This window comes from Mesoplodon densirostris, chromosome 12 (genome assembly GCF_025265405.1).
Source record: "Mesoplodon densirostris isolate mMesDen1 chromosome 12, mMesDen1 primary haplotype, whole genome shotgun sequence".
Taxonomy (NCBI): domain Eukaryota; kingdom Metazoa; phylum Chordata; class Mammalia; order Artiodactyla; family Ziphiidae; genus Mesoplodon; species Mesoplodon densirostris.
The window spans coordinates 62,630,557-62,774,735 of record NC_082672.1 but is presented as its reverse complement, the minus strand read 5'-3'; the positions used below and the strand labels follow the sequence as shown (position 1 = coordinate 62,774,735).

The 144,179-nt window shown below is 35.6% G+C and overlaps 1 protein-coding gene across 1 annotated transcript; it reads left to right on the top strand.

The window, feature by feature from the left end:
• Positions 1-57,286: 57,286 nt before the first annotated feature.
• On the top strand, positions 57,287-124,433 carry MANEA (mannosidase endo-alpha). Its single transcript, XM_060115255.1, has 5 exons — positions 57,287-57,431; positions 68,422-69,003; positions 86,800-86,909; positions 121,777-121,853; positions 122,692-124,433. The coding sequence occupies exons 2-5, from the start codon at positions 68,460-68,462 to the stop codon at positions 123,347-123,349; spliced, it is 1,389 nt and encodes a 462-aa protein (XP_059971238.1). The 5' UTR covers positions 57,287-57,431; positions 68,422-68,459; the 3' UTR covers positions 123,350-124,433.
• Positions 124,434-144,179: the final 19,746 nt, after the last annotated feature.

Sequence of the window (144,179 nt, the reverse complement as noted above, 5' to 3'; positions counted from 1 at the left end):
ATTTTTTCCTATTACAAACAGAATTACAATAAATATGTTTGTACATAATGTCCTTGTGCATATATGTGAGTTTCTCTAGGGTATATTCTCAGGATTAAGCAGAAGTATGGAGTGCTACCACATGTGCAGCTTAACTGTTATTCAATATTGCAAATTATTTTCTAAAGTTCTGTCAGTTTATAATTCTACTATTAGTATGTAAGTTATATTTTTTAAACAAAAAATATAATTGAAATTAATTAAGGAAATATCCAATTCAAGAATTTAGAGAATATACATCATCATAAACTCAAGGAAGTAGCAAAGAGAAATAATAAAGAAAAGAGCAGAAATTAATAAATTAATAAAATAGAAAGCATGAAAATAATGTGCATTGCCTAATCTTTTGGTGTCAGGTTTTGTATGTCTGTTAGGTAAATCTTAATAAGCATTATTCAGTGTTAATCAGCATTATTAGTTAATGGCATCATTTAAATACTTTATAGCTTTTTTCTTTTTGTCTGCTTTGTCTATTAAATATTGAAAGAGGTATTCAAAATATTTTATTGTGATTATGGGTCATCCGATTTGTCTTTGTAATTTCATTCATTTTTACATTCCTCTATTTACCTTTAACCAAGGTAACATAAGAAAAACTTTGGCTAAGACAACAGTAGATCCTGTAATTATGGAAATCAAAACTAGGTATACTATTATGGAAATCAAAACTACGTATACTATTAACTTTACGAGATTCTTTGAAACACATGGGTTACGTAAACAAAATTGAATTTGAATCTATGTGTGAAAATCTAAAAGGGCTCTTGTGTGTGGGTGCGTGTAATCAAGTAATTGTTTACACCAATATCATTCATTACATAGTTCTTCTTCACACTGATGTATCATAATTTATTTTTATTTTGTATTTATAAATTATTTTTGATACTTCACAAATATAACTAATGCTAAAATAAACAGTTTTTATGGCCAAATATTTATATAAGGATTGTTTATTTAAATTCTTAAAAATTGTAGTACATAATCATGAAAAATTGTACAATGCTTGATACACATTGCGAAGTTGCCCCTACGAAATGTTGCTTCATTTTATATTTCCACCTCCAAATTTTGAAAGTATATAATTTTCCTACATACCCTCATCAGTACTAAGAATGGTAATTTTTAACTTTTGACTATGTAAGAAGTAAAAATTTCTTTCTCGTGGTTGTACCATTAAATATCAGTGGTATGTAAGTACTTCTTTTTAATTGTTTATTGACCATAAACTGTTTTCTTTACTGAAATTTTTGTTCATAGCCTGTCCTCTCTTTTTCTAATATGATGGCAGTTATTTCTCAGTGATTTAATGTGTTTTTATCTATGATATTAAGTCATGTAAAATTGTTTCCTTATTTTCTCACTTGCCTTTTAATTTTTCTATTATATAACTTGATACATGGAAGTCCCATACATACAAATGAGTTCCATTCTGAGAGTGCATTCATAAGTCCAGTTTGGTCGTAAGTGCAACAAACTTAGCCTAGGTACCCAACTAACACAATCGGCTATATAGTACTGTACTCTAATAGGTTTATAATACTTTTTGCACAAATAATACATAAAAAAATAAACAAACAGGGGCTTCCCTGGTGGTGCAGTGGTTGAGAGTCCGCCTGCTGATGCAGGGGATGCAGGTTCGTGTCCTGGTCCGGGAAGATCCCACATGTCGTGGAGCGGCTAGGTCTGTGAGCCATGGCCACTGAGCCTGCACGTCTGGAGCTTCTGCTCCACAACGGGAGAGGCCACAACAGTGAGAGGCCTGCATACCACAAAAAAATAAAATAAAATAAAATAAAATAAACAAAAAATAAACATTTTTAATCTTAGTACAGTACCTTGAAAACTATAGTAGTAAAGTACACCAGCTGACATACAGGGGCTGGTAGCAGTACCAGCTACATCACTGCTGCTTTTACGCTTGCTTTGGACCTCCTGGGCTTGAAATAAAAATACTGTACTACTGTACTCTATACAGTACTGTACAGTAAAGTACAGAAAAGCCCAACCACTTGTAGAAGGACACACACACATGACAATGTATGCCAGACACATGAACTAACATGTGATTGGACATACAAACGTTCACATCTTTGAAAGTTCTAAATTGAAGGTTTGTATGCAGGGGACTTACTGTATTTTAACCTTTGATTATGATGTTAAAACTCTCAAATCTTTTAAAAATTTCTTCAGTATTCCACAACATTTAAAAAATATACATTAAGTTTTTTTTAAATTTTTATCGAAGTATAGTTGATTTACAATGTTGTGTTAGTTTCAGGTGTACAGCAAAGTGAATCAGTTATACATATACATATATCCACTTTTTTAGATTATTTTCCTATACAAGCCATTGCAGAGTACTGAGTAGAGTTCCCTGTGCTATACAGTAGGTCCTCAGTAGTTATCTTTTCTGTATATAGTAGTGTTTATATGTCAATCCCAATCTCCCAGTTTATCCCTCCCCCCCTTACCCACCTGGTAACCATAAGTTTGTTTTCTACATCTGTAACTCTACTTCTGTTTTGTAGATAAGTTCATTTGTACCCTTTTTTGTAGATTACACATATAAGTGATGTCATGTGATATTTGTTTTTCTCTGTCTGACTTACTTCACTTTGTATGACAGTCTCTAGGTCCATCCATGTTGCTGCAAATGGCATTATTTTGTTCTTCTTTATGGTTGAGTAATATTCCATTGTATATATGTACCACATCTTCTTTATCCACTCCTCTGTTGTTGGACATTTAGGTTGCTTCCACATCCTGATATTGTAAATAGCGCTGCAATGAACATTGGGGTGCATGTGTTTTTTTGAATTATGATTTTCTCTGGATATATGCCCAGGAATGGGATTGCTGGATCACATGGTAGCTCTATTTTTAGTTTTTTAAGGAACCTCCATACTGTTCTCCATAGTGGCTATACCAATTTACATTCCCACCAAGACTGTAGGAGGATTCCCTTTCCTCCACACCCTCTCCAGCATTTCTTGTTTGTAGATTTTTCTATGATGGTCATTCTGACAAGTATAAGGTATACTTTGATGTAGTTTTGATTTGCATTTCTCTAATTAGTGATGTTGGGCATCTTTTCGTGTGCTTTCTGGCTATCTGTATGTCTTCTTTGGAGAACTGTCTATTTAGATATTCCACAAATTTTTCTGATTGGGTTTTTTTGTTTGTTTTTGCTATTGACATGTGTGAGCTGTTTGTATATTTTGGAGATTAATCCCTTGTTGGTTGCTTCATTTGCAAATATTTTTTCCCATTCTGTGGGTTGTCTTTTGGTTTTGTTTATAGATTCCTTTGTTGTGCAAAAGATTTTAAGTTTTATTAGGTCCAATTAGTTTTTTTGTTTTATTTTATTTTTATTTTTATTATTCTAGGAGGTGGATCAAAGAACATATTGCTGCAATTTATGTCTGAGAGTGTTCTGCCTAGGTTTTCCTCTAAGAGTTTTATAGTATCCAGTCTTACACTTAGGTCTTTAATCCATTTTGAGTTTATTTTTGTGTATGGTGTTAGGGAATGTTCTAATTTCATTATTTTACACATAGCTGTACAGGTTTCTCAGCACCACTTATTGAAGAGACTACCTTTCCTCCATTGTGTATTCTTGCATCCTTTGTCATAGATTAGTTGACCACAGGTGCATGGATTCATCTCTGGACTTTCTATCCTGTTCCATTGATCTAGATTTCTGTTTTTGTGCCAGTATCACACTGTTTTGATGACTGTAACTTTGTAGCATAGTCTGATGTCAGGGAGCCTGATTCCTCCAGCTCCATTTTCCTTTCTCAAAATTGCTTTGGCTATTCAGGGTCTTTTGTGTTTTCATACAAATTGTAAAAATTTTTGCTACCACATGCTGGGAACTCTTCTAGATACAAAAGACAAATAAAATAAATACAAGTCCTGTATTATTTGAGTTAACTTTCTATTCAATTATATTTCACTTATAATCACTACATCATGTCACATGACAATAAAAAATAGAAATAATCCACTATTTTTCTCGCTATTTTCTACTTTTAATTTTATTTTTAATTAATTGGGAATTTATGTTCTTATATATTGTGAAGATATTGCTTATATTTTATATAAATATCTAAACAATTATTCCCAAAACTCTTCATTTCCACATGGTTGATAATGCTATATTTATCATATACAAAATGTTAGTTTTCCTAGAGTCTAGGACAGTTAGGTCTTATTGATCAATCTTTAGCTATTTCTTATTTGTTTAGATTCATCTTTTTAGAAGATTTATATTGTTTTAGTACCTTGCAGTGTTCATTTAATTTTATAATAATTTTCTGTTTACTATAATGCAGTTCATTTATTAAATAATCAGAATAAAATAGTCATTAAATATTTTAAAATGTGCAAAGAGTTTGATTAGGAATATCATTGTGGGTTTTTATATGTCCCCAAAAAGGTGAGAGATAAAAAGTTTAGCTGTTTCTTGGTAACCTAGTTTGAAAACGTTTGCATTCTGCCTAACACCTTACTTTGCAATGTGCTTCAGATAAAAATTTATTTAATGTTATATTACACTTGTTAACATGTTTGTATCTTAATTTTCTCATGCAAAAATGCTCAAGTTTACATTAGATATTTCCACGTCTTATGGTTTCAATTTTTCAAAACTTTCACATTAAAAATATAATTAATCTCAACTAAAATACTTCTGGAATCATTATTATTACAGCAGCAATAGCCATGCCAAGATGATTTATACTGTCCTTTTATCTGACCCTTCCACATCATGTATCATACTCCTATGGCCTTCATATACATTAGACATTAATCACAAGTCATAAATGACTTCATATTATCTACACAAGAAAATTTAACATGCTTTTCAGAACTTTTTATGTCCTCCACAGATTTTTGCCCATTTTATTTCCCCAGCCTCACCCATTACTGTTGTCTAAAATGTCATCTACTCTAGCCAGTGTGACACATATTGACTTATTCCAAGCTATCTAAATGTACCATGCCTATACCTGCCTTCTTTGAAGTCGTCTGCCTTCCTCAAATCCATTGTTGTTTGTGAAGGAATATTTTCTTCTGCAAACCATCTAAATGTACTCCTATTTTGAGACAGCCCAAACATCACCACTAACATGACACCTGCTCTGTAATTTCTAGCATAAACTAGATTCTTTCTCTTCCAGAATATCACCACCCATCCACTCCACTTACTTAATTCCTAGCCACATGCTGCCTAATGATATACATATTTGTTAAATAAATTAATGATTGAATCATGACATATATTGTCATCTTGTGTTGCTATTTCACAAGTATTTTGGAAAAAAAACTTTCATTTCTTACATTCATAAATATTTTTCAAGTTGTACTATGAGAGAAGAGTTCGAATATTGATGTAATTAGTCTCTGATAGTATCAATCAACTTTGTTAGATAATTGAATGAATCAATGAATCAGTGACACTGATAGGCTGGATCTATGCTTTCTTGTCATCAATAAGTATATTTATTTTTCTTTGCCTGAAAGCTATGCTGTTTGTACTCTGCCTAATATTTACTTTTATTTCTGAAGGTTAAAATGAAATTTTAAGTTCAATAAAAACCTCTCTTTTAAGTCCCATTTCGCTTGTCAAATTGTATGAAAATTGTCTGCTTCTCTCTAAATTACCTGAGAAATCTAAACTCAGTTAACATGACCACACAATGGGTTTTTCCCTTGTAATTTTTAGTTTTTCTACTGGTCAAGAATGTTTATGGCAGCATTTTTATATATTCTGTAGTTACACAGCTGAGTTTAAGTTCAGATTCTTGTCCAAGTTCATTTTAAATTTATTCTCCATTTTGTTTTCTTTCAGAAGAATCAACAATCTTTTTCAATTCAGTGACCCCAATTAGGAAGTTTCATGTTTGCTTAAAAGTGCATAGTGATATTTAGAACAGCAATCATAAAGTGGCTATTTACACTTTGTAAAAATACCACAATGTGTTGAAAATGCATAGAGAGTAAAATTATGTAATTCTATACCAATGAGGTGATAACATACGAGAAGAAATTTCCACTTGTGATTTTTTTTTGAATTTTTAAATTACATTTTATCAATTCTTTATAAATGAGAAATAACTGCAGGTCATTCTTCCTCTCAATAATATCGTAAAAGTATTTTAAACCACTGAAATTTTATTTTCTCTTCATTGTTACTGATAATGCATGTGACAAACTGAGATTAAAGCTATGGACTAGAAACATGGATTTAAGAAAAGTAAATCTTCTTTGCTTTTAGCCAAGGAATGGAAAAAAAATCCCTCAAACTGTTCTATAGTACAGTCATATAAACAGATTGTTCAAAAACATGTTTGAAGATTTTGCTTCCTCTTCCCACAGCCTTGTTTTAATTCTGTCAGTTGAGAGGACTCAAATACCTTTGGTGACCAGTATTCGCTGATTAAATACAATTCCCCCTATTTTTATCTTCTAGTTAATATACCTTAATTGTGCTCCTCAGGCATTTAGAAAGTAATTTACCTAGTGTTATACCCTGAGTGATCATGGATTCAGTAAGGGAAAGAGAGTTGAATATAGGAAGTTGCATTTCATTTAGCAAGTGTGTTAATATGAGTAGTAGACTTGACATGGTGATTAGGAAATTAAGTACTATGCAAGGAATGTACTGGTTGGCCAAAGGACAAATTCAGGTTAAATCTGGGATAACGAGAGAAAGGAGAAGATCAATGAAATTCATCTTTTGTCCATGTTGTTTACTTCTTGAGCTGGAACATTTTCCATCATGTTTCATTCTCCTTTTAATTATGTTCTGATATTGAATTATATCTTTAATTATTTCCTATTCACTTCCTTTCTATTAAAATGCTTATACAAGGAAATCGTCTATCAACCACATTCTCTTTCAATGCAATCTATTTATATAAAATTACTTTTAGTTATTACAAAGTACTAATTTCATCATGGAATGTCTGAAAACAATGTAACAATAGCAAGAGGAAAACAAATCACTCATACATAATCTCTACTAACATTTTGTCATATTTTATTTGTGTAATTTTTATGGAATTATGATCCTATATACATTTTTGTCTTGCCTTCTTATTTAAAAAACATTAACTATTTCTCTATTTTACAAACTTTTTCTAAATACATTTCAATAATGGGATGATATACATTTGTAGATGTCTCATTAGGTAATCCAATTTGGAGAGTGTAGGGTATTCTATTTTTCATCCATCCTCATAATTATCTATACTTTAAATTTCTTATCTTCCCTCTCACATAATCTTCTCAATTCTTTCCCTGTACTAAAATGTCAAATAATATTTAATCTTATAATGAACTAGTTAACATCAACGAGAAGATATTTATACATTCTTAACTCCTCTGTTTCTCCCCAATTTCATCCAATCTATCAACAAATTCTTTTGGCTTGATCTTCAAAATATATCCAGAGTCAGACTTCTAGTGTCTGATTAGGATGTAGAAAGTTGGAAAGAGTATTACTCTCACCATAAAATAAGAAAAAAAAGTAATCGAAAAGACTATAACTTTTGCTAAATCTTTCAGATAGCTGAGGTCACAGAGTAATCAACTAGTCTGAAATCTAAGTAAAGTCAACTATCTCCATGGAGTGACAGGACACTGGCTTAGCTGGGCCAGAAAACAGGAGGCAGGAAACCCTGCCACGTGAAACTATTCAGCCAAGTGTATGCTAATGTAAGAGTACAAAACCCCTGGGAGACTCAGACATAAGGGAAATAGTACCTCCTTGCACGTTCTACTTGCTGTGCCTCACAGTGTGCATCCAGAAAGGTGTTCTTTTTGGAGGGAAAAGGGTAGAAAACTACAGAAAGCCTCCATTTCTGATGCAGATAAAATAGGAAGTCTATACAGTATCTTTCTCCCATATGGAACAAAGGAATTACCCCTCTGAAGGAAAGGTAGGAAACCCTAAAGGCACAGGTAAAGAGCCATTGTGGTTAGAGTTAGGGGACAGAAAACACAATTAAGCTCTAGGGGAAAGACAGGAAAAGGGCCTGGCTCCATCAGCTATCTCCTACCAGTGGGGAGGAAAAAGAAAGTAGAGAAAGTCAACATCAAGGCAGAGGAACACACAAACTGTCTAAGACTATGAATGAATGAGGACAAAGAGAATGTCCCACATTCCTCACCATAAAGCCAGCAAGAAGAGAGCCACAAGTCCTAGCCATTTACCTCCAGGGGAGGGGCAAATGCAAGGATATGCAGGATCAATAGGGAAAGATGAACACTAAGAATGGAATATAAACCGTGTGAAAAATCCTCCAGGAATCCAGACTACACCTTAAGCACAAGGTGAAATTAGAATAATCTGAGGATATGGTACAACAAAATCCAAACTAAAATTAATTTCTAATTAGGTTAACTAAATTCCCAGAGTAAAGGTGTAGCAGAAGAGGCATGCTTATTTCCAAGCATAAATATAACTTCATCCTATGCACAGTGACAAATTTCCAATCACAAACTACAAGACATATCAAAGAGGAAAGGAATGGGGGCAGGAGTCAACTATCAAGAGAGAAAAAATCAACAGAACAAGACTCAGATATGATAGTCTTTTGAAAACATTAGAGAGGAAAATTAAAATAGCTATTCTTAACATGTTAAAAGCTCTAATCGAAAAGGTGAGCAACATGCATGAACATATTGGGAATTTTAGCAGTGAGATGGATATTATACAAAGGAGTCAAATGGAAACGATAGAAATAATAATTGTAGAAACACTAACATGAATGAATAATGTCTTTGGCAGGCATAGTAGTCTCAGCATTGACTACAGAGGGACAAAAGAAAATTTTGAGGTGGGGGGAGTGATGGAATTGTTCATTGTGCAGTTACTTGAATGCATTGGTCAAAACTCTTAGAAATTTATACTAAAAAGGGCAAATTTTACTGAATTTAGAGTGTGTATGTGTGTCTGTATATATCTTCAAATTCTGACTACTTCTTATCAGCTCTGCAGCTACCATCCTTGTCCAAACCACATCACTTCTTTCTGTAATATATAGATAACTGGACATTAATGTTACTGCTGACAAAAATAAAAATTCCAGTTCTAAACTGGGAGCTACTTTAGGTGGAATGGTTCTGAGTTTGTTTTAGACATCTTAAATTTGAAACACTGTCAGGCACTTATAACAAGACATCTGGCCTTTCTTCATCAAGTTCTTGAAGAACTAGATCTTCTCACTTAAGTGTCTCTCAGCAGGAAAAAATTTCCTCCTATTGAATTAATAATAAAAGAAATTTAAATATGTAAAATTGGTTAGGGGTAAAAAACTAAGCAGTTTTCTATTCTTTTCTATGCCTCTAAGTCTGAGAAACAACTTTACTGTAAACTGCTAAGACAGACATTTGAATTGAGCAGTTGGGGACCTAGATATGGTGATGTTTTAATTAGATGAACAAGGGAGCCTTATGCACATTCAATGTGTTACCAATGTTAAAGGCAGAGAACCACAAATTGGATAAATTTGTTACAGTGTGCTTTCCATTTTTATAGCAATACCCACATTAGCATGGAAGACGTGAAGGCTTTTATAGGCCACTTGCAACTCTATGTAAAACTTCTCATAATGCTCATATATTTCTGGCTAAGCACATTTTAAACTTAAAGAAGTTTTACATGAGATGCAAGTTGTGCAAATATTTCTAATGGGAGTTTTGTCACTTGGAATTCAAATTTCAAATTCAACTATTGCAAATTTAGTGACTCATTATATACAGAAAGAATTGTAGGTGTGTATTTACCACCTTGACAGAATAATTATGTATAATGAGAAAAAAAATCAAGTGCACAAATTAATGACCATTTTAAATATTTTTGAGGAGAATGTAATTAGTTTATTTTCAGGTAACTTTTAAAATATCGTTGTCAGATAAAATTGCAGCTTGTCAGTCATAATGAAGATTTAGTTGAATGTACCTTCAGGATTTTAAATGAGTTTATCGTGTTATCAAGAAACTATATGGGTCTATAACCTAATGAGAAATATGGTTAATATAAAAATAAAGTTATAAAAACATGTGCCACTGATATAAAGAAGCTTAGAAATCAATAAAGCCTAGTAAATTGAAATTTCTAAACTATATAATTTGAATAATTTTCAGAAAACGTTTTTTTCAAGTACTCCAAGAGTGCTGTCCAGCCTCCTCAGAATTCAGGCATCATCCACATAGCTTGAGTTAGCTGTAAAATTCATAAGTCTGTGCTCTTTTCCAAACACTATCAGTTAACACTGATACTCATTACTTTCTGCAGATTTTCTATAACAGATTAGAGTTCATTAAAATTCATTTTGTACATTTCCCCAAAAAACTGTTATTGCCAAGCAAATGAGGAAAATGGCCACATTTCCCCTAGGATTCTGAGTCATTCAATACAATGTTTCTTTGAAGTGTCTTTTCATATCATCTCAAGAACCACAATTTCTGTAATGCACCAAACAAATTCTCTTGCATTCCTTCTGACAGTAAACATCACTTGTCTTGGCCCTCGCATAATTGCAGGCCGTTTTCTACCTTTGGAGAACTTCTATTTTTTTTTTTTTTTTTTTACATCTTTATTGGAGTATAATTCCTTAACAACTGTGTGTTAGTTTCTGCTTTATAAGAAAGTGAATCACTTATACATATACATATGTTCCCATATCTCTTCCCTCTTGCGTCTCCCTCCCTCCCACCCTCCCACCCTCCCTATCCCACCCCTCTAGGTGGTCACAAAGCACCTAGTTGATCTCCCTGTGCTATGCGGCTGCTTCCCACTAGCTATTTATTTTACATTTGGTAGTGTATATATGTCCATGCCACTCTCTCACTTTGTCTCATCTTACCCTTCCCCCTCCCCATATCCTCAAGTCCGTTCTCTAGTAGGCCTGTGTCTTTATTCCGGTCTTACCCCTAGGTTCTTCATGACATTTTTTTTTTCTTAGATTCCATATTTATGTGTTAGCATACGGTATTTGTCGTTCTCTTTCTGACTTATTTCACTCTGTATGACAGACTCTAGGTCCATCCACCTCACTACAAATAACTCAATTTCCTTTCTTTTTATGGCTGAGTAATATTCCATTGTATATATGTGCCACATCTTCTTTATCCATTCATCCGATGATGGACACTTAGGTTGTTTCCATCTCCTGACTATTGTAAATAGAGCTGCAATGAACATTTTGGTACATGATTCTTTTTGAATTATGGTTTTCTCAGGGTATATGCCCAGTAGTGGGATTGCTGGGTCATATGGTAGTTCTATTTTTAGTTTTTAAAGGAACCTCCATACTGTTCTCCATAGTGGCTGTACCAATTCACATTCCCACCAGCAGTGCAAGAGTGTTCCCTTTTCTCCACACCCTCTCCAGCATTTATTGTTTCTAGATTTCTTGATGATGGCCATTCTGACCAGTGTGAGATGATATCTCATTGTAGTTTTGATTTGCGTTTCTCTAATGATTAATGATGTTGAGCATTCTTTCATGTGTTTGTTGGCAATCTGTATATCTTCTTTGGAGAAATGTCTATTTAGGTCTACTGCCCATTTTTGGATTCGGTTGTTTGTTTTTTTGTTATTGAGCTGCATGAGCTGCTTGTAAATTTTGGAGATTAATCCTTTGTCCGTTGCTTTCTTTGCAAATATCTTCTCCCATTCTGAGGGTTGTCTTTTGGTCTTGCTTATGGTTTCCTTTGCTGTGCAAAAGCTTTGAAGTTTCATTAGCTCCCATTTGTTTATTTTTGTTTTTATTTCCATTTCTCTAGGAAGTGGGTCAAAAAGGATCTTGCTGTGATTGATGTCATAGAGTGTTCTGCCTATGTTTTCCTCTAAGAGTTTGATAGTGTCTGGCCTTACATTTAGGTCTTTAATCCATTTTGAGTTTATTTTTGTGTATGGTGTTAGGGAGTGTTCTAATCTCAAACTTTTACATGTAGCTGTCCAGTTTTCCCAGCACCACTGATTGAAGAGGCTGTCTTTTCTCCACTGTATATTCTTACCTCCTTTATCAAAGATAAGGTGACCATATGTGTGTGGGTTTATCTCTGGGCTTTCTATCCTGTTCCATTGATCTATCTTTCTGTTTTTGTGCCAGTACCATATTGTAGCTTTGTAGTATATTCAGAAGTCAGGGAGCCTGATTCCTCCAGCTCCATTTTTCGTTCTCACAGTTGCTTTGGCTATTCGGGGTCTTTTGTATTTCCATACAAATCGTGAAATTTTTTGTTCTAGTTCTGTGAAAAATGCCAGTGGTAGTTTGATAGGGATTGCATTGAATCTGTAGATTGCTTTGGGTAGTAGAGTCTTTTTCACAATGTTGATTCTTCCAATCCAAGAGCATGGTATAACTCTCCATCTATTTGTATCATCTTTAATTTCTTTCATCCCTGTCTTATAATTTTCTGCATACAGGTCTTTTGTCTCCTTAGGTAAGTTTATTCCTAGATGTTTTATTCTTTTTGTTGCAATGGTAAATGGGAGTGTTTCCTTGATTTCACTTTCATATTTTTCATCATTAGTGTATAGGAATGCCAGAGATTTCTGTGCATTATTTTTGTATCCTGCTATTTTACCAGATTCATTGATTAGCTCTAGTAGTTCTCTGGTAGCATCTTTAGGATTCTCTATGTATAGTATCATGTCATCTGCAAACAGTGACAGCTTTACTTCTTCTGTTCCAATTTGGATTCCTTTTATTTCCTTTTCTTCTCTGATTGCTGTGGCTAAAATTTCCAAAACTATGTTGAATACGAGTGGTGAGAGTGGGCAACCTTGTCTTGTTCCTGATCTTAGTGGAAATGCTTTCTGTTTTTCACCCTTGAGGATGATGTTGGCTTTGGGTTTGTCATATATGGCCTTTATTATATTGAGGAAGTTCCCTCTATGCTTACTTTCTGGAGAGTTTTTATCATAAATGGGTGTTGAATTTTGTCAAAAGCTTTCTCTGCATCTATTGAGATGACCGTATGGTTTTTCTCCTTCAATTTGTTAATACAGTGTATCACATTGATTGATTTGCATATATTGAAGAATCCTTGCATTCCTGGAATAGATCCCACTTGATCATGATGTATGATCCTTTTAATGTGCTGTTAGATTCTGTTTGCTAGTATTTTGTTGAGGATTTTTGGATCTATGTTCATCAGTGATATTGGCCTGTATTTTTCTTTCTTTGTGACATCCTTCTCTGGTTTTGGTATCAGGATGATGGTGGCCTCATAGAATGAGTTTGGGAGTGTTCCTCCCTCTGCTATATTTTGGAAGAGTTTGAGAAGGATAGGTGTTAGCTCGTCTCTCAATATTTGATAGAATTCGCTTGTGAAGACATGTGGCCCTGGGCTTTTGTTTGTTGATAGTTATAGTTGTTAGTTGTTAGACTCTGAGTGTTCAAATCTACTTAATAGAGACTGTAGGCAGAAAATATGCTGAACTAAGATCAGTATTTTGGTTAAGAGACAGTTTGACCTCTCTAAGTCTGTCACTCCATATCCTAAATTTTATGAAATTACTACATAAAATCCTGGATTTCATAGTAATTAAATCAATCAATCTTAACTTTTTGTCAAAAGTAAATGTCTTTATTAATAACTTGGTCCCCAAATTTAGCTGCATTTTACAACTTTTAGAAATCAAATCAATCATAGGGCAAAAACAATATATGAATGTATATTTTCAAAAAATTGTATGATTTAACACTTTTTTTCTTAAATATATTCTGAATCTTTGCTAAAATTAAAAAATATATATATATATATATAATTATGATCTAACCTAGAGTTTTAAAATTACAGAAATGTGTGCTTTGCTGGTAGTAAAATGATTTTACAGTCAGAAGAATGTATAGCTGTCTTGATAATGGCAGTTCTCACAGAAGAAAACTTTGGGCCTCATAAATCCTAAGGAATCATGATAGGTCTATTTCATGGATCTTCAAATGATGACTTGTTAATAACTAGACTTAACTTGAGTATTCTAGATCCAGTCTATCCAGGGATCACCCATTCTTTCTGTGTCTACATTCTTAGGTGGTCTTCAGCCCTACTCAGAATTTCATGCACACTTAGAAAAACTCCATTCTATCAGCAAAATATGTAACCACCTGTGATGGTTAATTTTTATGTGTCAACTTGACTGCGCTAAGTGATGCCCAGATAGCTGGTAAACCATAATTTCTGGGTATTTCTGTGAAGGTGTTTCTGGCAGAGATTAGCATTTGAATAGGTAGACTAAGAAATAAAGGTCAACTTCACCAATGAGATTTGCCATCACCCAATCTGTTGAGAGCCCGAATAGAACAAAAAGAGGAGGATGGGTGAATTTGCTCTCTTTGCTTGAGTTGGGACATCTATCTTCTCTTGCCCTCAGACATCAACACTCATGGTTCCTGGGCTTTCAGACTCAGACTGAGACTTACATCTTTGGCTTCCCTGGTTCTTAGTCCTTCAGGCTTGTGCTGGAACTACACCACCAATTTTCCTGGGCCTCCAGCTTGCAGATGGTAGATTACATAATCTCATCCTTCCATAACTGTGTGAGCCAATCCCTCATAATAAATCTCTATCTATCTCTATCACTTTCTCTATCTCTTTATACCTTTGCTTCTGTTTCTCTGGAGAACCTTGATTAATACAGCACCTAACAGATACAAGGCATGCTAGCAGTAAACATGACCAATAGGGCATCATGAATCTTACATTCTAAGGTGGTGAAGCAAGGTGGACAAACAAGTAAACTAACACATGTACAACAGTGTGTCAGAAATCTTGAGAAGTTATGTGTAATGAAAGAGGTCTGTTTAGGTAAGGAGGGTTGCTTCAGCTAGGATGTCAGGGAAGACATTTCTGAATGAAGTAAAAGTGTTGTTAGGCAAGTCTGGGAGAATAGCTTTCCAAGTAAGAGGACAAACAGCAAAAGCTTTGAGGTAGCATTTTTTAAGAACAAGAACTGCAATCTGGGCAGAGAATAGTGAGCTAAAAAGAGAGAGTTTAGGGAATGAGAGGTATTATGGGCTGCATGTATCTTCCAAAATCTATATGTTGAAGTCCTAAACACTAGTACCACAAAATGTAATTGTTGGCAGTAGGGTCTTAAAAAGGTAAGTAGTTAAAAGGAAGGAAGGGAGAAAGGAAAGAAGGCAGGATGGAAGAGAGAGGGAGAGAGAGGAAGGGAGGGAGAGAGGAAGGGAGGAAGGAAGGAAGGGAAAGAAAGAAAAAAGAAAAGAGAAAAAGATAAGAGGCAAAGCCATTAAAAGCATGACCTTCATATATATTTTAATGTATATTTTTAAGACATTTCAGTTTATTTTAAGTGATCCTAAATTGGGAAATCATCTTCTACTCAGTGTTTGAAATTACTACTAGAGAAATATGAAAAATCTTTCTTAAGTAGTATTTTACTTAAACCTTTTGAATGTCATTTTCATGGAAATAGATAGTTAGAGATTGTTTACAAACATTTACTAGGCATAAGAAAGCAAAATATGATTTTATTTTATTTAATATGAGCTTTCATTAATAGGCAAACTTCTCAAAAATTATATAGAATTGGAAGTATTCTATTACAGAAAATAAAATGACACTGAACAAAACATGTAAACAGAAGCTGATTTTATTTTGATACATTGACAGCAATAGGAGAGAAAGCACAGATCAAGTTTGGATAGCCTGCTTTGTCTTGAGACAAAGAGCTTGGAGAGTTTTGGAGCTCTGGGGTAGGCTAATAGGAAGGTACTAGAGAACAGAGGTTGTTAGATGGGAGGATAATCAATAGGATATGTTGAGTATATTGAGTTATTCTTGAGTTTGCAAATTTGGGGGGGGTGATCAGGCCATTTGTGTTTGCTAATTGGTGTTCATGGAAGTTAGGCTCCTCCCCTCTCAAAGACACCAGGAGATAGGGCCTCTCTCTTCCTTGATGATTACATTTCAAAGGAATGACTCCTAGGTCCTTGAGGAAGAGGTTTCTGGGTTATAAAACTGGCAAGAGTCTGGGAGAAGATTTATTTTTATTTTTATTTTTATTTTTTTTTGTGGTACGCGGGCCTCTCACTGTTGCGGCCTCTCCCGTTGCGGAGCGCAGGCTCAGCGGCCATGGCTCATGGGCCTAGCCGCTCCGTGGCATGTGGGATCTTCCTGGACTGGGGCATGAACCCGTGTCCCCTGCATCGGCAGGCGGACTCTCAACCACTGCACCACCAGGGAAGCCCTGGGAGAAGATTTATATACATTTCAGAAAGGGCGGAGAAAGAGTTTACAATCACAAGTTTTCTAAAGTCAGTATTCTAAGGAGAAGGAAGTCAGGGACATATAGTCAGTTAGAAATCTGTCTAAACTTAAGTCAAACTGATGGGAACATTAAGGCTGTCTTGATCAATTGTAAATTGAGTCAGATTAAGTGCTTTAATTGAGCTTATTGTTTAAAATGATTCTATATTTAATATTCTATAACTATAATTTTAGGTTATGGTATGTAATTTTCCTAAAATTAGATATATCTGATAATTCTATATGCTTCTCAATTCTTATATAGAACTATTCGAAAGGGAGTATCTTCAGATAAGAGTCTTCAGGTAAGGGATTCATGGGCTTCGAAGCTCAGGCTGCTTGTGACCCAAATCTGACATTTAATAGCTATGTGACCTTAAGTGAATGACTTAGTTCTTTCTTGTAATATGGGGATAAGAATAGCCACCTTCTACAGTCTTTAGATAGATCTGACAAGGTACTACTGTAAAACACCTAACACAGTGACAAGCACACAGAAGATTGCCACCAAATACCAGTCCCCTCCTCTTAGTATCCAAGAAACTATTGTAAATAAAGATTAGAATAGAAAATATAACAATTTTCTGACAAGGAAAAAACAGCTGTATTCTCCCCTCTTTTTCCCCTCAAACCCATATAATTATATCCTGTACAACTGAGTGTTTAGAGCAAGGGCCTTGGGGTCGTCAGTTTGGGAATTCCATGTCTTAGCACACTTCTGTGACTGTGACTTCTTGTGACAAATGACTCCTTCATTTGTCAATTAGATGTAATATTGGAAAACATCTCTCCTTCACAAGGGTGCTTTTAACATTACTGAAAAGAAAAGAATCTTTTTAAAGCCCACAAAATGAAAGTACCGTTGTTATTAAATATGTGATGAATTGTTGATAATTCATAGTCTGTGATGTTGTAAGAGTCCGTAGCTTTAGGAAGCAAAGACTCTCTTGAGAAACTTAGCCAGAAGAAACTGTTTAATGGCAATTGAATTACCTGTAAAATTGAAAAAAATCATTAAGAAAACTCAGTATCCCTATGGAGAGAGAAGAAGCTATTATATTACACCTTAGTAGAATACATATAACACTGGAAGGGAATTTAGATACAATCTCATTTCTTGGCCATGTCTATAAGAGGTAAGCACTACACTGGGACATAGCCAAGACATTGCGTTGTCTGAGCAATACACTGTCAAAGAATATATTCTAAAAAACATTTAATTTAGTGTTTGTAAAGTCAGGACCTTTACCCACATTAAGAAGTTAACACTTACTAATTAATTTGTGGGATGCATATTTTATACATTGATAACTTATGCAATCTATAAATGTTTTAAAATATACAAGTGGTCAACTGAATATTGAATGAAAGCTTTCCAACATTTACATGGTTCCCTTTGTAAGCTATAAAATTTCAACTTGAGAAGATATGAACTTTTTGTCTAGGATGAAACAGGTTTTGATATGAAAATTCATGTTTTAAATAAGACCAATACTTACTGAAAAGAGAATGAAGTTTAAAATCTTTGTAGCAGATTATAGTTGAAATCCTGAATGCATTCATTATAAATGATCCTTATAAATTCTTCATGGTGTCATAAATTTTAAAAAGCTGGATACTTTCACTTAAAAGTGACAAGGACAGATTTTAATGTCACTTAAAAGTGATAAGGACAGATTTTAATCAGTGATAACTATTTCGATAGAGAAAAGAGTACAAGAGAAACTGAACTCAACTTCTATTTGTACAGAGTTGACTGGTATTCTACAGGGAGGATGTTTCTACAGGAAAGAGGTTGAACAGAAACTTAGTAGAGTTAGGCCAATTCCCCCCTAATTTTTCACTTACCTATGTGAAACACATCTGGGTTTTCTAAGTGACATTTATTGAAGTTAAGCTCCTAACATCCCACAGAAATTGGAAGATAGGGGCCCTATCTTCAGATGTTGGCTGAAACAAACAATTAAATTATGCTGGCAACCTTGACTTTTCTCAGGCAAGCACCTTAAAGAGGATTAGGGTCATCCTATAGATTCGGCCTTGAGATTTTATATGTGGTTTTGCCTCTTGATCAAGGAGTCTACAATCTAGATGAAAGTAAAAGCCATAAAGAAAGAGTTAAGCTAATGTAGCTGCTATGATAGAAGTCTGTACAATGTAAAGTGCAAGCATAAATAGAAGTCAACTCTACCTGGGCAGTGAATATTAATAAAAGAGGTAATATTGGAGGTGAACTTGGATGATGAGACAGATGTTCTTCAGGTAGACAGGAACAGGAAAAGTAGTGCTTGTAAAGGAATCAGAATGAGAAAAACTACAGATGTATAAAATCTTCCAGCATATCTGAGAATTGAAAGTGGAAAAAAAATAGAGTCCATGAGTGGAATGGAGGCTCAAAGGGAGGGTAGACAGTTTTTAAGTTAAGCAAATAGAAGTAGATTATGAAGAAAAAAATATGCCACTGTGTCACAGTACCCAAACTGTGCACCAAGTCACCCCAGGGTACCACAGAAAACTCACAGGAGTGCCATGGGACACTTTAAATTTCTGGAGGAAACACTACAATATCTGTATCGTACCACACAGATTACCATTATTAAGTTGTCAGAATTAACTACTTAATAAATCATACTGTTGTATATTTATTTTACCTGAAGAGTGCTTTGAAGAAAATAACTGTGATATGAAGGGTTCCAAGAGTCAAGAAAGTTTAGGCAATAGCCATAATGACTTTTTATTTTATTTTATAAGGAACAGAAAACTAGAAGAATTTTAAGGGGAACCAAATGGACAAACTTGTATTTTGGGAAGATTGTTCTAATAGCAGTGGGAAGCATACGTTAGAGGGTTGCCATTTTGGAGGCATGGAGACAAATTTGATATTATTGTGATTAGACGAGAAAGAGACAATGAGATGTCTAGTGAATGGGGGATCCATAACTAAAGGAATAACTACTATTACTTAGGCAATTGGCTCTTTGCTTCCTTGTTGTTCCTTTAAAATGCTAGAAGTCTTTGGCAACATTCTTGGAATCATTAAATTATATTAACTATTGCTTAGCTGTTCTTTTAGTCACATTTCTTTTTTATGTTTTTTTTAAATTTCTATTTCATTCTCTGATAGATATTTGAACAAAATCATTTACAGTCTTACACAAAACAGTGGTCTGACACAGAGTGACATTCTTACTTGCATGTTCTAGTAAATATGGTATATTTAAAATGCTTGGTTGACATCATACTACACCTTTAACTTACTTTACAAAGAAAGCTAACATTCTACTAATTAAGAACCACTGACCATGGCTGATCAGCCAAATGGAAGCCAGTACCAGAAGTATTTCCTTAGTACAATATGACTCATAAAATATTTTCATTTCTGAGCACAATTCCTGGTTGCCTACACACTGAATCTTCCCTTACCTCTGAGGACATTTTTTTGCAAGATCATTTTATGCCCTTAGTAATTTGAGTCCTATTTTAAAAGAGAGAGTTCAAAATATGTTATGGCCAGTATTTATTGAGTGCTTTGCATGATCCAGGCACACTTTTCAACACCTAACATGCATTATTTTACTTAATTCCTACACCAACCCTACGATGAAGGTGTCATCATTATTATCCCCAATTTACACACTAGGAAACTGAAATATAGATTCAATTGCACCAGGTCACATGGGTATTATGGTGGATCTAAGATACAAACTTAGATTTTATGACTCCACAGTCTATAGTCTTAACAACTACACTATAACTCTTCCATGTGGGAGCAATAATTACAGTTTGTGTTTCTTTGTATTGATTTTTAAGGAATATTTAGTTTTAGGTTCACAAGATAATTGAGAGAAAAGTAGAGTTTTACCACATACCCCTGCCCTGTCCTATACATAGATTCCTTCATTATAACATCCCCCAGAAGAGTGGTACATTTGTTATAACTGATGACCCCACATTGACCCATCCTAACTACCCAAAGTTCATAGATTACCTTAGAATTCACTCCTAGTGTTGAACATTCTATAAGTTTGGACAAATGTAGTGATGTGTATTCACCATTAGTATCATACATAGTTTCACAACCCTAAAAATCCTCTGTGGTCCTCTTCTTCATCCTTCCCTCCCTCTAAGCCCTGGCAAACAGTAATCTTTTTATTGTCTCCATGGTTTTGCTTTTTCCAGAATGTCATATAGTTGGAATCATACAGTATGTAGCTTTTTCAAATGGGCTTTTTTTCACTTAATAATATACATTTAAGGTTCCTCCATGTCTTTTCTTCGCTTGATAACTCATTTTGTTTTAGTTCTGAATGATACTCTATTGTCTGGGTGTACCAAGGTTTATTTATTCATTCACCTATTGACGGACATCTTGGTTGCTTCCAAGTTTTGGCACTTACTAATAAAGTGGCTATAAACATTCTTGTTCATGTTTTTTGTGGACATAAGTTTTCACCCCCTTTGGGTAAATACCAAGGAACAGGATTGCTGGGTTGTATGGTTAGAGTATGCTCAGTTTTACACACACACACACACACAAAAGAGCCAAACTCTCTTTCAAATTGGCTGTACCATTTTGAAATCCCACCAACAGTGTATGAGTTTTCTTGTTGCTCCACATCCTCACCAAACTTTGGTGTCATCAGTGTTCTGGATTTTGACCATTCTAATAGGTGTATGGCGGTATCTCATTGTTACTTTAATATGTATTTCCCTGATGATATATGACGTGGAATATCTTTCCATATGCTTATTTGCCATCTGTATATCTTCTTTGGTGAGGTGTCTGTTAAGGTCTTTGGACCCATTTTTTAATGGTGTTGTTTGTTTTCTTAGTCTTGAGTTTTAGAAATCTTCGTATATTTTGGATAAGAGTCCTTTATCAGATATATCATTGGCAAATGTTTTCTCCCCATCTTGTGATTTATCTTCTCATTCCCTTGAGTAATCATATATTTTAGCATCAAGACATATGTATCAATTTACAAAGCTCTCTTTGGCCTAGGTTAATTGGATAAAACATTATTAGTTTTGTTTTAAGAAAATATTGTTGTGACCATGGAGAGATACATTAATAAAAACAAGCTTGATGACTGCAGTTAGAGGAGGATCACATTAGAAAGGCAGCCTCACTAGCTACAACACTTTGGTGTCAGTTGCATAGTCCTTAGGTTTATGGATAAAAGAAACTTGGATTTCTCAGTTCTTTCATATGTATAAGGTCCTGTGGTGCTGATTGACATTAGTAAAGTCATGAAACACTGATGTTAACTTGGAATGTTACTGCATAGACACTGATATACTAGCCTAGTCACCAGAACTCTAGTACCCACCATCTGGGTTCTTCTTTATTACATCAAGGTGCTCAGGACAAAGATTTGAAAAAATAAATAAAAAATAATTAGAAGATTACATGATGACCATATAATTAGATCAAAGAGAAACAGAGGGTCTTGGGATACAATTCATTCATGCCATGATAAGGCCTGAATAATTGTCTCTGTCTTATAACAAAGTACATCCTTTAAGACTGAGGTGAATGGGGGTGGGGTGAGGTTCATGGGTAATGGTAAACAAAGAAAATGTGGCAAATATTCAGGGATAAGAGAAAATTACTTCTTGGAAGTACAAGTATTTTAAAATATCTATCTGTCTATGGTTAGTAGGTATACAAAGATTAGGAATGAGAAGTATAAGAGAGGGTGAAACAGGGTCATATAATGAATGGACATCTCACTAAAGAGTCTGGACGTTTTCCTGAAAACATCAATAGGTTTCATGTGTATTTAGCTTTATGACAGGATACAGGCCAGGAAATACAGAGCTATAGCATCTTCAACTCATCTTTTCTTTCAGCAACTCCATGTACATAGGTTGTTTTGTCTATCTCACCACAAGGATGTTTGGGTTCCACTAATGAGAGCCAAGGCGTATGTGGGTCTCCTTGTCACATAGAAGCTATAAGCTGTATTTTCTGCCAATTCTTTATACTGTTTCATCCCTGGGCCCCAAACCTGCCTGGCAACATGTTGTTCTCCCACCCCAGGGCTGACTTCACACAACAAACAGAAGTACTATTTCTCATTTTTTTCAGCTCCACTCCTTCCAAGAAAAGAGTGCTGTGGGCAACTGAGATCATTCTCTGAGAGGCTGCATTAGATCAGGCTGATGTTAAATTCTTTCTTGAAGTTTCACCCCCATGACCTCAAGTCCATATTTTCACAAAACCTATTCCTTAAATGTTCTGTGATATTTTTTCTGACATACACATCTAATGATTTTATTATGCAGGAAAAAGCAAGCTAGCACATCTGCAGCCACCAAGATTTGTGCTATCCAATAAAGTGTAGGTATCATTTTCCTAAAAACATGTTAGTCTTGAGCAATGTGCTTCATAAATCTTTAGATACTTTTTTATCAGTTGCATGTTGTCCTCACATTCACTAGCACTTGTATCTTTCAAAAATTGTTAGAGACATTTATACGTGTGTTTAGTTTCTCTAAGGCCTAATTTACTATTTTGTCTGGACAATCAGTTTCCAAGGAGGTAATGTCAGTTGAGAGTTTTAAACCAGTTTCCCAAAATATCTTTTCACCCTGGGGGTCATCATCAGTATCCATTTTATTTTCTTTGATTTCCATATGTGAGCCCATAAAATACTTTATTATGCCAAATAGTGGTAGATGAGGCATTAAAGTAATAATGTTTAGCACACAAACCACTTGTTAATATTACACCAAATAGCAGTCGATAAGATATTACAGTAATACTTAGCACACCAAACATTTGTTTTTAATGCAGTGTAATTTCCCCAGCCTTCCCAGCAGAATCATCTCTTACCCATAGACTATATATTTTCAGTGACAGGGATGGTTACTAGAGTGTTCAATAACTTCAGGATTCCTTCTGGCCTGGAGACCTAATCATACTCAGCTGTGAAGGAATAGGTTTTTATTGACACTGATTCCCACATATTAATGTAGAGTACAGCTCATTTACCCTATAGAGAGAATACAGTGTTGGTCTTTTATCTACTCAATACCCACTAACTGTATAGCAAGAAATGGCACCTCTTTTTAAATTCATGGCACACAGGCAATAAGGGAATGATAAAGAACTTGTGTTCCAGTGACATCCTACTATAATTTAGACGGCCTTTAGCATTTCAATAGGTGCAGCTCTCTGGCTTGGACTCTAAAACACCCTGGCATTGCCCTTTAAACACAATAGCCATCAATCACAGTAGAGAGCCCTTCCTGGGTGAAGGTACAACCTCTTCCCAGAGTTGTTGCTAGGCCTAACGTCCCAAGTGGCTTTTTCTTCCCTTCAGGTAACAGTAGAACCTCACCAGGTCCTTCTTTCCCCATTCCTGGAAGTAGATGGTAGGTTTGCAGAGATAAAAGATAACAGGTCAGTCTCTACCACTGGGCCATAAGGCTTTATTTAGGGTGAGTCTTAGCTTGGTCACATTAGGCAAATTGACCATCTAATCTAGGATTACCTTAGGAATCAATATAATTAAATTCAAAGGAATACAGTATTTTAAGGAGTAATGCTCCATTCAGCTGGAAGGATAAATGCAATCCTAATCTAAACAAGTAGATCAGATAAACCAAAAGAAAGGAAAGCCTTATGAGTTGTTAAAGAAAGACAAAGATTAGTGCCACAGCTTCATTTCCCACCACCTTATTCCCAGTACATAATAAGCTTCCCTAAGGCCGTTCTTCCCTCAATCCTTCTCATATTCTGATGAAGCGCACACCCACTGAGCTGCTAGCCATGCTTTCTCATCCTTCTTATCCTTTGCACCCTCTGTCATTCAAACCTAAATGTTTTAATTGCCTATTCTAATTTTCAATTAAGCCACTCCTTTGTAACTGATAGGAATACATATCCATTGTATATTGTACTTTTTGGTCCCATTTTGTTAAACTGGCTACGGTGAAGTGTATTCCCTATGAGACATATCAAGGGTACCCCAAACACTTGTCTATTCCTGAAAGACTCATTGAAATACTCCAGGAGCCATGAGCAGCGTTCTATGTAATCCATTTGTCACGGATGCCCTTGATCCCATGGAATTCTCCCAGTGCCATTTTGGACATTTCTTTTTCTCTTGATATCATTTAGGACAGTCTGTTACCATACTAGTGACTTTTCTGGGTGACACTGGTATATGCCATTGTTTCATCCACCATGGCATTTCTTGAGCAGTACTGTGCCAGCTCAGCTCATGTACCCAGCTGTTTTTCCCCAGGGACAGACCAGGTCATCTGCCTTTGCTTTCCAGTGCCATAAATGGGTTCTCTTGGTGAGCATCTACAAATGCAGTTCTTCCTAGGAGTTTCTGTAGGGTCATCCACAAATTCACCTTTCACACCAGGCTTCTCTAATGTATGTGTTCATCAAGGAACCATTTGCCTGCCTGATTATGCAGTACAGCCCTGGGCTGTATATGCATCTGTATACTCAAACATGTCTCTGAAGCCAAGAACCCAGCTTTTCCTGCACTGTCACATATACAACTCTCAATTCAGCCCACTGTGTATACTTATTCTGCAACTAGAGCTTTTATAGACCACTCTCAGATAGCATCAGCCTTCCATACAAAGTTCCAGCATTCAGTAGGAGAACTCCCATCATTGAATCTGGCAGATGTTTTGCCTCAGCAGATTTCAGACCCTGTGGCAATGAGTGGGTAGAGCTTCAGGAGGTCCACTGTAGAGGCAGAAATACTACCTGCTTGCGAATGTAACGCACTCCCTCAGAGCTGATCTCTCTAGCATATCCCAAATATACCATTTATATATTATCAGGAAGCTTGTATAGCTCCTTCTTACTGGAATCTCTTTCTGATTTCACCCATGGCATCATAGGTAACTCAAACCTCAGTATAATCTGATGCTCTTCAGGTGTTAGGGCTGTTTCTGCTGGAGCCAAATAGTGTGCATTAGCTCATGTCTCTCACATGAGCTGGTTTTAGACATAGTATCAGGGAGTATGTTGGTCTGGAAGTCTGGCAATCACCTTTAAGTAGCGTTCTAAGGCTTTTGTCAGGAACTCGAGTCTGTGTGTGTGTTAGTAGTGGCCTTCTCTAAAAATCCTGGCACTTGTTATGACAGGATTATAAATGCCAAAGGGGCAACTTGGGCTACCCTCTGCTCTGGACCACATTCAAAGCCATTTCTTTCACTAGTCTCTTTGTATATCAAGGCCAACAGGATTCCCAAATATGGTATATGTGTCCTCCAGAATTCAAGCAACCCTTTGAGGCTTTGCACCTCTCTCTTACTAGTAAAGACCAGAAGGGATAGCAGTTTGCTCTTTACTGTTTGTGGAATGCCACTGGTAGTCCTAGCCCAGATCATTCCTAGAAAAAGGATGGACTGGGCTGGGCCCTGAATCTTAGCCAGATTATTCAGGCATTCTTGGCCAGTCTCATCACAACTACAGCTTTTAAATTACCCTCCCTCCAATCCCAGCTTCCTTTCTGAGAAGGAAAGTATATTATATTATCAACTTCATGAATCAACAGATAGGGCAGGAACTGAATCCTGCAGAATGTGAGTAACCTTAAAGGAAGATAGTAAAAGTATATATAATGGAATCTCTCTGGTGGAGATACACATAGTGCTCGGCACTTTTTTTGGAGATTCTGAGTCTACGACCACATGCCATCACCATTGGCCTGCTTAACTTCCTGATAGTTTCTACCATGTCTGGCACAGTAGAAGCTTTGGGGAGAACTGTTTTCTTTATTTCTGGATTTTCTCACAGGCCAGACAGGACTAAGTTGGCAAGAACTGGTGTTCATTAAGGACACTTGATTTTAAGACTTCTTTAATCAGGGCAGAGACTTCCTGTTGCCCTCCTGGAAGATGGTACAGTTTAGCCTTTCCTACAAAAGAAGGTTCGGGGCATTGTAAGGGCTCCCAATTAGCTGATTCAAATAAAACCTGGCAAAGGGCAGCTGTCCCCAACATTCAGCTATAGACCAGTAAGGGCAAGACCTCTGTTCATGTACCACATCCTTTCTATTTATAGATTCAAGCAAAGGGGATGGCACTACTGGATATCTCTTCCTTTATCATGTTCCTATATGGAGTTTACTAGGACCATGGTACCTCCTATCACAGCATCTTTGTCTCCCCTTAGTTTATTTTCTGGCCTCTTAATATTGTCCTCTTGGGCTTCCCTTGTGGTGCAGTGGTTGAGAGTCCGCCTGCCGATGCAGGGGACATGGGTTCGTCCCCGGTCCGGGAAGATCCCACATGCCGTGGAGCAGCTGGGCCCGTGAGCCATGGCCGCTGAGCCTGCACGTCCGTAGCTTGTGCTCCGCAACGGGAGAGGCCACAACAGTGAGAGGCCCACATACCGCAAAAAAAATAAAAATAAAAAAAATAATAAATATTGTCCTCTTGCTCCCTGGAGATTGACAGTACGTTATGTAGCAATGCCCACTTATCTCAGAAAGTTTTACCAACCCTAGGATATTCTCCTTTAACCAAAGCACATGTCTTTGGAAATTCCACTGGGAGTAGGGCAAAATGTCCTAGGCTTCAAGTCAATCCCCTTTGGTTTCTACTGCTTCAACCTACAGAGTACATTTAGCAGCATGAGTCAACACACTTTGTTATTGTTCCCTAACAGCATCATTGGATTTAAATTCATCCAGGCTGGGTTAAAGAGAGCATATCTCATGGGATTTATTAAGGAAGGCAGCTGCCAGATATGGAGCAGATTTTCCTCTTTCCAAATACTGTTAATGAGCTAGTAAATCTTTTGAAAGAATACCTTAAATTTCTTCACTTTTTATCCCTTATCCTAACTGCCCCCTAATAATAGGTCTATCCAGTTTACCCTTTCCTTAATTCTTTAGCTGCCACTCTCTCAACCTGTCCCATTTTGCCTTTCTTGACTATTTTACCAGTAATCCCGGAGAAAAATCAATGTAATTCAGCCACCCAGGCACTAAATTCTCAACAGAATCTCTTCCCCACTTGTACCCAGTTCTCTTTCCTGCATCACAGTGTTTTGACTCAAGAGTCTGAAAGCCAAACCTACTTCCAACACCATTTTTTAGCACCACAGTTGTGGTTGTGGGTATGAGTTGGCCACCAGACTCAAGAGACATAGGATTTAGCACAGTACCATGCTTGCTTGGTATTACACAAGGAAGTAAAGCAGCACATGCAGTAAGTTCAACATCTTTATCTCACGCTCATCTCATCTCAGCAGCTACTCAAGTACACAGAAGAAGGGATTTCATCTGCAGCCTCAGCCACATGGACCTGCACAGGCCACAGATGTGAGCTAAGGTCCACGTGGGTCACCTTGACACAAGGAAACCTCAGCCTCTATTCCAACCAAGCTTTAGATCATAGTTATCACATAGCCCTATACTAACTCACAGCCCCCCTAACCCAAGGCAGATGTGTGTTCCACACAACAAATGAGGCAGACAAAATATTCCTAATTTATCTTAACTCTACTGTTTCCAAGGAAACAGTGTTATGAGAATTAGAGATCTTTCTGAAACAGGCCTGATTTCCAGGCCTGTTAGTAACCTTTATTCATACAAATTACAAATATATATATGTATACATATATAGTACATACTTATATATAATATATTGTCAATGTGTTATTCATATTTTCCTATTTCTGTGCCTACATTTAGTTTTCATTTATTACATTCATTTATTTAAACTTTTCTAATTTGTAATATGTAATTATCATACAAAAATACATAAAATAATAATCCACACTATAATAGAGAGTAGTTATATATAAATACACAGGCAACCACCTCCCAGATTGAGAAAACAAACACTGTCAGCACCTCAAAAGCCTGCAGATCATCACTTCCCAAACCAACCTTCCTCAGTATTTATTTCCTGGCCCCATTGACTTCTATGGTAGTTACAACTGTGTGTTTCCCTATGGTTTTACCACTATGTATACATCACTAAACAGTACAGTTAAGATTTCCCTGTTTTAACTTTTATATAAATATATAAATGCTGTATGTATTGTGTCTTACCCTTTTGTGTGTGAAGGGGCTCAATATTATCTTTCTAAGATTCAATCATGTTGAAGTGTGCAATTGTAGTTTCCTTATTTTCATTTTTATGTAGTCTATTACATGAAAATATCAATATTGCAATTTACTTAATTCAGTCTGTTATTAATGGTTGTTAGTGTTATTTTAAGTTGAGGATAATATAAAAATGCTTCTCTTGTAATATTCTTTGCAATCCTCTAAGGTAAGCATGATCATTTTTGTTTTTCAGACCGAAAAAGTGATGGATAGAGAGAGGAAATGTAATTTAGCTAATATCATTCACCAGGAAGAATTGAGGTTCGACCCAGCTCTCTGTGGCCCTGTAGTTCATGTTATTCGTTTCTTAATTAGGCTCTTGTAATAAGAGATATGGGATTAAACTAAGAGTGGCAACTGAGATGAAATTGAACACATTCAACCAATTCTAAGAACACAGATTCTCTATGATTGGGTGATTAATTTGAAGTGGTCACTGTAGGAGATGGAAAAATCAATGATAACATGAATTAGTTTGGACTTGAACCTACTCCCTTTGTTAACTGGCAAGATAGCCTAGTGATTAATAGTAATAGCTAACATTTATTGAGAACTTACAATATGCTAGGAACTGTTGTAAATTCTTTACATGCATTAACTCATTTAATTCCCACACAAATCTATGAGGTAGACACTATCCTTATATCCATTTTATAGATGAGGAAACTTAGAGAGATTTGGGGTGGTATTGTTGCAGGACAGGGGCCCAAGAGTGGTCTCTTATCTAACACTCAAAAATGAATTATCTGAGGAGACACACGTGCTGACATAGCAAGAGACTTGATTGGGAAGGGGCACCTGGGCAGAGAGCAGTAGGATAGGGAACCCAGGAGAACTGCTCTGCCATGTGGTTCGCAGTTTCAAGTTTTATGGTAATGATGTTAGTTTCCGGGTTGTCTCTGGCCAATCACTCTGACTCACGGTCCTTCCTGGTGGCCCGCACATTTCTTAGCCAAGATGGATTCCAGCGAGTAGGATTCTGGGAGGTTGGTAGGACATAGGGACTGGCGTCTCCTCTCTCCTTTTGACCTTTCCCGAATTCTTTCAGCTGGTGGTAGCTTGTTAGTTCCATTTTCCTTACCAGGACCTCATGTTTTAAGACAACTCATGCAGGTGGTTATTATCATGCCTGGCCAGGGTGGGTAGTTTTGGTCAGGGGTTCCCTAACAGTATCCCAACATTACAAAGTGGCCAGGTGAGTCAAAGTACTTACATAAGCTGCTGCTTCCAGAGTTCATGTCCTTACACACAAAAATAAAATGTCTCCTGATAAAAGGATCCAGCCAATAGGCAGCTAATTATAGAGATTTGATGCTTAGGCAAGAGATCTGGGCTGGAAATATGAATCTGAAAGCTGTCAGTATATGCATGCCCATGAATGCTTGGAAAAGAATGAGTTAACCCTGGAGGAGTGGGTAGCATGACCAGAGTTATGGGCATCGTATGGAACTCAGTGGGATATGAGAAAGAAAGAATGACATGTTAGAGCTGTCCAGACAGAATTAGGATGAGTGGGTGAGGCTTTACACTCTTAGGTCAGTATTTTTTAGCCAGAGGTAATTTTGCCCCCTCCTGGTCCCCCACCCGAGGACATTAGGCAGAGTCTAGAGAATTTTTTTTTTTTTTAAATCCGAGGCCAGAGCTGCTATTATCCCACTTTACAGATGAGGAAACAGGCTCAGACAGCTTAACTTGGCTAAAGTCATCTAATAAGTGGCTGAGAAAGCCAGGATTCCAACCCCAGATGGTCTGACTCCAAAGCCCCAGCTCTTTTATTTATTTATTTATTTATTTATTTTGCGGTATGTGGGCCTCTCACTGTTGTGGCCTCTCCCGTTGCGGAACACAGGCTCCGGACGCGCAGGCTCAGCGGCCATGGCTCACGGGCCCAGCCACTCTGCAGCATGTGGGATCTTACCGGACCGGGGCACGAACCCGTGTCCCCTGCATTGGCAGGCGGACTCTCAACCACTGTACCACCAGGGAAGCCCGAGTCTAGAGAATTTTTGATTACCATGACTGAGGATACTACTGGTCACTAGTGGGTAGAAACCAGGGATGCTGCTAAACATCCTACAAAGCACAGAACAGACCTCCATGATAAAGAAATATTCTGTCCAAAAGGTCAATACTACATACCAAGGTTAAAAAACCCTGTGCTGGATCACAGATCAGTGATTGGATGTCAGCCAGCCTAGAAAGGGAGGGCCATGCAGGTGAGGAAACTCTTCAGCTAAGAGGTGTCTGCTGACAGCACTTCCAGTAGCTGGGATAAGTCATTTATTTCTAACTAGAAATGCAGCAGTGCATCACAGCATCAGCCATGACTGTGGAAGGGAGATAAGGAAGTCTGTTTTTGAACACCGGCTGGGATCAGCAATGTATTAATCATGCCTTTTTATTTTCTGTAGTTCCAATGCTTTGACATCTTAGAGTCTTGCTGACCCTGAAGAGATTACCCTTTGTAGGTACTAGCCAATTCTTAGAGATGGTAAATGATTAGCCCAGGAGCACACCTTTCATAAGCAAACCAACCAATCCAGAGCTCTCACACCTCATCACGCCTCTCTCACTCTCAGGGACTATCCGCCAGCCCTAATCACCCCACAGTTAAGTACTAGACAGTTTAGGACAGCCCCTATACCAAAGACCCTGCTGAAATTATTCAAACTAGCCAATCCTAAACCTGCTTACCCTGCTATGCCTATTTCTTCCCACAGACACCACAGTAAAGGCTCTTGCCCAGGTTTTCCCCTTGTACCCTCTGCATCCAGACAAACCCTGGTGCTTCCCCATGTGGCCCTGTATGTCATGGCATGTGCCCTCTTCTTAGGAACGGAGAGTAATAAACCATCTTTTCCAGGGTAATCATCTCCTTTTCTGTTAGCCTCAGCATGACTAAATAATAAAACCTACATTTTAAAACAAGCAGGTGATTAGAATGATTAATGTATTTTTATTCATTTTTTTGGCTGATTTTCTTTCTTTTCCTGTTTTATTTACTTTTTTGTAGTGAAAGCATTTAAAAAACAACTTGGCTTTGGCTGCAAACAGAGTATTACTGTTTTTATTATACCCATGCACATTTTTCTCTTTTAAAATCTGCTTATTTGCCATGATAAAAGTATATTCACACCTTGTATTTGGCCATAAATATTATAGGTGAATTGCCCTAGTGTTACTGACTGCCTATGTAGTTGCTAATGCATCCCATCTTCTGATTTTAAGCCAAAGAGTTTATGGACATAGAGCTTCTATCAAATATCTAATAACATATTCTCATTAGTATTGCCTTGTAAACAATCAGTAATCCCCCTTGATCCATGTTAATGAGCCATGCATTGTTTTTTTCCAAATAATTAATTTTCAACATTTGTTATTAATGGTTATTTTTGTATTGTGATCTAATATCACAATATGAACAATTTCAGCTTTTCTGTAATTTAACTTTTTTGTGGCCTATTATAAGTCCAGTTTTTTGTAAATGATACATTAGCTTTTAGAAGAAAGTGTATATGCTGCTTATATGGAACATACTTGGTCTGTCATTTAAATAAATTATAAATTAAAGTATTATGTAGCCTTTATATTTTAACCTTTTTTTTTCTACATGGTTCTTTAAAACCTGAAAGCTCTTTCTCCAAAGCTGCATTATTTTTTTCTTTTCCAATTTTTCCTTATAAAGTTTTATTGCATAGTTTTTACTTTAAATATTTTGTAGCTATGTATTTGTCATATAAAGGTTTATGCCTCTGATATCTTCATTGTGAATGTATCATTTTCCCATATAAAGTGACAGTCAATTATTTCTGATCCTGTGATGATTTATTTGCCTCAAAATCTAATATAGCTGATTTTAATATTATACTCTTTCTTTTGTTTGCCTTTACACAATATATCTAATATACCTTTGGCAGTGTTTTTTTTTTCTTTGTTCTTGTCTTTTTATTATTATTATTTTTACTTTCCTAAGTCATATTCCCTGAGGTATGTCTTTTGGAAATAACATGTAATTGGACTTTGGACTTTAATAGGAGAGTTTAACCCATCCAACTTCAAAACTTTTAAGCCTGTTTTACCTGAAAAGTTTGTCCACTTGCCCTTTCAGTTTCAATTAGTTTTTAATTTTTTTTTCTTTATCTTTCTGTCTCTTCCTTTTCTGATTCTTCATGGACTATAATTTTATTACCCTTTTTGCTCGTTTTTTGTAAAACATCTTAGTTTCAAATCTAACATACAATTGAAATTAAATTACATACAAATTAAAAAATAAATTTCAATAATCAATTTCATAAATAAAATAGTGCTTTGATACTACCCGATGTAATTCTGAGTATTAGTATTATTTTACTTTACTTCCTTCATCCCTCATTTACTTCTCAGCTGGATAATAGGGGATTGTTATAATCTGAAATGTGAGGCCTACATTATTATTATTATTTTTACATGTTATATATTTTATTTCAATAATTACTTTTGTATGTTGTCTCATAACATATTTATAACATTTTATTCAACTTATTTTGTACCAATGTTTTTTGTTTTTGTTTTTTTTAACATCTTTATTGGAGTATAATTGCTTTACATTGTTGTGTTAGTTGCTGCTGTATAACAAAGTGAATCAGCTTTAGTCTTTTATTTGAATTCATCTCTTAGCTGGATTTATGCATATCTTTGAGTAATTTTTTTTTCATGGAGACTCTTTGTTATTGCATTTTTATTTTAAAGTCTACCTTCCTACTTTCCTCTAAATTAGTGTCCCTCCCTTGTCAATCTGTTAAATTTTCACCTCATATATATTTTTTTGCACCAGAGTCAACATTTTCTTAAGTTATATTAAGCACACAAAACAAATTCTTTTAAAAAAAGTGCTTTAAATTTCTGACAATAAACTTTTCTAAAAATACTTCCTTGCAGCTTAAATACTGTTATTTTTCTCTTATGTAACATTTGTTACAATACCCACATATTTTTATATCTGCTTATCCTGGTAAGGAAAATGTATCGAAACATGGTATTTGTCCATAAACATTGTGAACCATCTGACTCTATCACAGTCTCCCCTCAGATGGATTTTGAGCCAGAGGAGTTATGTATGTGCAGAGCCAAGCCTCTATCAAAATTTCTTACGTCCAAAAGACATTTATCTTTTGTAGCTATCTTGTCTTTCGAAAAGGATCATTGAAAATATTCAATCTTCCCTTGCTAGACACAGCGCAAACAACAACAGCATGCAGCATACAATGCTCCATGGCTTCTGATCACAATCCCTCCGCACTGGTACTTCCATATCCCTGAAGGGCACCAGCATCTTCCATGTCTGCCACTGGCTGGCATGGAATAATAATAATGTTATTTCTAGAATGAACAGAGAGAAAGAAAAATGCGAGAAATTGGAGGATTGAGTGGACTTGTATGTTCTAGAAAGCAGCTCTTTCCTTCACATTACAGGAAAAGAAGTTTAGTGTTGTAGTTGGTACAGACATTGGGCACTGAGGCCTAGAGGCTCTCTCTGGCAGAACAGCGAAGGCTAGTGACCTTTAGGTTTACACGTTAGTTATCCCTTGTGATAGTTAATTATATGTGTCAACCTGCCTGGATCAGGGGATGCCCATTTATTTCTAGGTGTGTTTGTGAGGTTGTTTCCAGATATGATTAGCATTTGAATGTGTGAACTCAGTAGAGTAGATGGACTTCCCCACAGTGGGCATCATTCAATCCATAGAAGGCCTGAATAGAACATAAAATAGTAAAGAGAAATTTGCCCCTTCTTTTCTGCCTCAGTGCTTGAGCTGGGACATCTCATCTCATCTTTTCCTGCTCTTGGACTGGGATTTACATCACCAGCTTCCCTTGAGTCTTAGGTCTTCAGACTTAGACCAAATTACACCACTTACTTTGCTGGGTCTCCACCTTGTAAGATGACTGATAGTGAGTGTTCTCCGCCTTTGCAATCTCCTGAGTTTCCTACAATCGATCTATGTATCTACATCTATCTAATCTACTGGTTCTATTTCTCTGGAGAATACTTCCCTCAAAAGGCAAAGTATCACTCATTAATTATATTTCCTATTTCAGTTCAAAGAAACCTGTACTTTGTGTAGATAATACTGGTTATCTTGATTTAGGGGGTTATGGATGCCCATATTTTAATATTTTTGTGGATATCATACTTGGAAGTTGGGAAGACTTGATCAAGCACTGCTAACAGAGGAGATTCTGATGCTTGTACTCATCACTTTTACATGCAGCACAAATCCTAGGCATGTTTTAAGTTTCTATAGTAACACTCCGTAGTTCACATTGCACTATCATCATCCAGTGATTTAAAGTGGGATGTGTTTTTTACCTGTTGGTACCTACCAGCTTCTGGTCCCTGTTTTCCCACAGCTGGTGTCCCTTAACCCCCACCCACAGCAAAACAGATCCTAGGACAACAGATCTAATGAATTCTAGCCCAACCTTCTGACAGTAAGCTTTGTCACCTGTGCCACTGGTCTTGCTATAGTTTTGAAAAATTTGCCTTTGTTTCATTCTCACATGTGAGTTATGGCAACTGGGCCTCTGCCTTCTCCTCTGTGACTTCAAATCCCTCTCTTGGTTACCTACCCAGTACTTTAAATCCTCTGCGTTTACTTATCTCCTAAAACAAGGAAGGGATTGTAATTCTGCTCTGTTCAAAGCCTGCTCCTTCGTCTAAGGAGGACATTCAGCTGCTGCCTGGCTGCCCCTCTTCCTCTGCCTTCCTGCTGGAACTTCTAAACCTGGCCCTCTCAGCAGGCTTCCTCTGACACCGCAGCATCTAAAACTACCATCTATTATGATTTCTTTTCAACATTGTACTCTACTTCCAAAGTGTACTTTTTCTAATTCCTGGCAGCAAGCTCTGTTTCAAGATTATGGTTAGACATGGGTCAAGGTCAAGATTTTTCCAGGATTATCCAAACCCTATTTTATGGGCCATACCTGGTCATATTAAAAAATGAGAATGTGTCACATAAACAAGACATTCTTATCTCTGGGTTATGCTTGATGTTTCCTTCCATCTCATTCCAACCAAATCCACGGCTAATCCATCCCTAACGTGGTGGTTGCACATCCAAAATATATTTCTAATTCCACTAGAAGACCCTAGATGTAGTCACCATTACCTTTTACCTAGAATAAAATAGCCTCTAATGTACTCCCCAAGTCTACTATTGTCTGTGCCCCCATATCTTCTCCATGGAGCAGCCAAGAGGATCCAGTCACTCCCATGCTTCAAAACCTTCAGGCCTCCCCCAGCCCATTGTTTGAGCATATGCTTCTAAGCCTTTGCTTTGACTCATGTCTTCAGCTTCAACTTCTTTTTCAGTTTCTCTCCCTCTCTCATTCATTACATTCCAGCCATACTGGACTGCTTTCTAGATTTTGAAGATATGGTTTATATCTCTGTCTGGAACCCTTTCACCTTCATTCCTGTGGACAAATGGCAGCAAATTTATCATTTAGGCAACAGTACCTCCTCAAATAGGATGCCCTCAGAGACATCCTTACTGATCTCCCTGTTAGATTACTGTTATATTCTCTGAGAGCATCCTGTGCTTTTAGTTGGTAGTATTTCTAACTTTAAAAAAATGTATTAGTTTAAATACTTGTCTGATATTTGGGTCCTCCATTATCCTGTAAACTTCACGATGGTGTCTGTTTGGTTCATCACTCCCTGACTAAGGCCTAGCAGAACCTTGTACAAGTAGAGATTCAAACATATTTGGTCAATGAATGAAGAAAAATAGGTGAACATGAAATGTAAGTGAAATATTAGCAATTTACCAATAATATTAACTATTTCTTATTAATAAATTATATGCTTAGTGACAATGCTAGGTTAAAATGTTAGTCCACAAGGAAGTCTAACAATATTTTCTTCATATAAAGAAAAAAAGGGGGAGAGTGTTGGGGGTGCGATGTAGATTAGAAACAATTTTTTTTTTTCAATTTTTTTAACATCTCTATTGGAGTATAATTGTTTACAATGGTGTGTTAGTTTCTGTTTTATAACAAAGTGACTCAACTATACATATACGTGTATCCCCATACCTCCTCCTTCTTGTGTCTCCCTCCCACCCTCCCTATCCCACCCCTCTAGGTGGTCACAAAACACTAAGCTGATCTCCCTGTGCTATGCGGCTCTTCCCACTAGCTATGTATTTTACATTTGGTAGTGTATATAAGAACATGCTACTCTCTCACTTCGTCCCAGCTTACCCTTCCCCCTCCCCATGTCTTCAAGTCCATTCTCTACATCTGTGTCTTTATTCCTGTCCTGCCTTCTTCATAACCAATTTTTTTTTTAGATTTCATATATATGTGTTAGCATACGGTATTTGTTTTTCTTTTTCTGACTTACTTCACTCTGTATGACAGACTCTAGGTCCATCCACCTCACTACAAATAACTCAGTTTCGTTTCTTTTTATGGCTGAGTAATATTCCATTGTATATATGCACCACATCTTCTTTATCCATTCATCTGTCAGTGGACACTTAGGGTGCTTCCATGTCCTGGCTATTGTAAATAGAGTTTCAATGAACTTTGTGATACATGACTCTTTGAATTATCGTTTTCTCAGGATATATGCCCAGTAGTGGGATTGATGGGTTGTATGGTAGTTCAATTTTTAGTTTATTAAGGAACCTCCATACTGTTCTCCATAGTGGCTATATCAATTTACATTCCTACCAACAGTGCAAGAGGGTTCCCTTTTCTCCACACTCTCTCCAGCATTTTTTGTTTGTAGATTTTTTGATGATGGCCATTCTGACTGGTGTGAGGTGATACCTCATTGCAGTTTTGATTTGCATTTCTCTAATGATTAGTCATGTTGAGAATTATTTCATGTGTTTGTTGGCTATCTGTATATCTTCTTTAGAGAAATGTCTATTTAGGTCTTCTGCCTAATTTTGGATTGGGTCTTTTTTTTTTTTTTTGATATTGAGCTTCATGAGCTGCTTGTAAATTTTAGAGATTAGTCCTTTGTCAGTTGCTTCATTTGCAAATATTTTTTCCCATTCTAAGGGTTGTTATTTCATCTTGTTTGTAGTTTCCTTTGCTGTGCAAACGCTTTTAAGTTTCATTAGGTCCCATTTGTTTATTTTTGTTTTTATTTCCATTTTTCTAGGAGATGGGTCAAAAAGGATCTTGCTGTGATTTATGACATAGAGTGTTCTGCCTATGTTTTCCTCTAAGAGTTTTATAGTGTTCGGCCTTACATTTAGGTCTTGAATCCATTTTGAGTTTATTTTTGTGTATGGTGTTAGGGAGTGTTCTAATTTCATTCTTTTACATGTAGCTGTCCAGTTTTCTCAGCACCACTTATTGAAGAGGCTGTCTTTTCTCCATTGTATATTCTTGCCTCCTTTATCAGTAATAAGGTGACCATGTGTGTGAGTTTACCTCTGAGCTTTCTATCCTGTTCCATTGGTCTATATTTCTGTTTTTGTGCCAGTACCATACTGTCTTGATTACTGTAGCTTTGTAGTATAGTCTGAAGTTCAGGAGCCTGATTCTTCCAGCTCCATTTTTCTTTCTCAAGATTGCTTTGGCTATTCAGTGTCCTTTGTGTTTCCATTCAATTGAATGATAAGTAGTGGGCCTAGTTAAGAGAGTGTCAGCCCTGTAGACATACCAAAGCTTCTTGAAACATTTAATTGTTCATATAAATGTTTCTCTGTGTTTGGAAGGGTGCAAACATCATTTTTATTCCTTTATACATGATGGTAAAATAGATGTAAAACCATATTTTACCAAAATTCATATAGCAGGTAGGGAGATGCAGTATCCAAAGAACCTATGGAGCTATGCATCATGGCTCATGAGACCTGTAAAGTCAGCTGCTCTCAGAGAACCAACTAGTGACCCTGTTTGGCTCCCTGTGCTTTTCCTTTTCCCCTACCATAGATTCTTGCTTCTCATCCTATAAACACTGGTTGAGACTTCTTGAAGGTATTAGTATGGCTTTGTCAAAATGCAAATTCCTGGGTTTTACCTCAGAAATTTGGATTTGGTCATTCTGAACTGGGGCCTAAATATCTGAGTTCTTACAAAAATCACAGCAGGTCCTCCTTATGCTGATGGCCTACAGAAAACACATTGAAGACTCATCAGCTACTTTTGTTGTTTTTCACATGGCCACCTATTATCTGAAGTTAGCACAATCATTCCTTTGCCTAAGGTCACCAGATTTTGTCACTGAAGCAGTTGCCTCTGTATAGTGTCAGCCTTATTTAAAAGAAGCGATGTTTTCCACAAATTAGCATTCATTAATTTAGTATTACTTTTGAGAACTCATAATATATTCATTTTTAATTTAATTTTTTAAAAGGCTTAAATTCTTTTATTCATTTAGCTATTACTTTAATGAATATAGACAATATGGATTCAATTTTTGGATTTTTATATAAATTTTTTATTCTACCACTTTGATAGTACAGGTTAAAATGCTTCCAAAGAATGAAAAGAAAACATGACTTAATAAACTTCAAATGAATTTGGCAAGAAAAGTAAATGTCCATTAAGTTGTTCCTTAAAATTGTTTTAATAGTTCAAATATACAGATAAAATTGGCATTATGTTATACTTTCATGGCCATATTGTGCTGGATTACCTCCAAGAATCCCCTTTCCAATCAAAAATGATGATAGAAATGTGGTTTTACATCAGCCACTTGACTAAAATATCTTTACTCATCAGACTCCTAAGAGCCAAACTGCAGGTGATCCTGAATTTACTTTAGATGTCTGCTACTATTCTCCATTTGAAATCTCTTTCAAGCGAAACAACTTAAAGGAATATCAGGAAGCAATTTGTTGATTATGTCTTTATTTTAATCAACATAGAGAATTAACTCAATGACTGTAATACATCATATGGATTCAGCTACATTCTGTGTGTTTTCTTTTTAGATGAAAGACTGAAATTTTTGGCAGTTCATTATGTGGTATGTTTTATTCTGTTTTTAATTAAATTGGATCTAAATCAATTATTATTTTTCACATTAAGTACTATTTTTTTACTCCAATTCAAGACATACAACCTTATGTTCTATCTCATAATCACATACTGTCTGGTACAATTTTTCATACTTCTAAAAATCCTTATAAATTATTCCACATTTATGCTTTGCAAAAACAAAATTCAACCTATATTTCTTTAATTTAATTATCTATGTCAAAACTAAAGCAGTGTATATTTATTTACTTCCTTTCAGGATGAGGAAATAAATATAATTTTGACTCTACCTTCCAGTTTTTAATTGTATAATCTGCATGCTTGGAACAACTTATAACTTTTAAACATTGTCTATCTTTTCTTTCAAAATGTTTTATGTCATTTTCCTTGTTTTACACCAAATTAGAATTATTTTTGCAGTTATATATTTAAATGCTTAATGATCCCAGACACAATTAAATGGCCTAATTCTAATTCATTTAAAATAAAATGTTTTTTTCTTGATTTTAATAGAACTAAAAGCTCATTGTTAAAAAACAAAAGATGTAATAACAAAATGAAAATTTTCTGTAATCCAGAGAAAAATATCTTTGTGTTTTTCTTTTCAGACTTTTTTTTATCATATATGTAAAAAGCGTTCTAGTGTTAACTGCAGCATTTCACTCCCTTTGTAGTTACCTAGCCTGCTTTTCTTTTAGCAATGAATCAAGGCTATCTTTCCAGATCATTATATATCCTTACATAGCATACGAATGTCTTTATATGTACATACAATATATCTAACATTCAATTAAAGCATAATATGCAATTATATAAATATATCTTACTGTTTATAATCAATAATTTTATGCACATTTAGATTTGCTGATGGTTTTTGCTATTACAACCAATACTGTGATAAACATCCTTAGTTTTACATATTGGTTCAATTAATTCCTGTACCTTTAATTCTGGAGGAAAAATTGGACCAAAGTTATTCATTTTAAATTATGGTATATGGCTCTAGAATGTTTGCAAATGGTTGGAAAAAAAATGTAGGAGAGTGCTGCTTTGTCTACACTATGGATTTTGTATGATATAAAGTTTTTTAATCTTTTAAAATCTGAAAAGAATTTTTTAATTTGGAGTTTGATTTGTATTTTGTTGATTATATGTGAAGATTAATTGGGATTGACTACATAATATGCAGGACTTGGAGCAGAATGAAAATCCAGGGACTTTGTTGAAAAAAATATTAAGAATTTCAAGATTTTGACAGCAGAATATTATACCAAGCATGGTGCCTTTATAAGCTTGGGGTCTGTGTGATTCAGACTTATGCATCTGGTCCCAGCCTTAGCTTTTTAAATGCGTGTTAGCCCTTTTAATTTGATTTTTGACTACTGTTTATGAGTGGTTTTCACCCAGTTTTTAAAATTCTAGTATATCTTTTTAGTGATTTGTAAGAACTTTTTATATAGCCCCATGCCCAAATTATTGAAGCATTATCTAATTTTTCTTATGTGTTTATGATTTTTTGTTAACATTTAAATATTTAATCTTCTTATAATGTTTCTTACTTCAGGTCAGATTTTAACTATTTTCTTTTCACCAAACTGGTTATTCAATTGAGTTGATATCATTTATCTTTTAATCGATTTTTTACCTAGTGATTAGACATGCCACATTTTTCACATGCCAGTAGGAACATAGGAACAAATTTCTGGATTTTCTATTCAGTTTCATTGATCTAACATACTGTACTTTCCTCCAAACCACACCATTTTAATTACTGTGGCTCTATGATTCTTTTCATTTTTTCTTCAAAAATTTTCTTATTTTCTTACTGGTTAATTTTCTAACCTGTATTTTTTAATTGTTTCATCAAGTTGAGAAATGGAACTCCTGGGATTCTGATTGCAAAAACAATGAATATGTTGATCCACTGAATAAATCAATGTTTTTAAACGTTAACTTTTCACACATGAAACAAGGTGTAAACCTCCATTTATTTAAGTCTTTATTCATGTACTTCAGTAAAATGTATCTTTTTTTCTTATGCGCCTGGCACACTTTTAAGATTATTCTGCTTTTAGATTTGATCTTTTCAAAGGGGGAAAAAAACCCAGGTTGTTTTGCCTTTTAATTTTGTCAGTGGTCACCATCCTGTTTGCTTCTGGAGGTCTGTTTTTCACCTTTACCCACACTATGCCAAACGGGAAAGTCCACTGTGGACCAAATCTCGTTCCCTTGTATTCTGGCTGCCAGTTGAGTTCATAAGGAAAGGATAGCTTCCAGTACTTTGACAGCCCAGAGAGAATGTCATTTACAAGTTGCAGATGAGTGACTTATCTGCTACAAGAATTTGGTTGAATTCTCCTTAAATCTTCTTCTATTTAGTGGGCCGCATTTGATCATTCACTCAGAACCTAAATTTAAGGGATTGGCAGTGTGTAAGGTTTTATTACCTATTCAGTTGTTTAACTGCCTGAAGAGAGAGGAGGAGAGCATCAGAGTCTAGAGAATTTTATTTTTAATGTTACTTCATCTGGTACTGTATCCACTACCTACTGCAGAAATTTTTAATATAGGTTACTCTTTCATTTTGTTGTGAACTTGCCATATTGGTAAGAATTTTGAAAAGATTAAAAACAAAAACAAAAAACAAGACAAAACAAAAACCTCTCTGCTGGCTGTCTGTCACATGGATGCATATTTTCCCTGCACTTGTACCTTTTTATCTGTAGGCCTTCATTTATGGACTCTAGTCTAAGCAATTTGGATATACTCTTACACTGAGGCTTTATATCCCTCTTCTAATGAAACTTCTTGCTATTAGCCAACTGCCAGATCAGAGAAGCATGACAAAGAGTGTCCCTTTGGGTACTTTCCTGTCTAGCTACTCTTAACTGTCTTAGGTCAGTAGTCTCTTGTTATTGACCTGTGGTAGGGAGTGAGGCCTCAATTGTGACACACATCTTCAGCCCATATCCTTGAAACTAAGAGATAGTAAAGAGAGTATTATAGGATTTGAAATTAGTATTTTGATTATCATTTTGTCATATATTTTTACTTCAAGAGTCCATCTCAATTTTTTGATAATGTAAGACAGACACTTTTATTTTTAAATTTCATTTGACCAACAAATAGGGTATACTATTTTAATTCCCTAATGTCAAACTATTATTCCACTGTGAAGATGAATCTAAATGTGTTGTAGTGTATTTTTTTAGTGTACTAATGGGTTCTATTTGTGAATGTATTTATATTTATTTATCTATTTATTTACTTTACTGAGGTATAATTGACATATATCAGTTTCAGGTGTATAACATAATGATTTGATATTTGTATATATTACAAAGTGATCACCACAAGTCCAGTTAACATCTGTCACACACAAAAAAATTAAAACAGAATTTCTTTTTCTTGTGGTGAGAACTTTTTGAATAGTTTCTCATTGACAAACATAACCCTCATCAATTTTTATTTGTCTGGAGTCCTTAATGGACTTTTTACTCACCATATTTCAGGATCACTGTGTTTTCACCTAAAAATAGATACAGGCATTCCCTAATGTTTTATTTTTAGTTCTCGTCTTTTTCTCTGTATTTCCTATATACAGTTTCATCTAGTTTTGTGGCTTCAATCATCTCTGCTTTGTGTGTAACTCCCAGATCTTACTATCTACTTTTGCATTTGCTATAGGTTCTGGTTCATGAGGATGCTTTTAAGTCAAAGCAACATGTCCCAAACTGAGCTCATTATCTTTTACCTTCTCAAATCTACTTCTCTATTTGTTCATTCATCTGTTCATTTATACATTCATTCATTGTTGTATTTATTGAATACTTTCTTTGTATCAGGTCGTGTTGCTGGATGTACATTAGTGAAAATGGCAGACAAGCTCACTCCTCTGAGGATGTTTTCACAGAATCAAGAGACATGCACACAGCAGCACACAAGTTAGCAGGTAAGTGTGGGATGGCATGGTAAGTACCAAGTCGTAATGTGTTTGGGATAGAATGAAAGAACAAAGGGGGCGCCTAATCTTGACTTGGGTGTCAGGCAAAGCTTCTTAAAGAAAGTATCATCTAAATTAAGTGCTAAAGCTTGAATAGTAATTTAGCCATGTAAAAGGGAGAAGAAGAGAGTGTTCCAGGTGAAGAGGACAGTAAGTATAAAAGTAAGAAAGGTAGTGGCACACGAGCAAGCCTAGAAATAGAAAATAGTTTGTTATAGCTGGACTGCAAGGGGTATGAAGTAATGAGTTTTCACACTGGAAAGGTAATCAGGAGCCAAATCCTTAAGGGCCCTTTAAGTTGTGTTAAACAATTTGTAGTTTATCCTGAAGGACAGAGAAAATATTGGAGGATTAAAAAGAAGAGAGTTATATGATCAAATTTGAACTTAGAAATATCATTTTGACTGCAGTGTGAAGGTTGCATTGAAAGGCCAAAGGCAGAGGAAAGAACACTTAGAATCAAATGAGAGGAGATTAAATCTTTGATTGAAGTAGCGACAATAGAGATGGAGAAAAGTTAAAGATCTTAAAATATATTTTGAAGGACATGGTGATTTCATTAATTGGGGCTTTAGGGGGAGAAAACAAAGATTTCTGGCTTGAGTAATGGGATGTATAAGGATATCTCTGTGTGTGTGTGTGTGTGTGTGTGTGTGTGTGTGTGTGTCTTCTCTGACACTTCTTCTGACCAGCTGGGTGTCCTACAATTCAGTTAACTTCTTAATACTAACAACCCCGGAGGTAGAATCAGACTCCACAGGTTTAAGGGCTCGGTCCACAAATCTGCCCTCACTTCAGATTCCAGTTGAAAGTACTGAGTCACCAGATTGTCCACACTTCTTTCCCATGAAGCAGAAAGTCGGGGGTTTCCACAATATGCCCCCCTCCATCTTCCAGCCTCAATAATTTCCTAGAATAACTCACGAGGATCAGGTAAACACTTTACTATTACTCCTTTATTATAAAGGATGAGACTCAGGAATACCCAATGGAAGAAAGGCATAAGGCATAAGGCAAGCTTTAGGGGAAGGGACACATGACTTCTCCAGGTGTACCACACTCCTAGCCCCTTGACATGTTCACCAGCCCAGTAGCTCTCCAAACCCTTTGATGAGGGGGTTTTCTGAGGTTTCATCAGTCACCTCATTAGAATAAAAGATGCTCCTATAACCCTTATCACTCAGGAAATTTCAAGGATTTAAGGAGCTGTGTGTCAGGAATGGGGAACAAAGACCAAATATTTATTTTTTGTTATACTGCAACCTTCTCCTGAGAAATGGAACAGAAGAAGAGGAGCAGGTTAGAGAGGAAATTTTGAGTTCAATCTTAGACATACTACATTTGAGTTTCCTAATGCATTTGTAAGCATAAGCAATCAGTAGAAAGAGTTTAAGAGAAAAATCTGAACTGGAAACTTTGCCTTGGTGATCCTTAGCACAGTAATGGTTATTGAAGCCATGAAACTGAATGGAGAATGCCAGCAGTGAGTACACTTCATGAGAAGAGAGAGGATCCAGATGTGTATTTAAGGGCTCAACCAAGAAAGGGAAACCTACAAAGAAGATGGTGGGGTTATCAGAAGAGTAACAGGAAGAATCACAGGACTAAGCTAACATATTTTGAGTGTGTGTGTTCACTGAGCATTGAGTGCAGTTAGCACTTTGTATGGGTTGGTTTTATATAAAACCAGAGAGTGTGGAGTCAAGAAAGTCAAAAGAAGAAAGTGTTCAACACAGATGAAACAAACTATAGAGCTGAATGCAACCAAGACATTAACTATGGTAGAGACTGAAGTGTGTTTATTGTATTTAGTGCAAGGAAGTCATGGAGAGCTTGAGAAAAACAATTTCTGAGGAGTATTGGGAGCAATAACCGTATTACAGTGGGTCTAGGAAGTAATAATGGAAGGCAAGGAAATGTTTCTCATGACTATTGCTAGGAACCCCAGAATTGAAAACTTGACTTCATCTTGGATCTGTTTCTTTCATCTTCTGATGTGAATTCTAATTTCACAAGGACATTTACTTCTCTCTTGCTTCTCTTTGTCATTGCCTCTAAGAGGGCCACTCTTGTTCAATCCTGGGCTCATACTCCTGCACCTCAAATCTAGTTCCTATTTAGGGAAAATCATACTATACCTATTATTTAAGGCCCAGTTCAATTGCTGCTTATTTGATTAAATCTCCCAATAATTTCATACTCAAGCAATCTACTTTTCTCTGAACTCTTATAACACTTCATAGGTACCCTTTTATAATATTTATAACTTGCTGCCTTGAGTGTGACCACCCACATAATTGTCTTATCTTCCTTCCTACATGTTAACTTCATTAGAGCAGAAGTCATATTTATTTTTACTTTGTACATAGTTCCTAAAACAACATCTAAGCACTTATTTTGTTTCTGCATGATTTTGAGCTTTTGGACCTTGGGCAACTCCCATCTAGGTCTTCTGAATATTATTCCTTCCAAAAAATGATGATAATATTATCTGTTCTATTTAATATTGTAGAATGATTTTCAGAATTAAAAAAAAATTAATGTCTTTGAAAAAGCTTTGAAAATGGTAGCATATATACCATTAAGATACAAACTATTATTTACACTGTTATTACCAATGCAGTGTAATAGTGTTTTTATTATAGTAGTGATTCTAATATGATAGTTCTATGTTAAAAATTGCTAGTCTATTTAGTTATGCAGCAATTCAGCCAATTAGTAGTTTAAAGTTTAATTTCTTCAATTCATGGCATATAACACCTGGGGTGAAGTGTCTGCCAATTTACTTTGATGAATAATTCAAGAAACAAATATTTTACTCAGAGACCATTTTTTTCCCCTAGGTGTTTATATTAGGAGATAGCGCTGGTGATTTTAATCATGTCTTAAGCCCCATTCATCAATTTATTGCTCTTTTACTTTTTTAAGTGCAAAATTATGTGTGCTTATTGTACAAATGCAAACCATTCTTAAGAGTATACATAAAAACTAAAACTCCAATTCCCGGAAATAACCACTGTTAAAAATGTTTGGTATGTTTATTTCTAGAAATTTGTTCTACATACACACATATTTTTATTATTGTCAATGTTATTCTCTCTATATCTCTCTCTTTCCTCACCCCTGTGCTTGTATATATGTATGTATGTGCATATGTATGTATATACACACAGAGGTGTGTATATATATGTGTGTTTGTGTATATATATATTATATATATATATAAAGTGTACATATAGATTTTGTGGTAGGCATAATAAAGAGCCCCCAATGATGTCCACATCCTATTCCTCAGAACATGTGATTATGTTACCTTACATGACAAAAGGGACTTTGCACATGCAGTTAAGGTTAAGTATCTTGAGATGGGAAGATTATCCTGAATTATTTACTTGGGCCCAATACAATCTCATGAGTCTTTAAGAGTAGAAGAGGAAAAGCAGACAAGTGGGTCTGTGGAATCTAAAAAATAATATGAATGAATTTATTACAAAACAGAAGCAGATTCACAGATATAGAAAATAAACTTCTAGTTATCAAAGGGGAAAGGAAGGAGGGTAAATTAGAAGTGTGAGATTAACAGATACACACCACTTTATAAAATAGATAAACAATAAGTGTTTACTGTATAGCACAGGAAACTATATTCAATATATTGTAGTAACCTATAATGGAAAAGAATCTGAAAAAAATATATATGTATATAACTGAATCACTTTGCTGCACATCTGAAACTAACACAATCTTATAAATCAACTATACTTCAATAGAAAAACACAAGTGAGTCAGATGAATGTGACATGAGAAGGACTTGACCTGCCATTGCTGGCTTCAACGATGGAGGAAGGAGGCCATTAGCCTAATAACGCCATGGCCTCTAGAAACTGGAGCCTGCCCTCAGTTTATAGCAGGAAAATGCAGAGCTCAGTCATGCAAATGTGAGGCACTGAATTCTGCCAACAAATTGAATAAGCAGGGAAAGGGAATCTCCCCTAGAGCCTCCAGTAAGAAAGGCAGCCCTGCTGGTACTTTGACCCTAGCCTAAAGAGACCTAAGTATGACTTCTACAGTACTGTCAGATAATAGATTTGTGTTGCTCAAGACACTAAATTTGTGATAATTTGATATGATAGTGATAGATGACACCCAGATGTAAATGTATTTCTGTAGCTATTTACATAGTTTTGCAACTTAATTTTTCTTAAAAAATATACATGGACACCTTTTCATGTCATTTACAAAAAGGGCTCACTTATGCGTACAGCTTTGCACATTATGGGTGTAACTTTGTAGAAGAAATTGCTAAACATAGAATAGCTCACACAAAGAGTGGATATACCACTTTATCAGATGCAGCCAATTTGCCTTTCAAAAAGGTTCTTTCAACTAACATTTCCACCAATAATATATGAGAGTGTCCATATTCCACATCTTAGCCCAAACTGGATATTATCAGTTATTTTAATGCCATGGCCTTTACCTTTTCCAGGAATCAAAACTGCTTTTATGACTACTGAGTGTCATTATTCATTCTTTGCATCTCACATGTATTCTAACGTGACACATTAGAGCAGTGGTCCCCAACCTTTTTGGCACCAGGGACCAGTTTCATGGAAGACAATTTTTCCACTGACCAGAGTGGGAGGATGGTTTGGGGATGATTCAAGCACATTACATTTATTGTGCACTTTATTTCTATTATTATTACATTGTAATATATAATGAAATAATTATAAAACTCACCATAATGTTGACAGGGGGCGGAGCTCAGGTGGTAATGCGAGCGATGGGGAGCAGCTATAAATACAGATGAAGCTTCGCTCACTCACCTGCCGCTTACTTCCTGCTGTGCGACCCAGCTCCTAACAGGCCGTGGACTGGTAGTGGTCTGTGGCCTGGGGGTTGGGGGCCCCTGTGTTAGAGGGTCACACATGATTTTATGAGAATATCCTCTTGACCTAGTAGATTTTCTTGGTGTCTATGATGAATTAGCAGTAGAATATTAATTATTCACTCAGAAAATATTTAAATACAATTTTGAATAAAAGGTCCATATTTCTGAATCCCAAAGCTTTCTGCTAGGACTCAAGTGATGGGACAGCTAACTGTCCACATGCAATTGGATACTTCATGTACCACAGTTGATGATGTTACCTACGCTTGCCCTGATTTCCATTCCACTCTCTAGCCTCTTCCTACCGCCACTACCTGTCCCACCCCAAGTTCTGAGAGTATTAGTTCATAAGTAACTTAAATAAAAACATAAAAGGGGCCTTGGTATATTTTATGAACACATAACAGCTAATAGGCAGTGAGTTAAGGTAAGTCCTCAGTCAATAGAAGACTCATAAAATAGAATAGCTTTCACAAAGAGTAGGTAAACTTTATGAGAGAAGCCTTTCATGGGGAATTTATTTAAAATTACATTTGCTTACCAGGTATCCCCAAATTTCTCCTAGATTCTTCTTAGATTTTTAAAATCATGAAATATTTTGAAATCTACATTAAAATTTACTTTTGAAATATATTTTAAAATATGAAATACAGGTACCTACAATTCATTTAAAATGTAGTCATATTTGCCTGAGACTTTTTTTCTTGTTTATGTGAATGTTTTTTGGTACCTCTTCTAAAACTGTCTGTACTTAATGAGTTGTTGTTATTATTTATATTGTTGCCTTTGTTGTTTGGCTTTAAATTCTCTCTTTGTTTTTGACACTTAAAGTTCTCTCTTTCTTTCAGCTCTTTTGCATATTAAAACCAAACAGTTTGCAATTACATTTTACGCAGCATCTCTTGTGTGGGGCAAGGGGAGCTATCCACATTGATTAGTGCACCCAGTGTCACATTCACCAGAAGTTTTCTCTTGAAATTTAAAGTAAGGTTCATGTGAAGAATTGGTGCTTTTCCTTTCCTCCTGATAATGGCATCTCAGGCTACACTGACAGAAGAACACTTTCGAAAATAGAATGTATTCTGCACTGGCAACTCAGTCCTTTATTCTGGATGCAAAGTCATACAGAGGATTTTTAAAGAGGTCAAAATACTCCTTTCTAAAAACTTGGAATGAAAATTAGAAACATATTCATTTATTTTTAGGGCTTTCTTGTAGAAGTGGGGTTATAGTGTTTTCTGGAGCTCCACAGAGAGTTAGGACCAGTGTACGGATGGAATAGGGAAACTCATTTGGGTGCAGTTTGAGGAAAGCTTTGCATCAATTTGTCCTGACTTTATGAGAATCATCTGCCTATTCTTGGCTGTTTCAGAGCAAAGTAGAGCAACCGCATGTCTGGAGTGGAAGAAGAGATTGTTCTACTAAGAGAAATCTTGTCCAGCCACACGCTAAAATCCTGAGTGGCCATAACCCCAACATAGCCCCAGTAGATGCAAACCTGATATAATCAAAGGGAGAGTTAATGAGCCTAAGCCAGGTACCTCCAGTCAGTTAGCATATTCAGACCTGCAGATGAGTATAAGTAGGGGTTATCACTGAGCTGTTCACAGTAGAAGCTGGAGGGGAAAATAAAGCTCAGGTCAGGAGGCAGAGATAGAACTAGGAAGAGGAATTGTGTGGGGACTTTGAACATATGTAGGAAGAAATCAAAATCAAAAGAAATTTTGGAGAAAAGTTTGGGAGAAGACAAAATCTTCTATTCCTTGGTAAACCCAATCCAAAATTTCCTCATTTTCCTTTTTTAATGCAATAAATATCACTGATACTCATCTGAAAAATACTTTTGAAGTCAATACTTTTTCATTCTTTTAATACCTCTTTCTGTACTTTTCATGAGCAAATTGCAGGGAATATAAAAGTTAATGTTGCAGAATGAAAATACTTCATATCTTGCAACACATTCTAAATCTATAAAAGCAGTTAAAATGTATGTATAAAGCTATGTTTTTAATACATCTTTTTGGGAGCACATTATATTTTTCTAATGAATCATAAAATATCATTGAGAGATAGTACTTTAAAGCATATATATGTATTTCTTTTCTCCTCTGTGAAATCATAAATGGCAATTTGATAAGTTCTGCTATTATTGTTGCACTTTTCTCATTTCAAAAGATGATTAAACATACTCAGAGAATTTATTCTGAAAGAAGCAGGAGTAAAAAAATATTACCACCAAGTTACAACCCGCATGAATAAATACACACACACACACACACACACAGTGCTTTGTTTCTTCAATCAATAAAGGATGAATTTTTGGCCACTAGGTAATTCAATTAAATATATTTGAAGACTTGCTACATGAAATGCATTGAACTAGGTGCTATAAAAATACACAGGTGAGTGAAAAAAAAGCCTGCCTTATAAGAGCACAAACTCTTTTGATCATATGGACCCTAAAATATTATTGAAGTAACCTAAGCAGTGTTAAGTAGATAATTAATATAATTATTGACAGTGTATAGCTCTGTATCTCTTGGTAGATGGCAAGCCCCTAGAAGACAGACATTTCTTATGAATTGAAGTAGTCTATAGAAGTCACCCCCACCCCAAATTTTGAATAAATGCATAATTAAATAAAACCAATTATCATAAAACTAACATATGGAGCAATCTCAACAAACCAAAGCCAACCAAAACAACCAGAATGAGATTTGGTAAATAAAAACACCTGGTTAAGTCAATGTAATTAGTTTTAACCCTGTGGATATATTTGAAGAATGCTGTTTCACATCCCAAGAACCTTTTCAGGTCTATATTAAAAAGAATATACAATATATCTACTGTCTTTCTCTTCACACACTATTTTTAGACCAACCTGGGCATCTTATAATTAATGTAATGTTTACTGAATCCCTCCTGTTCATTGCTTCAGTTATCCAACACAACACGTTCATTGAACACTATATTAGTTTCCTATGACTGCTGGAACAAATTACTACCAACTTGGTAGCTTAAAAAACATACATTTAGGGCTTCCCAGGTGGCGCAGTGGTTGAGAGTCCGCCTGCTGATGCAGGGGACACGGGTTTGTGCCCCAGTCCGGGAAGATCCCACATGCCGCGGAGCGGCTGGGCCCGTGAGCCATGGCCGCTGAGCCTGCACATCCAGAGCCTGTGCTCCACAACAGGAGAGGCCACAACAGTGAGAGGCCCACGTACCGCAAAAAAAAAACATACCTTTATTTTTTTGCAGTTCTGGAAGTCAGAAGTCTGAAGTCAATTTCACTGGGCTGAAATCAAGGTGTTGGCATGGTCACTCTCCCTTCGGAGACTTAGGGGAGAATCTGTTTTCTTGCCTTTTCCAGTGTCCAGAGCTGCATTCCTTGCATCTCTTTACTTGTGGCCCATTCCTCAATCTTCAAAGTCAGCAGCATAGCATTTTGCTTCAATGAACACACTGCCTTTTTCTCTGTCAAATCTCCTTCTGTCTGCCACTTATAAGGACAGTTGTGATGACAGTTAGGACCCACTCAGGTAATCCTTAGCTCCAGATCCTTAATCACATCTGCAAAGTCCCCTTTGCCATATGAAGTAACATTCATAGGTTCAGGGGAGATTAAGACTTAAATATCTTTGGGGTCCATTATTCATCCTACTACAAGCACCTACTATGTGTTGCATTTAGGAGACACAGCTGTGAGTCAGACATCTCTGTACCTCCACTCATGGAGCTTGATATGATGGAAGGAAGAAAAGATGTACAAGGCACAGACCTGCTTTTTAATTGGGTTCTCTAACAGAAAAATTTTTTATCAGAGAATAAATGCATGTTTTTTCTTCTTTTCTTTTAAGAGAAATTGCCAGCTACTTCTTATAATAAGCAGGCACAGAAAATCCCCAGCTACTTAGAATAAGCAGGCACAGAAGGATCACCTTACAGCAGATACTGTTGAGAAGAATTACTTGTGGACTCGCATATATAAACAGAGGATGAGTGGGCTCATCTATCTTAAGAAATAGCAGCCTTTTTTTTTTTTTTTCCAGTGACTTTGCAAACTATTCCTTTTTTATGTCAGGAGAGGGTGGTGTTATGGCAGAAGAAAGGTTGGGTCAATTTGGTTAAGGAATCTAAAGCATCCTGGAAAGGAAGAAACTCAAACACTAATGCCTTAGGAAATGAATCTGTAAAGCTTGGGTTTAAGTGGTGTAAAATTTTCAGTTTGGCTGACTAGGGTATGAAACTAACACACTATCACAATACATGACACTTCCTTCCCTCAAAACACCAAGAGGCTCTGGATCAACCTGTGGAGTAGTTTCCCCACTTAGGAAGTGTTGCATATCCCTGCTGGCCCAGCTTTCAACGAAAAGCATGCATCTGTCTCAACTGCCACCATGCCCGTGAAAGGAACAGGGTGTCCCTCATGAGAGATGGCCCATACCCAGTCACTGGTGTATTTACATCTAGCAGCGCCAGTCAACCAGAGGTGAACATCCTGCCACCTCTGTATGGGAAGGTATGACACTGGAACTCTCTCCCATCTCCATCACTCAGGAGTGCCATGATCCGGGCAAGTGCTTGAATCAGAGAATGAAAAGAGCCTTTGTCAAGATATTTGGCCAGTCTAGTTGCTGTCTTAGTTTGTCCAGGGATGCTATAACCAAATACCATAGACCAGATGGCTTATAAACATCATTTATTTTTCACAGTTCTGGAGGCTGGAAGTCCAAGATTAAGGTGCCAGTATGGTGAGGTGAGGGTCCTCTTCTGGGTCTTAGACTTCTAGTTTTATCCTCATGGCAGAAATTGGCAAGTGATCTCTCTGAAGCCTCTTTTATGAAGGCACTAATCCCATTCATGAGAGCTGTGCTCTCATGGCCCCACCTTCTAATATCATCACCTGGGGAAGCTAAGGAGATACAGACATATAAACTGGGCTTAGCTAAGCAGATTATTCCAGCCCAAAATTTGAATCTTGAAGAAATGAGCCAAATAATGCAGGCAGAATTGATTAATTATTCATGGTGGTATCAACAACTTTGAGGGTTCAGTACATCCCTGAAAGTATTAGTGTCCTAATCTGTACTGTTGTATGAAGCTGTGCTCCCAACTCCCAGCCCTTCTGGGTTCCTATCCATTGCCATTGCCTAAAGGACTAGCCTTCACCTTCATGCTATACTCTATAGCTTTTCACATAAAGCCTATCTGTGTTTTAGCTTCCAGATTCAGTTTCTGTTCCCTGCAAAAAATAACTCTGACTGATGGGAGTGGAGAGGATGTGGACAGGAACTGAGAAGACATCTCAGGTGAGTGGAGAGAAAATGGCATGATTGCCTAGGAGACTCTAATAAAACTTCCAAGACTGGAGGGGGAAAAAAGACTTGAAATACAGCTGGCCCTCTGTATCTGTAGGTTCCACATCTGCAAATTCAAACTCAGATCAAAAATTATTTTAAAATAATTAAAGTTCCAGAAAGTTCCAAAAAGCAAAACTTGAATTTGCTGTACTCCAACAACTATTTAGATAGCACTTACATTGTATTTACAACTATTTTTATAGTGTTTACATTGATTTAGGTATTATAAATAATCTAGACATGATTTAAAGTATAAGGGAGGATGTTCCTGGGTTATATGCAAATAGTATGCCATTTTATATAAGGTTCTTGAGCATCCACAGATTTTAGTATGGGATGTTGGTTCTGGAACCAATGAATCCCCTGCAGATACTGAGGGACAACTGTATTAAGGAGACAGACAGTAGGACAGTTTGGGGACTAGCACAAACATATTGGGAAGTAGGGTTAAATAATAATGACTAAGTAACCTAATTTTTCACTCTATTATCACCCCCAAAAATTGTTTGTTGAATTCTGGTTACATGACAACAATTTTTGTTGGCTCCGGACACATAAAGATAAAAATGGCAAAATCTATGTTGTCAAGGAGACACTAGTCTTTTCCAGTGCAGTAGGGAATTTCAGGACACAAACTCCTTTCAGCTTTTAATTTGACCATTTAGATAACTCTCTCTCTCTAGGGCAAATTATTGTCACCCATTTATCAGTTTTAAAAATTGATAGAAATAGAAATTGAGTAATGTTTCCAATGTCATAGAATACTAGAAGAATGAAAGTAAGAGAGTGTGGGTCCTGAGGGCTATATTCTCTATTTTAAGAACACATACCTATTTGCTAGTTATGGTTAATTATAAATTTACTGTGAAAAAATATAGTACAGAAAAGAGGGGGTTGAAAATCCATATATGATAACAGAAAGGCTGGTGCCACCAAAATCTGCCTTGCTAGTTACTGCTTGACCCAGCTGTCCCTAGGCACATATCAACTTGGACTCTCAGAAAACCCTTCTTCCTGGAACACACAGGCCTGCATTCAAATTCTATTGCTACAATTCTAATATTCCTCTTGAAACTGTAATCAAATAGAATAGGGAGTTTAAAGCCTGAAGTGGTATAAACTCACTAGCCAGTCAGAAAAGGAACATGACAAAATGTATCTCTCATGACCAAAATGACAGTGATATCTCACCGTTTTCCAAATCCCCTATTACTGCAAGAGAAGAAAAGAACTAGAAAGACATGCACTAAGTTATAAAACAAAACTACATGATGCAGAGCTGGGAAATAACACTAGTGCACGGAAGACAAACAGGGGCTTGCTTATATAGAGCACTGATGAGATTGTCCAAACCTAGTCCTCACTCATAGATGGACACCACAAATGGGTGGTTTCCCAAACTGTCCACAAGCCACAGTGGCATACATTGTGGTTTTCAGTCATCTCCCAGCATAACTGCTAGAGCCCCAGTTTCCTGAAGACTCTATATAGTGGTGTGTTGTGGTGAAGTGAAATGAATTAGCTAGGGAAGAGCTTCTCATCTAGGGTGCCACTAATGTGTTACATGTATGCCAATATATCACTCTCTTGAACCCTAGGATTTACCACATAGGGTCTGGGATAGTCAGAGTCGCAGATCCACCATGTTCACCTGCGAGTAGGCTGTTTGCCTCAATGTTTCATGAAAATATTATTTTCTCTGTTTGACAAAATGTGAACAAGGATGGAAAGCACTGGGCAGAACCACCACTCACTAGCGTCTCTAAACCAGTAAGTCTGGGAAAGTCTGGGGACACAATTCAGTCAGTATCTACATTACACCTCAGTAGACCTCTGCCAATTCCATTCCAATTAAATCCAAATAGGGTTTCTTATGGATCTTGGCTGACTCATCTTAAAGTTTATATGAAAAAGTAAAGAGACAAGAATAGCTAAGGACATTTTAGAGAAGAAACGTAAGGAAAAGGGACTCGCAAAATGTTTGGATACATAGAGTTGAGTGCATGGTTGTTCATTATATTATCTGTACTTTGCTGTGTCTAAAATATTTAGTAATTAAGCGTTAAAACTTTTAGAAGAAAATAAAAGAGAATAGCTTATGGCCTCTGGTTGGGAAGACCCTTGTAAACAAGAAAGCAAAAAGCACAAAATTATAATCTAAAATATTGTTAAATTCAATTAGCAGTACCTTAAAATATACAGCTTTTAATCACCAAAAGATACTGTAAAAAGTTGAAAGACAATCCACAAACTAAGAGAAGCTATTCGTAACACATATAACTGACAAGAGAGAAGTACTTAAGCTTTAAAAATATATAAAGATTATCAACAAATTAATTTTCAAAAACAATCAAGCCAACAAAATGAGCCAAAATTGAGAACAGGCATTTCACAGAAACCCAAATAGCCACTAAGCATATAAAGATGCACAATCCTATTAGCAAGGGGGAAAATGCAAATTAAAAGATCAATCAGATGCTACCACCAGGCAAAAGTTTTAAAATCTAACAATAGCGTGGGTGTTACGGATAATGATGTGCCAGCCTAGTCCATGTGAAATGGATTCGTGTGTAGTTGAATCTCAAAACCTGAATGTGCAGTGAAAAAAGAAGTTAGAGGAAAAGATGTAGTATAACTTACATAAAAATACAACACCAGTGTAGCTATATTTTTAGGGGCTTATACATATATAACTATTTTCAAAAAATCAAGTAAAGGAGTAATATAAAACTTAGAATAATAATTATTTCTGGCTGGGAGGGAAAGAGATACTTTTAAAGAGGCCTCTTAAAAGGTTTCAAAAATGCTGGTACTTTTCTGAATCTTCAGGTATGTAGTGGGTACCTGGGTATTCCTTTTATTATTATTCTTTAAAATGTGCACATATGAGATACATTCACATATGTATATTTCACAATTAAAATTTGTTTAAAAAATCCAGTGAGATTTTAAGGAGAGCCCTTACAAAATCGTTCGCATCAGCAACTTCTAGGCTGTGAGGATTTCCTTGTTACTATGTAACCAAACAAAATTGAGAACTCTCTTGGCTTCTGAGGCTGATGTAAGGTGAAAAACCTTCAGCTGTAACCCCTATTTCAAAAGTTCTTGCTCTTCGCAGCTGCCTCATTGTTCTCAATTATTTCTATAAGTATTCCAACACAAACGTGATTTTATAAATATGTTTGCAAATTAAAAATGTCATCTCTGTTTACTTTTTAGCTTCCAAGTAAAGTTTCATTTTTTTTTTAAAGAGCAAGCGGTTCCTTAATTTAAAGAATTTGAAAACAGCCAGTGTCCTCCAGTTGAAAGCAACTTTTGGACACCTCACATCAAATACAGTTGTCCTTTATTAGTGAAAGCTTCCCAGCAGAACCTTAGAAGACCAGTTTCTAAGAGAGGAATGAGTCATCTCTAGTTGGGAAAAGAGTATGCGAGTCCAGCCCAACTCTACTCTGCCCCTTTGCTCCATTCCTACGAGACGCCCAGAAAATGCTAACCCTTCTCTCACCCACACCCCTTCCCGTCCCTCACAGACCCCAGGGGCTTCTGCCGGGAAACCAGAGACCCGCCCACTCAGTGAGCCCCGCCCCATCCCGGTCCCGCCCCTCGGGGCTCCCGGAAAGCTCTGCGCGCGGTCTTCGGGAGGCAGGGTTGCTTGGGCTCGCAACAGGGCCGCCGTGGGGTCTCTGTACTCCCAGCTTCAACGTCTCGGGCGGCCGAGTCTCTACTGGTGGCTGAATTCCTAGACCCTGGTGAGTGGCTGGAGGATTCTGGGCCCTGCAGATGAGGTTTTGGCCGGCACCAGGGCCACCCCCCAGCGCCTGCGCGCTCATCCACCAGCCAATCTGCTCGCCTGCAGACGGCATTTGACCTTGCGCCCCTCCGGCCGGCCGCTGGCGGCTTTAAGCTGCGAGCTTTGGGACCTTTGGACACCCTACTCTGTCACTCTTACCCCTTATTTTGTCTGGGTTAGTTTTATTGCCTTCTATATACTACTTTATCTCTACCCTGCTGGCGTCGTCTCTGCCACTTCTTTGGAGCGGAACCTCCTGTCGCCTCGGTTTTCCCATCCCTCCCCAGCAAGCTGGGTATTTCGGGAGTGACGGAAGCCTTTCAGAGCCTTTTCCTTTTGTCCCCAAACTCAGCCTTGAGCCTTGGGGGCAAGTGGAAAGGTCGAGGCCTACCGGGCTTCGGCTATAGCAGGAAGGTGGCGGGCTCCGGTCTCCAGCCGCCCGGCAGTCCGGAGAGGAAAGCGAGGGTGGGGAGGCCGAGACAGAAATGGGTTTTCCATTCACCTGTTCACACGTTTGGCACTATCATCTTCGACTGTTCTCATTTGCTAAATCGCAGGGTGCAGCTCTGCTGGAATAGTGTCTTTTCCCATTTTCTAAAGGAGCAAATTGAAATTTAGGCAGTTAGGATAGTTTGTTTTCGTTTCAATGTTGCAAGACCCTGCGGATAAGAGTTAAGGGAAAATGCGGAAGTGCTTAAAAACATAAAACAAGGGAGGAAAATATTAATTATATGACCTTAAAAAGGCAAATAGGACTGGAATGGGTTGATTATGGTAAAGTATTTAGACAATAGTTTGCAAGAAAAATACAAAATAAAATCTAGGTATTGGTAATATTAAGTTACGTTGTTTGCACATCGTTTTCATGACAATGTGTTACTCCCTTCATGTTGAGCTATATGTAAACCATGAAAAAATAGTGTTGTGTAGTGAATCTTGTGGATTTTCAGGCTTTATGCATAAAACATTACCAGAGCTGTTGGCTTTTAGTCACACAATGAATACTAAGTGTATGATAAGATAATAAGCTTTCTTCAGATTAAATTTGGACTACAGTTTATGAGTAGGTGGCAGATAACTGTTCTTTTCTAAATCCATAATCTTTAAATGAAAACATGACCACATGTCAGCAGTTTTCATCTGTCACAAAATTTATGGTGTTATATTCTCTAAACTTGATTTGTCTAAAATGTTGTAGGAAGGTGGAATAAGGTGAGGACAAGAGCTTGAATTCTAGAGCCATACTTCTCTGCTCCTTGCTAGTTGCTTAACTTCAGACAGGTTACTTAGCCATTTGTTAGCCCAGAGACTTGGAAAAAGTTACCAAATGCTTTATACCTTAGTTCAGTCATCTGTAAAATGGTATTAAAAAGAAGTTCTACATCATAGGTTGTTGGGAAGATTCAAATGGAAAGATGAGATTATGCTTAACTGAATTTCTGTTAACGAAAGGGTACAGGTGTTTACATTAAAACCGACCTAAGCAAGGAACTCGTGGTACAGAAACGTATTTTGAAAGTTCCAAGTGTGTCTTCTAGTGTTAGTTATATTTTTCTACAATGGCTTCTTAGAAAATAATATTAAGAAACAGCTAGAAAAAAAAAAAAGCAATCAGAAATCTGTATAATAATAAATTAAAAAGTGAAATCTTTTTGGCTTTTCTGAGTAACAGGGTAGGATTTAATCCTTTTTAAAATCATAGTTGATATCACACTAATTCTGAATCTCTTATATCTCACTAGACCTCCAAGTCAAAAACAATCATTTCAAAGATGAAAAGACCTCCAAATCACCAAACACAAACATAGAAGCCATAGAGTTTCAAAAGAACGTATTATTTCTATGTATTATTATGTCATGTAAACTGCCCTTTGCAGATACTAGATTTTCATTACCGAGTACCTTGAGTATTGAGTACATTACTACTTTGGGAACCTTTGCATTGCAATTAACTTGGAATTTTTTTCTCTGAGGTGATTTCTGAAACTTCTTTCTTTTGTTGAAACCAAATAAGTAGTTCTACCACTCCTTTTCTACTAAAAATCGTTAGACCTGCTAGGCATCTCAAGTTTCATCATTTTGCTAAGTTGGACATGATAATTTTTATTAAAATGGATTTTTGAAATTATTAGATCTATCTATCTATGATTCTTCCTATATAATATGTTTAGTATAGACTGAACATGTCAACTATATGTATAGTCAGTAGAATCTGTTTATACAAATATTGCCCAAATAAATACCAATGTCAAAAACAAAAGGGCCAGAAATTAAATTCTTTAAGCTGAACAATTAATGGCCACTGACTAAATGTAAGACATATTGGGTTCTACTAGAGTGTAAAGGTAAGGACTCCATTTCTGGACCTTATGGAACAATCTAGTAGGGGGTATAATACATTAAATAGCATGAAACAATACATTAAAAAAGCCAATTTAAAAAGTAGGTAATGGTGTAATAATAGACTGTGTGGGAAAGTGAGTACTTTTCACCCTGGAATCATTGGGAGAGGTATCAAGAAGAGGCAACAGTTCAGCCTTGTCTTGAAGGATTAGAGTAGTATTTCAGAAGTTAGCTGTATGGAGAATAGGTATTTAGAGAGAGTAAACTATGTGTTATTGATTGCTTGCCAGACACCCATCTTTAATAATAATCATCATGAGAATAAATAGTTGTTCATATTTATTCAGTGTTACACTAGGCCAGAAATGATTCTAAGGGTTTTATAACATTAACTTATTTCATCTTCACAAAAATCCTCTGAGTGAGGTAATAACTCGTGAAGATGAGAAAAGAAGCAGGGAAAAGATCAAGCCACTTGTATAGGTGAAGTGGCTAAAAAAAAGCACAGCTAGAATTTGAACCCAGGCATTTGAACTGCAGAGCCCATGCTTTTAATCACAGTGGTTTGCTGCCTTTATTTAGGTTGAGATGCCTTATTGTTCACTGAGATCAGGAGGTTGGGGTAGAGCCAGTGGAACACCTATAATGATGTGATAAACATTTTAAGTGAATGAATTAAATAAAAGGAAAAGAGAAATTAGATTTAGAGGCAAAAGGGGGGGAAATGCAGCTTTTATAAATAGTTATTTTGTGTTTTGTGTTCATCCATAGCTCTAACAAATAGAAAAATGTCTCAGAACTATTTGTTTCATATATTTCTTCACTTTTCTTTTTTTTTTTAAATCCGATCAGTATTTACATTTGATTAAAACATTACCCTTTTCCATTTTATTTCACATATGTTATCTTGCATGATTTACAGAACAACTTTGTCGGAAAACAGAACAGTTAATTTTTTTCTTTTAAGACAATTAAAAAAAACTCAGGGTCACACAATTAGGTCAACATAGCTGATTTGAGCTTAGATCTTCAGATTTCAAAATCAATATTCTTGCCATTATGTAGCCTGACTCTTCCATGCATTGACCCGTTCAGCTGATCAACATTTCAAAAATCAATGTCTTACTAATTTCTGAATCTAGTAGTCATTCCTCCCATTCTTTATGATTTGTCAATATTCATTACCATTGATTATTTCCTCATAAAATACCTACTCCAAACAAACTTTTCTTCCTTATGAAATATTATGTTCTAATTTTAGAAGACATCATAAGAAAATATCACTGAGTAAATGATTACCCAGAGGTAATCATTATACATGTTTAAGTACAATTCCTTCCTCTCTGTAGTTGAGATCATATTATATCCATAATTTTTTTTCCTACTTAATGGCTTGTCAAAATTCTTACCTTCTTTAAGTAAAGGAAAGGATTTGTTTTTATCTTGACAACTTGGAAATTTTAGGACAACAAATCATAGAAGCAGGTCAAAATGGTTGTCTCATCCTTTATTCCTATGCATAACGCTGTCACATTCTATACATAGGAATATCAGTCCCTGGAGTCCTGCAGTGCAAAGCTTAAGGACAGTATGAGTTGGTCCTTCCCTGAAATAAGCAGGTATTATGTTAAGAGTTCATGTCCTCCAGTTTGCTGGTGATAGTCTTTTTTTTTTTCCATTTTCAAATAATTTTAACTTAAAAGATTCAAAAATAATACAAACAACTCGACAATCCCTGTATATTTTTCCTGCAACTTCACCAAATGGTAATATTTTGCCACATTTGCTTTATCATTACACACACACACATACACACTCGTATATTACATTGTATATAATTTTACATACATATTATATGTAATATGTGTACATATGCATATATATGCATATATGTATACATATATATATGTAGGTACATATGTGTGTATGTGAGTATCTTAATATGTTATCTGATGTATCTTTGTGATTAGATCCGGATTAATACTGACAGAAATATCACAGCAGTGATTCTGTGTTCTTCTTAGAGCATCCACTCTGTAGACTCAAGATATCTACTTATTTAAAATTAACTGCTGAAGTTAATTTTGATCACTTGTTTAAGGTGGTGTCTGCTAGGTTCTGCACTGTTAAGTTACTATGTCTCTCTTTGTAGTTAATTGGATATCTTTTGGGGGGGGAGATGCTTTGCCAATATGTAGATATCCTGTTTCTCATAAACCCTGCTTCTTTTAACCCCTCATTTAATATTCATTAATGATTCTTCCTTGATACAGTTATGGTAGTAGCCAAATAGTGATAGTCCAATTCCATTATTCCATCTAAATTTATTAGTTGGTATTCTAAAATGTCTTCTTTATTCCATTTATTTTTACATTTTAAAAATGTCAGTATAGATTCATGAATTCTTATTTTAATGTCTATAATTTATTATTCTTCGTCATTATTTTGATGCTGAAATTGCCCCAGATTTAGTCAGTAGTTGCCCCTTCAAGCTGACTCCTGTGTCCTATGGACATGTCTCTATTGTTTTTGACTACTTCTTGATTTTCTGGCAGGATGTCCCAAGCTCATCTTGTACTTTCTCAGCCACGTTCTTGGAATCAACCTGGTTCTATCAAGTAGACAGGGCTACATACAATTCAGAGTCTTGTCATCAGATGTGTTTATTGCTGCCAGGATTTCTTTGGTTCTATACTCCCTCAGTGGACAGAGCTAGGAAATAAATTGCATGTATTTATATGTGTACATACCCACCTACCCCCACACACACTCCTATTTATTGATCTTTTAAAAGCCATACATCCATACTGATACTGCCAATTGCAATCTGACAACACAAGTTTTGTTTTAGCCTCCCGCTTCCTACATTTGTAACTCACTTTTTTTTTTTGTCAGTGAAAAACCTGGGCCCCATTTCACAGCATATATTGCTTATTTTTACAATACACGTTAAGTATTTTAAGAATTGCTAACCTGTTTCATAGCAAAAAATAACCCACTTACTAACTGGAGTTTAACATTAAATATTTTTCCTTTGTTTTGAATATGTGAAATATAATGTGGCTCAAAAAGACAAAACTGCATAAAATGTTATACTCAGAGAAGAGTTACTTCCATTCCCCACCCTTCTACCCCATTTTCATCTCCCCTTATTTTCCACCCAGTTTCTAACTCTGTAGATAATCAACTTTATTAGATTCTTGTTTTTCTGTGTTTCTTTTGCTCACTTGAGAAAATGTATTTTTTCTTACTTGCATTTTACTTTTTTCATTTAGCCAGTATATCCAGAAAATCACTTTCCGTCATCTCAAAGAGCTCTTCCTCATTTTTTTCTGAATACTCAACATTTTACCATTGCAAACAGTGCTGTATATGAACTTATGTACTTACTATTGGTTGTGTATTTTCAAGGTAAATTCCATGAAGTAGGATTGCTGAGTCAAAAGGAAAATGGATGTGTAATTTTGTTAGATATTGCCAATTCCCAAAAAATGTTGTACAAATTTACATTCACTAGCAATGCATAGGAGTGCTTCTCACTGTCTTGCCAACAGGATGTAGTTTGATACTTTTTATTTTTTGTCAATCTCATAGATAAGAAATGATACCTTTGTGAGGTTTTAATTTACATTTTTCTAGTTTTGAGTGACACAGAATATCTTGCAAATATTTTCATTCAGTTTGTCAGTTGTCCTTTCACTTTATTTTATAGTGCTTTTGATGTATATATTTAAAAATTAATGTAGTTAAATTAATCTGTTTTTTATTTATTGCATCTGAATTTTGAGTCATAGATATAGAAAGCCTTTCACTATACTAAGGATATAAGGGAATTCAGGTGGGATTATATAAGTATTTGAATGATTCTAGCCCTAAAACTTAATTTTTCTTTGAGAGATTAGGGTAGAAAATAGGGGGAGTTATTTAAAACCTCTGATTCAAAAGTAGCTGCAGAGAAGCTGAGAATATAAATAGAAAGTGGCAGCTGAGAAAATGAACAGAGCTTTTGGTAGTTTCATGGCTCTTTGGGGACCAAAATTGGAATTCAGGGCCCTTCCAAAGCCAATCCTAGAGGAGGGATCTTGATAAATACCTGTGACTTTGATTTCAGAACCCATGGGTATAAAGGAGTAAAGATGAATCAAATACACCAAATCTTCGGAAGGACTTATACCTAGTTTTGAAGATTTCAATCTCTGATTATATTAAGATAATCTTCCTCTACCCTAGAAGTCTTCAAGAAGCAAAAATAAGCCTTCTCTGAAGGAAAATAATATATAGAGCCTCACATTGTCTCTGAAAATGTTCATATGTGATGTCTGGCATTCAGTAAAAAAATAACCTAGCCTATAAAAAAAAAGAGTTACTGTACAGATATTGAGAGGAAAAAAACAAAAAGGCAATAGAAACAGAATCCTCAGATTTCAGATTCAGGTTATTAGAGGTGGACTTTAAATAAATGGGATTAAAAAATTCAAGGAGTTAAAAAAGAAGATGGAAAATTTTAGCAGAGAACTGATATCTCCAAGAAGAGTCAAATGGAAATTCTATGACTAAAATTATAACTGAAATTAATTAATCACTGCTGAAGAGAATCAGGAAACTGAAAATAGTTCAGAAGTAAATATTCAGACAACCATGGAGAGACAAAAGGAGGAAAATTTTAAAAAATATTGAAGAAACACATGGGACATAAAATTCTGATGTGTGTAATATATTCCATAATGAGAGATGAGAGAGCAAGAGAGCAATAATTGAGCAAAAGCAATATTTGAAGAGATAATCAATACAAAACTAAGGAAAGATACCAACCCAGAGATTGAAGAGGCACTTTGAACCTCAAGCAAGATAAAAGTTAAGAGAACCATATTCCTATATATTCCATAGGAAAACAGCTGAAAACCAAAGATGAAGAGAAAAAAATATTAAAGGTAACCAGAGAAAAAGAAAATACGTTATCCTTAAAGGAATAAAGAGAAAAAAATAATAGTTGGATTTTCATCATAAACAATCAAAGACAGAAGATAAGGGTCGTGCTGAAAGAAAATAATTACGAATATAGAAGTGTATACATAAAAAGTCCAAGTGAAGGCAAAATAAAGATACTTTCAAACAAAGTAATATGAAAAGAGTATCAGCAGACCAACACCAAAGACCCTATTAAAGGGAATTATTTCTTCATCCTAAGGGAGATTATTTTAAATGGAAATATGGAGATGGAGCAACTGAAGAACAAAGGAAAGGGTAAATATAATGAACATTGACTGTACAGAACAATATAATATCTGGAGGGGTATAAGGTATATGTAAAAAAATAAAATATACCAAAATAGGAGCCTAAAGTTGGGGCAGGGATAAAGGAAACAAAATCTTCTAAGAGTGCTTTCATTGTTTAAGAAACAGTAAAGTTCTATTTCATACTGGATTTTGACAAGTGAGAGTACATGCTTGTAATCACTAAGATAACTAAATTAATAGCAAAGAGATTGTATGATTAGCAAGGAAATAGGGAAGAATGAAACAATTAAAAAGAAGATAAGAGAGAAAATAGGGCTGGTAAGAAGGAATCCAAAAGGAAAGCAAGTAGAAGGGTAAGGGTAGATTTAAGGATAAAAGTAGGAAGTAGATTTAAAGCTATAGTATCCACATTTGTAGAATTGTAAATGTGCTGATACTATAATTATTGGACAGAGACTATCAGATTAGATTAAAACCAACAATAACAATAAAGCAATGTCATATTTCAAAAAAAAAACCTAGTCATTTAAGGTGACAATGAGGTGATAAAAATGTATTTTGTGCCAACATGAACCCAATAAAATATGCTATAGCTATATTAATATTAGAGTGGAATTTAAGTCAAAACCTGTCAGTAGAGAAGGGAAGGAACATTTCATTATAAAACAAGATTTAATACTTCAGGAAAATATAACTCCTAAATTTGTCTCCACATAATAACATCAGTGACAATTATATAATGTAAGCAGTTATAGACATGGCATAATGATGGTGGGGGATTTTTAACAAGTAGAAGAAAGATGAGTGAGAATATGAAAAATATAACCCACATGCTTAGTGTATTTGGTTTGGTAGACATATGTAGAATTCAGTAACCACTAGCTGCAGAATATATATTCCTTTCTGGTGCATATGGGATACCTAACAAAATTGTTCATAGGTTGAGCCTTAAAGCGAGTCTCAATATATTTCAAAGGATTGAAATCACACTGGGAATGTTTTCAGTTGACTCACACTAGAAATCAATAACAAAAAGATATAAATTTATTTATTTATACATTTTTAAAATAAATCTAAGTAGCTGAAGCTCATTTTCAGGACAAAGCCTCATATTGAAGAGTAACTTCTGGAAATAACTTTCAAATTGAGCAGAGTAGGAACAAAATAAAAGTGAGGGAAATAAAAAATTCCAGGTAAATGTGGGAATGGAGTAAACCCCAACTGATCTCGGAAAAAAATTCAAGGCCATGTTAAAACTTCACAAAAACAACAGAAGAATGATTGCTAGAGTTGTGAAGCTAGAAAAATTATCATGATTGAACATTCATCTCAAACAGTAAGGAAAAATTATTTCATGTAATATTTAGCAACAAAAAAAAAAAAGAATTTCAGTCAAATTCCATGCAAAGTCATTATGGGCAAAAAAGTTAAACTTGTAAATACTTGAAGCATGCCAGAGAACCATGTTCATAAATATATAACAACTGTCACCTAATATTTAAATAGAAGTAAACAAAGTAATTATGTGAGATATGAATGAACAAGTAAATCACAATTATGAAAACTCAGAAATGAGAGAATATTAAGATAATTAAAATCGAAAAAATTCATATTCCTATCTGAAGACTAGAAGACAAACATAACAGATAATGCCATATGAGAAACAGAGGGTAACAAGACACTTAAAAATCAAAATTAAATGAAGAAAGAGGTGAAAAAGAGAAGGTGCAGTTGTAAAAATTCAGCAAAGATTCAATAAAAGTAATAGCACTTCTTGAAGAAGGAAAGCAAAGCAGTGAAACAATACTAAAGTTAAAATTGGAAATATTTGCTGACATAAAACAGTAGATGTTACTAGGTTAATTTCTTAATAGGAAGATAAAGGATTTCTTATGTGATTGATTCTGTTTTCTCTACAAAGTATAAGACATGACTATCTGAAGAGAATAAAGGAAATTGGTGATGTAGTAGCATGTTTGATGAAAAATGAGAAGGAATGAAATAATTCTTTTGAGGTTAGAAAAGTGAAGGTACTGGGGTATAGTAATAGGCTTGTTAAGCCATCTTGAATGTCCGAAATTTATGGTCATAAATTCAGAGTGAAAAGTCAGCATGGTGTGTGTTTTTCTCCAATATCATTATGTAATTCTGGATCAAAGTCAAGCCAGGCATCATTTATTTGAGGTTCTACCAGATAAGTATTAAGGAAGGAGACAAGTAAAGGAAGTTAAGGGTACAGTTGTCCTTTAGTATCCGTGAGGGCTGGGATTGGTTCCAGGACCCACGTGGATACCAAAATCTGTGGATGCTCAAATTCCTTATGTAAAGTGGCATAGTACAGTTTGCCCTCTGTATCTGTGGCTTCCTCATCTGTGGATTCAAACAACCTGTGGATATGGAGGGCCTACTGTTTGGCAAATGAGGAATTTCAGTGCTGGACTATGGCCTAAAAACTGCTTCACTAGAGACAAAACGTGAAGAAAAAAAGTGATACTGGGCTTCCCTGGTGGCGCAGTGGTTGGGAGTCCGCCTGTCGATGCAGGGGACATGGGTTCTTGCCCCGATCCGGGCGGATCCCACATGCCGCGGAGTGGCTGGGCCTGTGAGCTATGGCCGCTGGGCCTGCGCGTCCGGAGCCTGTGCTCCGCAACGGGAGAGGCCACAGCAGTGAGAGGCCGGCGTACCGCAAAAAAAAAAAAAAAAAAAAGTGATAGTGAAAAGGTGGTAGAATCAGTGGATTAGACATCTCAAAAAGGTAAAGGAACTGACTGAGTGGGAGTACTAAAGTAGAGGCTCAAACATGGAAGGTTATGTGTGGAAAATGGAAAAAAATGAAATAACTATTTTGATTGAAAATGACGAGATCAAGATTATGAGTATGACACCTGAGTTGGTGAAATGCGGTGGAAGAACAGGTCATTAGAAGTGAGGTAGTCAAAGAATAAGTTTTTGAAATTCCATTTAATGACTAGGTCTTTAATATACTCATAAATATTTCCTTTTTAACTATGAACTTTTCATTTTATATTTATATTTAGAAAATTTTAGTCTCTATATAGAGTGTTTCCTTTCTATAGCCAGTATATATAAAATCTGTCCAAATGATGAAGAATATATTCATTTTCTTAAATTCTTAAAATCTTTGTCTGACAAAAATGTAATTGTGATATTTCCAAAGACATACTGCTGTTCAGTCTAGCCATATGTAGATTCTTTTGTATATATTAATATTTGATTATATAGTTAATGTCATAATGCACTTTAAAATTTTGCAGTGTAACACTTTATGGATTTTAGTTTTCCTTTTGAATATATTGGAATATATTGTTAATACCACTTATTAATTACCGGTTTTCAATAAATTACAGCTAAACATTTACCATTTTGGAATTTAAAGTATGACATCATGGCAAAGTTTCGAAGAAGGACTTGCATCACTTTGTCACTTTTTATTCTATTTATTTTCTCTCTGATGATGGGTTTAAAAATGCTGAGACCACATAAAGCTGCTTTTGGAGATCCTTTTGGACTTGACCTTCTTCCAGAAATTCGGCAACAAGCTCCTCATTTGGTAAAAACTTTTGATTCCCAAAAGAGTGACAAAATCGACAGTGAAACAAACGTCAAGAATTTAAAAAGTGTTGAAATCACTGTGAAAACTTCCAAAGCCTCTGAACCTTACCCGGAAGAACTGCCACCTGGGAATTATTATTTACATGTATTTTATTACAGCTGGTATGGAAATCCACAATTTGATGGTAAATATATACATTGGAACCATCCAATCCTCTCGCATTGGGACCTTAGAATAGCCAAGAAATATCCACAAGGGAAACACAACCCCCCAGATGACATTGGCTCCAGCTTTTACCCTGAGTTGGGAAGTTACAGCTCTCGGGATCCTTCTGTCATTGAAACTCACATGAAACAAATGTACTCAGCTTCAATTGGTAATTATTTTACATGTGTGTTTAGATATGTGTGTGTATGTAAGTGTGTATGTATATGTATGAGAGTTTGTGTGTATAAATTTTTGTAGAACATTAATTACTAATTAGTCTTCACATTGTTGTTAATTATAATTTTAAGCTTACATACCGTAAATTAAACTGTCGTTAAGCATCTTTTAACATGTTAACACTAACATTTCTGGATATAATATTTTTATTCATTTCTAATTTAATACTCCTTCTGAATTTTATTAAATTATTATTGACATAAGCTGCAATGAATTCTCTCACTTTGATGTACATCTGTTTAAATATCACCCCAATCGTGAAGTAAAATATTCTGTAGCTTCCCTTATTCAGCCCTCCCTACATTCCAGGAAACTATGTATCTTGTTTTTATCACTGTAGAGTAGTAGTTGTAAATGTTCTATTATTATATAAAAATAGAATCATGCAGGGCTTCCCTGGTGGCACAGTGGTTGAGAGTCCGCCTGCCGATGCAGGGGACACGGGTTCATGCCCCGGTCCGGGAGGATCCCACATGTCGTGGAGCAGCTGGGCCCGTGAACCATGGCCACTGAGCCTGCGCATCCGGAGCCTGTGCTCCGCAGTGGGAGAGGCCAGAACAGTGAGAGGCCCATGTACCACAAAAAAAAAATATTCATGAAATCCAATTTCCATTTGACTCTTCTTAGAGATATCAGTTCTCTGCTAAAATTTTCCATCTTCTTTTTTAACTCCTTGAATTTTTTAATCCCATTTATTTAAAGTCCACCTCTAATAACCTGAATCCTAAGATTTTGTATTATTGTAGGTCTTTTCCTTTTCTTGTGTTTCCTGCCTAGAGAAGTTCCTTTAGCATTTGTTGTAAAGCTGGTTTGGTGGTGCTGAATTCTCTTAGCTTTTGCTTGTCTGTAAAGGTTTTAATATCTCTGTCAAATCTGAATGAGATCCTTGCTGGGTAGAGTAATCTTGGTTGTAGGTTTTTCCCTGTCATCACTTTAAATATGTCCTGCCACTCCCTTCTGGCTTGCAGGGTTTCTGCTGAAAGATCAGCTGTTAAGCTTATGGGGTTTCCCTTGTATGTTATTTGTTGTTTTTCCCTTGCTGCTTTTAATATTTTTTCTTTGTATTTAATTTTTGATAGTTTGATTAATATGTGTCTTGGCATGTTTCTCCTTGGATTTATCCTGTATGGGACCCTCTGTGCTTCCTGGACTTGATTGACTATTTCCTTTTCCATATTAGGGAAGTTTTCAACTATAATCTCTTCAAATATTTTCTCAATCCCTTTCTTTTTCTTTTCTTCTTCTGGGACCCCTATAATTCGAATGTTGGTGCATTTAATGTTGTCCCAGAGATCTCTAAGACTGCCTTCAATTCTTTTCATTCTTTTTTTCTTTATTCTGCTCTGCAGTAGTTATTTCCACTATTTTATCTTCCAGGTCACTTATCTGTTCTTCTGCCTTAGTTATTCTGCTATTGATTCCTTCTAGAGAATTTTTAATTTTATTTATTGTGTTGTTCATCATTGTTTGTTTGCTCTTTAGTTCTTTTAGGTCCTTGTTAAACGATTCTTGTATTTTCTCCATTCTATTACCAAGGTTTTGGATCATCTTTACTATCATTATTCTGAATTCTTTTTCAGGTAGACTGCCTATTTCCTCTTCATTTGTTAGGTGTGGTGGGTTTTTATCTTGCTCCTTCATCTGCTGCATGTTTCTCTGTCTTCTCATTTTGCTTCACTTACAGTGTTTGGGGTCTCCTTTTCACAGGCTGCAGGTTCGTAGTTCCTGTTTTTTGTGTCTGCCCCCACTGGCTAAGGCTGATTCCGTGGGTTGTGTAGGCTTCCTGGTGCAGGGGACTAGTGCCTGTGTTCTGGTGGATGAGGCTGGATTTTGTCTTTCTGGTGGGCAGGTCCACGTCCGGTGGTGTGTTTTGGGGTGTCTGTGACCTTATTATGATTTTAGTCAGCCTTTCTGCTGATGGATGTGGTTGTGTTCCTGTCTTGCTAGTTGTTTGGCATAGGGTGTCCAGCACTGTAGTTTGCTGGTCGTTAAGTGGAGCTGGATCTTATCGTTGAGATGGAGATCTCTGGGAGAGCTTTCACCTTTTGATTTTACGTGTAGGTGGGAGGTCTCCTGTGGAGCAGGAGAGAACTTGGCTCTCCCATCTCAGAGGCACAGGCCTGACACCCAGCTGGAGCACCAAGACCCTGTCAGCCACAAGGCTGCTAGTGTTGGAGGGTCTCCTGCAGAGGCGGTGGGTGGCTGTGGCTCACCGTGGGGACAGGGACATTGGCAGCAGAAGTTCTGGGAAGCACTCCTTGGCGTGAGTCCTCCCAGAGTCTCCTCACTGTGGTTTTGATTTGTATTTTCCAGGTGATTTGTAATTTTTTCATGTATCTGTTGGCCATTTGCATGTCTTCCTTGGAAAAATGCCTCTTCAGTTCCTCTGCCCATTTTAAAATTGGATTGTTTGCTTGTTTGTTTGGTTTTTGTTACTGAGTTATATGAATTTTTTGTAAATGATGGATATTAATCCCTTATTCATTACATGGTTTGCAAATAATTTCTCCCATTCTGTCAGTGCCTTTTAATTGTGCTATTGTTGCTTTTGCTTTGTAGAAGCTTTTAAGATTGATATAGTTCCACTTGCTGATTTTTTCTTTTGCTATTTGTGCTTTCAGTGTCTTATGTAAAATATCAGTGCCAAGACCAATATCAAAGATCTTCCATCCTATGTTTACATCAGGGTGTTTTATATCAGGTCTTATGTTTACTCTTTGATCCTTTTCAAGGTGATTTTTGTGAGTAGTGTAGGATAGGCCCAACTTTCTTTTTTCTACGTATGGCTATCTAGTTTTCCCAGCATCACTTGTTGAAGAGACTGTCCTTTCCCCATAGGCTGTTCTTGGTTCTCTTGTCATGTATTGATTCCTCAAGGTGTAAAGTTACATTGTTTCTTTGCAATTTTTCCCATTTCTTAGTGTCTGCATTTATCACTCACTGTAAACTTTCCTCTCAGATCTGCTTTTGCAGCATCCCATAGGTTTACATATGATGTGTTTTTATTTTCATTTGTTTTAAGATAATCTTTGATTACCATTTTGATTTCTTCGTTCACCCATTGGTTGTTCATGAGTTTGTTGTTTAGTTTCCATACATTTGTAGATTTTCCAGCTATTTTGATTGCTATAAGTATAGCTGTCCCAGCTTCCTTTTGGTTTCCACTTGCATGTAATATCTTTTCATCCTTTCACTTTGAGTTTATGTGCATCCTGAAAGTTTTCTTGTTGGCACCATACAGTTGGGTCTTGTTTTTCATCCATCCAGCCGCTTATGTGCCTTTTGATTGGTGAATTCAATCCATTTACATTTAGAGTAATTATTAATATGTGAGGACTTATTAATGCCACTTTATTAATTGCATTTTTGGTTTTGTATTTCCATTATTTTTCTCTTTCTGCCTGCATTTGTATATTGGTTATTTTCCATGGTGGTATGCTCTTTTTCCCCCTTTTTTGTCTTTTGTGGATCTCCTCCAGATTTTTGTTTTATTGTTACCAAGGGGGTTATGTGTAAAACATCTTACACATAAAAAAGTCCAATTCAGGCTGAAAGCAACTTATTTTTACTCCCTAATGTGTCTACCATTTTGCTCCTCCTGTTGTATTATTGATGTCACAATTTACCTCTTTTTTGTTGTATATTTATTAACAACTTATAGCAGCTATAGTTACTTTTCCTACTCTTTCATTTAGCCTTTATACTATAGTTGAATAGTTAACACACCATACTACTACAGAGTCATAGTTTTCTAAGTCTGACTGTATATTTCTCAGTTTGGCCAGTGTATTGTGTAATCTTGTATGTTTTCATTTGGCTGATTAGCCTGTTTTCATTTCAACTTGAAGAACTCCTTTAAGCATTTCTTGTAAGGCAGATGTAGTCATGGTGAACTCCCTTAAATTTTGTTTGTCTGGGAAAGCCTTTACTTTACTTCTCCTTCATATGTGAAGGATAATTTTGCTAGATAAAGCATTCTTGGCTGACCATTTTTATCTTTCAGCTCTTCAAATATGTCATTCTGCTGTCCCCTGGCCTGAAGAGTTTCTGCAAAGAAATCTGCTGATAGCCTAATGGCAGTCCATTGTAGATTTAATTCTTTTTTTATTTTTTCCCTGCCTGCCTTTAAAGTCTCAGAGAAAGTCTTTTTCCATTGAGATAATAGGATTGTCTATTAGCTTTGTAGACTTGTATATCCAAGTATTTCCTCAGATTTTGGAAGTTCTCAGCTATTATTTCTTTAAATTAACTCCCTCCCCTCCCCCTTCTCTGTTTGGAACCCTGATTATTCTGAGATTTGCCTTTTGATGGATATTCATAGATCACGTAGGCTTTCTTTGCTCGTTTTTTAATCTAAATTCCCTCTTCTGTCATTTCAAAATTCCTATCCTCCAAGTTACATTTTTTTTTCTTCCATATAGTCAGGCCTGCTGCAGATTTTCTGTATTGCATAATACTTCAGGTCATTTATTGAATTTTCAGTTTCAGAATTTTGTTTGGTTCTTTATAATAATTTTAATAATTTCCTTCTCTTTAATAAAGAAAAGGAAATAAAGAAGTCATTTTATTCCTGATTTCATTGAATTGTCTTTCTGAGTTTTCTTGTAACTTGTTGAGTTCCTTCAGAACAGCTAATTTGAATTCTTTATTAGTTAGATCATATATTCTGCACCTTGTAGCTTAGTTGCTGGAAAATACTGTTTTCTTTTTGTGATTCTGTATTTCCTTGGTTTTATTTATAGTTTTTGTGGATACGGTTTGATGCTGTCACATTTGAAGTAGTAGATACCTCCTTAACTCTGCTCGTGCCCTCTGCATATGACATACTATCTTTATAGCATTGATATTTGAGTTTTTTCCCCTGTGAAGCTGTATCTGCTCCAGTATACTTCTTATCCCCTGTGGGCAGACTTCTAAGCTTTTATGTCTACTTGGCTTTTAACACTTCACCAGATTGGCTGTTGGAAACCTCTTTTGTTTCTCAGAATGTGGCCACTATAGCTCAAATTTGTGGTTTCTCACTTGCTGTGAGAAACCACTGGCTGTGGTAACTTGTTTTCTTAGTGGGCTCCCTGTTTACCAGCACACACTTCCGGAGGTTCTCTCTGGAGTGAGCACAAGGAGCCGGCAGCAAAGTGGGAGGAGGTGTGGGTGACAGCACTGAGGTGTACTGAGAGTGCCCACAGACCTAGTTGAGCAATCTCAGTGGGTGGTGTTCCAACAGGCTCATGGCTGGAGTGCTGCCGCTTTAATACTGTTCGAAATTCTTTTCTCCTCTTTGCCATCCTCCTCCCTTCCCTCAGTTGTAAAGCTCCCACCTTAGTACTCCAGGTGCTGGTGAAGAGAAATGGGTTTCTCCAGCCATATCCTGCCCAGCTGGGGTAGCCTGTTACCCACTGCTTTCTTTTTCCCATGAACTTCACTGGATAAATCAGCCTTGTTCAGTGTTTCCTTGGGGGAGGGGCAGCACCAGTAAAGTTTCTCATAATTCCTTCTCTGTGACCAAATTCAAGTCCTTTTGTGAAGGCTGGACTTCTGCAAGTTTTCTTTCATGCATGGGTGCCTGCCAGGGATAGCACTCACTCAATTTTTGCCTGATAGCAGCCAGTGGGGGTCTAGGCAGATTTGCTGGCCCTGCTGGTTTGGCAGCCCTTAGAGAGGTTTGTCTGTTTCTTGCTACACTGTTGGGGGAGATTCCTCACATGTCCCTTGGAGTGAGGTGCTAGGTCCCAAAATACCCACAGAAGTGATTCATTTATACAAGGATATCTAATTAAAAAGGGGGATATAAAGGAGGACCATCTTATGCCACCATGTTGCTGATGTCACTTCCTATTATACTTACCATTATTAGGCAAAGAATAATTTAACTATAAAAATAGTGAACACAAAACACTTTTTTGGTCCATGGAACTATCATGCTGACCCTGGCATTTTTTTAATTGAAGAAGACAGTCAATGAAGGCTATTTAAATTGCTATATGGTTGAATGTGCTTTGACTTCATTAACATTCATATTTTTCCTTTGATATAAATGGCCTCATTTTAATTTTTATTGAATTGCTCTGTGAGGTAATGATACTTTTGTATCTCAGAGTACAAGCTGGTTAATTATTTGCTTTACAATTAAAGTGTTATGTGTATAAATATTAGCAGTTTAAACTTCTTTTTTCCTAGAAAAGAATGATGGAATTAAAATGAAGTATTAATGTTATATTTAAATTCCAACCATTATATTATAATAATGTGTCAGCAGATAGAAGCCACTGATAGATATGTACCCTTTTTAAGTCTTTAAAGTATCACAGATGAGTACCTTTCTTTTTTTTTAATAAAATTTTCAAAAAACATAGTGGGGTATTCAGAATAATGGCCCCAAAGATGTACACATTCTAATGCCCAGAATCTCTGAATATATTGTCTTACAAGGCAAAAGGAATTAAGGATACAGATGCATAATTAAGGTTGCTAATCAGTTCACCTTGAGGTGGGACTAATCTAATCATTGGAGTCCCTAAAAGTAGAAGAGGGAAAAGAGAGAGTCAGAGATAAGTGATCTTAAAAGGACTCAGCTTGCTCTGCCTGCTTTTGAAATGGGGTTAGAAAAGTCATGAGCCGAACAATGTGGTGTCTTCCACAAGCTCAGAACAGCAAGGAAACAGCTTCTTCCTTGGAGCCTCTAGAAAGGAATGTAGTTCAGTGCAACCCCTTGATATTAGCCTAGTGAGACCCATGTCAAATTCTGACCTATAAAACTGTAAGATGATAAATTTTCATTGTGTTAAGCCATTAAATTTGTGTTAATTCATTGTGGTAGTAATAGAAAACTAATACACTTAGCAAAACATAATTCATTCTATGTCTTTAAAATTATCTTTCCTTTCCTTCAGTTTAGCACTAAATACTTACTGAGTTTCTACCATGTCCCAACCTTATGTTAGATTCTAGGGACAAGAAGAAGAATAAGTCATGGGCTTCCCTTTGTTTCCTTTATTGGTACTTCAAAAGCACTAGATGGAAACTAATATTAGAATATTTTCTGAAGGTGGAAATTATCAGTTTTTACAAGGCCACAATTATCTCTGTATCTCCTGCCTTTAAAATTTGTACATAAAAGTAGAAGAAATAGAACTTACAGTAAGATGAATTAGATATTTGATGTTTAAATTAACATCTAACACAAAGTCATAAATTTTCCTTTTAGAGTAATTGTATTAAGTTTAAAATGCATATTTATAAATGCAGATTGGTGATAGTTTCATATTGCTATAGATAACTGAGTTTAGTTCTACTGATTGCTTTATCTCTTGGGAGTGTGCTGGGTTTTTCTTGTTTTTACATATGCCTTGTAATTTTTTTCTTGAAAGCATGTTGTCTTTTGTAGTTCCATAGAGACTGTAGTATGTAGCTTTCATCTCTGGAAAATGGACATGCCTCTCTTTCTGCTAAGAATGTAATATGGGCATCTCTCACTTCATTTGTTAAGAAGACTGTATTATCGCCATTGACATGTTCTTCTACTTTTATCAAAAATCCAATGACTATGTATATTTGTTTGGGTTTATTTCAGGACTCTATTCTGACCTGTTGATTTAGTATGTTTATCCTTTCATCAGTACCACCCTGTCTTGATTGCTTTAGCTTCCTGAAGTCAGGTAGTATGATTCCTCTTTGTTCTCTTTCAGAATTGCATTGGCTATTTAATTCCTTTGCCTATCCATATCAACTAGTCCATATCTTTAAAATATCCTGGTGGAATTTAGAGTGGGATTGCCTTGAATGTATAGATCAATTTGAGGAAAGTTGACATTTTTAAAATAATAAGTTACCACTGTTGAACAATAACAAGTTAAATATTCCATTCCATAAACGTGATGTATTTTTCCATTTATACAGAACTTTAAATTTTTTTAACTTTCTTTAGATTTTTATAATTTTCAGTGTACAGATTCTGTACATATATTTTTACATTTATTTTAAGTATTTTTTTGGGGGTGCTATTATAAATGATACTGTTTCTTAAATTTTTATTTTTTTACCCATCAAAAGTGTATAGAAATACTATATATTTATATCTATATCTTGTATCTTGTGATTTTGATAAACTCAGCTTATTAACTCTAGGAGCATTTTTGTGGATTCTTTGTGTTTATAGACAATAGAATGCAAATAAAGACATGTTTGTATCTTCCTTTCTAATCTGTATACCTTTGTTTCTTTTTCTTGCCTTATTGCACTGGTTTGGACTTCGGATGTTATGTGGATATAAGTGGTGAGAGAAGAGGATATACTTGATTTTGATCTTAGGGGGAAAGAAGTCTTTCTTCATGAAGTATTATATGAGTTCCAGGGTTTTTTTAAATGTCATTTATCAAGTCAAAGAAGTTCACTTCTATTACTAGTGCTGAGAGTTTTACCATGCTGAGTTTTATCAAATGCTTTCTTTCTGTACCCATTGATAAGATCTTAATTTTTTTTTCAAATTCTTTTTATTCTGGTAAAATACACATAAAATTTACCATTTTAACCATATTTAAGTGTACAGTTCAGTGATATTAAATACATACATAACACTGTAAATCATCACCCCCATCCATCTTCATAACTCATGTTCATAACTGAAACTTTACCTATTAAATGATAACTCCTTATTTCCTTCACCCCACCTTTGGCAACAATCATTATACTTCCTGTCTCTATTATTTTGTATCTAAGCACCTCATATAAGTAGAATCATATAGTGTTTATCTTTGTGACTGTTTTATTTCACTTAGCATCATATGGGTTCATCCATGTTGTAGCATATTGCAGAATTCCATTCTTTTTAAAGATTGAATAATATTCCATTGTATGTAGATAACACATTTTGCTTATGTATTCATCTGTTGATGGACACTTGAGTTGCTCCCACATTTTAGGCATGTGAATAATGCTACTATGAACATGTGTACAAATATAAATGTCTCTTTAATAACCAGACTTCAACTTCAATTTTTTTAGTTATATACTTAGATTGGAATTACTAGATTATTTGGTAATCCTGTTTTTAATTTTTTGAGGAACTGCTCTACTGTGTTCCACAGCAACTGTACCTTTTTACATACTTAACAACAGTGCACAAGGATTTCAATCTTTCCACATCCTTGCCAACAATTGTTTTCTGTTTTTTTTGTTTTTTTTTAATAGGAGCGAGCCTTATGGGTTTGAGGTAGTATCTCATTATAATTTGGATTTGCATCTCCCTAATGATTAGTGATGTTGAACATCTTTTCATGTGCTCATTGGTCCTTGAATATTTTCTTTGGAGAAATTTCTATTTAAGTGCTTTGCTCATTTTTAGTCTGGTGGTTTATTTTTTTTATTGTTGCGTTTTAAGAGTTCTCTTATACTCTGGATGTATTAATCCCTTGTTGGATAAATGATTTGCAGATATTTTCTCCCATCCTTTAGGTTGCATTTTCACTCTGTTGATAGTGTCTTTTGATGCACAAAAATTTTAAATCTTCATTAAGTCCAGTTTATTTATTCTTTATTTGGTTACCTGTGCTTTTGGTGTCATATCCAAATAATCATTACCAAATCTGATGTCAGGAAGCTTTTCCCCTATGTTTTCTTCTAAGAGTCTTATAGTTTTAGGTCTTACGTTAAGATCTGTGGTCCATTTTGAGTTAATTTTTGTGTATGGTGTTAAATAAGGGTCCAACTTAATTCTTTTGCATGTGAACATCCAGTTTTCCCAGCACCGTTTGTTAAAAAGACTGTCCTTGCCCCATTGAGTGGTCTTGGCATCTCTGTTAAAAAAGATTTGAACATATATGCAAGGGTATATTTCTGGTCTTTATTCTATTCCATTAGTCTATGTTTGTCTTTATACCAGTACCACACTATGTTGATTACTGTTGCTTTGTAATAAGTTTTGAAATCAAGAGGTATGAATCCTCCAATTTTGTCCTTTTTCAAGATTATTTTGGCTCTTCAGGATCACATGAAATTCCATATGAATTTCAGGATGGGTTTTTCTATTTATGCAAAAAATGTCATTGAGATTTTGATAGGGATCACATTGAATCTGTAGACCACTTTGAATAGTCGTGACATTTTAACAAAATTAATATTTTCAATCCATGAACATGGGACATGCTTGCATTTTTCATGTTGTCTTTAATTTCTTTTAGCAATGTTTTGTAGTTTTCATTATACAAGTCTTTCGCCTCCCTAAGTTACTTCATAAGTATATTTTCCTTTTTGATGCTATTGTGTTTGAATTGTTTTTGAAATTTTCTTTTCAGATTGCTTGTTATTGTATAGAAATGAAACTAATTTCTGTGTGTTAATTTTGTATTCTGCAATTATGATTAATTCACTTATTCTAATTATTTTGTGTATGTGGAGTCTTTAGAGTTTTCTACATATAAGATCATGTCATCTTCAAACAGAGAAAATTTTACTTCTTTCTTTCCAATTTGGATGCCTTTTATTTCTTTTTTTTTCCTAATTGCTGTCTAGAACTTCCAGTACTGTGTTAAATGGAAGTGGTGAAAGTAGACATCCTTGCCTTGTTCTTGATCTTAGAGGAAAAGCTTTTAGTCTTTCACTGTTGAGTATGCTGTTCACTGTAGCTGTTTCATCTAAAGCTTTTGTTATGTTGTGTTATTTTTTTTTCTATTCCTAGTTCTTGAGTGCTTTTAGGAGAGTGTTGAATTTTGTCAGATGCTTTTTCTGCATCAATTGAGATGACCATTTATTTTTCCCTTCATTCTTTTAATGTGGTATATTACATTGATCAATTTCCATTTGTTGTATCATCCTAACATTCCAGGAATAAACCCTACCTAGTCATGATGTGTAACCCTTTTAGTATGCTGCTAAATTCAATTTGCTAATATTTTGTTGAGGAGTTTTGCATCAGTATTCATAAGGGATAGTAGTTTGTAGTTTTCTTGTGGCTTTGTCTGGCTTTGGTATTAAGGTAATGCTGACCGTATAGAATGAGTTGGGAAATGTTCTCTCCTCTTTGGTTTTTGGAACAGTTTGAAAAGGATTGCTTCAGTTCTTCTTTAAATATTTGGTAGAATTCACCCATGAAGTCATCTGGTCTAGGGCTTTTTTTATGATCAGGAGATGTTTGTTTATTGATTCAATTTCCTTAATAGTGATGTCTATTCAAATTGTTTATTTCTTCGTAATTCAGTCTGGGTATGTTTTGGGCTTCTAGGAATTTGTCCATTTCATCTAGGCTATCAAGTTTGCTGGTAAAATTGTTCCTAGTACTCTTTAATTATCATTTTGCTTCTGTAGAATCAGTAGTAATATCCTCACTTTCATCGTTGATTTTAGTAATTTGTATATTCTCTCTTTTCCTCTTAGTTCATCTAGCTAAAGGTTTGTTGATTTTGTGATCTCTTCCAAAAAACAAATTTTGGTTTCATTGATATTCTCTATTGTTTTTCTGTTTTGTGTTTCATTTATATCTGAGCTAATCTTTTATTATCTCCTTCCTCTGCTAGCTTTAGAATTAGTTTGTTCTTTTTCTAGTTCCTTAAGTTGTAAAGTTGTTTATTTGAGATTTTCCTTGTTTGTAGCATTTACAGCTGTTTGTTTACCCTTTAGCATCACTTTGGCCACATCCCATAAGTTTTGGTATGTCATGTTTTTGTTTTATTCATCTCTTAAGTGTTTTCCAATTTCCCTTGTGATTTTTTCTTTGATCCATTGACTGTTTAATCTTTAGTGTTTAATATAGTTATTTATATGGATTGATTTTCAAATGTTGCATCTCATTTTTTATTCCTAGAATAAACCCCATTTGGTGATAATTTATTATCCTGCTTCTATATTGCTGAATCCTGTTTGCTCATCTTTTTTAAAGGATTTTATGTCCTTTTTCATATGAGATGTTTGTCTGTGGTTTTTCATTTCTTGATGTCTTTGTCTTTTGTCATTAGAGTAGGTTATGATGTCATAAAATTAGTCAAGAAGTCTTCCCTCTTTCATTTTCTGGAAGAGATTAAGTAGAGTTGGTATTTTTTTTTCCTTAACTATTTGATAGAATTCACCTGCGAAATCCTCTTGGGCTGGTGATTTCATTATTTTTATTTTAATTTTTTGGGGGGGTACGCAGGCCTCTCACTGCTGTGGCCTCTCCCACTGCGGAGCACAGTCTCCGGATGTGCAGGCTCAGCAGCCATGGCTCACGGGCCCAGCTGCTCCGTGGAATGTGGGATCCTCCCGGACATGGGCATGAACCCGTGTCCCCTGCATCGGCAGGTAGACTCTCAACCACTGTGCCACCAGGGAAGCCCTCATTATTATTTTTTTTTAACTACAATATTTCATTAATAGACGTAGGACTATTCATGTTATCTATTTATTCTAGAGTGACTTTGGGTACTTTTATGTTTGAAAGAACTCGTCCATTTCATCTAATTTGTTAGTTTTTTGGGCAAAGAGCTGTGTGTATTATTTTTCTTATGCTTTTAAAGTATATGTATCTACATAGATGTTGCCAAAAGATTTCTGCTTCTTTTCTCCTTTTTTTCCTGTCAGTATTTATAGAGTTTGATTATTATTGTTGACTCTTTCAGTGAACCAATTTTTGGTTTCATTGATTCTCTGGAAAAAGAATGTGTGTTCTGCTGCTGTTGAATGGGCTATCTTGTAAATGTCAGTTAGTTCAAGTTCTTGATAGTATTGTTCAGATCTTCTTTATCCTTTCTGATTTTCTGCTTGTTTTATCAGTTACTGATAAAGCAGTTTTGAAGTCTCCAAGTAGAATTGTGGATTCATCTATTTCTCCTTTCAGGTTTGTCAGTTTTTGCTTCATATATTTTGAAGGTCTTTTTTTAAGTACATAAACATTTAGAACTATTATGTCTTTGGGGATAACTGAGTCCTTTGTTATGAAATAATCCCTCTTTATTGCTGGTAATATTCTTTGTTTTGAAGTCTGCGTTGTCTCACATTGCCATAACAACTCCTGCTCTCTTTGCCTCGTATATCCTTTTTCATTCTTTTACCTTTAACTTATTTTGGTCTTTATACTTAAAGTGGTTTTCTTGGACAAAACATATGGTTAGGTCTTGCTTTTTTAAAATCCAATCTGAAAATTCTGTCTTTAAATCAGTATGATTAGACTGTTTGCACCTAATATGATTTATTTATATACTTGGATTGATTGAAATCTACTGTCTTTTCAGTCTCTTCCTATTTCTTTTTTTTTGATGAAAGTTCATGATAATGCAATTGACAAGGAAATTTAGTTATTTCTGAGATATACATTTTAAAATAATAACTAGAATTATGACATAACATTATACCAGAACATATAAGATTTTTAGGAATTTCGTACTTTTTATGATTACGTTTAATGTCTACTATTTGCTTAGTATTTTAATTTTTTTTCTTTCTTAGTTGATAACCTAAGGTTTATAAAATATACCTTTATATGTAATGAGTCTACTTGCAAATAATACATGCTTCATATGTAGTATAAGGACCTCACCACAGTATATTCCCAGTTTTTCCTTCCCATACTTTTTGCTAATGTTGTCATAATTCTTCTATTAGAAAAGGCACTATACACTACTCCTATTATAGACCAGAGCTTGGCAAACATTTCCAATGTTTCTCATTTCTTAGAGTAAATCCAAGTGGATGTTTGGTATCACATTCATTCTCCCTCAAAAATTTCCTTTACCATTTCTTGTAGTACTGATCAGCTTGCAATGAAGTTTTTTTACATTTTGTTTGTATCTTTTATCTAAATGATATTTCATCTGCTACAGAATTCTCAATGGACAGATTTGGGGGTATTTTATTTGTTTTCTTTTGGAACTTTAAAAATATTATGCGATTGTCTTCTTTCATGGCTTCTGATGAGAAGTATGCTGTAATTTTTAAACATCTTTTTATATCTTAATTTTCCTGTATGTATCTGTCTTTTTTCTCTGACTTTCTATGCAATGTTTTTTCTTGGTTTTTGATTTTTAGCAGTTTTAATATATCTTTAGTTGTTTTTTGGTATTTAGCCTTTTCCATGTTCTCTGAGCTTCTTGAATTTCTTGCTTTGTGTCATTAACTTTGGAAAATTCTTAGCTGTTATTTCTCTCTATATACCTTTTACTTCTGAGCTTTCAATTACATGTATGTTAGAACTTTGATATTTATCCCAGAGGTATTGGATGCATTGTTTATTGTTTTTTGCCCCCAATCATTTTTTCTAATTACATTTCTGTTATGATAATTTCTTGTGACATGCTTAATTACCTGACTTTCCTCAGCTCTGCTGTGTCTGTTCATGAGTCTGTTGAAGGCATTCTTCATCTCTTTTAATGTTTTTTTCATTTCCAGCATTTCTATTCGATTCTTTTAGTTTTCATCTCTCTGCTAATATTTTCCACCTGACCTTACATGTTGACTATCTTTCCCATTAGATCTTTTAACATTTAATCATAATAGTAATTTTAAATTCCTTGTTTAGTGATTTTAACATCTATTTCAGATCTGAGTCTGGCTCTATTGATTGCTTTGAATGTGCATTATTTTCCTTGCTTTTTTATGTCTTATAATTTTTTTTGAAATTGTCATCCTGCGTAATTGTGTTTATGCCTGGAAATGGGCTTTCTTTCTTTCTATTAAATCTTTAGTTTGAAAGAATGTTTGAGATGTTTGAAAGAAGCACTAAGTTCCCTATATGTAAAAGAAGCTATCACAATCTCTGTTGAGGTAACAAATTTACATACTGTTTTACTGTCTTCTTGTTATTAAATGTTTTTTTTAATCACTCTTTGGGGGAGGTCTTGCTCTTCATAGTTCATTCTCTCATGTATACTTTTTAAAACATCCTTTTAGGTTATAAACTGAATTTATTCCCATTTTACAAATGTGAAAACTTAAGTAGACCAACTTACCTAAAGTTAAACATCTATCAAATGGCAGAATTGGGACTGGATTCTCCAGGTCTGTCTGAATTCCTACCTGTGTTTTTAACTATTACCCTGTTTAGAAGCATTTAGCTTAACAAAAATATTGTTGGGTATCAGTTATATTGAGGATCCTGTGGTAAGTGCTGTGGAGGGAGGATGTGATCATTATGAAGTGGTCTGCATTTAATATGCTAATATTCTAAGAATGGAATTTAAAGAGTATCCCTTTTCCCTTAGCAATTGGAGCGGTAGAAATACACAGTAAAATATTTTATTTATAAATGATACTTGGTTGACATATTTTAGAGAAACCTTTTGGGTTACTGTGAAGGATTCATTAACATTTAAATGGGCCAGTTCTCCTCAGGAGTAGGACCATCATTGGCTTGGTTCCCAGGCCATTACTTATTCAAAGCTCATGAGTGACACAGCCCAGAAGACACTGTACAAAGATAAATTGGATTGTAGAGCACAATATGGGGGTATAATTCAACATGTGGAAGTGATAATTGACTGAAACACAATAAGAGGATAAGGAAGAACAGGGAACATTCTCCCCAAGCCTTACAGAGTACACCTTCAGCAAGGATAGGGAGGAAGAAAAAATCATTGGATAAGAACCAGTTGATAAGTTGTTTAGAAAATCAGAATACTGGCAATGCTGTACAATAGAACTTTCTGTGATAATGAAAATATTCTATATCTGTGCTTGTAGATATAGAAAATATTCTATATCTGTGCTGTACAGTAGAAAATATTACCCACCTTAAATTCCCTTTCAAGCTAGAGGACTTCCCAAGCATTGTCCACCTGGGATTTAATCCACTGATTTTGAGGGCTGGTTTACTTCTCCTAATTATGCTTAGGGCAGACTGACTTCCTTTCTCAGTTACTTCTCTGACTTCACATTTTCACTTTATTTTAGACAGGTAATTCTTTACTCTCTTCAGCTCCTTGGCTTTTGGAAGTTTTTTGTTCCTATATCTTATTTAATAATTTGTTTTTATTGGGAATGTTGGTCTAAGTAACCTAAACTACTATTAGAAACAGGAATCTTGTTTTTAATTTCATCGAAGCATGCCATGTTCATAATTTTCCTGAGCTCTATGGCATAATCTTTCTTTTGTATGTTTCTCCTTTATAATGTTTTCCCGTGTTCTTTTTCACCATTTTTTTTTTGCAGGATTTTTTCATAGGTCCCATGTTGAGAAAATCTTTATTGTCACTTTTCATTGGTGATGTTCTTCTTATAAGCTGGAGAAGTAGGCAGCTTGATCAGTTGTCTTCAGACACTTTTCTCATCAACATTGTTTTTCCATATGACTGCTTTCTTAGGTAGCCAAAATCTCCCCTGAAGCCCCATATATTATAGATTCTTTTTTTTTCTATCTCTTTGTGTTCTTGTTGCTTTTTTTATTTTCAGATTGTATAGGGGACAGATATTTGTTCTTTTTTTCTTCCGTTAACTTAACCTAGAAGTTCTGTTTTGTCTTTAGATGGACTGCTGTTTGTACATGACATAGGTAACACAAATTTAAGTCTTAAAATGTAATTCTCTGCCAGTTTCTAACCTTGCCTTTTCTGTATTTCTACATGCTTGTCTTTTGATAACATTGCATTTTCCTCCTTGTCTGAAAGAGTCTGTTAAATGATTTAGAAATTAGTACCATACTTTTAATGGCCTCTTGCTTCTTTATATATGTAATGAGGCTTTGGATTAGTTGATTTCAAAGATTTCCCTCTCCAGTTAGTAATTTCTTTTCAGGCTTACTGTTTCTAAAACTTTCTTTTTGTAGTTTATCAGTTCAAAAGTAAGTAGGTACTACAGGGATACACTGTAATTTAAACAATTTCTTGAATCTTCTGTTAAGTGATATTGATCCACACAAATATCTGCACATAAGTGTTTATAGCAGCTTTATTTATTATTGCCAAAAATTGTAAGAAACCAAGATGTCTTCAGTAGGTAAGTGGACAAACTGTTGCACACTGATACAATGGAACATTATTCAGCAATAAAAAGAATGAGTTGTCAAGTCTTAAAAAGACATGAAACTTAAATGCATATTTCAGAGTATAAGAAATGTCTGAAAATGTTACTTTATGATTCCACCTACATAACATTCTGGAAAAGGCAAAGTATATAGAGATAGTAAAAGGATCAGTTATTTTCTGGGGGATTGAGGAAGGAGATGGAGGAGGGATTAATAAGTGGAGTACAAAGGGTTTTGAGGGCTATAAAACTATCGTGTGTGTTACTGTAATAGTTGGTTCATGACACTATACATTTGTCAAAAGCCATAGAACTATACAATACAAAGAGGGAACCCTAATGTAAACTCTGGACTTTAGTTAATGATATACCTACATTGGTTCATCAGTTGTAACAAATTTACCACACTAATGTAAGATGTTAATACTAACAGAAACTGTGTGGCATGGGGGGATGGTGAGTAGGAGAGGAGAAGATAGAAACTCTACTTACTGTACAATTTTTCTGTAAATCTAAAACTTATTCTAGAAAGTAAAATCTACTAATTAATTAAAAGATATCGATGCCTGATAAAAAGTTTAAAGTATTGAGTATACAAAGTAATCAAATAAACATTAGTGGTATCTAAGTAAAGTAACAGAACAACATTATTTGAGAATATGTTTCTTTTTATTGTTAACAATTTGGTCGTTATTCTGCCATATTTTTTTTAACAATACCTGTATTTTTTACCAATACCTTTATTTTTTTAACAATACCTCATTTCTGTTCCTGTGTTTATTTTTCTTTTCTTTTTGGTTGTTTCTATTAGGTGTACTAGCCCTATCTTGGTACCCACCTGACTCAAATGATGAGAATGGAGAACCTACTGATAACTTGGTACCAACTATTTTGGATAAAGCTCATAAATATAATCTGAAGGTATTTAATTTAATTTATTTTATTGAGATGTAATTGACATATAATATTAGATTAGTTTGTGTTCAACATAATGATTTGATATATGTATATATTGTGAAATGATTATCACAGTCTAGTTAACTTCCATCACCACACGTAGTTACAATTTTTTTTCCTATGATGAGAATTTTTAAGTTCTATTCTTTTAGCATCTTTAAAATATACGATACAGTATTTTTTTTTAATTTTTTGCTTTATAACAAATTTAATGTTATACATATACATATGTTCCCATATCCCCTCCCTTTTGCGTCTCCCTCCCACCCTCCCTATCCCACCCTTCCAGGCAGTCACAAAGCACCGAGCTGATCTCCCTGTGCTATGTGGCTGCTTCCCACTAGCTATCTACCTTACATTTGGTAGTGTATATATGTCCATGCCGCTCTTTCACTTTGTAACAGCTTACCCTTCCCCCTCCCCATATCCTCAAGTCCATTCTCTAGTAGGTCTGTGTCTTTATTCCTATCTTACCCCTATGTTCTTAATGACATTTTTTTTCTTAAATTCCATATATATGTGTTAGCATACAGTATTTGTCTTTCTCTTTCTGACTTACTTCACTCTGTATGACAGACTCTAGGTCCATCCACCTCATTACAAATAGCTCAATTTCATTTCTTTTTATGGCTGAGTAATATTCCATTGTATATATGTGCCACATCTTCTTTATCCATTCATCCGATGATGGACACTTAGGTTGTTTCCACCTCCGGGCTATTGTAAATAGGACGGCTATGAACATTTTGGTACATGTCTCTTTTTGAATTATGGTTTTCTCAGGGTATATGCCCAGTAGTGGGATTGCTGGGTCATATGGTAGCTCTATCTGTAGTTTTTTAAGGAACCTCCATACCGTTCTCCATAGTGGCTGTACCAATTCACATTCCCACCAGCAGTGCAAGAGTGTTCCTTTTTTTCCACACCCTCTCCAGCATTTATTGTTTCTAGATATTTTGATGATGGCCATTCTGACCAGTGTGAGATGATATCTCATTGTAGTTTTGATTTGCATTTCTCTAATGAGCAAAGATGTTGAGCATCCTTTCATGTGTTTGTTGGCAGTCTATATATCTTCTGTGGAGAAATGTCTATTTAGGTCTTCTGCCCATTTTTGGATTGGGTTGTTTGTTTTTTTGTTATTGAGCTGCATGAGCTGCTTATAAATTTTGGAGATTAATCCTTTGTCAGTTGCTTCATTTACAAATATTTTCTCCCATTCTGAGGGTTGTCTTTTGGTCTTGTTTATGGTTTCCTTTGCTGTGCAAAAGCTTTTAAGTTTCATTAGGTCCCATGTGTTTATTTTTGTCTTTATTTCCATTTCTCTAGGAGGTGGGTCAAAAAGGATCTTGCTGTGATTTATGTCATAGAGTGTTCTGCCTATGTTTTCCTCTAAGAGTTTGATAGTGTCTGGCCTTACATTTAGGTCTTTAATCCATTTTGAGCTTATTTTTGTGTATGGTGTTAGGGAGTGATCTAATCTCATACTTTTACATGTCCCTATCCAGTTTTCCCAGCACCACTTACTGAAGAGACTGTCCTTTCTCCACTGTACATTCCTGCCTCCTTTATCAAAGATAAGGTGACCATATGTCCGTGGGTTTATCTCTGGGCTTTCTATCCTGTTCCATTGATCTATCTTTCTGTTCTTGTGCCAGTACCATACTGTCTTGATTACTGTAGCTTTGTAGTATAGTCTGAAGTCAGGGAGCCTGATTCCTCCAGCTCCATTTTTCGTTCTCAAGATTGCTTTGGCTATTCGGGGTCTTTTGTGTTTCCATACAAATTGTGAAAGTTTTTGCTCTAGTTCTGTGAAAAATACCAGTGGTAGTTTGATAGGGATTGCATTGAATCTGTAGATTGCTTTGGGTAGTAGAGCCATTTTCAAAATGTTGATTCTTCCAATCCAAGAACATGGTACATCTCTCCATCTATTTGTATCATCTTTAATTTCTTTCATCAGTGTCTTATAATTTTCTGCATACAAGTCTTTTGTCTCCTTAGGTAGGTTTATTCCTAGATATTTTATTCTTTTTGTTGCAGTGGTAAATGGGAGTGTTTTCTTGATTTCACTTTCAGATTTTTCATCATTAGTATATAGGAATGCCACAGATTTCTGTGCATTAATTTTGTATCCTGCAACTTTACCAAATTCATTGATTAGCTCTAGTAGTTTTCTGGTAGCATCTTTAGGATTCTCTATGTATACTATCATGTCATCTGCAAACAGTGACAGCTTTACTTCTTCTTTTCTGATTTGGATTCCTTTTATTTCCTTTTCTTCTCTGATTGCTGTGGCTAAAACTTCCAAAACTATGTTGAATAAGAGTGGTGAGAGTGGGCAACCTTGTCTTGTTCCTGATCTTAGTGGAAATGGTTTCAGTTTTTCACCATTGAGGACGATGCTGGCTGTGGGTTTGTCATATATGGCCTTTATTATGTTGAGGAAAGTTCCCTCTATGCCTACTTTCTGCAGGGTTTTTATCATAAATGGGTGTTGAATTTTGTCGAAAGCTTTCTCTGCATCTATTGAGATGATCATATGGTTTTTCTCCTTCAATTTGTTAATATGGTGTATCACGTTGATTGATTTGCGTATATTGAAGAATCCTTGCATTCCTGGAATAAACCCCACTTGATCATGGTGTATGATCCTTTTAATGTGCTGTTGGATTCTGTTTGCTAGTATTTTGTTGAGGATTTTTGCATCTATGTTCATCAGTGATATTGGCTTGTAGTTTTCTTTCTTTGTGACATCCTTGTCTGGTTTTGGTATCAAGGTGATGGTGGCCTTGTAGAATGAGTTTGGGAGTGTTCCTCCCTCTGCTATATTTTGGAAGAGTTTGAGAAGGATAGGTGTTAGCTCTTCTCTAAATGCTTGATAGAATTCACCTGTGAAGCCATCTGGTCCTGGGCTTTTGTTTGTTGGAAGATTTTTTATCGCAGTTTCAATTTCAGTGCTTGTGATTGGTCTGTTCATATTCTCTATTTCTTCCTGATTCAGTCTTGGCAGGTTGTGCATTTCTAAGAATTTGTCCATTTCTTCCAGGTTGTCCATTTTATTGGCATAGAGTTGCTTGTAGTAATCTCTCATGATCTTTTGTATTTCTGCAGTGTCAGTTGTTACTTCTCCTTTTTCATTTCTAATTCTATTGATTTGAGACTTCTCCCTTTTTTTCTTGATGAGTCTGGCTAATGGTTTATCAATTTTGTTTATCTTCTCAAAGAACCAGCTTTTAGTTTTATTGATCTTTGCTATCGTTTCCTTCATTTCTTTTTCATTTATTTCTGATCTGATTTTTATGATTTCTTTCCTTCTGCTAACTTTGGGATGTTTTTGTTCTTCTTTCTCTAATTGTTTTAGGTGCAAGGTTAGGTTGTTTATTCGAGATGTTTCCTGTTTCTTAAGGTGGAATTGTATTGCTATAAACTTCCCTCTTAGAACTGCTTTTGCTGCATCCCATAGGTTTTGGGTCGTCGTGTCTCCATTGTCATTTGTTTCTAGGTATTTTTTAATTTCCCCTTTGATTTCTTCAGTGATCACTTTGTTATTAAGTAGTGTATTGTTTAGCCTCCATGTGTTTGCATTTTTTACAGCTCTTTTCCTGTAATTGATATCTAGTCTCATAGCATTGTGGTCGGAAAAGATACTTGATACAATTTCAATTTTCTTAAATTTACCAAGGCTTGATTTGTGACCCAAGATATGATCTATCCTGGAGAATGTTCCATGAGCACTTGAGAAAAATGTGTATTCTGTTGTTTTTGGATGGAATGTCCTGTAAATATCAATTAAGTCCATCTTGTTTAATGTATCATTTAAAGCTTGTGTTTCCTTATTTATTTTCATTTTGGATGATCTGTCCATTGGTGAAAGTGGGGTGTTAAAGTCCCCTACTATGATTGTGTTACTGTCGATTTCTCCTTTTATGGCTGTTAGTATTTGCCTTATGTATTGAGGTGCTCCTATGTTTGGTGCATAAATATTTACAATTGTTATATCTTCTTCTTGGATCGATCCCTTTATCATTATGTAGTGTCCTTCTTTGTCTCTTCTAATAGTCTTTATTTTAAAGTCTATTTTGTCTGATATAAGAATTGCTACTCAAGCTTTCTTTTGGTTTCCATTTGCATGAAATATCTTTTTCCATCCCCTTACTTTCAGTCTGTATGTGTCTCTAGGTCTGAAGTGGGTCTCCTGTAGACAGCATATATATGGGTCTTGTTTTTGTATCCATTCAGCCACTCTGTGTCTTTTGGTGGGAGCATTTAGTCCATTTACATTTAAGGTAATTATCGATATGTATGTTCCTATTCCCATTTCTTAATTGTTTTGGGTTCGTTATTGTAGGTCTTTTCCTTCTGTTGTGTTTCTTGCCTAGAGAAGTTCCTTTAGCATTTGTTGTAAAGCTGGTTTGGTGGTGCTGAACTCTCTCAGCTTTTGCTTGTCTGTAAACATTTTAATTTCTCCATCAAATCTGAATGAGATCCTTGCTGGGTAGAGTAATCTTGGTTGCAGGTTTTTCTCCTTCATCACTTTAATTATGTCCTGCCACTCCCTTCTGGCTTGTAGAATTTCTGCTGAGAGATCAGCTGTTATCCTGATGGGGATTCCCTTGTGTGTTATTTGTTGTTTTTGCCTTGCTGCTTTTAATATGATTTCTTTGTGTTTAATTTTTGACAGTTTGATTAATATGTGTCTTGGCGTATTTCTCCTTGGATTTATTCTGTATGGAACTCTCTATGCCTCCTGGACTTGATTAACTATTTCCTTTCCCATATTAGGGAAGTTTTCAACTTTAATCTCTTCAAATATTTTCTCAGTCCCTTTCTTTTTCTCTTCTTCTTCTGGAACCCCTATAATTCGAATGTTGGTGCGTTTAATGTTGTCCCAGAGGTCTCTGAGACTGTCCTCTCTTCTTTTCATTCTTTTTTCTTTATTTTGCTCTGCAGCAGTTATTTCCACTATTTTATCTTCCACCTCACTTATCCGTTCTTCTGCCTCAGTTATTCTGCTATTGATCCCATCTAGAGTATTTTTTATTTCATTTATTGTGTTTTTAATCGATGCTTGATTCATCTTTAGTTCTTCTAGGTCCTTGTTAACTGTTTCTTGCATTTTGTCTATTCTATTTCCAAGATTTTGGATCTGGGAAATAGAATCTTGGATCATCTTTACCATCATTATTCTGAATTCTTTTTCAGGTAGACTGCCTATTACCTCTTCATTTGTTAGGTCTGGTGGGTTTTTATCTTGCTCCTTCACCTGCTGTGTGTTTTTCTGTCTTCTCATTTTGCTTATGTTACTGTGATTGGGGTCTCCTTTTTGCAGGCTGCAGGTTCGTAGTTCCCGTTGTTTTTGGTGTCTGTCTCCTATGGCTAAGGTTGGTTTAGTGGGTTGTGTAGGCTTCCTGGTGGAGGGGACTAGTGCCTGTGTTCTGGTGGATGAGGCTGGATCTTGTCTTTCTGGTGGGCAGGTCCACATCTGGTGGTGTGTTTTGGGGTGTCTGCGGACTTTTTATGATTTTAGGCCACCTCTCTGCTAATGGGTGGGGTTTTGTTCCTGTCTTGCTAGTTGTTTGGCATAGGGTGTCCAGCACTGTAGCTTGCTGGTCGTTGAGTGAAGCTGGGTGCTGGTGTTGAGATGGAGATCTCTGGAAGATTTTCGCCGTTTGATATTATATAGAGCTGGGAGGTCTCTTGTGGACCAGTGTCCTGAAGTTGGCTCTCCCACCTCAGAGGCACAGCACTGACTCCGGGCTCCTCAATTTGGGATGATTTGTTGTCTATTCATGTATTCCACAGATGCAGGGTACATCAAGTTGATTGTGGAGCTTTAATCCGCTGCTTCTGAGGCTGCTGGGAGAGGTTTCCCTTTCTCTTCTTTGTTCTCACAGCTCCTGGGTCTCAGCTTTGGATTTGGCCCCGCCTCTGCATGTAGGTCGTCGGAGGGCGTCTGTTCTTCGCTCAGACAGGACAGGGTTAAAGGAGCAGCCTCTTTGGGGACTCTGGCTCACTCAGGCTGGGCGGGAGGGAGGAGCACGGTGTGCGGGGCGAGCCTGCAGCAGCAGAGGTCGGCGTGACGTTGCACCAGCCCGAGGTGCACCGTGCATTCTCCCTGGGAAGCCGCCCCTGGATCCCGGGACCCCGGCAGTGGCGGGCTGCACAGGCTTCCGGAAGGGCGGTGTGGACAGTGACCTGTGCTCGCACACAGTCTTCTTGGCGGCGGCAGCAGCAGCCCCAGCATCCCACGCCCGTCACTGCACTCCGCACTTTCAGTCGTGACTCGCGCCCGTCTGTGGAGCCCCTTTAAGCAGCGCTCTTAATCCCCTCTCCTCGCGCACCAGGAAATCAAGAGGGAAGAAAAAGTCTCTTGCCTCTTCGGCAGCTCAAGAGTTTTCCCGGACTCCCTGCCGGCTAGCTGTGGCTCATTAGCCCCCTTCAGGCTGAGTTCTCGCCGCCAGCCCCAGTCCTCTCCCTGCACTCTGACCGAAGCCCGAGCCTCAGCTTCCAGTGCCGCCGGGGCGAGCAGACAAGCCTCTCGGCCTGGTGAGTGCCACTCGTCACCGATCCTCTGTGCGGGAATCTCTCCGCTTTGCCCTACCCAGGTATGTGGGGAGTTTCTTGCCTTTTGGGAGGTCTGGGGTCTTCTGCCAGCGTTCAGTAGGTGTTCTGTAGGAGTTGTTCCACGTGTAGCTGTATTTCTGGTGTACCCGTTGGGTGGACGGTGATCTCCGCGTCTTACTCTTCCGCCATCTTACCCGGAAGTCAGCACGATACAGTATTATTAACTGTAGTTATCAAGCTGTACTTTACATCCTGGTGGCTTACTTATTTTATAACTGGAAGTTTCTGCCTTTTAACTATCTTCACCCACTTCACCCACCCCCTGTCTCAGGCAACTACAGATCTGTTCTCTGTATCTATGAATTGGTTGTTTTATGTTTTCTTTTTGTGGGATTTTTTGGTGTTGCTTTGTTTTGTTTTTCATTCCATATATAAGTGAGATCATACAGTATTTGTCTTTCTCTGACAGACTTATTTCACTTAGCATAATGCCTTCAAGGTCTGTTCATGTTGTCACAAGTAGCAAGATTTCCTGTTTTGTTTTGTTTTTTGTTTGTTGGCTGAGTAATATTCTTGTGTGTGTGTGTGTGTATCCACCATTTTTTATTCATTCATCGTTATGGATACTTATGTTGTTTCCATTTCCTGGGTATCGTAAATAATGATGCAGTGAACATCAGTCATCTTTTCAAGTTAGTGTTTTTGCTTCCTTTGGATAAGTACCCAGAGGGGGAATTGCAGGAAAATATAATTCCATTTTAAATTATTTTAAGAAACTCCATACTATTTTCATAATGGCTGCATCAATTTATATTTCCAGCAAAAGTGCACAAGGGTTTCCTTTTCTCCACATTCTAACACTTCTTATTTCTTGTCTTTCTGTTAATAGCCATTCAAACAGGTATGAGGTAATATCTCATTGTGGATTTGATTGGCATTTCCCTGATGATTAGTGATGTTGAGCACCTTTTCAAGTACCTGTTGGCCACCTGTATGTGTTCCTAGGAAAAATGTCTATTCAGAACTTATGCCCATTTTTCAATCAGATTGGTTTTTGCTAATATGTTGTAGGAGTCCTTTATATACTTTGCATATTAACCCCTTGTCAGATACATGATTTGCAGATATCTTCTCCCATCTATTACGTTACCTTTTCATTTGTTAGTGGTTTCCTTTGCTGTACAGAAGCTTTTTTGATGTAGTGCCACTTGTTTATTTTTGCTTTTGTTGTTTTAGTTTTGGTGTCAAATCCAAAACATCATTACCAACACTAATTTCAAGGAGCTTACTACCTTTATTTTCTTCTAAGAGTTTTATGGTTTCAGGTCTTATGCTTAAGAATTTAATCCATTTTTAGGTAATTTTTGTGTATGGTGTAAGATGGTGGTTTAGTTTCATTCTTTTGCATGTGGCTGCTCAGTTTTTCCAACACCATTTATTAAAAAGACTGTCCTTTCCCCATTGTATATTCTTAGCTCCTTTGTTATTAATTGACCATAGGTGCCTGGGCTTATTTCTGGGCTTTCTATTCTGTTCCAGTGATCTGTGTCTGTTTTTATGTTCTGATTACTATAGCTTTGTAATATAGTTTGAAATCAGGGAGTGTGATGCCTCCAACATTGTTCTTTTTTCTCAGTATTGCTTTGGCTTTAGGGTCTTTTGTGGTTCCATACTAATTTTAGGATTGTTTGTTTTATTTCTGTGAAAAATGACTTTGAGATTGCATTGAATCTATAGATTGCTTTTGGTAGTATGGACATTTTAACAAAATTAATTCTTCCAATCCATGAGTGTGGGCTATCTTAACATTTATTTCTGTTTCTTTAATGTCATTTATTAACATCTTATAATTTTCAGTGTACAGATCTTTCATGTTCTTGGTTAAGCTTATTTCTAGGTATCTTATTCTTTTTGATGCAGTTGTACAATAAATAGGATTGTTCCTTAATTTATCTTTCTGAGTTCATTATTAGTGAATAGAAATGCAAGTGATTTGTGTATATTGATTTTGTATCCTGCAAGCTTATTGAATTTGTTTATTTTAACAGTTTTTTGATAAAATCTTTAGAGTTTTCTGTATGTCACACAATGTCATCTGCAAATAGAGACGGTTTTACTCCTCCTTTTCTGAATCGGATGCCTTTCATTTGTTATTGTTGTTGTTGCATTATTGCTCTGGCTGGGAGTTCCAATACTTTATTGAATAAAAGTGGTGAGAGTGGGTATCCTTGAGTTGTTGCTGATCATGGAGGAAAAACAGTTGACTCTTCTCCCTTGAGTATGATTTTAGCTGGAGGCTTGTGATATATGACCATTATTTTGTTGAAGTACTTTTTCTCTATACTCACTTAGTTGAGAGTTTGTATCATGAATGGGTGTTAAATTTTGTTGAATGCTTTTTTCTGCTTTTTTGAGATGATCACATGACTTTTATCCTTTATTTTGTGAATGTTGTGTATCACATTGATTGATTTGAGGGTGTTAAACCATCCTTGCACCCCTGGAATAAATTCCACTTGATCAGAGTGTATGATACTTTTGTTGTATTGTTGAATTCAGCTTATTAATATTTTGTTGAGGAGTTTTGCATTTCTGTTCATCAGGGATATTGGCCTGTAATTTTCTTTACTGTGGTGTCTTGACTGGTTTTGGTGTCAGGGTAATGCTTGTCCCATAAAATGAGTTTGGACGTGTTCCCTTCTCTTCTAATTTTTGGAAGAATTGAGAAGATTGGTATTAATTCTTCTTTGAATAATTGGTAGAATTCAACAGTGAAGCTGTCTGATTCTGGATTTTGTTTGTTGGAGGTTTTTGATTACTGATTATCTCCTTTCTAGTAATCAGTCTGTTCAGATTTTGTTTCTTCATGATTCAACCTTGGAAGGTTGTATGTTTCTAAGAATATATTCATTTGTGATGTCAGTGGAGTATTAAAGTCCCTTATTATTATTGTATGTCTGTTTTACCCTCTAGGTCTGTTAATATTTGCTTTTATATTTGGATGCTCCTATGTTGGGTGCATAAATATTTACAAATGTCATATCCTCTTATTGTATTGATCCCTTTATCATTATGTAATGACCTACTTTGTTCTTTGTCTCTTATTACAGTCTTTGTTTTATGTTCTTCTTTGTCTTATGTAAATATTGCCACCCCAGCTTTCTTTTGGTTTCCAAGAGCATGGGATATATTTTTCCATCCCTTCATTTTCAGACTGTGTGTGTTTGTACATCTAAGTGAGACTCTTGTGGGTAAGATATAGATGACTTTTTAAAAATCTGTTTAGCTACTCTCTGGGTTTTTTGCTTGCTTGTTTGTTTGTTTTCCCAGAATTTGTCCATGTACACTCAATTATTGATAGGTATGGAGTTATTGCCATTTTGTTTACTGTTTTATAGCCGTTTTGTAATTTCTTTTTTCCTCTCTGCTTCTCTTGATCTCCTACTTTGTGATTTGATGATTTTCTGTAGTGGCAGTCTTAGATTCCATTCTCTTTATCTTTTGTGTACTTAATCTAGGTTTTTGCTCAGTAGTTACCATAATGCTTACATAAAACAATTTATAATAGTCTGTTTTAAGTCAATAACAAATTTGGTAACAGTCTAAAGCTCTACATTTTTACTTACCCCCATTTTATATTTTTGAAGTTACCATTTACATCATCTTATCTTGCATATTCACTATCAAATTATTGCAGTTATAGTTATTTTTACTGTTTGTCTTTTAACCTTCATACTAGTGCTTTGTATAAGTGATTAATCTATCATGTTTACATTAGGTTTTTCTAAATTTTACTGTATGTTAATTTTTACCAGTGAGATTTATATATTTGTATTTTTTTCCTGTTACTGATGAGCACCCTTTTGTTTCAGCTTAAAAAGTCCCTTTAATATTTCTTATAGGACTGGGCTATTGGTCTTTACTCTATGTTTTATTTTTCTGGAAAACTCTTTATATCTCCTTCAATTCTGAAGGATAACTTTGCCATGTAGAGTATTCTTGGTTGGCAGTTTAATTTTTTCAGAGCTTTAAATATATCATGCCACACCCTTCTACAATTTTTCTGCTGGAAAATATGCTAATAGTCTTTTGGGGATTCCCTTGTATATAAGAAGTTGTTTTTCTCTTGCTTCTTCATACAATCTGTCCTTGCCTTTAACTTTTGACGATTTATTTATATTATATATATATATATATATAAATAAATCTGGATGCTGTTTCCTTCCCCTGATTAGGGAAGTGTTCAGCCATTATTTCTTCACATAAATTTTCTGCCCTTTTTCTCTCCTCATTCCAGGAACCTGATGCGAATAATGGTCTTCTTGATGTTTTCCAATAAATTCCTTAAACTATCTTTGCTCTTTTTTATTCCTTTTTCTTTTTGCTGCTCTAGTTGGCGGAGTTAAACTGCCCTGTCTTTGAGTTCACTGATCTTTTGTTTTGCTCTTAGTCTGCTTTTGAACCCTCATATTTGTCAGTACAGTTGTTGTATTCTTCAACTTCATCATTTCTGTAGGGTACTTTCCTTTATTTTCTGTTTGTTGAAATTCTCACTTCTTTCATGTTTTGTTCTGACATTGGTGAGCATATTTATTATTTATTTTGAATTTTTGTCATGTAAATCATTTATCTCTTTTTCATTAAGTATTTTCCTGAAGTTTTTATCTTGTCCTTTTATTCGGAACATATTCCTTTGTTTCTTCAGTTTCCCTGACATTTTGTGTTGGTTTCTATGTATTAGATGAAACAGCCTCTTCTCCCAGTCTTGAAGGCATTGTGTCATGTAGGAGATGAACCTTAATGTTTAACCCTGTCCTATTTCTTGGCTGTCTCTCGTATCCTTGTGATTGTCCAAACAACCTACTTGGTTCTTAGTGGCTCCCAGCCGTTGAGGGTTTCCCAAGACCTGCTGGTGTCCTAAAAGGGAGGATCTCAGTCAGCACCTAAATTCAGGCTGATTGGAAGCCAGACTTTGGGCAGCAGCTTTTAAGTTATACATATATACCTCTTTCCATGGAAGCCTGGGAGATGGACATTTCATTCTGCTTCCTCTGTACTAAGCCCTGCATGATAGTTAAGAACCATTTCTTCCTTTGTGCCATCCCATTAGACCCATGAACACAATACCCACTAGCCACCAGAGCCAGGCTATCAAGGGTTATTTCTTGTGGGCAGCAACCACAAAAGCTGGTGCACCAAATGTGGGCTCCTTTCTCAAAGATTCACACTACCTGGGGCTGGGCGGAGGGTGTTTGCGAAGTAGGTGCCCACTTCTTTCCCTGGTCTCTGCACAAGATTGCAGTTGGCCCCTAGATGTATGTTTAGTTTGATGTCTTCCCCTCAGGCCAAAGCTATGAAAATGGGATATTAGTCCTCTTTCACAGAAGGATTGGTTGCCTGTCTGTTGCCTCTCTGCTTTGTCCTGTGGGTTGTTGCTGGTTACGAACTCTTTATTTGTTTCAGTCCAATGGGACTCATAAATGTCCACCACTCTGGCCACCAGAGCCAGGTGATCGAGGTAGTGCCCCCTTACTTAGCAGCAGCCGCAAAAATCAGGCCATCAGATGTATATACAAGCTTCTTTCTGGAAGATAAGGTGACCTGGAGTTAGATGGGGGAGGCTCCTTGGTCTTTGGAGAGTATTCAGTAAGCTTCTAGGTATGCCTTAAATTAGGTGCCTGCCACTTAAGCCGAAGCTTTAAGATAAGCATATAAGATAAGCATATAAGTCTCTTTTACAGAAAGACTAGGCATTTTAATTGGCTGCCTTTGAGCTGGGTCCTGGGGTGTAGGCATAGTGAATCCTCATGAGCCTTTTAAGTATGTTTCTCAGTTCACTATAGCCTTGTGTGTCTCATGGACAACAGCCCTGTTAACTTTCAAAGGTAAATGTTTTGGGTGCTTGTCTCTCAGGTGCAGGTCTTAAAAGTTGGGGTGCCAGATGTAGATTTCAAATCCTGTGCTCCTCAGGAAGAAGCTCAGAGTTGTGGGTTCCCTCCTGATTATGGGTCTCCACGCCAGGAGTGGAGTTTATGGTTAGATTGTGTCTCAGCCTCTCCTACCCATTTCAACATCAGTCTTTTTTTGTTTACCCAGTATGTAGGAGTTTATTTCAGAGAAAATTGTTATAGTTATATAGTTATATAGTTGTATATAGTTGTAGATTTGGTGTGTCCCTGGGAGGAGGTAAGTTAAGGCTCCCCCTACATTGCCATCTTGAATTAGAATCTCTAAAGGTATTTTATTTTACTATCTATTATTGATAATAAAATAAAATACTGGTGAACTATTCTTTTGGACATGAGGATAGTACTTACAATTTTTGGAGTAGTCGTTTTAATTAAAACTTAAGTGAAAATGACTTAGAATCTTTTTTAATAATACATTTTTTCATAAAAAAATTTCTGAGTTCCAAACCTCATCTAGATCATAGCTTATTAAAGTTTCCGTACTATTATTCTGTATATGTTTTATATTAATATACTTACTGTTTATTTTAGCAGAAAAGAAAGAAAATTGCAGTGTTTTTATGAAGATAATACAGTAATTAGTGAGATTAACATGTCTAGGTATCTTGGATGTCAAAGACTTACTAAAAACAAGTTTTGTTAACCATATGAATTTAAATATTTCTAAAGTAGTTAGAAAACAAACTGCTGCTTAAAAATTTGTCAAAATCTGTATTTTATTTAAACCTTGTATAACACATACACACACAAACACATACATGCCCAGGTACATAAAAATTGCAGGTGAAAGTCTGAAGACAATTGTAAGACCAAGTATATTCTACCCAGATAGTAAGGCGTGTTACAAATGTGGGAAAATTTCTCACAGTATAAAATTTATTTATTTCTTTCAGAAATTAATGAATCATGGAAACAAATAGAAGTAATGATGAAAAGGATTTTGAATAGCACCACAAAGGAAATTTTATAATGAATAGCAAGAGAATAAGAATTGTTTTTAAAATCCAAGGATACTTTTCAAAAATTGGTTACGTGGTAGTTAGCAACATTAATATTAATAAATTCACAAAAAATATAACCATATGGTCTGTATTCTCTGACCATATTCAGTATAACTGAACATTAAAAATAAGGCCAAAATAAACATTTAAAAAGTAAAAAATTGTCTAAAAATTTAATTACAATATTATAACTAAAAATAACACTTCTTTTAAGATCAAAAGTGAAAATTTAGGATGATTAAAAATAAATAGCACTGAGATTATCAATACCAGTAGGACATGGATAATGAAATGAACTAAAATTAGAAGGAGGGATTAATAAGGATGAAGTAAGCAATTAATTAAATAAAATACAAAACCTTCAAAATCAGTAGCTTGGATAAATTATTTTTCCACTGTGGGGAAGAAAAAAATAGACAAACCACTGGCAAGATTAAAAAAGAAAAACATAGAGAAGACATAATATCAAAAACTGAAAGGGAATAGATCTATAGGGATAGAAGAACATTTAAGGTTTTATATCACCATATTTAAAATATATAAAACATAGGCAGCATTCTTGGAAAATACAAAAAAGTTTTATTTTTTGTGCAGAGAGAAGTTTTTTTTTTTTTTTTTTTTTTTTTTTTTTGTGGTATGCGGGCCTCTCACTGTTGTGGCCTCTCCCGTTGCGGAGCACAGGCTCCGGACGCGCAGGCTCAGCGGCCATGGCTCACGGGCCCAGCCGCTCCGCGGCATATGGGATCCTCCCAGACCGGGGCACGAACCCGTATCCCCTGCATCGGCAGGCGGACTCTCAACCACTTGCGCCACCAGGGAGGCCCTGGAGAGAAGTTTTAAAAATCTAAATTGACTTATATCCTAGAAAAAAATTCTGAAGTTTTATTGAGTGTATGTCTTTCTCAAAACACCAGATCTTACCTGTCAGTTCTGTTCAACCTTTGAGAACTGGTTGATTTTTGTGATAGTGAAATACAGTGGAAAGCTTACTCATTATCTATTGCTGTATAACATATTACCCCAAAACTTGGCAGTTTAACACAACAAACATTTTATATCTCATGCAAGTTCTAAAGGTCAGGAATCTGGAAGTGGTTTAGCCTGGTGAGTCTGGTTCAAGATTTCTCAGAAGGTTATAATCAAGTTGTTGGCCTGTACTATGGTCATTGGAAGCCTAGAGGATCCACTTCTAAGCATTCTTATGTGGTGGTTGACAGACCTCAGTTTCTTTTAGCTGTTGGAATGGGACTTAGTACTTCTTTTTTTTAAATTTAAGTATGGTTGATTTACAGTTTCAGATATACAGGACTTAGTTTGTGGGCAGCCTCTCCACAGGACTGTCTCCTTAATACATGGCAGCTGGCTTCCCCATAATGAATGATTTGAGAAGGAGAGAGTTCAGTATAGAAGGTGCAGTGTTTTGACCTAATTTAGGAAGTGACTGTCACTTATGCCCTATTTTATTGGTTTATCTGCTGGTAAACCAACCCTGGTACAATGTGGGAGGCAACTGCACAGGTTATGAATATCAGGAGATGGGGAGCATTCATGGCCATCTTGGAGACTGGCTACCAGAGAAGACTTGCAACTTTATTCTATAATGATAACACAGTTCTGATTCAAACACTAAAGAAGGATAGCATAAAAAAGAGATTCATACAGTGATCTCATTAATGAAAATATATGCAAAATTCCTAAAGAAAACATATGAGAAGTGTTTATTAGCAAGAATCTAAGAGGGGGTTCAAGAGTATGAAATCTGAATCCAAATCTCCCACATTCAGTCCTGGCTCAAGCACTTAGTAGCTGTGTATTTAACTCTTATGCCTCAGTTTCCTCATCTCTCAATGGAAAAAGTAACAAAATCTACCTTACAGAATGGTTATAAAGATTACATGAGGTAATATATGTAAAGCCTTTAGAGTCTGGCACATGGTAAACACTATGTAAGTGTTAAGTAAATAAAACTTAATTGATTATTTAAAGGAGATAAAACATGATCATCTTGATACTAAACTTCTGAGGAAATAAAAACTCATTACTAATAAAAACTCTTAATAAAAAATATTCTTTAACTTGATAAAGGGTTTCTTTTATTTTGTTTATTTTTCTATTAATTTTTATTGGAGTATAGTTGCTTTACAATGTTGAGTTAGTTTCTGCTGTACAGTAAAGTGAATCAGTTATACAAATACATATATCCACTCTGTTTTAGATTTCCTTCCCATTTAGATCACCACAGAGCATTGAGTAGAATTCCCTGTGCTATACAGTAGGTTCTTGTTACTTATCTATTTTATATACAGTAGTGTATATATTTCAATCCTAATCTCCCAATTTATCCCACCCCCCACCTTCCCCTTGGTAACCATAAGTTTGTTTTCTACATCTGTGACTTTATTTCTGCTTTGCAAATAAGTTCATCTATACCATTTTTCTAGATTCCACATATAAGCGCTATTATACGATATTTGTCGTTCTCTTTCTGACTTACTTCACTCTGTATGACAATCTCTAGGTCCATCCATGTCTCTGCAAATGGCATTATTTCATTTCTTTTTATGGCTGAGTAATATTCCATTGTATATATGTACCACATCTTCTTTATCCATTCCTCTGTTGATGGACATTTGGATTGCTTACATTTCCTGGCTATTGTAAATAATGCTGCAGTGAACATCGAGATGCATGCATCCTCTCTAATTACAGTTTTCTCCGGGTATATGCCCAGTAGTGGGATTGCTGGGTCATATGGTAGCTCTATTTTTAGTTTTTTAAAGAATCTCCATACTGTTCTCCATAGTGGCTGTACCAATTTACATTCCCACCAACAGTGCAGGAGGGTTCCCTTTTCTCCACACCCTACCCAGCATTTATTGTTTGTAGATTTCTGATGATGGCCATTCTGACCAGTGTGAGGTGATACCGCATTGTAGTTTTGATTTACATTTCTCTAATAATTAGTGATGTTGAGCATCTTTTCATGTGTTTTTTTGTTCATCTGTATGTCTTCTTTAGAGAAATGTCTATTTAGATCTTCTGCCCATTTTTTCATTGGGTTGTTTGTTTTTTTGTTATTGAGCTGCATGAGCTGTTTGTATGTTTTGGGGATTAATCCCTTGTCAGTTGCTTCATTTGCAAATGTTTTTTCCCATCCTGAGGGTTGTCTTTTCGTTTTGTTTATAGTTTCCTTTGCTGTGCAAAAGCTTTGAAGTTTCATTAGGTCCCATTTGTTTATTTTTGTTTTTATTTTCATTACTCTAGGAGGTGGATCAAAAAAGATATTGCTGAGATGTATGTCAGAGTGTTCTGCCTGTGTTTTCCTCTAAGTGTTTTACAGTGTCCAGTCTTACATTTAGGTCTTTAATCCATTTTGAGTATATTTTTGTGTATGGTGTTATGGAGTGTTGTAATTTCATTCTTTTACATGTACCTGTCCAGTTTTCCTAGCATCACTTATTGAAGAGACTGTCTTTTCTTCATTGTATATTCTTGCCTCCTTTGTCATAGATTAGGTGGCCATAGGTGTGTGGGTTTATCTCTGGACTTTGTATCGTAATCCGTTGATTTGTATTTCTGTTTTTGTGCCAGTACCATACTGTTTTGGTTACTGTAGCTTTGTACTTAGTCTGAAGTCAGGGAGCCTCATCCTCCAGCTCCGCTCTTCTTTCTCAAGATTGCTTGTGCTCTTTGGGGTCTTTTGTGTTCCCATACAAACTGTAAAATTTTTTTGTTCTAATTCTATGAAAAATGCCCTTGGTAATTTGATAGGGATTGCATTGAATATGTAGATTGCTTTGAGTAGTGTAGTCATTTTCACAATATCAGTTCTCAGATCCAAGAACATGGTATATCTCTCCATCTGTTTGTGTCATCTTTGATTTCTTTTATCAGCATCTTACAGTTTTCTGTCAGGTCTTTTGCCTCCTTAGGTAGGTTTATTCCTAGGTATTTCATTCTTTTTGATGCAATGGTAAATGGGATTGTTTCCTTAATATCTCTTTCTGATCTTTCTTTGTTAGCATATAGGAATGCAGGAGATTTCCATGTATTGATTTTGTATCCTTCAACTTTACCAATTTCCTTGATGAGCTCTAGTGGTTTTCTGGTAGCATCTTTAGGAATCTCAGTGTATAGTATCATGTCATCTGCAAACATTGACAGTTTTACTTCTTCTTTTCCAATTTGGATTCCTTTTATTTTTTTTTTTTTTCTTCTCTGACAGCCATGACTAGGACTTCCAATAGTATATTGAATAAAAGTGGTGAGAGTAGACATCCTTGTCTTGTACCTGATCTTAGAGGAAATGTTTCAGATCTTCACCATTGAGTATGATGTTTGCTGTAGGTTTGTCAGATAGGCCTTTATTATGTTGAGCTAGATTCTCTCTATGCCCACTTTCTGGAGAGTTTTTATCATAAATGTGTTGAACTTTGTCAGAAGCTTTTTCTGCATCTATTGAGATGATCATATGGTTTTTAGTCTTCAATTTGTTAATGTGCTGTATCACATTGATTGATTTGCATATACTGTATTGAAGAATCCTTGCCTCCCTGGAATAAATCCCACTTGATCAGGATGTATGATCCTTTTAATGTGTTGTTGGATTCGGTTTGCTAGTATTTTGTTGAGAACTTTTGTTTCTATGTTCATCAGTGACATTGGCCTGTAATTTCCTTTTTTTGTGCTATCTTTGTCTGGTTTCGGTATCAGGGTGATGTTGGCCTCATAGAATGAGCTTGGAAGTGTTCCTTCCTCTGCAATTTTTTGGAAGAGTTTCATAAGGGTAGGTGTCAGTTCTTCTCTAAATGTTTGATAGAATTCACCAGTGAAGCCATCTGGTCCTGGACTTCTGTTTTTGGGGAGTTTTTTAATCCACTTTCAATTTCAGTACTTGTGATTGGTCTGTTCATATTTTCTATTTCTTCCTGGTTCAGTCTTGGAAGGTTGTACCTTTCTTGGAATTTGTCCATTTCTTCAAGGTTTTACATTTTATTGGCATATAGTTGACTGTAGTAGTCTCTTATGATCCTTTGTATACCCGTTTTGTCCATTGTAACTTCTCCTTTTTTTTTCTAATTTTATTGATTCAAGTCCTCTCCCTTTATTTCTTGATGAGTCTGCCTAAAGGTTTATCAATTTTGTTTATCCTCCCAAAGAACCAGCTTTTAGTTTCATTGATCTTTACTATTTTCTTTGTTTCTATTTCATTTATTTCTGCTGTTTTTTCTTTCCTTCTACTAAGTCTGGGTTTTCTTCTTCTTTCTCTAGTTGTTTTAGGTATAACTTTAGGTTATTTGAGATTTTTCTTGTTTCTTGAGGTAAGATTGCATTGCTGTAAACTTCCCTCTTAGAACTGCTTTTGCTGCATCCATAGTTTTTGGATCAGCGTGTTTTTTTTCTCATTTGTCTCTAGGTATTTTTGATTTCCTCTTTGATTTCTTCAGTGACCTTTTGGTTGTTTAATAACATTGTTTAGCCTCCATGTGTATTTTACAGTTTTTTCCTGTAATTGATTTCTAATCTCATAGCATTGTGGTCAGAAAAGATGCTTGATATGATTTCAATTTTCTTAAATTTGTTGAGGCTTGATTTGTGACCCAAGATGTGATCTATCCTGGAGAATGTTCCATGTGCACTTGAGAAGAGTGTATTCTGCTGCTTTCCGATGGAATTCCCTATAAATATCAATTAAGTCTATTTTGACTAATGTGTCCTTTAAAGCTCGTGTTGCCTTATTAATTTTCTGTCTGGTTTATCAGTCCATTGTTGTAAGTGGGGTGTTAAAGTCCCCCACTATTATTTCCCCTTTTATGGCTCTCAGCATTTGCTTTATATATTGAGGTGCTCTGATGTTGGCTGCATATATATTTATAATTGTTATATCTTCTTCATATACTGATCCCTTGATCATTATGTAGTGACCTTCCTTGTTTCTTGTAACAGTCTTTATTTTAAAGTCTATTTTGTCTGATTGAGTATTGCCACTCCAGCTTTCTTTTGATTTCCATTTGCATGGAATATTATTTTCCATCCCCTCACTTTCAGTTTGTATGTGTCCCTAGGTCTGAAGTGGTTCTCTTATAGACAGCATATATATGGGTCTTGTTTTTGAATACATTCAGCCAGTCTCTGTCTTTTGGTTGGAGCATTTAATCCATTTACATTTAAGGTAATTATTGATATGTATGTTCCTATTGTCATTTTATGAATTATTTTGGGTTTGTTTTTGTAGGTCTTTTTTCTTCCCTTCCTCTTGTTTTCTCTTCTCTTGTGTTTCCTGCCTAGAGAAGTTCCTTTAGCATTTGTCATAAAGCTGGTTTGGTGGTGCTATATCCTCTTAGCTTTTGCTTGTCTGTAAAGCTTTTGATTTCTCCGTCAAGTCTAAATGAGAGACTTGCTAGGTAGAGTATTCTTTGTTGTAGGTTTTTCCCTTTTATTACTTTAAGTATATCATGCCCCTCCCTTCTTGTCTGCAAAGTTTCTGCTAAAAAATCAGCTGATAACCTGTGGATTCCCTTGTATGTTTTTTGTTGTTTTTCCCTTGTTGCTTTTAATATTTTTTCTTTGTATTTAATTTTTGTTAGTTTGATTAACATGTGTCTCGGTGTGTTCCTCCTTGTGTTTATCCTGTATGGGACTCTGTGCACTTCCTGGACTAGGTGACTGTTTCCTTTACTATGTTAGGGAAGTTTGAGACTGTTATCTCATCAAATATTTTCTCAGGCCCTTTCTCTCTCTTCTTCTGGGACCCTTATAATTCGAATGTTGGTATGTTTAATGTTGTCCCAGAAGTCTCTGAGACAGTCTTCATTTATTTTCATTCTTTTTTCTTTATGCTGTTCCACGGCAGTGATTTCCACCATTCTGTCTTCCAGCTCATTTATCCATTCTTCTGCCTCAGTTATTCTGTTACTGATTCCTTCTAGAGTATTTTTCATTTCAGTTATTGTATTGTTCATTTCTGTTTGTTCTTTAGTTCTTCTACGTCTTTGTTAATCATCTCTTGCATCTTCTCAATCCATGCCTCCATTCTTTTTCTGACATCTCGGATCATCTTTACTATCATTATTCTGATTCTTTTTCATTATTTATTCATTTAGTTGTTCTTGTAGGTTTTTATCTTGCTCCTTCGTCTGCAGCAGATTCCTCTGTCATCTCATTTTGGCTAACTTACTGTGTTTGTGGTCTCCTTTATGCATGCTGCAGGATCATAGCTCCTCTTGCTTCTGATGTCTGCCCCCTGGTGTGTGAGGTGGATATTGAGTGGGGCCTCCCCTTTGCTCTGCGGTTGTCACTGCCCTGTCAGGGGCATGATATGCTCCTTAGTTGTTGAAGTAGAGGCCCAAAGATCTGTTTCTTAGCTGTGTTTCTGATCTGCAGTGAAGGTAGGCGGGATTGAAGCACTTCAACTGGGAGAGAAGCCTCTGAGTATTCCTCCTCTGGAGATGTTCACCTGTGAGTGTGCTCTGTTATGTCACCTTTTGCCTGTTGTGTGGGCTCACAAAGTACACTGTTGTTGGTACTGCTCTCAGTCCCATCATAACCGTGGGTATGCCAGCAAATGGCCCTGGTGACTCTCCTGTGTAGTTTTCACCAGACCACTGGTGCAAACACTAGAGCAAACACTGTAGCACTTTTGACTGTCATTGTGTAGGCTGGTTTTGTAGAGAGTATAAATATCAGAGCTGGATATTTACCACTATATCATTAATAACACAGCAGAGAAATAATTTTTTGTGTGAGACATGATAGATATGTTTTGATAGATTATATCATTTTTAGCAAATATTCCTGTTTTCCTTCCCCTCTACGGAAAGAGCAAGTATACCTCATGCCCCATTGTTGTCGGGCTTGGCCTCATGGCTTGCTTTGACTAATGAGATGTAAGAAAATGTCATGTATGAAGACTGTAAGAAAACCATGTCTAAGCAGAAGTATTATATGTGCTTCAATGGTTGTGTTCCTCTTCCATGAGAACAGCATGCCCCAGGTGTGCCTTCTGTCTAGGACCCAGATTGACAGACATGTGGAGCAGAATTGAACTTGATCCACTGTCGAGCAGAGCCAGCATAGCCAGTCCATAGACCTGTGTGCAATAAACAGGTGTTTGTCTTTGAAAGCCACTCAGATTGTGGATTACTGTAAAACATCATCACATCAAACCTGACTGAATTAAACCATCCATCTAGGTTAAAGAAAATCAGGATTTTAAGGGAAAGAACTAACTCAGTCACTGGTGGTATTCTTGCATTTTAATCAGTTTTGTATCATTTTAAAAGAACAAGTTTTTTTTATTTTATATATAAATCACATTTCTCGTAGTATTGATTTCACCATCCATTATTTATTTGGCCTATTGCTCTAGAGTCATCATAATATCTGCTTCTCAGGCTTCTGTAGATTTTCGACTGTGTGAAATTTGCATGTAGTATGTCTGTGGTTCTTTTCTAAATGATTTTTCAGCTCCATTTGAAAAAATGTTTTACTGCCTATGAGCTCTTTTTTTTTCCTTTTTGTCTTATTGTTCTTAAGTTAATAATATGAATTTTTGGTGAATATTACCTAAATGGGGTATATAAATGGCAGACCTAGAGTTTAATTTGACTATTACATATTGCATGGAAATCATTCATTCACTCCTGCATGCATTCATGCATTCAGGGTCTGCTATGTGGCAGGTACTGTTGGAGATGCTGGTAGTACTAAGAAGGATAAGATATTTTCTATGCACTTGAGACCTTGCAATCTACTGGAGGTCAGAGACAAACACAAGTATTTGCAGGGGGAGTATGATGGCACCACATAGGAAGATGGTAGGTAGGAAGATCTACCTCAGTATAATTGTAGTGGGGAATGGAGGGTGTGCAGGAGTGAAGGAGTGAGTGGAGGACTTTGAGAAGGAGAAAAGCATCATGAGATTTTTGCTTAAGTTTTAATTTTATTGAAGTATAATTGACAAAATTATGTAAGTTTAAGGTATATAACATATTGATTGGATACATTTATATTGCAATATTACTGTCATTGATAGCTTACCTCTATCATGATACATAATTACCATTTCTTCTAGTGATGGGTACAGTTAAGATACAGTTGATTAGCAAGTTTAATGTAATACAGTTTTGTTGTTTATAATCACTGTTAGATTAGCTCTAGATCTCCATAACTTAATTATTTACTAGTTGCAAGTATATATTCTTAAACAACATCTCTTTCATTTCCCTACCTCCTAGCCTTTGGTAACCACCATTCCTTTCTGTTTCTTCAAATTCATTTTATTTTGGATTCCACTATAAGAGATATCATACAATATTTATCTTTTTGTTTTCTGATCCATCTCACTTGGCATAATGACCTCAAGGTCCATCCATGTTGTAAAGAAATGGCAGCATTTCCTTTTTTCTCATGACTGAATAGCTTTTCATTGTGTGTGTCTGTGTGTATGTGCCACATTTTCTTTATCCATTTATCCATAGAAGACTCTTAACATTGTTTTCATGTATTGGCTATTGTAAATAATGCTGCAATGAACATGGGGGTGCAGGTGATTTCATTTCTTTGAAGGAACTACCCAAGGCAAGAAAAGGGGTTCCCTTTTCTCCATATCCTTGCCCAACACTTATTTCTTATCTTTGATGATAGCACCTCACATCTGTTATTATGACTTATGTCATTTTAGTTTTGATTTGCATTTCCCTTATGATTAGTGATGTTGAGTCCCTTTTCATGTAACTGTTGGCCATTTTGTTGTCGTCTTTGGAAAACAATGTCTCTACAGGTCCTTTGCCCATTCTTTAATCAGATTTTTAAAAAGTGAGTTGTATGAGTTCTTTATAAATTTTGGACATTAACCCCTATCCAACACATGGTTTGCAAATATTTTCTACCATTCTGTAGTTGCCTTTTCATTTTGTTAGTTGTTTCATTAGCATTGCAGAAGCTTTGGAGTTTGATCTAGTTCCACTTTTTTAAAATTTTGTTGTTTGTGCTTTGGGTGTCATATGCAAAAATATCATTAATAAGAGCCATGTCATGGAGCTGTTTTCTTCTAAGAGTTTTGCAGTTTCAGGTCTTATGTTTAAATCTTTAATCTATTTCAAGGCAATTTTTGTGAGTGGGGTAAGGGTAGGGGTCCAGTTTTCTTTTTCTACATGTGGTTATCCAGTTTTCCCAACAACATTTATTGAAGAGAATGTCCTTTACTCATTATATATTGTTTGTTCCTGTGTCATAGAGTAATTGACCATCTGTGTTGGTTTATTTCTGGGCTCTCTACTTCATTTCATTGATCTCTGGGTCTGTTTTTATGTCAATACCACACAGTTTTGATTACAATAGATTTGTAATATAGTTTGAAAATGGAGTGTGATGCCTCCAGTTGTGTTCTTTTGTCTCAAGATTACTTTGGCTATTCAAGGTCTTTTGTTGTTCCATACAAGTCTGAGGATTGTTTTTTCTATTTCTGTGAAAAATGCCATTGGATTTTGATAGAGATTGTGTTGAATCTATAATTGGCTTTGGGCAGTTAATTTTAACAATATTAACTCTTCCAATTCATGAATATGGCATGTCTTTCCATTATATTATGTCGTCTTTGATTTCTTCAAAGTCTTGTAGCTTTCATTGTACAGGTCTTTCACTTCCTTGGTTAAATCTATTACTAGGTATTTTATTGTTTTTGAAGCTACTGTGAATGCGATTTTTTTTTTACATTTTTCAGATGTTTCAGTTTTAGTGTAATAGAAATGCAGCTGATTTCTGTGTACTGATTTTATGTCCTGCAATGTTGAGTCTTTGGGATTTTCAATATATTGGATCATATCATATGACAATAGTGACTTCCTTTACTATTTGGATGCCTTTTATTTCTTTGGCCTGATTGTTCTAGATAGGATACTTAAGTACTAGGTTGAATAAGAGTAGTAAAAGTGAGCACCTTGTTCCTGATCTTAGAGGAAAAACTTTCACTTTTTCTTCACTGAGTACAATATTAGCTGTGGGTTTAGTGTATATTGCTTTCAATATAATTAGGTGTGTTTCTTCTATACACAATCTGTTAAGAGTTTTTAATCAAGAAAAAATGCTCTGTTTTGTCAGATGCTGTTTCTGCATTTATTGAGATGATCATATGATTTTAATCTTTCATTCTGTTAATGTGCTGTATCATTTATTGATTTGCATATGTTGAACCATCCTTGAATCCCAGTAATAAATCCAACTTGGTCATGGTACATAATCCTTTTAATGAATTCTTGAATTTGCTAGTATTTTGTTGAGAATTTTTACATCTATGTTTTATAGGGATATTGGTCTATAGTTTTCTATTCTTGTAGGGTTCTTTTCTGGCTTTGGTATCAGGGTAATACTGGCATATAGAATGAGTTCAGAAGTATTCCCTCCTCTCCAGTTTTTTAGAAAAGTGAAAAAAGATTGGCATTAATTCTTCTTGAAATATTTGGTAGAATTCACCAGTGAAGCCATCTGGTCTTGGGGTTTTCAGGGTTGGGATGCTTTTGATTACTGATTCAATCTCCTTAAATGTTATTGGTCTGTTCATACTTTCCATTTCCTGGTTCAGTCTTGGATGGTTAAATGATTCTAGGAAAATATCCATTTCTTCTAGGTTATCTAATTTTTTGGCTTATAATTGTTCATAGTAGTCTCTTATCATAACATATTTCTGTAGTGTCAGTTGTAATTTCCTCTCTTTCATGTCTGACTTTCAGTCTTCTCTTTTGTTTTCTTAGTTATGCTTGAGGCTTTTCCTTTTTTTTTTTTTTTTTTTCTGAGAAACTACCTCTTGATCTTTTATTTTTCTGGTCTCTATTTCATTTATTTCTGCTAGGATCTTTATTATTCCCTTCCTTCTGCTAACTTTGGGCCTAGTTTACTACTTTTCTAGCTCCTTGAGGTGCAAAGTTAGGTTGTTTATTTGTGATCTTTTTCATTTCTTAATATACGCATTTTTCACTCTCAGAACTGCTTTTGCAACACTATAGAATTGTGTGTTGTGTTTCCATTTTCATTTGAGATGATATTCTTTAATTTATTTTACTTTAAAAATTAAAATATAATTGACATGTAACATTATATTAGTTTCAGGTGTACAAGGTAAAGATATGACATTTAAGTATACTGTGAAATTGTTAACCACAATGAGTCTAGTTCACATCCATCACCATATATGGTTCCAAAATTTTTTATCTTGTGATGAGAACTTTTAAGATCTACTCTCTCAAGGACTTTCAAATATGCAATACAGCATTATGAATTATAGCCATTATTCAGTACATTACATCCCCATGCTATATTTATCTTTTAACTGGAAGTTTGTATGTTTTGCCCACATTCCACCTCCATGCTCTGGCAACCACCAATCTGTTCTCTGTATCTATGAGCTTGGTTTTTTTGTTGTTTTGTCTTTTCCAAATATAATTGAGATCGTATGGTATTTGTATTTCTCTGTCTCACTTACTTCAGTTAGCATAATGCCCTCAAGGTTAATTCATGTTGTTGCAAACGGCAAAATTTCATTCATTTTTATGGTGGGATATGTGTTATATATATACATATCATTTTTTTAATCCGGTCATATGTTGATGGACATTGGGTTGTTTCCTTTCTTAGCTTGGCTATGTAAATAATGCTGCAGTGACCATGAGGGTGCATGTGTCTTTTCGATGTAGTGTTTTTGTCTTCCTCAAACAAATACCCCGTAATGGAATTGCCTGACCATATGATAGTTCGATTTTTAACTTTTTAAGTAACTCCCTACTGTTTTCCATAGTGGCTGTACCAATTTACATTCCCAAAACTAGTGCACAAGGGTCTCCTTTTCTCTACATGCATGCCAACACTTTTTATTTCTTTTTGATAATAGTCATTCTGATATGCATGCAGTGGTATCTTATTGTGGTTTTAGTTTGCATTTCCCTGATGAGTAGTGATTTTGAGTGTCTTTTTGTGTGTTTGTTGGCCCTCTGTATGTCTTCTTTGGAAAAATATCCTTTCAGAACCTTTGCCCATTTTTTAATAGGTTTTTTTTTTTTTTTTGCTTTCTGCTACTGAGTTGGAGGAATTTATATATTTTGGATAATAACCCCTTATCAGATACATGATATGCAAATATTTTCTTCCGTTGCTTCTATTTGTTGATATTTTCCTTTGCTGTACAGAAACTTTTTAGTTTGATGTAGTCCCACTTGTTTATTTTTGCTTTTGTTGCCTTTGGTTTTGTTGTCAAATCCAAAAAATTGCAGCCAAGACCTACGTCAGTGAGCTTACTGCCTATATTTTCTTCTAGTTTTATGGTTTCCAGTCTTACATTCAAGTTAATCCACTTTTGGTTATTTTTTCTATATGATGTAAGGTAGTGATCCAGTTTTCCTAACACCATTTATTGAAGAGGCTGCCCTTAACCAATGTATATTTTGGCTCCTTTATCATAGATTACTTGACTATGTATGTGTGGGTTCTTATGTTTAATTTTGACATTTTAAGTATAATATGTCTAGGCGTGATTCTCTTTGGGTTCATTTTATTTGTCAGTCTCTGGGCTTCCTTGATCTGGATGTGTTTTCTTCCTCAGGTTGGGGAATTTTTTAGTCACTACTTCTCCCAATAAGTTTACTACCCCTTTCTCTCTCTCTCCTCCTTATAGGACAACATCTAGCAAACTAACTTTCACACAAGTGTCCCAGAAGTCCCTTAATTTATCTTCACTGTTTTTCATTCTTTTTGCTGCTCGGATTAGGTGAGTGCCTCTTGCCCTGTCTTCTTCTAGTCTGCTGTTGAACCTCGCTAGTGTATTTTTCAGCTCTGTGATCTCTTTGTTACATTTTCTCTTTGTTGACGTTTTCACTGTGTTCAACCATTCTCTCCTTGAATTTGGTTAGCATTTTTATTACCATTACTTTTCAACTCTTATCAGGTTACTTACTTATCTCTGTTTCTTTAAGGGCTCTTCCCCCTGAGGTTTTATCTTGTTCTTTCATTTGGAATATACTCCTCTATTTCTTCATTTTGCTTGACTCTCTGTGTTGGTTTCTATGCATTTGATGATACATTCACCTCTCTCTGTCTTAAAGCATTGGCCTTGCATATGAGATGAACTTTATCATTCAGCTCTTCCCTAGCTCTTGGTTGTCTCAAACCTTTGTAGTTGTCTAAGCAGCCTATTTTATTTTTAATAGCTTCTAGTAGTTGAAGATGTGCTGAGACTAGTCACTGTCCTTAAGGAGAGGATTTCAGGTAGCATCTAGATTCAGGCTGATTAGAATTTAGACCCTCAGCCAGCAGATTTTACCAAGTGCAAATATATTCAGTCCTGTAGGACCACAGTGTAAGCCCAGTTGGCCACCAAAGCCAGGTGATCTGGGCGTGTTTGCTGGGTGGCAGTCATAAAACTTGGGGCTCCAGTTAAGTATCTTTTCTTTTCTGGGAGATACCAGTGAGCTATAGCGAGATAGAGGGAGAGCAAAAAGATGGCATTCTCCTGACCTCCATACCCTGAGCACCTCTGTAGACTCTGGAACTGTGCCAAACCTGGAGCTCCCCAACCACCAGAGCCAAGTGATATAGAGGCATCCCCTGGCAAGCTACAAAAATCAGGGCACCAGTCAAGGATATAAGAATATAACTCCTTTTCTGAAGATAACAGTGATCTGGAGCAAGGCAGAGAGAGAGTGCAAAGATTGTGCCCACTGTCTCCATTCCCTGAGAGTACCTCTATAGGGTCCTATAAGTGTGCAAAACCAGAAGCCTGCCCCACAGGCCAAAGCTGCTGTAGAAGGAAATAGGCCTGTTTCTCAGAAAGACTGTGGGTATGTTTCAGTTGGATATCTATGCAATGCTGTAGGAGTGGTACTCTACCAAAAACTGTCTGTTGTTCAGTCCCATGGGACCCAGGACACAAGCTCCCCTGGCCTCCAAGTCCATGTGATCAACAGGTGTCCCTTTGTGACAGCTGCAAAATCTAGGTCACCAGACATGTAGAAGCTCCCCTCTGGGAAATACTGGTGCTCTGGAGCATTGACAGAGGGAGAGCTCAACGGTGACACCCACTACATGGAGTGGGGCAGATGGGGAGTACAGGGACAGCACCTGCTGAAAGAAGAAAAAGATAAAAAGGAAAAGAAAGTAAAAAAAAATGGCACCTGCTGGCTTTAGCAATCAGAGGGTGAACAGGAAGGTAGAACTCGCCAGCCTCTTTCCCCATAGAATATCCCAGCAGACCCTTGCCTCTCAGACCAATGCTTTTAAAATTAGCAAATGAGTTTCTTTTACATAAAATTTGGGTGCTTTTTGAAGGGCTGCTTCTGCGCTGGTCCCTGGGATGGATGAGTCTGCATGCAAGCTCTTTAAGAGCTACATCCCTTTGGCTATTCAAAGCCAGATATTTTGGGGGCTCATCTTTCAGGGGCTGGTCTTAGAAACTGGTATGTCAGATGTGGGATACAAACTATTTGTTCTTCAGGGAGAGTCTGGGTTTTGAGTTCTCTCCTGATTGTATGTCACTGCTGGGATGGGGTTTATGGTGAGATCGTATCTCAGCCTTTCCTACCTGCTTTGATGTGGTTTCCCTCTCGTTTGCCAGATGTGATGGGGTCACTCCACCAGGTTCTTTTTGGAGGAGATTGTTCCATATTTAGCTGTAGATTTGGTGTGTCTATGGGAGGAGGTAAGTTCAGGATCTTCCTACATCACCTTCATCACCAGAACCATTTATTTTTTCTACTAGAACAGAGATATATTTACGTCAATAAAATTATAAAGTATAAGTACAAAGAAACAAAAATATTTGACAATTGCTGAGACACAATTTTGTAAAGAAAATTAATAGTAATCATCTTAAGTACAGTGAATTGTAAAGATCTGTTGATATGGAGGAAAATAACCAGAAGAAACACAAAAATAATTGTCACAGCACATGGAAACATTTCCATAAAAAGTTAGCTTCTACTTGGTCACTTAATTTTTCAGCCCTATTTAAATTTACATTCTGAAATTTATGTTCCACTGCAGTTTCCACCTGCATGTAATATCTTTTCTGCCCCTTCACTTTGAGTCTGTGTGCATCCTTAAAGTTTAATGGGATCTCTTAAGAACACCATACAGTTTGGTGTTGTTTCTTTATCCATCCAGTCACTATGCGCCTTTTCATTGGTGAATTCAATCCATTTACATTCAGAGCAATTATTAATATTTAATCTTATCAACTGCAGTCTGGTTTTGTATTTCCATTATTTCTTTTTCTCTCTTTCTGCCTACATTTGTAAATTGGTTATTTTTCATGGTGGTATGCTCTTTTCCCCCCTCTTTTGTGCATCTGCTCTAGATTTGTGCTTTGTGGTTATCAAGGGGGGGTTCCATAAAACATCTCTTAGATAAAACAGTCCATTTTAGGTTTACAGAAACTTATCTTTAACCCCCTCAGGTATCCATTTTTTAGCTCCTCCCTTTTGCATATTGATGCCACAGTTTACCTCTTTTTTATTGTATATTTATTAACTTATAGTAGGTATAGTTATTTTTCCTACTTTCATTTAACCTTTATACTATAGTTGAGTAGTTAACACACCATCCTCCTACAGAATTATAGTTTTCTAAGTCTGGCTGTATATTTCTCATCTTTACCAGAGTATTTTGTACTTTTGTATGTTTTCATTTCAGCTTGAAGAACTCCTTTCAGCATTTCTTGCAAGGTAGATCTAATAGTGGTGAACTCCCTCAGATTTTGTTTGGGAGAGGCTTTACTTCTTCATAGCTAAAGGATAACTTTGCTAGATAAAGTAGTCTTGGCTGGCCATTTTTATCTTTCAACTCTGTCATTCCACTGTCCTCTGGCCTATTGAATTCCTACAGAGAAATCTGCTGATAGCCTATTGGCAGTCCTTTGTAAGTTCTCTTCTTTTTTTTTCCTTGCCTGCCTTTAATGTCTTGGAGAATATCTTTTTGCATTGAGACACTAGGCTGATCTACTAGCTTTGTGGACTTGTATGTCCAAGTCTTTTCTCAGATTTTGGAAGTTCTCAGCTATTATTCTTTAAGTTAACTTCCTGCCCCTGCCTTCTCTGCCTGGAATTCTGATTATCCTGACATTTGTCAGGATATATGGATGGATATATGGATATCCATAGATCATGTAGGCTTTCTTTGTTCTTTTTCTAAGTTCCCTCTTCTCTTTTGTGTTATTTCATCTTCATACGCTCTGCCTTGCTACATATTCTCTGCATTGCGTGCTATCCAGCTCCAGAATTTTTGTTTGGTTCTTTTTTAAAATTTCTTTCTCTTTAATAAAGGGCCATTTTGTTCACATATTTTATTCCTGATTTTATTGAATTGTCTTTCTGAGTTTTCTTGTAACCTGTTGAGTTTCTTTATAACATCTATTTTCAACTCTTTATCAGATAGGTTGCAATATTCTGTGCCTTTGAATTTGATTGATTGCTAGAAATAGATAATTTTTATGTGATGCCACGTTTCCTTGATGTTTCATAATCCCTTTAGATTTGCATTGTTGTTTTTGCATATGAAGTAGTAGATATCTTCTTAACTCTTTTCTTGTTGCCTTCAGATGGTATGTTATATTCTGTAGTGTTGATATTATCTGAGTTTTTACTGTTTTTTGTGAATTTATACCTGCTCCAGTCCTCTTGTTCCCTCTTCTGGGTGAGTTTTTAAACATTTATGCCCTCTCTGTTTCTTACAGTTCACCAGGCTGACTACTGGAAACCTCTCTTGTTTTCCAAAAGGTTGCTATATAGCTCAAGTTCATGGTTTCTGAGCATGCTCTCAGTCTACTGGAGCTTTCTCTTGCAGTGGCACTTGGGAGCCCACACAAGGAGCAAACATAGAGTGGGGGGAAAGTGTGGGTTTATCACTGGGTACATTGGGGGCACCTGCAGATCCAGTAGGGTGATCCCAGTGGCTCCTAGGTGGACTTCTACTAAGAACAATCCCTTTCCCACCAGCTGAAGTTCTAATTTGCATCTTTCCTAATATCCTCCCTACCCCTGGTTATAAAGCTCCCATCTTAGTACTTCAGTTGCTGGTGGAGAAATGATTTTTCTAGCCACTTCCAGTCTAGCTGGGATAGCTGGGCACTCACTCACTGCTTTCCTTTTCCCCTTTCAGTGTTTCTTTGGGCAGAGGCATGGTGCCAGGAAAGCTTCTCTACTGCCCTCTGTTGCAACCAAACTAGCTTTTTTTTTTTGTCTCCAGTTATGTGCTGGGGTCTCCCATTGGGAGGACTAGACTTCTGCAAGTTCTCTGTCTTGTATGTGAGTGCCTGCCTGGGTCTTTACTGACACAATTTTTGCCTGGCAAGAACAAAAGGGATCTAGGCAGTTTGTCTGGCTCCTCTGGTTCCCCAGCTCAAAGAGACGTTTGTCTCTTACCATCTTTGTGGTGAGTGAGACAACTCCTGTGTTCCTTGGAATAAGACACTAGGTCCCAGAACACCACAAAGGTGCTTTTGCTCATGTATGAATGTCCAATTTGTTGATTTTAAAAGGACTAAATAGTAGGAACATTTTATGTCATCATGTTGCTAATATCACTCTCCAGGATCATCAGATTTTCACTTTAGGAAGTTCACTTTGGGTGCATGGTCAAAATTAGAAGCATGAAATGAGGGAACATTTATAGGACTCTTACTTCCCGATCTAAAGATAATGCAAACATTTGATTTTGTATATAGTATTCTATCATTTTTAAAGTCATTGTAGTATATTGGTCTAATAGATTTTTCCAAATGGAACAGTGGAATGGTGATACATCAAATTATTCACTAAGCCTACAAGGTAATATTATTGCAATTAATATTTTCCCTCATATTTCTAACTTATTAAGTATTGTATAAAATAGTGGCTTTTTGAATTACTATAAATGTATTGATCTGCACTTTACAAAAAAGGAAGCCATGTAGAGTTTGCAACTTTAAAAGCAAATTCATTATAATATAGGATATTTGCTTAAATTTGGTTTCCTTTATGTATAAAATGGAAACTTACTTAGGAAATGTTACAGCTAAAGGGAGATTACTCAAGGTTACATTATATAAGAGTATGAAAATACCTATACCCTTGCCACTTTTCTTTCAATTGAAGTTAAAAAGCACATACATACCAGAGCTACTGCAAAAATCTAACTGCCCTAGCCATACTTACAATATACTGCACAAACGAAATTGACCTTACTAATAAAAACTTTCTTTGTATAATATTACTGAAATCTTATTAAAAGAAGAGAATTATAGTTTAACTAAATGCTGTCTGACTTTATAATTAATTATGTGAAAACTAGTAGCACTGATGAATGTAAAATATATTTCACTTTAATTAGGTGGTTGAAAACAAAGGCATTTTATATTGCAGTAGCATAGAAGTCTCTAATTCCATACATGCTTCATAGAAACAGAACTCTTATTGACAATATTTTAGTTTATTATATTGCCATAAAGTATTTTAATGGTAAGTCAGTAAAATTAGTAATAAAAGTGAAAATTCTCATAGTTGTTTTTGCAGATCTTAAGTAGACAGTACACATGATATTTCCCTTAATCTACTCCACTAGTTATAAATGACATACAAAATGGTTTTGGTAGACATAATTAGTTTTTCTTGATTTATATATAACTAACTTTTTTTGGTTACTGCTTTCTGCTATCATGGTAGAAATATATAAACCACATCAATAACAAGCATTCTGAAAACTATTGTCCATTATAGTACTAGTTTTTGATTTTTTAAAGTAATTTTGTTATAAATTATTTGAATAAGAGTACATATTAAATGTAGATTATTTTGTAAAATGCTATTTTAATGGTATAGGAGAATCTGTCATTTTTGCACAGCAAAGGAAACCATAAACAAAATGAAAAGACAGGACTTCCCTGGTTGCACAGTGGTTAGGGATCCACCTGCCAAGGCAGGGGACACGGGTTCAAACCCTGGTCCAGGAAGATCCCACATGATGTGGAGCAACTAAGCCTGTGCACCACTACTGAGTCTGTGCTCTAGAGCCTGCAAGCCACAACTACTGAAGTCCATGCTCCGCAACAAGAGAAGTCACCACAATGAGAAGCCCGCGCACCGCAATGAAGAGTAGCCCCTGCTTGCTGCAACTAGAGAAAGCCCACACACAGCAACAAAGACCCAATGCAGCCATAAATAAATAAATTTATAAAAAAATAGACAACCTAAAGAATGGGAGATCATATTTGCAAACAATGCAACCGACAAGTGCTTAATTTCCAAAATACACAGCTCATACAACTCAACAACAAAAAATCCAATCCAAAAATGGGCAGAAGACCTAAATAGACATTTCTCCAAAGAAGATATACAGTTGGCCAGTAGGCACATGAAAAGATGCTCAGCATCGCTAATTATTAGAGAAATGCAAATCAAAACTACAATGAGGTACCACTTCACACCTGTCAGAATGCCCATCATTAAAAAGGCTACAAATAACAAATGCTGGAGAGGGTGTGGAGAAAAGGGAACCCTCCCTACGCTGTTGGTGGGAATGTAAGTTGGTGCAGCCACTGTTGAAAACACTATGGAGTTTCCTCAGAAAACTAAAAATAGAATTACCATATGATCCAGAAGTCCCATTCCTGGGAATATATGCAAACAAAACTGTAATTCAAAAAGATACATGCACCCCAATGTTCATAGCAGCACTATTCACAATAGTCACGACATGGAAGCAACCTAAATGTCTATCAACAGACGAATGGATAAAGATGTGGTACATATATACAATGGAATACTACTCAGCCATTAAAAAAAAAGAATGAAATGATGCCAGTTGCAGCAACACGGATGCAACTAGAGATTATCATACTAAATGAAGTCAGAAAGACAAATATCATATGATATCACTTACATGTGGAATCTAAAATACGACACAAATGAACCTATCTATGAAACAGAATCACGGACATAGAGTGCAGACTGGTAGTTGCCAGGAGAGGGGGTTGGTAGATGTAAGCTTTTATATACAGAATGGATAAACAACAAAGTATTACTGTATAGCACAGGGAACTATATTCAATATCCTATGATAAACCATAATGGAAAAGAATATGAATATAAAAAAAGAATGTGTATATATGTATAACTGAATCACTTCACTGTACAGCAGTAATACAACATTGTAAATCAACTATACCTTAATAAAAAAGCATTCATCTTAAGGTTATTAAATCAGTTTATTAAAAATATGGGATATGATTTCCTTTTTATTTTTACATCATAATTTTTTCTCTAATATTTTTTGTTTTAGGTCACTTTTCATATTGAACCATATAAGAATCGAGATGATAAAAACATGTACCAAAATGTCAGATACATTATAGACAAGTGAGTTTATTCAGTCCTATAATTACTGTTATATGATCCAATGATAATTACTGTTATAAGAAAAGTATGTTTATATTTGAGAGATTTGAATGACTTACAGTATGACATTAAAATTAGTTTAAGCTAATTTTGTAATGAATACTGCAATCATTTTAAAGAACATTTCTGAATTTTCTTATAATTCACTTTCTGTATGAATAGTTACAGGTTCCTGTTTTTACTGTTTTATGTGTATATTAGACTATGATTTCTGTCATATGACATTTAAATTAGTATTCTGCAAATCTTATGAATATAGAGTTGTCTTTTTAAAAGAAAGTTCAGAGTATGGAATGTGAATTGCTTTTGCAATTTTGCATTGCTATTAGATATGGTAGATCCACATCTAATATTTTCATTTAGTATGATTACAAGGAAAGAATTTATTAATACAGTTTCATTTTGTTTAAGGGTTTACTGATAATAGTCTGTGACAGATGCCATACTCTTATAAAAAACATGTCAGCAACAGTGGGACGTTTATCACTTATACCAAAAAAAAACCCCACAGTATTTTCATGTAGAAAATGGGCTTTTTATTGTGTTAGTCATCATTTCTAAACCTCAGTATTTCTTGTTTGTTAATGTCTTAATGTATCCAGTATCTCATTTTTCAATGTGTAAAATTAAAAATGCATTTTTAATGTTTACACTTATATAGCTAATTCCCCAAAGGTGAACAATGTGCTTAAACTGCACTGATTACCTTCATTTTCAATACATAAACAATTATTGTCTATTGCAAATGAGTTATGAATATTCATTTTGCTTTCTGCTTTCATATATGTTTGTATTCTAGATATGGAAATCATCCTGCCTTTTACAGGTACAAGACTAAGAACGGCAGTGCTCTTCCACTGTTTTATGTCTATGATTCCTATATCACAACAGCTGAAAAATGGGCCAATCTGTTAACCAGTTCAGGGTCTCAGAGCATTCGCAACTCTCCTTATGATGCATTGTTTATTGCACTTCTAGTAGAAAAAAAACATAGATATGAAATTCTTCGAGGTGGTTTTGATGGAATTTATACGTATTTTGCCACAAATGGCTTTACTTATGGCTCATCCTATGAGAACTGGGCTAAGCTAAAATTTTTTTGTGATCAGTTTGACCTAATGTTCATCCCAAGTGTGGGCCCAGGATACATAGATACCAGCATCCGTCCGTGGAACACTCAAAACACTCGCAACCGAGTCAATGGGAAATATTATGAGGATGCTCTGAGTGCTGCACTCCAAGCCCACCCCAGTATAATTTCCATCACCTCTTTTAATGAGTGGCATGAAGGAACTCAGATTGAAAAAGCTGTTCCCAAAAGAACCAGTAATACCGTGTACCTGGATTACCGGCCTCATAAACCAAGTCTTTATCTAGATCTAACTCGTAAGTGGTCTGAAAAATACAGTAAGGAAAGAGCAACTTATGCATTCAATCACCAGCTACCTGTTTCTTAATGGATTGATTAAAGTTTAATAATTATAGAAATCACCAAATTTCAATACATTCCTTTTGAGTTTTGGAAAGAAAACTGTCAAAGTCAGTATGTACTATTATCTCTAATAAAAATAATTTGTACATTTTTAAAGGTAGTAATATTATCATTGCCACCTTTCACGATGGCAATGTTGCACTGAGAAAAGTTGTGCAAATAACATTCCTTGTGGCATAATTTGGTGAATTTCTGACTGGAATTGAAATCCTGCTTTATAGCTATTTTTGTGTTTCACAATAGGTAATTGCTTGTGTTATATAGAGTAGTTAGTACACAATTAAATCCTACTTGTATTCTGGGCCCAAAGAAAAAGGACTGTGTATATATTTGTTATGTCTATTGAAGAACAAAGACCTAAAAGATAATGTACATGGTTCCTTTTTCATTTTTTTAATGATCCAGTCAACTTCATCATATTAGCATTCAGACTCTGGATAACTCTCCAATAACAATTCTTCAGAAAAAAATCATATGCCTTAAGCCTTACTGTGAACCATATTGTGTTAGGAAGGTCTGCTTTCTATAGCACAATATGTATCATCATTTGCAGATTTTTGGTTTCCTAGAGCTTGCTAGGTGTTTTGCATGTCTAATGTTTCTGCATTATAATGCTGAATTTCAGGCTTTAGAAGGAAAATCTTTTCATAAAGGTTAAGGATTGCTTCTCAGTTATTAAAAAAAAAATAGCTGCTCTACAATTATGAAAATACAGTGCCTCAAATGTTATTTTAGGATACCTTGTCAATCTTTAACTTAATTTATTATTCATATTTTTAAATTTACTGTTAATCAGAGACCAACAGATAAGAAAAAGTTAATACTATCATTGGATTGACTTCAAGATTTTAAGCTGTTCCTACTAAAACTAATAGAGAAATTTTACTTACCATTTCAGATTTTAAGGATATGGAAATGAAAGTTCATTACTAAGTTTGACTTTTTATTAGGTATAACACTTAATGATGGAAATATTTAAGACTTTATTGTCTATAATATAACATCCCCATCTAAAAACATTATACTTTTATGTTACCTAACAGGTTAAAGAGTTGTGATCAATTGTCATATTGTGACATATTAATCATCTGTAAAAATGAATCTCTTTACTTTAAAAACTAGAGAATAAAATACACTCTATTATAGTTAATATTTGTAACTAGAACTATAGTAAAAAATCTAATATATATGCTATTACATATTTTTTTAGATATTTAATTTATTAAATGTAAGCAATAGGGAAATACTAAACAATACATATAAATATTCTGAATATATGGACATTCATTCAGAAACAAATTAGCAGTGGAATTTATCATAAAATAACTCATTAGACAATGAAATTTAATTTTAAGCAGTGCTTTTGAAGTTAACTATCATGTCTTTGAAAAGAAGCATGATTAATGTTAAACTTATTTATAACTGAGAATTGACCATTTCTCAGAATGTTCAGACCATGGGAAACCAGTATAATAGTAATTAGTAATTCACCTTGTAGAGGAAATTATAAGAATAAATCACTATAATGTTACAACTAAGTATCTTCATAGGAACACTCATACAGATATAACCTGTGGATTTTTTTTCTTACATCCAGTTAGCCACTATATGTTATCTTAGCGATAAACTCTAAATATGGTATACTTAATATTTATAACATACCATATTTTATTAAAGTTTAGTTAGATCTCTAACACACAGCAGTTTTTGTCATTGCTTATGTTGTATGTTTGAACCCATAATGACAGACAATTTTATGAAATAGTTCTGAGATTAAGAGAAAAAGTGTATAAAAACAAGGTCAGCAAATCCTCAACACGGACACCACCATTTCTCTCCTGCTCCCATTGCAGACATATAGATAGATCATCTAGGACTGCAGAATTTCCATCTGAGCTTTGTTCTAACGCACTACCCCAACCAGCCACTGACAATCGGTTTCAAAGTAAGATAAAATAGATTCTGTCTTCATTGCAGAAAGTTAATTAATTCTCAAGGGAAGAATGTTTGGAATCAGCTCTAATGATAGTTTACTGATGTATAACTATTTGAATATCATGTTTCTTTTCTCCTGTTCTTAAACAGTTATTAGAAGGAATTATCTCTAATAATTTTGTTATTCTTAGGGAAGAATGCTTTCAAAATCTTCCTCAGGTATTCATTACAGCTGCCTTTACCATTTGACTTATAACAAGTTTAGATTGCATAATCACAAGAAATCAATTCTTTGCTTTTATTTAATTCAATAAACTAAAGTAACTGTTAAAGAAAAAACAGTGTAATATATGCAATGCATGAATCAAAATGAATTATTTTATGGTTTAATCAGTCTAATTGTTTTCACTGTATAGAAACCAAATCTTTCTCTTACTACTCTCTTTAAGGACTGATGTTGTCAAAAACTGCTGTAATGTTGATCTCAGCTGTATATTCACTTTTTTGTTTTAAGAGTAATTTAAAAATGACTATTTTGTTACATGAAGTAGTTAACTTTCACCTAATAAAAGCATACAGGGAATAAATTGTATCTTAGATATAAAAATCTGTATTTTTAGTGAAATGTTTTATTTAATTTCTGATTAACAGTTCAAAAGTAGTATTCAGTTGCCACTCTATATATCTTCTCTATTTGAAATATACAGCATTTAAAAAGTAGATACCTTTTAACTGTACTTTTAAAATCTGTGAATTTGTGTTATACACACAAAAATATGAATTTTAAATTTGGAAGATGGTTTCTTATTTTTTAATTCTTTGGGCATAATCATATATGAGCTCCAACATCCTTTAGAAAATTGATCTTACCCTAAAACAGCAGAAGTAACAAGCCACTAGAGAACCTACCAAGCTCATAACCAAGCCCTTTTTGAAACTGATCACAGTTATTCAATTTAAACACAGTGACTGCTCCTAACCTCTATAGTGCCTACAGAAGCAGTCCTTAAAAGTCTTTATCTAAATTTTGAATTAAGGTCGAACACTCTCATGTCCCATAGTGTAGAAGCAATACTTTATTTATGGCCAGCAAAATTTAAGTTATTTTTATAAATAGTTACAATTTCAAAGGGAAAAATTGAGCCAAAAAGTTTTTTGGCTCAGTTATTCCTTTTTTTAAAAAAAAGTACTGTAAATTTAAAAGTACTTTAAATTTAAATTATATACTGACTGTTATATATCCACATAAAGGCTAAATGTTGTAGTATTCTTAATACAGGATTATTATCCTTCAGAATGCAGGTACTACTTTGGCTTACTTACAGAGTCATCCTTAGTCAAGTCAAAGAACTTAGCAGTAGTGCTATTATATTCCAACTGTCAATGAAGGGGGGAACATTTTTCAATGTTAATAGATTTTGTTGTTATAATTACCATTTATTATATCAAAAGACAAAATAATTTAAGACCTAATAAGCAAAGAGTCATAGATCTAAAATTTACTGAAGTCAAAACATAGTGGCACTTTTTATATTGTATGTTCTAAACTTCATTTAAAGCATCTTATATATTAAAGTTCAAATTTTTCATTTATATAACCTTAAATGTAACTATAAAGTTAAAAAGCCTTTTAGAGTCTATCTCATTGAAATAATTATTTCATGAAACAAAATAATGATATACCATGGTAGTGATAATTCTGTACAATTCAATTTATAGTATATGATTGTATTGTCATACTTTTGTGTTTTTACTTTAGATTTTTTTTATTAATTTTTATTGGAGTATGGTTGCTTTACAATGTTGTGTTAGCCTCCATTGCACAACAGAATGAATCAGCCATACATATACAGATATCTCCTACTTTAGATTTTTAACCTATTCTTTTAGAAAGTCAAAACAACAATCATTATAAACAACACAAAGTGGCAGTCTTCTGCTACTCAGTAGCATTTAAAATACATTAATTATGTCCATGCATAAAAGTATTTTTCAGTCCATTTTATAAAAGCCATTTTCAAAGCACTATATATCACCATGTTAATTTGATTATAGTTATCTAACAATGTGACTTTTATACAGATCTTGAAAATATCATATGCAAAAGAGAAAAATTCTTAGAAGAAATTCAGTTGTAATACATGCAGTACCTTTTAGAAATGTATACGTTTGAACACAGTCACCTAAGAATAGCAGCCACACTTTTTTTAGTTTATACACACTAAATTTATATTTGAGTACTGCCATTCTATATATCATTAATTACCCAAACATATTATCCATATGGCAGACTATTAAGCCATTACATTAAAATTGTGCAGTCCAATCTGGCTTCACGTAAAAAGTCAACTGCAAATCTGATAGCTAAATTCTTACTTGAAAATTTGCTGCATTGTTATATTTAACGTACATTCTTGAAAATTATGCTCTTGGCTTTTTACGTATCTTGTAAGAACAGTATTTAGTGACAGTCATTATATGAACAGTAGTTGAGCTGAAATTCTGTTTTATTTTTCCTCATGAGTGTTTGTAGCTAAAGGCTTAATTTAATCCTCAAATAAAATATTCCATTAATGCACATTATTTTCTCATTTCATTTTTTTACTTGAGTCATTCTTAAATAAAATTTAGGTAGTGTTTCCTCCTATAAGAATATGTGCATGCTGATTCTTTGCAAAAAGGATTTGACATATTTTTCATAAGAAACTGTTACAAAATTAATATATATAAACGAATGACAGAATTTCAAAAAGGAACATACATATATGATACTAGCATATATGGTTGACTACACATTTGGTATTGAGAGCTTCTGAGTAGTTAATGCAAGATGTTATATGGCTCTTGTTGCCAGAAAAGAAGCACCTCCTTTCCTATTAAAGGCAAACTTTGCCTTGTCAATACACTTTAAAATACATTTCTCAAATAGGCATTATACCTAGGGTCAAAAATGCAGAAACCTATAGGAGACTGTCAGGCAATATAAGTAAATGCATCAGGTTTAAACCCTATAGAGTCATAGCAACTGTGGACAACTGTCATCTAATAAGAGTAGTTGCTAACAGTTCCTGTCAGTGTTGCCCCTTCTGTAGCTGTGGGTCCGTAAAACGAGGAAGTATGTATGCCTGCGTGTTTGTAAATTTTTCTAATTATAACATTCTGGCAGGTACTGCAAAAGATTTTTAAAATATTCGCTGGTTGGCTCTAGTTCATTGGTCATTAGTTTGTGACTGCTGATGTAAAGAATGTAAAACTGGATTATGAAAAATGTCCTGAATGATTTATAACACTCAAGGGAATTTCATGACTAGTTATTGTGATGATTATTGGATATATTCCAAGTATAAAACAATAAAACACAAGTCAGTGAAACTGAATCCATGTGGCTCTGATGATGTGATAGCTTTCCCCAGGTCTTATCTCATCAGAAATTAAAGCACCAAAAAAGTGAGTTAGGTGCATATCTCTCAGCCAATCTTCTCTATTATTCCTCCTAATTTGACTTTTGAATAACTGATGTGAATTAATACTCACTGAGAGGGACTTGGAATGCTTTTTATTCTGTGGCTTTTTAGATATGGATCCATTTTTGAAGCCTGGCAAGTAGGTAGAAAAAAAACTGTAGGTAATTGTGTTTAATTCTGGTCTCCACTCCTGCAACCTACTTTCTGTCCTTTTGCTGCCTGCCTGCCTGCCTGCCTCTGCCTACCTGCCCACTATTCAGCCTTCCTTTCTTTCTTAGTCTCAACTCACCTGCCTTTCTTATCTGCTTTGTTTCAAAAAGGATGTTAGTCATTTGTTAGAATACATAACATGTAACAGTATAGTCTTAAAAGGAGAGCAAGAATAAAAATACACTTATTGAGCCCAGCATTAAATAAAAACTGAATAAAGTGGTAAATACACTGCTATACTGGTGGTCACAAATTTAAATCCAAGCTTTGAGTAGCCAGTATGAAAAACAACATCTCATCATGTACACATTGTGCATTGTCCATAGTATAAGATAGAAATTAAGTTCTCAAGAAAAGTATAGCTGCTTTGCTATTAAGAGAGGAATTTCTTCTGAGGAGTCTCATAAAGAAGATACTAATAATATAATACAATAAAGATATTAATCTTTTTATGGCTGAGTAATATTCCATTGTATATATCTTAATAATGAGTGTAGTGGTGAAGGGGATATACACTTAAATCAGGTGCTAGCTTCTTTCAAGATACTTACATTTTTTAACTTATAAAGCATTATGTTTTAGATGATGCAGTTTACATTTTGGGATTCCTTATGTCTAATCAGCTATATCCATGACAGAGCTTTTCTCATAAATAATCAAAATGAAAGGCAACTGAGTCAAATATAGATTAGTTCCAGAAAGAAAAATGAAATTAACTATATAGCTCAGAATTTTATATAGAAAAAGATTTACATTTGCTGAATTGGTAGTATATTAACCATAGCTCACCATTCATTAACAAAAAATAAACCAAAACGTTTACTATAAACTGACCTGTCCAGTTTCTGTATCTTTAAAAGGAGGGGATTGGATTGGATGATGGCTCAGATTGCTAATCAGCACTAAAATTATTTTTATATTAATGTTATTAACAGCATCAAAAGAAAAAGAAAAGAGTCTGCATTTCTATAATTAAGACAAAAATCTGCCGGGGGTGGGGGGGAAGAATTCTATAAGATTATACCAACCTTAAAATTAACATTTGTCATCCACGCTATATTTTATTACTCTAATCTTTTCCTTTCAGATCACATTGTTGTGAATATTAAGTATGTTAATACAAATAAAGTGCCTAAAACAGCCCTGAAACATGGTTAATGTTCAACAAATGTTGGCCATTACTGTCATTTTTATACTCAGAAGAGGAACAGCCCAAATGTCCTTCAGTGGGTAAAAGGATAAATTAACCTGGTACATTCATACAGTATTGCTTGGCAATAATTAGTAACAAAACACTGATACATACAACCACATGGATGAATCTCAAATGCATTATGTTAAGTAAAAGATGTCAGCCTCCAAGGATTATGTACTTTATGATTCTATTTATATGACATTCTGGAAAAGACAACTACAGACAGATTAGTAGCCACTAAGGTTTAGGAGTGAGGGAACTATTCTGTATCCTGACTGAGGTAGTGATTACCTGAGTCTGTACATCTGCCAAAATTCAAAGCTATACAACTCCCCCACCAGCATACCCAAAACAACAAATGAATTTTCTGTATATTAATATTTTTAAAAACCCACAATGTGGTATTACTACACACTGATACAAATGGCTAAAATTAAAAGGACTGACAATGTTAAAGCTCTCATACTTTTCTGGTGTTAGTATAAAACATTTCACCTACTTTAAAAAACCATTTGGCATTTTCTTGTTAAGTTAATCATTATCTTTACCATATGACCAACAATTCCTCTTCCACTAGTAGTAGACTTTTTCATCTTCCCTCCTTATTCTCTCCATTCATGACACTGTCATTCATGCCACACAACCAGAAACCTAAGGTCATTCTTTGCCTTATCACACTTTCTCATGCTCTAAATCCCATCAACCATTAAGTACCACTTCCTTTTTTCCCTAGTTATTATTACCTAAATATTTACGCAATTCTCTGTGTACTGTTCCTGATCATATCCAGGACATCATCATTTTTCACTTGGCCTATTATATCTTCTCAATGAGTTTATATAACTACAGTATTGTCTAGCTCAAATCAACCTCTAGACTCAGAGTCTAGCCCATTCTCTTGCTTCAAATTATGTGACTCCCAATTGCCTGGCTACAAAAGAAAGCACAAACTTCTTCACAAGGTATACAAGACGTCCCATTACTGTCCTATACCTACAATGACAGTCTTCTCTCCTCTTTTTTTTTTTTCCTCAGAATTTCTGCTACAGTAATATTATCCCTCAGATTATACTTCAGAGGGATAAGCAAAACTTATAACCTCATGAAGACTTGGGTTCTTGTGGGTTTTTTTTTTTTCAAGTGATGTCTTTCCCATTGTTCCTCACTTAGTTTACTCCTACTGGAAAGAGGATGAGAATGGGACAGAAAAGTAAAGGAAAAAAAGGAAATATAAATATTTCTAACAAGAATCTAATGTGTATCAAACACCGTGTTAAGTGCTGTCCATGTTATTTCATGGAATACTCATCCAACATTCTGAGGTAGCTTTTGTTTATTTTATAGTTAAGAAAACTATATGTACCGAAATTGCCAGTGTCCCACAGTTGAGTAGACATAGAGCTGAGAAAACTATGCCATTCTACTATAGTGTCAACTTATGTGGTAATATTTCCCTACACCCAAGGTTTTTCCTATACTCATACAGATTAGGCAAAGTACACTTCTAGCACCTGCTACTTTGTTTTGAGATAAGTTTCATACATGAGTGTCTTTCTTTCTACTATAAGCACATTCAGGGTAGGAAATATCTTTGTTTTAATTTCTTTTAAGAATATAAAATACACATAGAAAAGAGAACATAATACAGAAATTTCTTTAAAAAAAATACAGTCATAGATCCAACACTAAATTTACTGAAATGCAGCATTCCCTGGAACTTTGAAGCCTGGCCCTAATTAGTGAGTGTGTCTTCTCCACCTTTATATTCCCAGTGCCCAGCACACAGCAGGTGTGAATTAAACATTTGTTGAACTGAAGATAGATTCATATGAAGCTATGCATATACAAAACAATGTGCTACACAAGATTTCTGTTCATGAACATTTCTTATTCTATTCCCCATTGGGCTACTTGCAAGAAAACTGTAGGTGTCTTCCATGATTTCATGGTTGTAGCCAAATAATATTGGCATATATAATTTCATTTTATCTGCATTAACTAACATTAAAAATGCAGCTGTAGGAGACCTTCAAGATGGTGGAGGAGTAAGACGTGGAGATCACCTTCCTCCCCACAAACACATCAGAAATACATTTACATGCAGAATAACTCCTACAGAACACCTTCTGAATGCTGGCAGAAGACCTCAGACTTCCCAAAAGGCAAGAAACTCCCCATGTACCTGGCCGTGTGGCTGACAGGGTCTTGGTGCCCCATCCAGGTGTCAGGCCTGACTCTCTGAGGTGAGAGACTGAGTTCAGGACATTGGTCCACAAAAGACCACCCGGCTCCCCATAATATCAAATGGTGAAAGATCTCCCAGAGATTTCCATCTCAATGATAAGACCCAGCTCCACTCAATGACCAGCAAGCTACAGTGCTGGACACCCTATGCAAAACAACTAGCAAGACAGGAACACAACCCATTAGCAGAGAGTCTACCTAAAATCATACTAAGTTCACAGACACCCCAAAACACACCATTAGATGCGGTCCTACCCAACAGAAAGACAAGATCCAGCCTCATCCACCAGAACACAGGCACCAGTCCCCTCCAATAGGAAGCCTACACAAGCCACTGAACCAACCTCAACCACTGGGGGAAGACAACAAAAACAACGGGAGCTACGAACTTGCACCCTGTGAAAAGGAGACCCCAAACAGAGTAAGTTAAGCAAAATGAGAAGACAGAGAAATAGCAGATGAAGGAGCAAGGTAAAAACCCACCAGACCAAAAAAAAAAAAAAAAAAAAAAAAAGAAGAAATAGGCAGTCTACCTGAAAAAGAATTCAGAATAATGGTAGTAAAGATGATCCAAAATCTTGGAAATAGAATGGAGAAAATACAAGAAACTATTAACAAGGACCTAGAAGAACTAAAGAGCAAACAAACTGATGAATAACACAATAAATGAAATTAAAAATTCTCTAGAAGGAATCAATAGCAGAATATCTGAGGCAGAAGAACGGATAAGTGACCTGGAAGATAAAATAGTGGAAATAACTACTACTGCAGAGCAGAATAAAGAAAAAAGAATGAAAGCACTTGAAGACAGTCTTAGAGACCGCTGGGACAACATTAAACACACCAACGTTCAAATTATAGGGGTCACAGAAGAAGAAGAGAAAAAGAAACAGACTGAGAAAATATTTGAAGAGATTATAGTTGAAATCTTCTATAATATGGGAAAGGAAATAATCAAGTCCAGAAAGTGCACAGAGTCCCATACAGGATAAATCCAAGGAGAAAAACACCAAGACACATGGTAATCAAGCTATCAAAAATTAAATACAAAGAAAAAAATTTAAAAGCAGCAAGGGAAAAGCAGCAAATAATATACAAGGGAATCCCCATAAGGTTACCAGCTGATCTTTCATCAGAAACTCTGCAAGCCACAAGGGAGTGGCAGGACATATTTAAACTGATGAAAGGGAAAAACCTACAACCAAGATTACTCAAGCCAGCAAGGATCTCATTCAGATTCGATGGAGAAATTAAAACCTTTACAGACAAGCAAAAGCTATGAGAATTCAGCAACACCAAACCAGCTTTACAACAAATGCTAAAAGAACTTCTCTAGGCAGAAAACGTAAGAGAAGCAAAAAAACCTACAATAACAAATCCCTCAAAATTAAGAAAACTGTAATAGGAACATACATATCAATAATTACCTTAAATGTAAATGGATTAATTGCTCCAACCAAAAGACATAGACGGGCTGAATGTATACAAAAATAAGACTCATATATATGCTGCCTACAAGAGACCCACTTCAGACCTAGGCACACATACAGACTGAAAGTGAGGGAATGGAAAAAGATATTCCTTGCAAATGGAAATCAAATGAAAGCTGGAGTAGCGATTCTCATATCAGACAAAATAGACTTCAAAATAAAGACTATTACAAGAGACAAAGAAGAACACTACACAATGATCAAGGGATCAATCCAAGAAGAAGATATAACAATTGTAAATATATTTGCACCCAACATAGGAGCACCTCAATACATAAGGCAAATGCTAACTGCCATAAAAGGGGAAATCGACAGTAACACAATCATAGTCAGGGATGTAAACACCCCACTTTCACCAAAGGACAGATTATCCAAAATGAAAATAAATAAGGAAACACAAGCTTTAAATGACATATTAAACAAGATGGACTTAATTGATATTTATAGGACATTCCATCCAAAAACAACAGAATACACTTTCTTCTTAAGTGCTCATGGAACATTCTCCGGATAGATCATATCTTGGGTCACAAATCAAGTCTTGGTAAATTTAAGAAAACTGAAATCATATCAAGTATCTTTTCTGACCACGCTGCTATGAGACTAGATATCGATTATAGGAAAATAAATACTGTAAAAAATACAAACACATGGAGGCTAAACAATACACTACTTAATAACCAAGAGATCACTGAAGAAATCAAAGAGGAAATCAAAAAATACCTAGAAATAAATGACAATGAAACCACGATGACCCAAAACCTATGGGATGCAGCAAAAGCAGTTCTAAGAGGGAAGTTTACAGCAATACAATCCTACCTCAAGAAACAAGAAAAATCTCAAATAAACAACCAAACCTTACACCTAAAGCAATTAGAGAAAGAAGAAGAAGAAAAAAAAAAACCCCAAAGTTAGCAGAAGGAAAGAAATCATAAAGAACAGATCAGAAATAAATGGAAAAGAAATGAAAGAACAATAGAAAAGATCAATTAAACTAAAATCTGCTTCTTTGAGAAGATAAACAAAATTGACAAACCATTAGCCAGACTCATCAAGAAAAAAAGGGAGAAGACTCAAATCAATAGAATTAGAAATGGAAAAGGAGAAGTAACAACTGACACTGCAGAAATACAAAGGATCATGAGAGATTACTACAAGCAACTATATGCCAATAAAATGGGCAACATGGAAGAAATGGACAAATTCTTAGAAAAACACAACCTTCTGAGACTGAACCAGGAAGAAATAGAAATATAAACAGACCAATCACAAGCACCGAAATTGAGACTGTGATTAAAAATCTTCCAACAAACAAAAGCCCAGGTCCAGATGGCTTCAAAGGCTATTCTATCAAACATTTAGAGAAGACGAACATTTAGAGAAGAGATAACACCTATCCATCTCAAACTCTTCCAAGATATAGCAGAGGGAGGAACACTCCCAAGCTCATTCTACAAGGCCACCATCACCATGATACCAAAACCAGACAAAGATGTCACAAAGAAAGAAAACTACAGGCCAATATCACTGATGAACATAGATGCAAAACTCCTCAAAAAAATACTAGCAAACAGAATCCAACAGCACATTAAAGGGATCATACCCCATGTTCATGTGGGGTTTATCCCAGGAATGCAAGGATTCTTCAGTATATGCAAAACAATCAATATGGTATGCCATATTAACAAATTGAAGGAGAAAAACATATGATCATCTCAATACATGCAGAAAATCTTTTGAAAAAATTGAACACCGATTTCTGATAAAAACCTTCCAGAAAGGAGGCATAGAGGGAACTTACCTCAACATAATAAAGGCCATACAGGACAAACCCACAGCCAACATTGTTCTCAATGGTGAAAAATGGAAACCATTTCCTCTAAGATCAAGAACAAGACAATGATGTCCTCTCTCACCAGTATCATTCAATATAATTGCGGGAGTTTTAGCCACAGCAATCAGAGAAGAAAAAGAAATAAAGGGAATCCAAATCGGAAAAGAAGTAAAGCTGTCACTGTTTTCAGATGACATCATACTCTACACAGAGGATCCTAAAGATGCTACCAGAAAATGACTAGAACTAATCAATTAATTTGGTAAAGTAGCAGGATAAAAAATTAATTCACAGAAATCTCTTGCATTCCTATACACAAATGCTGAAAAATCTTAAAGGGAAATTAAGGAAACACTCCTATTTACCATTGCAACAAAAAGAATAAAATACCTAGGAATAAACCTACCTAAGGAGACAAAAGACCTTTTAGCAGAAAACTATAAGACACTGATGAAAGAAATTAAAGGTGATACAAACAGATGGGGAGATACACCATGTTCTTGGATTGGAAGAATCAACATTGTGAAAATGACTATACTACCCAAAGCAACCTACAGATTCAATGCAATCCCTATCAAACTACCACTGGCATTTATCACAGAACTAGTACAAAACATTTCACAATTTGTATGGAAACACAAAAGACCCTGAATAGCCAAAGCAATCTTGACAAAGAAAAATGGAGGTGGAGGAATCAGGCTCCCAGACTTCAGACTATACTACAAAGCTACAGTAATCAAGACAGTATGGTACTGGCACAAAAACAGAATATAGATCAATGGAACAGGATAGAAAGCCCATAGATAAACCCACACACATATGGTCACCTTATCTTTGACAAAGGAGGCAAGAATATACAATGGAGAAATGACAGCCTCTTCAATAAGTGATGCTGGGAAAACTGGACAGCTACATGTAAAAGAATGAAATTAGAACACTCCCTAATACCATACACAAAAATAAACTCAACATGGATTAAAGACCTAAATGTAAGGCCAGACACTATCAAACTCTTAGAGGAAAACATAGGCAGAATACTCTATGACATAAATCACAGCAAGATCCTTATAGACTCACGTCTTAGAGAAATGGAAATAAAAACAAAAATAAACAAATGGGACCTAATGAAGTTTAAAAGCTTTTTCACAGAAAGGAAACCATAAACAAGACGAAAAGGCAACCCTCAGATTGGGAAAAAATTGCAAATGAAGCAACTGACAAAGGATTAATCTCCAAAATTTACAAGCAGCTCATGCAGCTCAGTATCAAAAAAACAAACAACCAAATCCAAAAATGGGAAGAAGACCTAAATAGACATTTCTCCAAAGAAGATATACAGATAGCCAACAAACACATGAAAGGATGCTCAACATCACTAATCATTAGAGAAATTCAAATCAAAACTACAGTGAGGTATCACCTCACATCCGTTGGTCAGAATGGCCATCATCAAACAGTCTACAAACAATAAATGCTGGAGAGGGTGTGGAGAAAAGGGAACCCTCTTGCACTGTTGGTGGGAATGTAAATTGATACAGCCACTATAGAGAACAGTATGGAGGTTCCTTCAAAATCTAAAAATAGAACTACCATATGATCCAGCAATCCCACTACTGGGCATATACCCTGAGAAAATCATAATTTGAAAAGAGTCATGTACCACAATGTTCATTGCAGCTCTATTTACAAAAGCCAGGACATGGAATCAACCTAAGTGTCCACCGACAGATGAATGGATAAAGAAGATGTGGCACATATATACAATGGAATATTACTCAGCCATAACAGGAAATGAAATTGAGTTATTTGTAGTGAGGTGTATGGACCTAGAGACTGTCATACAGTGTGAAGTCAGAAAGAGAAAAATATCGTATGCTAACACATATATATGGAATTAAAAAAGAAAAAAGGTTCTGAATAACCTAGAGGCAGGATAGGAATAAAGATGCAGATGTAGAGAATGGACTTGAGGGCATGGGGAGGGTGAAGGGTAAGCTGGGATGAAGTGAGAGAGTGACATGGACTTATATATAACTAAAAAATATAAAATAGATAGCTAGTGGGAAGCAACCACATAGCACATGGAGATCAGCTCGGTGCTCCCACCCTCCCTATCCCACCTAGAGGGGTGGGATAGGGAGGATGGGAGGCAGACGGAAGAGGGAGGCAATATGGGGATATATGTATAGCTGATTCACTTTGTTATAAAGCAGAAACTAACACACCATTGTAAAGCAATTATACTCTAATAAAGATGTTTAAAAAAATAAGAATAAAAAAAAAAAGACGCTCCAGTAAGACAAAAAAAAAAAAAAAAAAAAAGAATGGGTTATAAAGTAAAATAGGTAGCTATTGGGAAGCAGATAGGGAGATCACCTTGGTAGTTTGTGTCCACCTAGAGTGGTGGGAGGGAAACGCAAGAGGGAGGAGATATGGGGATGTATGTATCTGTATAGCTGATTCACTTTGTTATACAGCAGAAATTAACATACCATTGTAAAGCAATTATACTGCAATAAAGATGTTAAAAAAAGAAAAAATACAGCTGTAGCTCTATTTCATAAGTTATTATTTTTAATGAGCCTTTTATACAAAGTCAATTTTAGGGAAGTTCTGTAAAGCAAACAAAAACACTAAACAAACAAACAAACAAAAACCCCATTGCTTACCTAATAGACTCTTGTGTTGATTTAACATATTAGTGGCAGAAATTCTGACGTGTCCCAGTTTAACAGACTTTTAATCAGGCATTTATTCTCACAGTATAATGCTTGAGTCATAACTTCTAAGTTATTTGTATAATCCCTGTGCTTTTTCCACTAAATATTTTGCTAAATTTAACACAGCTATTAAAACAGAGCATGAACCACAAATTTTTAAAAAGTAAATATCGACATGCTTTTCAATCAATATTCAGATTTAGAAGATCATGAGTTGACTATTAACCTCATTTCTTCATTAATCATAATTTCTCATAGATCAATAAATCTTAAGAAGGACAGCAGAATTAATTCTTACTATTTGTGACAAAGCCCCACAAATATCTGTTGGAATATCTAATAATTGTCTACAGTGTGAGAATTGGGTTGAGCAGTTATCCTAGGAGACCACACGCTGGAGAAACCCTACAAATCTTGAAGAGGTTGTTCAGAGTCAAAATGTACACTCATTCTTAGATACATTTCATCCTTTCCCATATCCTCAAACTTCCACTACCTTCTCTTCTGTCCAAAGAATTTGTGATTTTGCTTCCTACTTAACTAAGAAAGTAGGAGCCATTGAAGATGACGCCCAGTGAGCCACGCCCTTAAAGAATCCCTTTCCCTTGTGTATGGGCAAGATCTATAATGTACCTCTAACAGAATAAGGCAAAGTTAATGGGCTCTCATTCCTGCGATTATTAAATGACAAAGGTGAAGGGATTTTGAGGATGTAATTGAGAATCCTAATCAGTTGACTTTAAGTTAATGGAAAGGTAGCAATCCTCAGTGGACTAACCTATTCGGGTGAGCCCTTTAAGAGAGGTCAAGAGGTTAGAGATAGAAGACAGAGATATTTTCTTCTGGCCTGAAGAAGCAAACCACTGTAAGTCTAACGCTTCTAGGAAATGAAATTCCCCAACAACCAAGTGAGCTGAGAAGAGGACTCTGAACTTTATGTGTCTTCAGCACCAGCTGACACCTCGATTACAGCCCTGTGAGACCCTGAGCAGAGAAGCAGGTTAAGCCATGCCAGTTATCCTAACTCATGAAAACTGTGAGATAATAAAATATATGTTGTCTTAAGTTGCTAAATTTGTGATCATCTGTTACACAACAGTAGAAAACTAATACACAATCAAAAGAAAACATGCCCAATCTTCTAACACTGCACTCTCTTGCATGTATCATCTACGCTCATAAGCTCTGTCAGCCCTTCTTTTAACTATCTGTAAACTGTCCTTGTTTTCATCTAAGGCTAATCTCTCCCTCTGAGTTCTAAACCCTATTTCCTCTTGTTTGCTCAAAGACATTCCTCTGACAATGGTCCTCTTTCACTCCTACATCATTAAATCTACCCCTTTCTAGTGAATCATTCCTATGAGCAAACAGTATCTGTTTTCTTCCGACTTCCAAAAGCATGCTCCCTCTGTGGTATTCTTTCCAACTATATAAACCCAGTCTAGTCATGAGAAAACACATCAGATGCACTCTAATTGAGGGGCATTCTGAAAAATACCTAACCAAAACTCCACAAAACTCTCAAGGACATGAAACAAAGGAAGACTGAGAAACTGTCTTAGACCAGGGGAGACTAAGACAACATAGAAACGAAATGCAAATGGTATCTGGGACTGGATCCTGGAATGGTAAAAGGACATCAAGGGAACAACTGCTGAAATCTGAATGAAGTCAGAAGTAATCCATGTTACTTCTTAGCTTTGATACATATATCATGGTGGCTCCTCACCTTCTTGAGGTCTTTACTCAAATATCATCTTCCCAGTGAGGCCTTCTTTGGCTACTCTATTTTATTTTAGATTACACCCCCTATTTCCATTTAACAGACACATATAGTATGCTTACTTTTAGATAATGAGGAAATTATTTAAATGCAATATATCCATGTACAAGGAGTTCACAGATTAAAAGCAAAAGAATAATTTCTTCACAAGATATTGGTTGTTTCTGATTGCCCAGTGTCCCTTAACACTCACTGATAAAAATTCTATGCTTTATATTTAAAGATCCACCCCATATGCCCCTCATGGCATTATTAATCTCTGTATTTTGGGGTTGGACATATGGTATCAACCAGCAAATGACTTTCCTCCCTTTGCTCCAGGGCTAGGCATGTGAACCAAGCTCAGCTGAGCTCTAATAATATAGACTTGGAACACTTCATAGATATATTTTGTCTAACATGGAAAGCTTCTGTCTGACAAAAAAAAAAAAAAAAAAAAAGGCAACACATTGAAGGAAACAGCAAGAGGTTAAGAAACAGAGCCTTGATGGTATATTTTGATGGTATATTTTGAAACTTCAAACCATGAAGTCTGAACCATGCCAGTCTTTTGCCTCCACTCCATTAGCCAGTAAACCTTTTCAATAAAGTTAATTTTAGTTGGATTTATTTCATGGAACTGAGAGAGTCTTGCTTAATACAACTGCATATAGTGTTATAAGTTTCAAAATTGAGGTAGATATGAAGAAGGCATTAGGAAGAAAAAGTCAAATCGTCTCTGAAGGGTTACAGAGGAGTCACTCTTAAGGTTTAAAGTCTAAGGGCTCAATATATGGGCAAACAAGGGAAACACCTCACTGAATATCTGAGTTCTCACTGTGTGCCAAGCATTATCTTAATTACATACATTATGAAATAGATTCTAGTACTGTCACCAGTTTCCTAATTGAGGAAGAAATCAATACCTTGCCCAAGTTTACATCTGATAATTGAATCATCAGCTGAATTCCACACTATGCCTTTCTTCTTTTTTTTTTTTTTTTTAGGAAAACAAGTTTTATTATATGTAGGTTTTGAAATGTTTGCCATGTGTTCTGAGAACTCAAACTAATACAATTTATTTATTGTGGATTGGATTTCCTTAAAAAGGGGTATAATTTGAGGCCTGAAATCATCTAACTTTGGTTTAATTAAGATTAACAATATACCATAGACCAATGGGTAAAACAGAAATGTGGCTTAAGAAGATAAAAATACCTCTGAGTTTATTTTTATAAAATCTTATTTTATAAGACTGTAATTCTACTACCTGTGGGCTGCTAACTCCTGAGTGGAGCAGTGATTGCTGAGTACGTACAGTTATGTACAATTTCTTCTGGGAATCAAGTATTTCCCCTACTGTGGCTGAAACATTGAATCAGATAGTATTGGTGACAACTTCTTGGATGGGTTAGTAGATGGCCTCTCCATGAATACAACTTAGGCAAAAAAAAAATTTTTTTTGAGACACATTAATGTGATGCTATTCAAATGCTTTATTTCTGAGTAGAAGTAGGGTATTTTTACAAAAAATATATATTAATTTCTATGGGGAATAGTAAATATTTTTGAGGATGGATGAATAGTCCTATAAGAGCTGACATTTTTAAGAGAACTTCAGGTTTGCTCACAAAATCTAGTAACATCTGACACCAATTGATATAGATTTTTTCTATATGCTACAGCTTCTTAAACTTTTCCTCTCATAAATATCCCTTATAAAATATTCATTTTATTCAAATAATATCTGCTTTTCTGCAGATGTGATTATAGTGCCATGTAGATGGATCTCAACATACGGGCAAACAAGGGAAACACCTCACTGAATCACTGAAGTCATCTCTTTATCATTAATGAAACACCCAAAATTTTTCTTTAATTAAGATATCTCTCACTAATTGACACCGTTCTTTTGTTGCTTAGCATTTTGGCATCATACATTATTAAGATAGCTGAGAAAATACTGATTTTCTTTAATGATGCCCTGTAACACTTCAGTCTTTTTGAATTTTTAACTTCTGTAGGCATAAATCCAAGCATTTATAAGCTGAAATATTTCTTCTTTATTGTGCACAGATTTCCAAGAACTCTAGAAAACATGTTTTTATTCACTATTTAGAAGCATCATGCCTTCTTAAGGGTAATTACTGTGCTTTAGGAAATAAGTTATTATCTACTATGAATATGAAAAACCTATTTTACCTAACTAGCTTCAAGTGAGCTAACAATTCTTTAGTGGCACTTTCACTAAAAAAATTGATAAGTACTTTGGAAATAAGCTTAAATGCATTTTCAAACTCTAAAAACTTTCTCTTTTATCTTTTACTTTCTCTTCATTCTTTCCTTGCTTTATGCTCTTTCCCCTTCTTTCCTCTTCTTCCCTCCCTAGTTTCCTTCCTTCCTTTATTAAGGGAAAAAAAAAAAACGTAGTGTTACAAATGACATTTCTCCAGATCAGATTTCTTATGGACAGAACTATCAGGATCCAAAGTAGGAGGCCGTCAGAACTACAATGAGGTACCACCTCACACAGGTTAGAATGGTCATCCTTAAAAAGTCTACAAATAACAAATGCTGCAGAGGTTGTGGAGAAAAGGGAACCCTCATATACTGTTGGTAGGAATTTAAGTTGGTGCAGCTACTATGGAAAACAGTATGGAGGTTCCTCAAAAAACTAAAAATAGAGTTGCCATATGATCTAGCAGTACCACTCCCAGGCATATATCTGGACAAAACTATAATTCAAAAATATACCTGCACCCCTATGTTCATAGCAGCACTATTCACAATAGCCAAGATGTGGAAGCAACCTAAATGTCCATTGACAGATGAATGGTTAAAGAAGATGTGGTACATAGACAATGGAATACTACTCAGCCATAAAAAAGAATGTAATAATGCCATTTACAGCAACATGCATAGACCTAGAGATTATCATACAGAGTGAAGTTAAGTCAGCAAGAGGAAGACAAATATCATATATCACTTATATGTGGAATGTAAAAAAAATTACAAATGAGATTATCTACAAAATAGAAACAGACTCACAGAACAGAGTTGTGGTTGCCACGGGGGAGGGGGAGGAGGGGAGGGATGGATTGGGAGTTTGGGGTTAGCCAATGCAAACTATTATATATAGAATGGATAAACAACAAGGTCCCACTGTAGAGCACAGGGAACTATATTCAATATCCTGTGATAAACCATAATGGAAAAGAATATAAAAAATAATGTATATATATGTATAACTAAATCACTTTGATGCACAGCAGAAATTAACACAACATTGTAAATCAACTATGCTTCAATAAAAAAGTAGGATGACGTATCTTTTAAAATTTTCTTTTCAATTCTTAAATTGTAAACACCAAAATAATTTTTACATTTTACATTTTATAATCTGCCTTGAACTTTATGGGCTATGAATGGTCTATTACATATTTTCATGAATTACAAACTCTAAATAAGATTATAGTTGAAATTGCATCACTCCCTACATATATTTTGATTACAGCATGTCAATTTATCATAGATAAGGATGGCATTTCTGGCTAAAATTTTCTGAGTATCTATGGTTGTACTTCAACTTTGTTGTCTCATTAACCTTCAGAACCTCCTGTGGGGTAAGGGAGCTATCTGTAGCTCCATTTTTAGTTTCCTCATCCATAAAATGCAAATAATAGTAGCACATACCTCCTGGAGTTATATGCTATTAGTTGAAATAAGTGATACACAGTAACTACTTAGGGTTGCAAAGCTAACTAGGGATAGGACAAGGACTTAAACCCAGACCTGTATAACTTTAGACCTTGTGTATTTAATTGTGCTATAATGCCATACTGAAAGCTAACTGCTGCTGGAAAGAACACCTTCCCCTAGCTCCTGTACCGCTCCCTCTCAACTGAACTGTGAGGAGGATGACAGAGCTTGGCTTACTTTCA

Bases quoted from the DNA above. Each gene is read 5' to 3' on its own strand.
- MANEA (XM_060115255.1), top strand. From the start codon at position 68,460: ATGGCAAAGTTTCGAAGAAGGACTTGCATCACTTTGTCACTTTTTATT. The intron at 69,004-86,799 runs GTAATTATTTTA...TGTTTCTATTAG, and splicing joins AATGTACTCAGCTTCAATTG to GTGTACTAGCCCTATCTTGG. The intron at 86,910-121,776 runs GTATTTAATTTA...TTTTTGTTTTAG, and splicing joins CTCATAAATATAATCTGAAG to GTCACTTTTCATATTGAACC.